Source organism: Chionomys nivalis, chromosome 15 (genome assembly GCF_950005125.1).
Source record: "Chionomys nivalis chromosome 15, mChiNiv1.1, whole genome shotgun sequence".
In the NCBI taxonomy this organism is placed as follows: Eukaryota; Metazoa; Chordata; class Mammalia; order Rodentia; family Cricetidae; genus Chionomys; species Chionomys nivalis.
Window position 1 is genome coordinate 33,543,760 of NC_080100.1, and position 144,179 is coordinate 33,687,938.

At 42.3% G+C, this 144,179-nt stretch overlaps 5 protein-coding genes across 6 annotated transcripts; 4 read left to right on the forward strand and 1 right to left on the reverse strand.

The window, feature by feature from the left end:
* Nucleotides 1–3,877: 3,877 nt before the first annotated feature.
* Gzmk (granzyme K) lies at nt 3,878–13,210 on the forward strand. Its single transcript, XM_057790034.1, has 5 exons — nt 3,878–3,938; nt 4,177–4,324; nt 9,500–9,650; nt 10,418–10,687; nt 13,048–13,210. The coding sequence occupies exons 1-5, from the start codon at nt 3,878–3,880 to the stop codon at nt 13,207–13,209; spliced, it is 792 nt and encodes a 263-aa protein (XP_057646017.1). The 3' UTR covers nt 13,210.
* A 41,823-nt stretch (nt 13,211–55,033) lies between these two features.
* On the forward strand, nt 55,034–60,840 carry LOC130887135 (granzyme A-like). The gene is made up of 5 exons (XM_057789395.1): nt 55,034–55,075; nt 55,572–55,783; nt 57,403–57,544; nt 59,000–59,272; nt 60,688–60,840. Exons 1-5 carry the CDS (start codon nt 55,034–55,036, stop codon nt 60,838–60,840), a joined length of 822 nt encoding a protein of 273 aa, XP_057645378.1.
* Nucleotides 60,841–75,858: 15,018 nt separating this feature from the next.
* Nucleotides 75,859–83,499, forward strand: LOC130887579 (granzyme A-like). Its single transcript, XM_057790091.1, has 5 exons — nt 75,859–75,936; nt 78,503–78,647; nt 80,470–80,611; nt 81,237–81,506; nt 83,318–83,499. Exons 1-5 carry the CDS (start codon nt 75,867–75,869, stop codon nt 83,477–83,479), a joined length of 789 nt encoding a protein of 262 aa, XP_057646074.1. The 5' UTR covers nt 75,859–75,866; the 3' UTR covers nt 83,480–83,499.
* Nucleotides 83,500–87,582: 4,083 nt separating this feature from the next.
* On the reverse strand, nt 87,583–107,319 carry Cdc20b (cell division cycle 20B). Its single transcript, XM_057789404.1, has 10 exons — nt 107,293–107,319; nt 105,959–106,111; nt 103,635–103,690; nt 101,941–102,035; nt 97,640–97,738; nt 96,271–96,290; nt 92,886–93,011; nt 92,269–92,380; nt 88,286–88,368; nt 87,583–87,723 (listed from the first exon to the last, which is right to left on the reverse strand). Exons 1-10 carry the CDS (start codon nt 107,317–107,319, stop codon nt 87,583–87,585), a joined length of 912 nt encoding a protein of 303 aa, XP_057645387.1.
* Nucleotides 107,320–115,439: 8,120 nt separating this feature from the next.
* Nucleotides 115,440–119,422, forward strand: Gpx8 (glutathione peroxidase 8 (putative)). 2 transcript variants are annotated; one of them, XM_057789839.1, is made up of 3 exons: nt 115,454–115,849; nt 116,313–116,574; nt 118,820–119,422. In XM_057789839.1, the coding sequence occupies exons 1-3, from the start codon at nt 115,646–115,648 to the stop codon at nt 118,981–118,983; spliced, it is 630 nt and encodes a 209-aa protein (XP_057645822.1). In that variant the 5' UTR covers nt 115,454–115,645; the 3' UTR covers nt 118,984–119,422. The 2 variants fall into 2 exon arrangements, with proteins under 2 accessions (XP_057645823.1, XP_057645822.1); XM_057789840.1 differs by lacking the exon at nt 116,313–116,574 and having other exon boundaries at nt 115,440–115,849.
* The last annotated feature ends 24,757 nt before the right edge of the window (nt 119,423–144,179 follow it).

The following is a 144,179-nucleotide window of genomic DNA, read 5'->3' on the forward strand; positions in this document are numbered from 1 at the left end:
TACACATCCTTTGGACCTTTCAATATCATATTAGTATATAGCACCCCAATGTTCCTCCCAAATCCAATTGCCAAATAGTTTCACCGCAATTGCTAGCAGATTCACTTATCAAATTAGTTAAACTATTTCCAAACAGAAATCAAACCCCCAGTGATGGTGGACTCGAAAGAGGAGGACTCAACAAAAGACTCCCAAAGGCTAATCTCGGGTATCTAAGGCTGGGAGGGTCACATAGTGATGAGACGTTCTTTCAAAAGAGGCTGAAGTGTGTGTGTTGGGGCGTGTAAATGACTCAGTGGGTAAAGGTTCTTGCAACCAATTCTGACAACCTGACAAGAGTTCAATTTCTGGATCCACATGGTGGAAGAAGAGAATTAACTCCCACAAATTGTCCTCTGACCCCCACACATACATTGTGTCACATGTGGCCGCACACACAAACACACACACCTAAACAAACAAACATGTAATTTAAAATAATTTTTAAAAAGGGGCTCCAGAGATGGCTCAACAGTTAGGGAACTTTCTGCTCTTCCAGGGGGCCCAAGTTCAGTTCCCAGCATCCACGTTACGAGACTCATAACCACCTGTAACTCGAGCTCCAGAGGATCTAGTGGCCTCTTCTGACTCCTCCAGCACATACCTCTCACATAGACAGATGCAAATCCACAGAATAAAAACTAAAATAAATCTTTTCCAATCAGCTTTGCAAAAGACACAGAAAGGGAATCAGTGAGAAAGGCTGGACACTCATCTACTCCAGAGTCGTGTCTTCAGTGCTTCTTTGTGCTTCCCACACTGGGGAAGGCTGTGAGAATGTGTGTATGTGTGTGTTCTTAACATATTTTTACTTTGGTCCATCAGGGACTAACACTTCTATACAATACAAATGAATGAAACAATTAATCAAATAACAAAGGTATATAAAAGACTTGCCTAACATTATTAAATTCAACAAATTACGTTTCGTTTAAAAATTATTATAGAGCCCATTTGAATTGCTGTAATTTTCCAAATACTCATTTTCAGTTTCTGTCCTTGCCTACCTGCTAGTGAGTCATCAACAGGTCTCAGACTGGCACAAGTTTGCAAGCCACTCTTCAAGGGACTCAGCCCCTAAAGAGTGTGGCTTATGAGTCTGCATGCAGGTACCTGGGCTATGAAAGACAGCCCCAGGGGGACAATCAGGACAGCTGGTCTATCAGGTTCCCCTAAATGGCAGGAGTGTCAAAAACATCTCTCACTGCAGCTCACAGTGACAGCTACACAACACAGCAGAGACCCGGGAGGCCCGGATGCGACGTGAAGAGCCAGCCACAGGCTGAGCGCCGAGCCAGCCACAGGCTGAGCGCCGTGCACTTGCTCAGACTAGCCCAGCTGCTGCAAGAGCCTTCCAAAGCAAACACAGCTCTCCCCGCGGCAGACTCAACAGAGCAAAAACCAACACCCAGAAATCAATGAGATGACCCAGTTCATCGTATTCCACAGCCCGCTATCTTCAAACCCAGGATCCCAAAGACAATAACAAACGATACTATTAGCCAGTGCAGGGGGCTAAAGCCAAAACCCAGAAACTCATTATTTTAAACCAACGCAATTCTCAGAATTCCAGGTCAACTACAAGAAAGAGTCATGAGCCGATCTTCGCAATTGAACTAAATCTCACCCATGTCTAATTGCAGTGTGCAAGACCAAATCCTTTTTCCCTTCTGCACAGCCTGCCTCCTGAAGTGTCTAAGCCAGGGGCTTCTCAGAGGGAGCGGGGCTGACAGTGTGGTTCACTTGAAGGAAATGTGAAGTCTGAAGCCAGCACATAGGGTTTAGGAGCAATCTGTGAGCTGGTCAATCTAGACAGTCTCGGCTTCAGTTTCTCCATCCATAAAACAGGACGAAGAGGCAGCCTCCTCCCTGGAAATACAGCTGAAATTGTTCAGCCGTCTTCAATAAAAGCTATGCAGTTGTGCGTCCTTACTATAGAGATGTAAGCCAGGCGTGATGTTTCAACCACGCCATCCTAAATCTGCTCTTTACAGTTTACCTCTTCCTTACGTTCAAATCACTGTTACATCCACTCGCCTTCTGCTCCCGGCATCATTACCTGAGAGGACAGTTGTGATCACGCCTACAGGCAACATGGAAAGACGGCACACAAGGGCTCTGCTTAACAGAGGTCGTTTGACCACTTCACGGGGCATTCGGGGGGTGCTAACAGGTTCCGTTAGGTAACCCTGTGGCTTTTCTCACCTTTTGCTCTCCCTACCAGGAAGTCCCTTATGACTTGCTTGCTTTGTTCAGCGTTTGGACGGCCTTGCTGTGACTGCACCCCTGTATAATGAAAATGCGACACTAGCTATGTGGTGCTGTGTTCTGATCTATGCTTCTTAACATCCACGCTTCTGCAGGTGAGGGGTGAGATTTAGCTCAGTTCCAATGCTGTGGACTTGGACAAATGAACCTCTCTGGGCTTATGTCTTTGATTGTAGCTTAAATATAATTTCTGCCCCGCCTTCCTCACAGATATAGACAGGAAGATGTAAATGATCATGTAGAGAGAATTTTGGAAATAACCTAAAACATTCAACTTATGTATCATTAAATTATGCTGTATAATGGATAGTAATTATTTTTTCTGCTTTCTTGTCAAGGAAAACCAATAATGTAGGATTCTCTTGCCATCTACCAACCATGACAGTTTTGGCTTTCTTTTTTTAAAAATAGAAGACAGATTTCATAATTTTTTTAAAAAAAACAACTAAAAACTATGCAAGCTTTGGTAAGAGTTTCTGGAAAATATTAGGGCTCCCGAGCCTAGTCTATCTATGTATATTTGCACCTACTTTGTCCTGTACGGACTTGCGTTTTCAGTGTGGACAGAATCCTGAGTCTGATCAAGATAATGTCCACTAAAAAAGACCTGGCATTGCATTGTCATCTCTTCCTGGAAAGAATGACAAAATACAGTCCTTGCCTTTTAAAATACATTATTAAGGCCCTGGATAAACATGTGGTCATTTTCAATTAAGATTAAGTCAAAGAGAATTTGAATAAAAAATGAGTTGCCAATATTCTCCTTTAGTAACATGATTAAATCTCCAAAAAATGTAAGTAAAATGTAACCAACTCTGGTAACATTTAAAGAACGGCAAGACAAGGGCTGTGCTTGCTGGGGAACGTGTGGGTTCTTTGCATGGTGTTCAGGCTGCAGCTAAGCCGCACCAGAGAGCCCCTAGGATCTGTGTGGGGCTCCGCGCCTCCACCATGAATCTATGCACAAATGGAAAGTGAGAGGAAGTAAGCCTGGTGAGCACCATCTCATGCCAGCGGAAACAGAAGTATTGCTCTAGGGCATTGGTTCTCAACCTTCCCAGTGTTGTGACCCTGCAATACAACCTCATGTTGTGGTGACCCCCCCCACACACACATACAGCATACAATTATTTCACTGATATTTGAGAACTGTAATTTTTACTGTTAGGAGTCCTAATGTAAATATTCGATATGTGACCTCAAAGGGATTATGATCCACAGGTTGAGAACCACTGATTTAGAGCAAGGACCATCTTGAAACTGTCTACAATACATGAGGGTCTTACCGGCCTGGGTATTTTCTATTCTTTCACCATTTGTACCAAGAGCACTCATCCAAAAATGAGTTCTTAACGGCATACTGGCAGCACAGACCTGAAACTCCCCGAACTGACAGTTACTCTGAAAACTTGGGTGTGAAAGCTCTAACCTCTGGAGCATGTGAGGTGAGAAGCTTGTAAGGAAAAAGGAAAGTAAGAAAGAGAGAAAAACCCACCCTCTTCAGCATCTTCTTCATCGGTCGCAGAGCAAAGTGCATCTTCCGTGCTTCTTAACGCCGAAGCATCTAATTATGAGGCTTTCTCCATTTGCTCTGTTTGTCCTGACTGCTGGGGTTTATCTGTGCTCAGAGTGTAAGTATCTCCTGCTCCTGCCACATGTGAACATGATATGACTCTCTAGTGATTAAGCTATTAACAATGTAAACAGTCTTTTCCTTCTCACCTGCTAGCCAGGCAAAGTATAGCAACTATTGGGTAGCACTGCTGTTTTATTGGTCTTGAAAAAGAGTATCATGACAAGGGTGCCTGCTGTCTGAAGGATTAGATGCCACCGCTGGACCACGTGAAATCTCTTGGCTCACTTTTACAGGTTTCTGCACTGAAATTATTGGAGGGAGAGAAGTACCGCCACATTCCAGGCCATTTATGGCTTCCATCCAGTACCGCGGCCGTCACATCTGTGGAGGAGTCCTGATTCATCCGCAGTGGGTGCTAACAGCAGCCCACTGTTACTCTTGGTGAGTCCCCCGTGTTTTTCCGTGTGTGTGGCTCTCGGTGACTAGGAAGAACAACACATGTTAGACAAAGCTTACTCCAGGAATTAAGAGCAGTAAAATGAACGACAGCGATAAAAGAGCACGATTAAAACGATCTACTCTAGTGATTTAGAATGTATGTACTGCTTATCTCTGGAATGTTCCATGAAGTGTTCAACAGCAGTTGACCACAAGCAACTGAAAGTGCTGAAAGGAAGCCTGTGTCCAAGGGGAGGTTACCGTATCCTGTTTCATGGGGTTTTGAGAATTGGTGTTTTTATTTAGATATTTCAGAATATTTGACATTTTTGGTAAGCACAGATATATTGCAGACAACACTGTGAGTATTGGCAAAGGATTTGCAGATTCTCTAGTTCTTCAGCTTTATGCTTTACCCTAGACATCCGAGGACCACACTTTGGAAATCACAACAATAAGAGATAGCAACTTCCCCTGGGGGGAAACAGTTATAGAGGATTTCTAAAAAGTGATCCGGAGCAGGTCAGCGGGGATGGGGATATTTAAAGGGAAGCTTCTCTGATCATGGAGGACAGCACCCCGCCCCCAGGCCCCTTCAGTTTAAGATGAAGTATAAATCTGTCTTGGGATGTTGTGAAGACAGTCGGTAGAGAGCTGATGGTGCTCACTTGAGTTTTCTGATTTCATTTCTTCTGTTTGCATATTCGTTTCTTTAAGCTTCTTGCCTGGATCCCTGATCACCTTCTCTTTTCCTTAAAACACGATAGCCCTTCACTTAAGAATATGTCTTAGGGACTGGAGAAATGGCTCAGTGCTTACGTGTACCCGCTGCTCTTAGGGAAAACCAGGGTGTGCTTCCCAGCACCCCGTGGTGTCTCACAACCATCCGTTAACTCTAGTTCCAGGGGTCCAATGTCTTCTTCTGATCTCTGCAGGCACCAAGCTTACATGTGGCACACAGACATACATACATACAAGCAAAATACTCAAACATAAAATAAAATGAAGAAATCTAATAACAAAAAGTTAGCTGGGCATGGTGGCACACACCTTTAATCCCAGCACTCAGGAGGCAGAGGCAGGTGATCATATCTGCCTGAGTTCAAGGCCAGCCTGGTCTACATGCTGAGCTTCACAGCAACCAGGGATAGATAGACACTGTCTCAAAAAAAAAAAATCTATCTTAGCTTCCAAATATTGCTATCTAGACATTAACACCATCTAGACAGAACAAGTGAAGTGTCTTGACTCCCTGCTTTGAGGATATTGTCTAGTTGCTGCCTTTTGATGGAACCCTGCTGGAAGTTCCAGGGCCTGAAAAGAGCGGAAAGACACGGTTTCTAAGAGCAAGTTGCTGGATTCCAGGTTCATATCTTTACTCGCCCATGCACCCCTCCCTTCTGTCCCTGCTTCCCACATCACTAGAAAATCTCACTCAAGGCAAGGTTTGTTCCTCTCCAGATAGGCTTCTTGTTCTCACTCACAGCTCGCCAGACAAGGAGCTGAGGTAGACTGTTCAGCAGATGCTGGTGGGAAGGAGAAAGAAAGAGAGGGTTTGGATTGGGGGCTAATTGTGAGACCTGGTGCATAGCATGTGAAGTCACAGCAGGAAGATAGATGAAGGTAGATGGTACTAAGTTAAATCTAAAAATTTGTCTAATGGGTTTAACTCAAGAAAAGTGTATCCCAAATTGGGGGGAAGAGATTATTTAAAATAACAACAACAATAACAATAATAAATAATAGAAGGGGAAGGGAGAGATGGAGAGGAGGAAGGAGGGGAGGCTGAGGGAGAACTGAAGAGAGGTCTGGGAGTTTAAAAGAAATCTTGCTAAATATCATTTTAAATGTCTGGCATATAAATGACTCTGAAGTATGTGGATCGAATTTCCACAGGGGACACTTGGGTGTAAAAATGTAGGCAGATCAGTGCTTGGAAAATTATTAAGCCTTATGAAATTCAAAATATTTATGAAACAGCTCAATGGTGGCTTCCCACAAATGTGCTCACAAGGCTCCTGGGGGAACAGTTGACTAAGCCAGCCCTTCCTTTCAGCACAGTGACAGGGAGAGGCAAATTTGGGAGGAAGGCTCCCTCTCAGCACCCATCTACTCCAGTCTTCCTTCGTGCCTTGGCAGTTATCCCATCAAACCTAGAAGGAAATGGATACCGGGTATGCTGGCACTCTAAAGGCCAGGGCAGGAGGATTGCTGGTTTGAGGCTGGCTTGGAGCACCCAGGAAGAGTCTACAAAGAAAGAAAGAAAAGTGAAGGAAATACATTTTAAAAAATACTCTTGAATTGTCTACTTTTCAATGTTTTAAATCATCAGGAGAAAACTTTGGGCTCTTTTTACTGACCCGCTTCCTCCCTGAACCCTTCTTTCTCCCTCTCACATGCCTAAACATGTTATCAGACGGAATCCCCACAGCCTCTTTCACACAGCCGTGCACCACCAAGCGCTAGAGGCAAATCAATGGAACTGTTTTTGGTTTTGTTTGTGCGGTGCTGGAGAATTGAACCTGAGGACTCGTGCCTGCTAGGCTGGTGCTCTACCACCACTGAGCTACATCCCCAGCCCACACCACGAGTTCTAATCCTGCCTGGATGTGCATCCCAGAGCCTCCACCTAATACATTCTTAATTTACCTGACCCCCAACTTCCTCGTCTATAAAATGGGGATCGTCTTCTCGCCCACCTCACTGGGCTGCTGTTCCAGTGAAGGAAACAGAGGAAGACATAGCTTATGCTTTAACACATGTTGCCAAGGATTGCTATATTGTCCTTGCAGCCTTCCATGGTAATAACCAAGCAATAAACATGATGGCCCACTTGTGTGACTGGGATAGGACTGGGAATATTTATCTTTTCTGACAGCCAGCGGCTTTTCTCTATCTGAGCCAAGAGAGACTCCAAGAAAAAGGAACGCTGTCTTTGATGCCAGACCTCAGGAGCTGGTCGAAACAGAGGCTCTGCTTAGCATCAAGACAGGCTGGCCTAAGAAGCAAGCTGAAGGAAGCCTGATACAAGGCAAAAGAAGAGTCCAGGCAAGAGCACTAGACTTGGGACACGAGACCTGCACGTGGCTCCTGCATCCTCTATGTGTGAGATGGTCACTTTGAACCAGTTAGAGGATCGATGAGGGCTGTGCGGCCCAGTGGCTTTAAAACTGAGGAGGGCATTGTGGGACTCCACTGAGGCCGTCTTGGCAGCCATCTGTGAAAGAGAAGAAATGCCTGACAAGCAATACCGGGGTTCTACTCTGCAGTTCCATGACAGGGCAGCCAGGGTGGGACTCAGGAAACTGCATACAAGTACCTCCAGGTGCTAAAGGCCACTCTTGGGAAACCCTTGTGATGTGCAAGTGCATGACCTTGGTACTAATTTTCTCTTGTGTGAGTTCACATCTAGACACAGATAAAGACGTGGAGTCCAGAGAGATGGCTCAATAAGAAAAAGACACTTACCAAGCCTGACCCACGTGGTGGAAGGAGAGAGCTAAGTCCTGAAAGACCTCTATGCACACACTTAGTACATACACATTGTGTGTGTGTGCCTGATTTTTTTTTTTTTTTATTTTAAGAAAAAAGATTTTAAAGAGGTAGAATCCTAGAACTCAGGTAATTACGTTTACTTCATGGGCAGAAGAGTTGACCATGATGGGACCGATCACAACTAAAAATTCAGAAAGCATATTGATCTGCATGGGGCTTATTAGCCTGTCGTAGTGGAGACAAAAATAACTCTAACATTTCAAAGTCAGCAGCTAGTGGAGGAACTGGGTGAGAGATGAACGAGCGCTGGAAATCTCCTTCACCAGCGGCTACCTTCCCCAGAGGTGTTGGTACCTCACAGCTGCCCTCGGGAGTGCTGTTTACAGACACACCTACTCTCCTGTCCCAGCTGAGGTCCTGGGGATTTTCTATCTTCTTCTCCCTCCAGAGCTTTGGGTTTAGTGGGCAAGTTGGATTTGAGTTTGAATCCATCCAAGGAAATCTAATCCATGTCCTCTGAGAAATTCCATCCCCATTCTGATTTTGCAATAGACAAACTTTTCAGCAAATAGAGCTGGAATTCCCAAAATAAGCTCTTTTGGTAGAAATTTAGAAGTGGTAATTCCAGGCAGCCGTAGGTCTGCCACGTGGGAACCCTCCCCCTCTGCAGTCCTGTGCGCATTCTCTGAACCTAGATCTGCCGCCTGCGAACCCTCCCCACTGCCTTGCACGTCCTCGGGACCTACACAGCCACTCCTTTCATGCCCTTTAGATTCCTGTGCCCTTCTTGATTTTTAAGAACACAAATCTGTGTGTATATGTTATGTGTTTCCACTGTATCCTGCCTTGATTCCTTTTTCTAGTTGAAAAGATAGAGTTTTATCACAAATAAATACAATTTTTGGTTTAGTTTTTAAGACAAGGTTTTTCTATGTAACTCATATTTACATATATATCATATATATTATATTATATAAAAATGTGTAATAATTCTGCGTCTGCACCCCCCCACTGCATGATGGAAATTGCACTGACATATTTTTTTTTCTTTTCTTTGTTTTTTTTCCTTGTTTTTGCTTGTTTGATTTGTTTTTTGGTCTGTGTGTGTGTGTGTTTGTGTGTTTGTGTGCACAAAAGCTTGAATACAGGACCTTGTGCAAGGTGGGTAAGGGCTCTACCACCGAGCTACACCTCTAGGGCATTTTTAGCACATCCTTGTTCTAAAAAAATTATTTGAAATGGCTTTCATAAATACACTACAACAGGAAATATCTGTAATACACAAATGGTTAAAACATGCAGCCAAAATGCCCCAAACAAAATCGTTTCTATTTTCATCATTGGCTATGAATGTACTCACATGTATTTGCTTGATCTGTAACAGACACAGGCTTCCTAGAATGAATCTCATGAACAGATGAGCCAGCAGGCACCCGAGGCCTCACCTTATTTATCTAAACACAGTGATGGAGAGATGTAGCAGCTCTAGGAATGGAGCACACTGACAGAGAAGCCAGAGATGTGTGATGAAATCCACTGGGGCTTCCGTCGCTTCACCTGGCCCTAAGTGGGTCTCCTTGGACTCTGTCCTTGGTCTTTCATGCGTGTGACCTCCACCATCTCCCCCTACGACTGTTGGGTTTACACATCATTGTGTTACCTCTAATTTCTTTGCTCTTTTAGGTTTCCTAGAGGCCAGTCTCCCACAGTGGTCTTGGGAGCACATTCTCTTTCAAAGAATGAGCCCACGAAACAAACATTGGAGATTAAAAAACTCATCCCATTCTCAAGATCTGCGTCAGGTTTCACATCACACGATATCATGCTAATAAAGGTAGGTAGATTTGCCTCCATCTGTCTCTTCAATATTCTCATACAAGATCACTCTGTTAATCAACTACATGAAAGCATTTTGGCAGCACCTCCCTGTGTTTGAGGTAACTGAAATGTTCTATGAAGGTTCAAATTACCCCATATACTCCCATGAATGGAAAACAAAAACATTAGAGATGTGTTTATGCCAGGGAAACCAATGGTACTGCTCCCTATGTGGAAGAGCAACATGTCAGCAGCCCCAAGGATCCCCAGGAAATGTTTGTCCCCCAAATGCTTTTCACATTAGCGACTGAAAAATACAACAGTTGTTTATGTAACAGAGCCAATTAAGGGACTTCAGGGAATCAGAAATGAGTTAAAAGTTAGTCTAGACCATACTTTGTCCAGCCCAAATGTGGTCTAGACCATACTCAGGGGCCCTATCCAGCAGGAAGCAGCCCAGCCCACAAAGTCATGACCTATACATGCCATTCCCCAGAAAACCCTCCAAGGCAGGGCAAAGGCCAGTTTGCTCAAGACTGGGCAGAACTCCTACTCTGTATATGCTTCCATCCCCAAACATCAGTGAGTTCCATGGAGAATGGAAATCACATTCAGAGAAAATCAACAGCCAAAAATGCAGCTGCAGATCATCACCAAAGTAGATTCGAGGGGAAGAGATGCCTTCCTGAGGCAGAGGGACCACACACCCAATGCACGGTCAAATAGGATCTAGTTGCAGAAACCCCTGGGGAAGAATAATTTACCCCGTTTTCTATCTTTCAGCTTCACACTGCTGCAGAACTCAACAAGCATGTCCAACTGCTTCAACTGAGATCCAAAAACTATATTAGAGATGGAACCAAATGCCAGGTTACTGGCTGGGGAGCCACCAACCCAGATCTGTTAAAAAACTCTGATACCCTGCAAGAAGTCACTGTTACCATCATAAGCAGAAAACGCTGCAACAGTCAAAGCTATTACAACCGCAAACCTGTTATAACCAGGGACATGGTATGTGCAGGAGATGCCAAAGGCCAAAAGGATTCCTGCCAGGTAAGCATCTGTTGCGGAATGTTATCTTAAGGTATGTTACGTTTGTTTATGCTGTGGAACATTTGCTGCATTCTTTTATGTTGCATTTGTTTAACTCTGTGAAGCTGTGTTACTGTGCCTGCCTAAAACACCTGATTGGTCTCATAAGGAGCTGAACAGCCAGTAGTGAGTCAGGAGAAAGGATAGGTGGGACTGGCAGGCAGAGAGAATAAATAGAAGGAGAAATCTGGGAAGAGGGATTGAGGAAGGAGAAAAAGAGGGAGAGGAGGACTCCAGGAGACAGCCACCCAGCTACACTGCAAGCCACGGAGAAAGAAGTGCAAAAAAGGTATACAGATACAGAGAAAGATAAAAGCCCAGAAGCAAAAGGTGGATGGGATGATTTAAGTTAACCTAGCTAGGAACAAGCCTAGCTAGAGCCGGGCATTCATAAGTAAGAATAAGACTCGGTGTGTGCTTATTTGGGAGCTGCGTGGCGAGGTCCTCAAAGAGTAAAGATTTAAAAACAACCAACTTCAAGCATCCTCATTGGAAGTGGAGACCAATGAACTGTAGTCACTTTTGCATTTTCTGACACTGAGGGGAGATGTGGAGACCAGGAGGCCACAGTTCTGAAAATTTACTGTCCACTCTTGCAGGGTCCCCTACTCTTACGTACTTACCAGTGTGAACTCCTCCAGCAATTAAGCTGCGCTCATAAATACTTGCTCATCCCATCAGACACCTGGCTGTGTTTTTACAGGTGTCCCCTGAAGGGCATTACCATCCTTAGGAAGTCTGCCAGCCCTGAGGACATAAGTAGAAAATAACTCCCTGCCCCCAAAGGACCAGTTTTTAAAGTGATCCTTAGAGAAGACTGAAAAGATGCATATGCCAGAAGCTCCAAAGTACAGCTTGCGTTTCTTAAATAACATGGACTTCTAAGATAAAATGCCCACAGAAATGTATTTTTCACTGTTCTGGGAGTTGGAAAGTCCAGAGCAAGACAGTAGTGGATCTGGGGTCTCATGAGGAAAACATTCTGCTTCGTAGATTGTCTGTTTTCTTCCTAACCTGGCCCGAGGTAGGGAGTCTGGGATTTTGATCAGTGCTCTTACCCCATTCGGGAGAAATCCTGCTGCATGACCTCGCAAATCCCTACCTAAGCTGCTAACCCTTGGGAGACTGGATTGCTCTCCATGACTGAGAGGACACAAGTCCTCAGATCACAGACTGGTTAACGAAAAGCAACTGTTATTCTCTTTCAGACTTTTTTGTGCGCAGAGATGGTGAGAAAACACTGGGTAAACATTTTAGAGGACTGATAAGCAGCATAGATGGCTCAGTAATTTAAAGCCATTCTTATGTCGTGTCTATTTATTTATGTATTATGTGTGGGGGCTAATATATGTGGAGGCCAGAGGACAATTTGTGGGAAGTTCCTCCTTCCACCATGTGGGTCCTGGGGCGGAACTCAGGCCATCAGACTTGGTGACAAGCAAACTCTATCTGAGCTATATCTCGCTGGTCCCAGATTACTAATTTTTAAAAATAAGAGTTTAATACTTGCATCCTACTAGAGTAAGCCTTGCTGGGTTGGCTTGAAGACTCCCTGAGACCACCACCCTCCTAACCAGGTCAGCAACTCTAACTAAGCCTGACAATGCCCTGCACTTGGCCATGTGACCAGCAGCAGACACTGGTCCTCATATCTGAAGGCCAACTCTTTGACCGGAAGGCCATGCCACCTCCTCTATAATTGCTTCACTTAAGACAGAATTCAGTTGAGTGCTCTGTTAGGGTGGGTCCTCTGAAATCACCCCAGTTGGCGGGGGGTTACATACACAGAGCCATCTTCAAAGGTGTGCAAGTGACAAATTAAAAACAAAAAAACAGGAAAAGGCAAGGGAAGCCCAACACAGTTCCTTCCACCACGCCACTCACAGTGCTCGGTTTCTCTTTCCTCCTGGTCTCAACAACGATTTGGTTCTAAGCCCACTGGTATCAGACTGACATTCACAATTTTGAGCTTTATTTTATTTCAGTGGAAAATTTCAAACTCTCTGCTCTTTAACCAGCAAAGTCCAGAAGCCACTGATTACCTAAGGAGGTGTGTGCATAGACGTAGGGCAGAGAGAACAGAGACATAAAATGGGCAGAGAGGCCAATTCATGGTTATTTATAGACAGAGATTGCAAACACAGGGAGAAGCAGGGATAGACAGACAGACAGACAGACACAGAAAGCCTATTCTGAATAAGAGGCTTGTTGGGGGCTCTGAGTCACAGAGAAACCAAAGACTGTTAATAACACTAAAGAAAACAGTGACTTTAGGAAACCACCAGCTTCTCACTAAATATGTGCCAATTTTCCTTTTCCAGGGAGATTCAGGTGGCCCCTTGGTCTGCAAAGGTGTCTTCCATGCCATCGTCTCTGGGGGCTATAAATGTGGCGTTGCCAACAAACCTGGAATCTACACCCTATTGACTAAGAAATACCAGAGTTGGATCAAAAGCCAGCTTGCCCCATCCAGTGCGAACTGAGATTGTAAAGGGTTTTTTAGATCTGCCAGTCACTTGCTTCTTTTTGTGAAATGTGCTCGCAGATCAATTTCATCTGCAGATGCAGCTAACTGCAGGAAGCCTGCGCTACAGCTGGGGCATATTTCTGTGTCTTAAGGACTCATTTTGTTTACTGCTGTCTAGGCAGCAGTAAATAAATAAATGCCCGATTTTGAGAGAAAATTAAAAACAAAATGAACAAACTCATTTTGTTAAGGAACCACGCTCTTTTTCATGTGTGTTAGTGATTTATTTTCACCACGTTGGTTTCATTCTAAATAAAATGGAAAGTCTGTCTTTGTCTTTATGAATATCAAATAATATCTATCCTGCCTCCATCCATACTCCTCAAAGGGCATCTACAGAGCACAATAATGGTACCTCCTCCAATTATGCTTGTATTGGGATTTCTGCCAAATTATCCCATGCTATTCGGGTGTTTTTAATTATCATAAAATTTTTAATGCGTTTTTAATGTGCTAAATGCTTTTTTAAAAGAATGTTTAATTATGTGATACAGTATTAACAACTATAGATACTCAGATACAATATAGATCTTCAGAATTTATTCATCCTGGAAATTAAAATTTTATACTCAATGAAGAACAATCTCCCATTTTACTCACTCCTCATCCCCTACCGACTACCATTTTGTTCTAAGTTTTGATGAACTTTTGTACTATCTGAAAAGTTTTTGCACCCCAATAAACCTCTACACCAATGCAATAATCCAAATCAGACCAAATCAAACTGAATGAGAAAAAGCCCAGATATAATGGGTGCCAGCGCTCCTGGGTGGCCTTCCAGGACCTCAGAGAGGAGATGGGGAAGGAAGACCGAGAAACCACATGTTTGATCTCTGGGTTGCTGTTTAAATACCCTGTGGGAATGGTCTTGAGTATCTCTGAGGAGGGGGGTCACTGTTTGGAGGACTTTCTTGGAGGTGGAGTCTGTACTGAGGAAACTCCCAGGGGAGGGGCTTGGAATGGAACTTTCCACCCAAACCTTCCAGACTATTGGATACATGGATACCAGAGTCTTGGGTGATGCTTCCAACCAAACACTATTGTGAAAATAATAAACAGAAATACAAACTCAGTGCAAAAACTATCATCATGGTACACACAAATATTTGGGTAGTAACTGTCGACTTATGCCACGCTCTATTCCAGAAAGAGTTTAATTAAATGTATAAAATCTCTGTGATAGAACAAAATACAGTATTAAAAATTACTGGGCGAAGATTAGAGGAGAAAGGGGAAATAAGAGCAAGACAGAGGAGAGGAAAGAAGGGAGGGCAGTGTCAGAGACCAGCTTCCACAAAAATACTACTTATAAGGGTAGGGGAATGGGGATTAGGAAAATAAGTAAAGAGAATGAAGATGCGACAGAAAACATATGATTGTACCGGGAGTCCCAGTGAATACTGAAATTTGCCTGCGCTTAATTTTCCATACCCCAATACAACAGGGGGAAGAAGACAAAAGACTGTTCTAGCATGATACAAAGACAAGTAGAACAGTTACTTGCAATACTTTGAGTCATCGAGCCATTAATCCATGAGAAAAGCATTCTGCTGTTTAAGCAGTAAACCTACCCTAGACCAAATATCATGAAGGTAGTCACTCCCAAGGTCAAATCCCCTATCTCAAAAAGAAGGAGCAGAAGTATGCTTGAATATCCCGATTATTGATCGGGATCTACCTGTATGGGCCATCTTAATGTCAAAAAGACCAAGTAACCACACCCTAGGTTAGGGTGTGTAGCCACACTAGTTGTCAACATCTTTGGACAAGCTAAAACTCTCTGACCTTCAGACAAGGTGGAAATAGGCTCACATTTTTGGGCTTCCACAGGGGAAGGGCTAGAGGGGCGGGAAAGGATGGGAAGAGAGAGAAAAGGATAGGAGGAGCACCCACGTGCCACTCTTCTGAAGTAAGCTTCTGCCTGAACACTTGCTAGGAAGATTCACATATGGCCTTGTGAGTTGGCCCATGCAGAAAGAATAAGTAATAAGTTATATGAATTGTGGTCAAGGAAACAAAATTAAGTGACTTATACCAAACTAAGACTAGAGAGAACTGCCTTCCATGATCCTTTTGAGGATACTATGACAATCTATACATCACTGAGGTCTCACATGAGATCACAAATTTGTGTGATTGATTTTTAGATGCTATAAAAATGAATATAAAATGAGGTAATAAAAATAAAAATTTTAAGAGGATACTCTGGCATGTTTCCCATATCTCTTCTAACTATAACAGTGTCTAAAACCATGAGATTATTTGCAATGAAGGAGTTAAACTCTCCCACTCTCACAACTGAATTTAGGTCTGCCTGAATCTGTCCTTATTGTATATCTGAAATCCTTTTCTGACCAGGAGCACTTTTAAAATGGCAAGCAGTGTGGTTGCAGCAGCCCTGGATGCTGGCTCCCCCTCTCTTGGCCTTTTAACATGGTGGAGGCTGTTCACCCCCAGCTCTGGGATGGCCTGGTAGGAGCCATGCTCACCACCTCAGTTCTGGAAAGCAGCTGGCCCATTCTGCCACCAAGTAACTTGCAGCACACTCCAAAAGAGTCAGAGCCATTTGTGCCACCAGCATGAACCAGGAAGTTGTTCCTTAAAGGAGCGCAGTGTTTGCTCTAATGCTGAATCAGGAAGCCTCTTAAAAGAGCTGCGCTTCTGCTCTACACTACCAAACAGAGTCTGTCTGAAAATATGCAGCTACCAAGAAGCTGAGCTTGGCTCCTGTTTTTGTGGGTTCAGAAGCCCTCTTTTTTTTCTTTTTTCTTTTTTTTTTTTAACTGTTTTAGGTCTTTTGTAGATTCATGCCAGACAGTGAGTGCCATTTTGTAAGTGGAGGTCGCTCGTTAGTTTATCAGTGGTCCAGACCCAAATAATCACACAGAAACTATATTAATTACAACACTGCTTGGCCAATTACTTAGGCATATTGCTAGCTAGCTCTTGTATCTTAAATTAACCCATTTCTATTAATCTGTGTATCGCCATGGGGTTGTGGCTCATTAGTAAGATTTTCCAGCATCCTTCTCCTTCGGTAGCTACATGGCATCTCCCTGACTCTCCCTTCTCTCTCTCTCTCTCTCTCTCTCTCTCTCTCTCTCTCTCTCTCTCTCTCTCCACACACACACACACACACACACACGTATTTATGTATATATATGTGTGTGTGTGTGTGTGTGTGTGTGTGTATGTTTGGATTTCCCACCTGGCTTTACTCTGCTAAGCCATTGGCTGAAACAGCTTTATTCATCAACCAATAAAAGTGACACATGTACAGAAGGACATTCCACATCATTTCTATGTTTTTTTTAATCATAGTTTTTGGAAATCATTAGCTATGTACTATGGAGGATTTTAGGGGCTGGGAGTTGGCTCAATGGGTACGAGCACTTGTTAGGCATATTGAGGACCCAAGTTCCCTGGTACACACTTAAAAAGCTGGCCATATCCTGTGGGTCTGCAATCCCAGCACCTATGGGGCAGAGACACAAGGATCACTGGGGATTACTAGCCCGCAGCCTAGCCCAGAACAAGCAAACAAAATATAATGAGTTCTGGACTTAATGAACATATTCTAACTCGGAGGATGGGGGAGTAGAGGGTGATAAAGAAGGACAGTGAAATCCTCCCCTGACTTCTGTGATCCTGTGTATATCCATATCTGTACACACACATGCATACAACACACACACAGATTTAAGACCCAAGAAAATAAAAAAGTGAATTAAAATCTGCAACTGTTTTAATTATGAAACACAAAAGCAAGTGTCTTTTGAATATTCCAATTTATATCATCTAGATTTACCGAAAGCATTGACTATTGGGTATGAAAAATGCTGATTGTTGCGCACCAGACTATGTCATATAATAAAAGGAAACATTGTAGATTCGCTGATCTCACCATTAAAATAATAATAGTTCTGTATCTACTTCCTCTAAAACTTGAAACCGTATCATCAGAAATCTATAACCAAGATGACAGTAATTTTTCCTTAGCCACTTGATGAGAATCCCCGGAAGCTGGCCCTAAAGACTGCAAGTTGTGTTTTATTTCAGGCTCCCTGCCGTTAGCATCTGCTAACAATGTGTTAAACCAGATCGGTCTGGGAAAGACAGCCTTCTTTCAACAGCCATGGCAGAGCTGTCAACCCTGTAAAGGGACCAACAGTGCATTGTGGCAAGCAGCTAACAATGGTGCCCATTGGTTGCCCACTGTCAAAAGCATCCTTCATCCCTTATGGGAAGGAGTATTTTGCTGAACACACCAAAGTTTTCCCCAACATAGTCTAAAACAATATGTAGCATTCTAATTTGGTAGGTGTGTCTTTGAACAATTACAAGATTTTATCTATAGTCTCAAAAGGAAGCTGAGAGCTAATTCAGGGCAAATATTCAGATTTTAAAAGTGCTCAAGGATTCCAGGGGAGAGTGGATTGCCATAATCATTTGAAGTCCTCTCACTTTCTTTCTGGGGCCAGGTGACTTTATCACAGGTGTGTAAGATGGCCTTAATTTTGTCCACCCAGCCTCAGTGATGTGGCCAACACTAACATTGAGTAAGTCCAAACACGATGTGTGAAATAAACCAATACTGATTCAGATAAGCCATGAATCCAACCTAGGAGCAGAACCAGTCCTGCCTTCCTACTCCATGTTCACAGTCGCAGTTCATTCTGAAATAACATGGAGAGCTTTAGCGCTTTAAGAACTTTAGTGCTTTAAAAGGGAGACATCCTTGGTCAATCTGAACTGCTCTCTGCTGAGATTCACAGCATGGTCCTGGAAACCTGACTGGGGTGGTGAGGGAATGAAGGGTAGACACATGCACACCATAGCTGAGTCGGGTAAGCTACACACACTGTGATAAGATCACACCAAATATGCAAGAATTGAGACCCTCAGCATGTTTATTATATACAGCACAGGAGGATGGGTTAGCTGGGCTCAGTGGGAGGTCTCTGGACCAATGGAAGGCTTTAGCACTCCCTGAGCCTCACCCTGGAGGAAGGCCTTGCCAAATTCTCACTGGTCAAATTCATTGTTGCTTGACATGACTGTGCCCATGTTAACGATACACATTACCCCTGGACTTTGTCCACGCTATATACTTTCATTCAAGACCCCCTCTGCTTCCCAGAGCTCTCCCTCTGATCCAGTTCTGGTTTGGGGAAATAATACTGCCATGAATCGAATTACTCCCCTCTCCAAATTCAAATCCATGGACTGCTGTCCTGTCTGTTGCTGTATTTGGAGACAGAGCCTCTAAGGAGGCAACTGGGGTTAAATAAGATCATAGGGTAGGAGCCTAATGAGAGACAAGTGCTCTTGTTAGGACACCAGAAAGTGCATTTTCCCTCTCTATATGGAGTCACAGTGAACTGTATAGAAGCCAGGAAGAGGGTCTTCCCCAGAAAACAAATTAATCTTGGATTGGTGAAGCTAATGTTATGCTAAGTTAATAGATTCTAAATGGTTTTATTTATTATCATGAAGTGTTAGTTCAGATACAGAGTGGGGCAAGGCATGGCTGCTTCAGCAGGCTCAAACTAGCCCAAGATAATCTTCTGAACTTACAAAATTCCAATCTCTCCAACCAGCCCATCAGCTTCTGCGGACACAGGCTCCTTCCGGGAGCTTTTGTTCAGTCAGACACAGCTTCTTTTCATTCACAGTTATCCACCCTAACACTGTTCTTTAAAGTGGTCTGATCTGCCTACAGCAGATACACGTGTGAGGAGGGAACAAGAGCGCTGTGATCAACCTGTGTCAGGACAAAGCATCCCCTTGTCTCCCAAGGTTCAGAATTTCGAGAACGCTAAGACGCAGCTCAGGAGATGCCAGCAAACTGTGCAAGCACCAAGAGGACCTGGGTTTAAGTTTTAGCACCTTGGCTTCCTGTTGACAAAGCCCATTCGTTTGCTACTTTCTTTGGGGGCTTTCTGCTGAGTCATTTGTTACCGATTTCTGACCAAAACTGTGTTCTTTTTTTCTTTTTTCCCCCTCGCCCTTAGAACTCTGAAGAGCCCAGTAACAGCAACCATAAGTTTATTCTTCAATATTTTAAAAAATTTTCAATTATCAGGGTGGGACATGTGCATGAGACTGCAGGTGCTTGGTGTCAGGTCCCCCAGAGCCAGAGTTACCCAACATGAGTTCTGGGAACAGAACTCAGGTTCTCTGCCATCCCTCCTACCCCCAGAGAACTGGGAGAAATAGCTCACGACTATTAATATTAATATCAGCTCACCCAAACAAAGTATGTGGTTCTTTTTAAGAGGAAAGGGGTCTTTGGGCATTGGGCAGGATGACTGATTATGACTCCTATAGGGAAGGAGTGGCTAGCAGGTCCAAAGTTGTTCCTGCTTATGGGTTTATAACAGCAGTGGAGTCCCAGATGCCTTTCTTGTCTGAAATGGGACACTGATTAGTAAAAAGGACTGGCTCTCAAGTCTGAGACCCAGTTTGCCTGATTGCAAAATCTGTTAACTCTGAATTGGCAATCCCTGCTCATCACTCATAATATCCCCGGGGAGGAAGGATCACGTTCATTTTCTGCTGTTAACCATACACGTCTGTGCAGCAGCCTGTTAGAGTCAGTGGATGGGTTTGTCCTTAGAACTCAGAGTATGAGAATAAAATTGCTTTCTGGAAGTTAAATCTTCCACTCCCTTCATCCTGAATTAGATGCAGCAAAGACATTCTGAAGAGGTGCGGGATTCTGGCACCTTCTATAAAGTGCTCAAAGGTTCTCTACTCTCATTTGAATGGAGGAACACAAAAAAGGGGAGGGAGGCTAGCACAGGCTGAGAATCACAGGTCTTACCCAGGAAGGGGGTGAGAACATCTCCCGATTCATCTTTGTTTTTTGCCTGGTTCCAATACATGCTCACTGGCTTATTTGGTTTTATCTGATGTAGTGTTCCTGAGGCAACTTTGGTGACCATTTCATGCCTTTGCCAGTCGTTTCTCGTTGCAAATCAACATTTTGCTAATCCACAAATAGCATGACTTCACTCCCTTGTTGGGGGTTACTCGTGTTTCTTTTTAAAACATTTAACTATTTGTGGAGAAGGGCATACGTGCTACAGTGCCTATATGGAGTCAGAAGACAGTTTGGGGAAGTAGGGACCACCATGTGGGTCCTCAGGAATCAAGCTTGAGTCATCAGACTTGTCAGCAAGCCATCTCACTAACCCTTGAGTTTCATTTTGAGAGACAAATTGTTGAACCTCATTTCCTGCCATAACAAAGGCTAGGCCAAGATGAACAACCCCAAGAGGTTTTTCAACAGCCCAGCAGCCTGCTTGCCTCTGACAGGTACTCCCACATACCTGCTTTGGCTTCAGGATGGCGTGCAGTGCCTTGGTCCATTCATGCCCTGAACTCAGGAGGCACCGCAGTGTTCTGCTTCACTTTGATCTTTCGCGGTCATCTGTCTGACTCACTCAACCAAACATACTACCGGTTTATTTTTCAGCAGACATCTCTTCTATCCTGTTAACAACAGCAAACTCTAATTAAACTTGAAGCCACAAATATGCATGGCCAAAAGACGGCGTTTCTAGCCTCTCTCGCTACTTGCAGTGGTCATTAAGAAGCGAACAGCTGAGCGCATATAGGAAGGAGATTTAAAGGGAGATGACTCAGCAGGAAGCAAGTTCTTTTTTGCTTTCTCTAATCTTTGGATCACAAGAGCAATGGTCAGACCTCCAGAAATAAAGATGAACCACAGGCAAACTTAAAGCCAAACACAAGTGACATCAAAGCAGAAAGGAGTCTCATGACTGGTGACCCTACATGCCTACGGGCTTCTGTCAAATAAAATACTTAACTCACTGTTGCTTTGTAGCTGTGCCTTAGTTCCTTGTTAGTTCTGGTTCTGCTTCCACGGTTTCGTTTCGTCATGGTGAGCCATGATCTAAAACTGTTGAAACAGAAAATTCTAGAAATATAGATCCATGGCCTGTTGTTCAGACCTTCCCAAATCCCAAATAACTTTTTGATTTCCACCTTCCTTTATTTAAACAAGAACTAACTCCAAAAATGATATTTAATTTCATATAGTTCAAAAACTGTTCCCTCCTAACTGACAGATCTTTGCCATGTCCTGTTGTGTGGTAAATATTTTTGTTTTTATATAAATAATACATATATGGGTCTAGAGAGATAGTTTAACACTTAAGAGCACTGGCTGCTCCTCCAGAGGACCTTAGTTCAGTTTCCAACACCCAGAACCATCTAGTTTCAGTGATCTGACGCCCTCTCCAGGCCTCTTCAGGCACTGCATGCACACAGTGAATGGGCTTATGCACGAGCAACACAACCTATGTACTGAAACAAAATCAAATGACTCCTTTTAAAAAATAATACATGGTGGTCGGGGGTCTGAAACAGAATTTCTCTCCCTTCTTCTGTATTTTGCAAATGGATCCTGTAGAACTGCTTTTTGTAAAGTTCCGTGTGAATAATGCTGTCTGGCATTTGAGGTTATTATCTGTTCTATTATTTCACCATCATTTGAAATGATATAGCAGTTTTTTCCATTCAAAATATAATAGTAGTTCCATTGGAAGATAGTTGGGTGCAGCAACATCCTGGATGCTTGTAATATCATAGAAACCAAAGCCGTCCCACGCGGGGTAAGATGACACACAGAGGGTGACCATGTTAGTGACCAATTTGTGCCGGTTCTGGGATCTTCATTACATAGCATTTAGGGAGCGATTCTTCATTCGCTGACTTAGACATGCTTTACACAAAGGTCTGTTTCTGGTCAGAAAACCACCTTCTGCGCTGGTTGCTGGAGGAGCCAAGATGAAAAAAGAATCCCTGCCCTATATGCAGACATATTTGCAAAAAATAAACATGGGCATGAAAACAAACAAATTCTGGTGTTATACTTTAGACTTCATGGCCATGAAGACCCACATGTCAAAGGCTGTGGAAGATGGTGGAACTGTTTACGTGGTGGTTATAGCAACATGTTTTCTAAAAGGACGGTGGGAAGTTCCTTTCCTTTTCCCTCCCTTCCCCTCCCCTCCCCTCCCCTCATCTCCTCTTCTCTTCCCTTCACTTCCCTTCCGCTCCCCTCCCCTCCCCTCCTCTCCTCTTCTCACCGTGTCTTGTGCACCCTTTCTGCCAAACATAAACAAACAGACCCCTTCAAATGACAAACAACCACTCCAAAGTGTTTAGTAAACACAATTTGGGAGGTAGCATCAGCATTGTCATTATGAGGTCTTTCTGGGTAGATAGTGTTAGAAAGCAAATGAGCAATTGTGCATTTTATTGTGCATATGAATACATAGGTAAAATTAAATAAATACCCAGCAGGCCTGGTGTCAAATGGAAAGTACAGCATGAACTTGCTGTGTGTATCTTTTCAAAAACAAACATCCTACCCGCCACATAAAAGTGAATGCAACCCAAACTCTCTGATTATCTACAGCAAAAGCATAGAAAAAAAAACAAAAAAACAAAATACAATCCAACAAGAAGAAGCATCCTAAAGAAAGAAGGATCTAGGCAAGGTCAGTAGCTATCTTCATGTCTCAAGAATCAGGAGGCACTCACCAGGACGCCTCACAGAGAGATTATCCACACCGACCGGAGTGTCCACTCCAGACACTAATCCCACCATCTCTCCACGGAAGGAAGAACCCAGAGAGAAGTATGGTTAATGGTACTCTGGATTTGCAGTAGTAAATATCATTCTGGGAAGCTGTGAAGATTGCCCCCATCCCCTCAATAACTAAATCAGGAGAGAAAATACAACAGTATCCAGACTATACATTCAAAGGTACATATAATTCAGTTTCAAATATGGGGGCCATTTGGGTTCTGAACTGAATAACTTTCTTGTTAAGGAAATGAGATGATTGGAAGAAATTGCAAGTAGAATATTGTTTGATGTTAAAGAGTCAGTGTTGGTGGACAGAGTGGACTGTCCAGCTATAATCTTAGTATTTGGGAGGAAGGGGAACAGAAACAGGAGGATCATGAGTTTAAGGCTAGCCTGGGTTACATATGAGACACCCCCATATGAAAACAAACAAACCATCAGAAAAAAACCCTCAAGAATGAACAAAACAATTGATCCATTTTAAAAATAATAATTTCTAAAAACTATAATGATGGTCTCGTGGTTATGCTTTCCAGAAGAGTGCTTATCTGTTACATCCACATATTGAGGCACTTACAGATGACACAATATGAAGGTGGTGGAATTTGCCTCGAAATTATCCAGAGCTAGGGCATTAGATGGTATAGAGATGAGACAAGACTGACCACGACTCTCATGAGAACTCATTATAGTGACGTCTCTCCTTTAGCATACAGTCAGCAAATGTTCATCACAAAAAGTGAATTATGAACAGGGCAGTCTGTTGGAGATGAGGCTGATTTCACTCAGGCTTGGTCTATGTGTTTGACTTGTTGTCTGTTTCCTGTTTCCGTAGATACCAATAAATATTACTAAAAAAGAAAAATGACTTTGCTGATATACTTTTTCCAAAGACTCCCCTAACACAAGAAAAATCCAGGACTGCCAAACCTGTGAAACCGAGACAGGGTGAGGAACCTTGTGTGGTGACTGAGTCGCCCTTTAGGGGCCCGTTTCTGCCGTTTGCTCTCTGACACTCACATGTGACAGCTGTCTGTGGCTGTGTCTTGGAGACAATTTTGCCTCTGGAAAGGAGGCAGCTGCAGCATCCAGGCTGAGCTGGTTGCTCAAAACAATCAAGATATTTTGACTTCAGGATCAGAGTATTTTCAGTATTTTATGAACCTTATTTCTTGTCTAGTCCAGCTCACACAGATACGAAAGATGGAGAACTGGGAGCCTGGGAAAATGAAGTGACTTGGTCAAGGTTTCAGGGATCACGGCAGAGATGGGAGTTGAATCTCATTTCTCTGATTTCTGGAGATCACCACTGTGAGCTCTGCCCTTGTTTAGGCTTCCCCAGACACAGAGGGCCTAAATTGTTAATCCCTCTCTCCACATGTGGAGAGCAGCGTTTGGTATCAGGTCTCTTCATTCATCACTCTCCCCTGAGATTTTAAGACAAGGTCCTGGAGCTCACGGGTTTAGTTAGACTGGCCGACTAGCAAATTCCAGGTATCGACCTGCCTTAGCCTCTGCAGCCCTTGGTTTATTTGCTGACATTGTGTCAGCTTTTTAGATGGGCTCTGGAGACTAAACTCAGGTCATCATGCTTGCACAGAGCACTTCACCTACTGAATCATGTCCCCAGCCTCACTTCCTTTTAAAAGATAAACCATAGCAATATCTGGGATGTTCACTTCACATGAGACTCACTGTGTGAATGTAACTGGTGTTTATTCAATTGGACTTCTACTGATGGACATTTGGCTTATTTCTAGTCTTTAGTTCCAAATAATGCTTCAGTAAATAGGGCATCTATTCTTTTTCTATTTATTTGTTAAGTTTTTCACATGGGTGAGAGATCAACTCTCTTTGCTTCAATTCTCAACCCTTTATGTTCTCATTTTATTTCCCTACGGTCTGGGACAGAATCTGGTGCATAGTGGATACTCAATAAATGTTTGTTGAGCAAAGAACTCAGTCATTTGGGCATACAGTTAATTGCATGAACAGAAATAGTGAGGGACCAGTGCCCATGCATAAGTCTGACTATTTTGTGTACAGAGACTCAGGTTTTCTTCTTCTTCTTCTTCTTCTTCTTCTTCTTCTTCTTCTTCTTCTTCTTCTTCTTCTTCTTCTTCTTCTTCCTCTTCCTCTTCTTCTTCTTCTTTTCTTCTTCTATTTTTCTGGTTTTTCAAGGCAGAGTTTCTCTATGTAACTCATTTTGTAGACCAGGCTGGCCTAGAACTCAGAGATTCACCTGCCTCTGCCTCCCTAGTGCAAGAAGGCAACCTAAAACACCATGACTCCCAAGCCTGCTCCTTGTTATTTCATTATGAGAGCTTGCTTGTTTTTTGACTTACATAACCCCAAATGGCTTGAAGCTCATAAACCCTCAGTGCACACACCGCCAGGTTGGGAGAGAATGTTTTTTTTATTTATCTTCTGCTATAGTCTCACGTGGCTTGAAAGTCTCCCAAGACACCATGACTAAAGGATGGGTTAGATGATAGTTAAAGCGCTGGGTGCTGGGACCACATAGAGGGTGAGCTACTTCTTTTGTGACTTCTTACCCCACTGTGAGCTCTGCCCTTGCTCCCTAATGTCACCATCCACCTCACCAGAACTAGGTCAGTGAACACATGTAAGGTAAGCAAGCCTCTTTTCTTCATACTCACCCTGTCTCAGGCCTTCCTTCCTGAGACATCAGAGTGAACGTGACGAGCACCACTGAAGCCTGGGGATGCTGTGGTTTTCCCACCGCACTTTCATTGCTCCGCTGTGCTACCACTTACTTTTATAAAATCTAGTCTTCCCTGCTGGAATGCAAGATCTTCGTGGGCAGAGAGATCCAATCTCTCTCCATCTTGTTCTTAGTTCTATCCTTCAAGCTACACACTGAGTCTGGCACATGGCAGGCATTCTAGAAACATTTGCTGGGGGAAAAATAGGCTGATCAAGGATTTTAAAAGGAAACCTTATTTGTTTGCTTGTTTATTCAAAAAGGGGTCTCATTATATAATTCAGGCTGGCATGAAACTCTCAGCAATGTTTTGACCTCACTCTCAAGTGCTGGAATTACAGATATGACCCACCATGCCAACTAGGAAAAATCCTTCTATTGCAAACCAAAAACACTATGTAGCAAATCTACTTTTAAATCTTCTTTAGGCAACTTCTTCTGAAGAGCAGGGCTTCGGCTAAGAAAGAGGTGATGCACCCTCATTATGGCCAAGCTGAGGTGGAAACTCAAGTTTACCCTGTAGTCTCCCTCAACCACCACAGAAAAGAGGTCTGTCATTCTTATGAGCGTAAGGACGGTTTGGAGTCCAACAGTGTTTAGACTTCCCCAGACACAGAGGGCCTAAACTATTAGTTCCTCTCTCCACATGCCCTTTTAACACCAGAAGGAGCAGGCTGCTTTCTACTCCTCAGGAGGGATGGTGGCCCCATATCCCAGCAGCGTTTGGGAAGGTTCCTTGTAGTCTGGCAGAAGGCAAAGGCACCATATGCTTTCTGTTGACCTGGCGAGGGGAGGTGGGGTACCTCGTTTTCACTGTGTTTGGCTATAGAAGAGCAATTACTGCCTATAACCTTTCTGTCTTGCTCAGTCGTTCCTTTCCTGGTCCTTTGATTAAAGATTTTCCTAGGGTTTTGTTTTGTTTTGTTTTATTGCTGCATGTGCATACATTTCTGTGCTCAGGGTGCTGGCTTCTTCATCAGTAAGTCTGGAGGCGAACGAAACAGAAGAAACGTGAGAGCCTGCCACTCCCTTCCCGAGGCTCCACGTGAGAGCCTGCCACTCACTTCCCGAGGCTCCACGCATCTATGCAGTCTGCCTAACTCTCTCCAACTTTCAGCCCCCTTTTCAAAATTTAAATATACAGAGACAATCCATTCGTGGCATCCTGAAGAATGGAGCAAATGGACACGGAAGGGTGAACAAATGGGGGGATTTTATTCATACAGAAAAAAAGGAAGAGAACTCAGAAATCCCTCAGCGGCAGCAAGAAAGAGACTGCCAGCGAGCATTACAGCTCTTTGCTACAGTTCTTTGCTCTCAGCAGGCCTTGGAGGCCAACCGAGACCAACCCTCAGAAGAACAAGCCCATGGAGAGCATGTTCCTGACAAGAAGGAGAGATGGCCGGTCTCCGAGGCAGGGGCACTTTCTGATAAGTGGTCAAGGAGTCTGACAATCAAAAACCTATGCTATGTGCCAGGTTTATACAGACCCAGGTGGACCCTGACTGGCAGGGGGTATTGTCTGTATGCAAATGAGGTGAAGAATAAGAACCAAGCAGGAGGGAGGGAGAAGCTGAGGAATGGGTTCCTGTCAGGTGAGCAGCTCCGTTTCCATTGCTGCCAGTTACAGGGAAGTAGGCTCTGGGCTGTCTGAAGAGAGCTACAAAGCAGAAAGGGCCCTGGGGACTTCTAGCCCCAGCTGCTGCAGACTTTTTTGTTTCTGTTCCTGATTCCAGATGATTCCGGCAAAGCCAGTTTTGTCTCCTGATGCTCTCATGGTTTTGTGGAGGACGTTCTAATCTCTATCCACAGTAGGAATAAAAAAAGTGTACACGCTCCGAAAGGAATAAAGTTCGCTTACCCCATTTTCTCAGCTCAGATTTCTCAGTAGAAATCTGAGGCTGTAACCCTAAATCCCTCTTTGTTAACAATAACATGGGAGGCAATATTTTACTCTTCTGACACTGAGCATAATAATATCATTCGTGTATTTGCCAATTCAATGATAATTTGTAGCTGTCTTACCATATTCGCAACCCTCACCGCCCACCTCCACAGTGACACACTTCCTCCAAGAAGACCACACCTATTCCAGCAGAGCCACGCCTCCTAATAGTGCCACTCCCTTGGAGGGCCATTTTCTTTCAGATCACCACACCCAGTCTTGAAAACTCAAAAAAACAAAAATTAATGAAGAGTTGTTTTCCTGATGATTAATAGGGGACATCATTATAAACAAACAAACAAACAAAAGATGGAAATGGCAAGCAAGTCCACGTGGGAGAAGCTGAATAGGAAGAAACAATGAGAGACGGGAGGGCAGCGCAGGTATAAGGCAGACCACATAAGGTCTGCACAAAAGGCCAGCACTGAATTTTTCCTTAATAAAAGGATTATGCAGCATGAGTAGAAAACCCTTCACATTTTCCCTTGAGCATTTGGAGAACTAAGTCCCCTTCTACAGCTGTTTCTTGAGGATTACTCTTTGTAGGTATCTAGAGTGATCAAATTCATGGAATCAAAGAGAAGAAAGGTGGGTCCTCTTGGCTGCAGGAGGAGTAATGTAGCTAGCATGAACTGTCCATCCAACGAGTATGCTCTAAAGACCTGCTTCACATGGACCTGCCGCTAGCAATAATGCATTATACATGTCATTTATTAAGAGGGTGGGTGGTCGATCTCATGGTAGTGCTCTTATCATGATAATTTATTTTTCAAATTAATACTTTCTTTATCCAGCCAAAGTTCGTTTCAGTCAACTGTTTGTCAATCCCAGGGACCCGGGGCATTACCACAATCACAACATAAGAGAGCTAGGCCCACTGCATTTCTCTTAATTAGTGGTCCATCTAGGTCAGCCAACAACTCAAAGTCCCAGAAACAGTTTGCCATGGAGTTTATTTGTGTTACCGCTGCCCTAAAAATAATAAAGGAGTAAGAAAGTGAGAAAACAAAGAGAGTACAAAAGAAAGCTTCTAAATAAGGCTCAGCCCTTAATCTTATCACAAGTAGGAGACCCACATACAAAGGATGTGGCCTGAAATTGATGGGCTTCTGCCAGAACAAGATGGTCATCTGACAAGTTACAGAGGCAGGAGCTATAATTGGGGGAGGATTTGGCCCTCTGATGCCAACCAGTATTTGCTGCTGTGGATTCCCTTGGACTGGCTGTGCTTTTTCTGTGGGTAATTTGATGGCCACTTGACCTGAAGGCAGGACCACAAAGCCCACTTTTATTAGATCTACATCAAGACTCATGCTTTTGGGAGAGGAGACTGGAGCCAGCACCAAACACTCCAGCACATTTTCCCAGAGCTCAGGCTAAACCTCTAAGTTATGATGATAGTCATAAAATATTTGAGTGTACAAGCTCATAATTTAGAAGACTCAGGAGGAGGAAATCTCAAGAGAAGCAAAGCATTTTTATGTGTTTTTGTTTATTATGCTCTTTCTTTCTCCCTAGTGTTCCAAGTTTCCTTCTTCCATCTTTTCTGTTCTCTTTAGACAACTTCCTAGTGTGCCCTGTGCTATTAGGATACTTCTCGTGGCCATGACGGCCATGAACTTTCTTTGGTAGGTATTTTTACTAGATCAACTAATCTTGACTGACACTTTTCTTCCTGGTACCACTTCCTTCTGGCCCCATGACTTCTGATGAGAAATCACCAGTCATTTGAATTGCTTTCCTTTCTTATTGCTTTCAAGACATTCCTATCTTTACTTTTAGATGCAAAGTATGTGTGTATGCATGCGTGTGTGTGTGTGTCAATCATGATGGGAGAAGTATAATGACAGGAGTGTGAGCCTGCTGGTCACATTGCATTCACAGTCAGGAAACAGAGGGATGAATGCTAACACTCAATCCCTTTCTCCTTTTGACTCAGTCCAGTACCCCAGCCCATGGAATAGTGCTGCTCACATTTAAGATGAGTCTTTCCATCTCAGCTACATCTCTCTAGAAATGTCCTTACAGACACACCCAGATTTGTCTTCTGTGTAGTTCTAAATCCAGTCAACTTGACAATGAAGGTTAGCCACCAGGAAGATTGTGTACCAAGGGGTTACAAAATGTGGCTGCCCTTGAACAATAAAGATAGCAACAGGATTGCTTTGTTTTCTCCAAAACACTTTATCAAAAATGAAAGGACAAGATACCTTGAAAGTGCTAATATAGGAGTCTGTCCTTAAAGGTGCCTCCTCACCCCCAGCTAGCAACGGAAGACCTGTATGGTTAGAAGAGGCAGATTTTCATTTGCCAGAGAATGACTAAGCAACCAATTGATATTATGATGTGCCTCCCATCAAAAGCTTGCTCCCTAGCTGGTGGAGCTATCGTGAGATGGTTGAATGATGAAGTGTCAGTGACTTAAAGCATCTTAAATTCACACTGAAAGGTTGGTAAGAAAAGGGGCCTGAGTGGAGGAGACAGATCACCTGAAATACAGTAAAATATGAAACTTGGGAGGCACCAATTGGATACAAGTGGGAACTTCCACACTTGATCTTTTGTGTTAATTCACAGCCACAGTGCAAGCACTACTAAACATATTACACAAGCTAAGTTTAAGCTATCTGTATAATGTGTATGAAATACAAACAAAGGTCATACTTAGACTTAAGTCCAAACCTCAGAGATGTCATTATGACTATAGATATTTCAAAATCAGAAAAACATCCAAATTTGAAACACTCCTGATCCTAACATGAGTGCTATTTAGCCTGTACCATGTCCACAAAGGTTTGTGATTTTTGTACACATTTTTAGAGCTTAAAAATTAATTATGTATATGTCTATGTGTGGGCAAATACATGCACAAGTGCAGGTCCCCAAGGAGTCCAGAAGAGGGAGTTGAATTTCTGAAGCCAGATTAATAGTAGTTATACATCATTGACATGTATTCCCTACAATGGCAGTGCTTGATCTTAACTGGCTTAGAAAGGCAAACCTAGTCCATTTCTCTTATACATTAAGGGTAAATTTGAAGAAGAAGAAAAAGACATGAAAATAGAAGGGAGACTGTTTGATAAGAGGTTGGAACCTATGAGAGGGAAACAAGTAAAAACAATGGAAGGGTTAAAATCATCAATGTATATTATGTGCATCTTGAAAATAGCACAAGAAACCTATTATTTTGTGCAACTAATATATGCCAAGAAAATGAGGAAAATTAAAAACTTTAAAAAGCAAAACAAGAAAATAATCTTTTCATTGTTTTAAAAATGCTGATTTTTACTAATTTAATGCTAAGTATTTGTTGAACTGTGGCTTCTCTTGTCTGCTAAGCTTTCTACTGAATATGTCAAAGGTTCAACCCCATATTCTACATATTTCAATCATTATAAGATGTGGGAAATATCAATTTTATAGCTTCATCTGTTTCAAAAATTACTTTAGCATCAGATATCAGTGGCTTCCTTCTTATCCTGAAATCTCAGGTGTCTAGGAGGATCCCAAGATCAAGGTTAATGTGGATCACTTAGCAAGACATCTCAAAAGAAAGCGTTAAAAGTAACAATAATGATAACTTTAATGAAGTCAAAGAGTGGGTGAGACAAGACTGAAGATGGAGAAGATAAATCACTCTCAGAAAACTCCATATTATATGTATTGTTATTCCCCAAAATGAAAGAAGCAAATGGACACGTTGGAATCAGCAAGGTGCACCTGTGTTCCAAACAGCATTCATGGCCATTCTCTACATGAGATACCTCGCTACTGCAGCGACCGCTAGAACCTCAGCACCGCCTGCATCTAAAGAAACGATCACTGGAACTGTGGCCCTACCTGCACCTGGAGGAGTGACTACCGGAACTGTGACCCCACCTGCAACTCAAGAACCAACCATCTGAGCCCGTCTGCACATGGTGAAGCTATCTCTGGAGGCTCTGCTCTGCCTACACATGAAGGAACATTCAACGGAGCCACAGTCCCAACTAGGCAAACTGGAAGAAGAGGGACCCTCTGAAGCACAGGCTCTACCTATACCTGCTGGAGGAGAGATGTGGAGACAACATGGTAAGAATACATTCAATGACATAAGGAGTAACATGGCATCACCAGAAGCTAGTGGTTCTACAACAGCAAGACTGAACATCCCAACACAGATGAAGCAGAAGAAAATGACCTTAAAAGTAACTTTATGAAGATGATTGAGGCCCTTAAAGAGGAAATGAAAAATTCCCTTATAGAAGTGGAAGAAAAGACAAACAAAAAATTGGAAGAAATCATCAAATCCCCCCAAAAAAAAGAAAAAAAAAAAACAAGAAACAGCAATCAAACAGGTGAAGAAAATGGTTCAGAACTTGAAAACTAAAATAGAAGCAATAAAGAAAACACAAAGTGAGGGAATTCTGGAAATGAAAATTTTGGGTCTACAATCAGGAACCACAAATGCAAGCATAAACAACAAAATAAAAGATGTGGAAGAGAGAATCTTAAGTGCTAAAAATACAATAAAGGAAATAGATTCATTGGTCAAAGAAAATGTTAAATCCAACAAATTCTTAACACAAAATATCCATGAAATCTGGGACACCATGAGAAGACCAAACATAAGATTAATAGGGATAGAAGAAGGAGAAGTCCAACTCAAAGGCACAAAAATATATTTTAAAATATCATAGAAGAAAACTTTCCCAATGTAAAGAAGAACATGCCTATGAAAGTGCAAGAAGCTTAAAGAGCACCAAATAGACTGCACCAAAATTAAGTCCCCTTTGCCACATAATGATCAAAACACTAAACATACAGAATAAAGAAAAATATTAAAAGCCAAAAAGGAAAAAGGCCAAGTAATATATAAAGGCAGACTGATCAGAATTATACCCAACTTCTCAATAGAAACATTAAAAGCCAGAATATCCTGGACAGGCATTTTGCAGACACTAGGAGACCACGGATGCCACCCAAGGAAGCTTTCCCAGCAAAGCTTTCAATCACCATAGACAGAAAAAAACAAGATATTCCATGATAAATAACTATACACAACCCAGCCCTACAGAAAGGAAAACTCCAACCCAAAGAAGTCAGCTACACCCACAGAAACAGACAATAGATGATCTCACAGAAGCAAATCCCAAAGAAGGAAAACGCACACACTATGCCACCAACAAAAACAAAAATAACAGGAACTAGCAATCACTGGTCATTAATATCCCTTAATATAAATGGACTCAATTCACCTATAAAAAGACACAGGATACACAATCAGAATCCACCCTTCTGTTTCTTACAAGAAACACACCTCAACCTCAAAGACAGACATTACCTCAGAGTAAAGGGTTAGGAAAAGATTTTCTAATCAAATGGACCTAAGAAACAAACCAGTGTAGCTATCTTAATATCTGACAAAATAGATTTCAAACTAAAATTAGTCAAAAGAGATGAAGAAGGACATTTCATATTCATCACAAGAAAAATCCATCAAGGAGATATATCCAGATTCACAAGGGGCTGGGCCTACCGCCTTTTGTATAACAGCTGTTCCTACGGTAGATCTCTTGTGAAGCCATAAACATTCTCCCTTAGTGCAAAATTCAGCAGAGTATGGATTATTGGACACAATTCTTTCTGTATTGGTATATTTGTATCTTCAGTGGAAATTTAGTCACATAGCCAAAAACCTTTGTTCCCACAGTCATATCTCCATTCTGTTCCCTGAGATACATTAGAAGCCACCTCCCTGCAACTGTCTACCATTTGGCAGGACATGCAGTCAGGAAAGAAGTCTTTCATATAGATAACATAGAGACCTTCAAAGATAAAGGGACGTCCAAGCTCAGAGTATTGCCTGTTTTGTGTGTGTGTATAAACTGGAAACTTTACATAACAGGGAGAACAGCAGAAGAATAAAGAAACTGATGTAGAAAAAAAGAAAAAGAAAAATCCATCAAGAGGAAGTCTCAATTCTGAACATCTATGCCCCAAGTAAAAGAGCACCCACATTTGTATAAGAAACATTACTAAAGTTTAAACCACACATTAAGTCCCACACACTAATAGTGGGAGATTCAGCACCCCACTCTCACCCCTGGATAGGTCTACCAGACAGAAACTTAACAGAGAAAGAAAAGAACTCGCAGATGTTATGCCTCAAATGGACTTAACAGACATCTACAGAACATTCCACCCAAACACAAAAGAATATACCTTCTTTTCAGCACCTCGTGGAACCTTCTCAAAAATTTACCACATACTCGGTAACAAAACAAACTTCAACGGATACAAAAATAAATTGAATAGCCCCATGTATTTTATCAGATCACCACGGCTTTAAGTTAGAATTCAACAACACTAATTTCAGAAAGCCCATAAGCACATGGAAATTGAACAATGCTCAACTGAATCACCACTGGGTCAAGGAAGAAATAAAGAAACAAGTTAATAAAATTCAACGAAAATGAGCATATAACATATTCAAACTTATAGAACACAGTGAAAGCAGTGCTAAGAGGAAAGTTCATAGCACTAAATGCCTACATAAAGAAGCAGGGAAAATTTCACACTAGCAAATTAACAGCACACCTGAAAGCTCTAGAACAAAAAGAAGCAAACTCACCCAGGAGGAGTAGATTACAGGAAATAATCAAATTGGGGGCTGAAATCAATAAAATAGAAACAAAGAAAACAATACAAAGAATCAATGAGACAAAGAGTTGGTTCTTCCAAAAAATCAACAAGATTGACAAAACTTTATCCAAACTAACCAAAAGGCAGAGAGAGAATATCCAAATTAACAAAATCAGAAATGAAAAGGGGGACATAAAGGAAATCCAGAGAATTATCAGGTCGTACTTCAATATCCTGTACTTCACAGAATTAGAAAATTTAAAGGAAATGAACAATTTTCTGGGTAACTACTACATACCAAAATTAAATCAAGACCAGAAAAACAAATTAAATAGACTTATAACCCATAAGGAAATAGAACAGTCATCAAAAGCCTCCCAACAACAACAACAAAAAATCCCAGGGCCAGATGGTTTCAGCACAGAATTATACTAGAATTTCAAAAAAGAGTTAATACCAACACTTTTCAAATTGTTCCACACAATAGAAGCAGAAGGAACACTGCCAAACTCTTTTTACAAGGCTACAGTTACCTTGTTACCCAAACCACACAAAAATGCAACTAAGAATTATAGACCAATCTCACTCACGAACACTGACACAAAAATACTCAATAAAATGCTGGCAAACAAAATCCAAGAACACATCAGAAACATCATCCACCATGATCAAGTAGGTTTCATCCCAGAGATTCAGGGATGGTTCAACATACAAAAATCCATCAATTTAATCCACCATATAAACAAACTGAAGGGAAAAAACACATGTTCATCTCATTAGATGTGGAAAAAACCTTCAACAAAATTCAACAACCCTTCATGATAAAGGTCTTGGAAAGAACATGAATACAAAAAAAAAATTAAAACCTAAATATATTAAAAAGCAATATACATCAAGCCAAGAGTCAACATTAAACTAAATGGAAAGGAACTTAAAGCGATTCCACTAAAATCAGAAACAAGGCAATGCTGTCCTCTCTCTCCATATCAATTCAATATAGTACTCAAAGTTCTAGCTAGAGCAATAAGACAACAAAAGGAGATCAAGGGGATACAATATAGAAAGGAAGAAGTCAAACTTTATTGGCTGATGATATTATAATATACATAAGTGACCCCAAAAATTCTACCAGGAAACTCCTACAGTTGATAAATACCTTCAGTAATGTGGCAGAATACAAGATTAACTAAAAAAAAAAAATCAGTAGTCCTTTTATGTACAGATGATAAAGGGGCTGAGAAAGAAATCAGAGAAACATTACTCTTTACAATAGTCACAAACAGCATAAAATATCTTGGGGTAACTCTAAACATAGAAGTGAAAGACCCATCTAGCAGGAACTTTAAACCTAGAAGAAGAAGAAGAAGAAGAAGAAGAAGAAGAAGAAGAAGAAGAAGAAGAAGAAGAAGAAGAAGAAGAAGAAGAAGAAGAAGAAGAAGAAGAAGAAGAAGAAGAAGAAGAAGAAGAAGAAGAAGAAGCCGGGCGGTGGTGGCGCATGCCTTTAATCCCAGCACTCAGGAGGCAGAGGCAGGCGGATCTCTGTGAGTTCGAGTCCAGCCTGGTCTACAAGAGCTAGTTCCAGGACAGGAACCAAAAGCTACGGAGAAACCCTGTCTTGAAAATCCAAAAAAAGAAAAAAAAAAGGAAAGAAAGAAAGAAAGAAAGAAAGAAAGAAAGAAAGAAAGAAAGAGAAGAAGATATCAGAAAATGGAACGATCTCTCATGCTCTTGGATAGGTAGGATCAGCATAGTAAAAATGACAATTTTACCAAAAGCAATCTACAGATTCAATGCAATCCCCGTCAAAATCTCAGTACAATTCTTCACAGACCTTGAGAGAACAATACTAAAATTTCACGTGGAAAAAAAAAAAACACAGGATAGGCAAAACAACTCTGTACAATAAAGGAACATTGGAGACATTACCATTCCTGACTTCAAGCTCTACTATAGAGCTATAGTAATGAAAACAGCTTGGTGTTGGTATAAAAACAGACAAGTGAACCAATGGAATAGAACCAAAGACCTGATATTAACCCACACACCTATAAACATCTGATTTTTGACAAAGAAACAAAAAATATACAATGGGAAAAAGAAAGCATCTTTAACAAGTGGTGCTGGCATAACTGGATGCCAACATGTAAAAGAATGCAAATAGATTCACATCTATTGCCATGCACAAAACTAAAGTCCAAATGGATCAAAGACCTTAACATAAATCCATCCACACTGAACCTCATAGAAAAGAAAGTGTAAAGTACCCTGAACACATTGGCATGAGACCACTTCCTAAATATAACCCCAGTAGCACAGACACTTAGAGCAGCAATTAATAAATAGGACCTTCTGAAACTGAGATGCTTCCGTAAAGCAAAGGACATGGTCAAGAAGACAAAACGGCAGCCTACAGAATGGGAAAAGATCTTCATCAGCCCCACACCTGACAAAAGGCTGATCTCCAAAATATACAAAGAACTCAAGAAACTAGACATCAAACTACCAAATAATCCATTTAAAAAATAGCATACAGATCTAAACAGAGAATTCTCAACAGAAGAATCTCAGATGGCCAAAAGGCACTTAAGGAAATGCTCAACATCCTTAGCCAGAGAAATGCAAATCAAAACAAATTTGAGATACCATCTTTCACCGGTCAGAATAGATAAGATCAAAAACAATGATGACAGCTTATGCTGGAGAGGATATGCAGTAAGGAGAACATTCCTCCATTGTTGGTGGGAGTGCAAGCTTGTACAACCTCCGTGGAAATCAGTATGGCCATTTGTCAGAAAATCAGGAATCAAGCTACCTCAAGACCCGACAATACCACTTTGGGGTATATACCCAAAGGAAGCACACTCACACCAAAAGGACATTTTCTCAACTATGTTCATAGCAACATTATTCATAATAGCCAGAACCTGAAAACAATCTAGACGCCTCTCAACCAAAGAATAGATAAAGAAAATGTGGTACATTTACACAATGGAGTACTACTCAGTGGTAAAAAAACAATGACATCTTGAAATTTGTAGGCAAATGGATGGAACTAGAAAAAGTCATCCTGATTGAGGTAACCCAGACCCAGAAAGACAAATATAGTATGTGCTATTATATATCAGACATAAGACAAAGGATAACCAGCCTACAGTCCACAACCCCGAAAACTCTCATCCAGAAATAGATGGAAGCAGATGCAGAGATCCACAACTAACTTCTAGACTGAGATCCAGAAGTACAATCGAAGAGAGTGAGGAGTGATAATATGAACAAAGGGGTCAAGAAAATGATGGGGAAATGCACAGAATCAGCTGACCTGAGCTAATGTGAGCTTACCGACTCCAGACTGACAACTGGCGAACCTGCATAGGACTGAACTGGGCCCTCTGAAAACAGGCGTCAGTGGTGTGGATTGGGCAGTATATAGAGCTACTGTCAGTGTGACCAGGATCTAACCCTAATGCATGACCTGACTTTGTGGAGCCCATTATCTCTATGGAGAGATACCTTACTCAGCCTAGGCATGGGGTGGGGGCCTTGGTCCTGCCTCAACGACGTGATAGGACAGACTTAGTTGACTTTCCGGGGAGGCCTTACCTGTCTCTGAGGAGTGGATGGGTAACGGGGTGAAGAAAAGGTGGAGAAGCGGGAGAAGAGGGGGAAGGGGGAACTGGGATTGGTATGTAAAATAAATAAATAAGTAAATAAATGTAAGGAAAAAAGGATGAGCAACAGCTGGAAGCCTCAAATGTTGCAGGTGAGAATGTAAAATGCGTAGCCCCTGTGAAAGACACCGTGACAGATCAACAAGAATAACTATAAAAATAGAATTTCTGCACAATCTTACATCTCCATTGTGGAGTATACACCCAAAAGGACTAAAACAAAAGGCTTAAATCGCTGTTTGTATACCCGTGTTTCACACAGCATGATTGATAAGAACTAAAAGTCAGAGACCAACTAAATGCCCATAGCCTTATGAATCAGTGAGCAAACCATGGTATATACTTACAGTGTAATGTTTTTCAGTATTAAAAGGGCAACACATTACTGGGTCTGGTAAGATGGCTCAGCAGGTAAAGGCATTTGTTGCCAAGCTTGAGGACCTGGGTTCAATCCCCAGAGTGGAAAGAGAACCAATAAGCTGCCCTCTAGCGCGAATAGACCTTGAGGACATGGGCACAAAGGACAAATACTACAGAATTTCACTTATATAACGAACTTAGATAATCACATTCGTGGTGGAAAAAGAAATATGTTTGCCAGGGTCATGAGAGAGAGGAATGGAAACTAGTGTTTAATTGGTGTATAATTTCAGTTAGGAAGGTAAAAATATTGTACTGGAGCCAAAGATGGCTATGACTGTATTTAATGTGCCCCTTGCAGATTGCTAAAATTATAAAATTCAATATACATACTTGTGGGCATGTGTAGTGTATCTATAATCACCACATTTAAAAACCTGCAAAAATAAAATAATTAAAAGAAATGACTGAGTTTAATACCCAATACCACAGTAAATAATCACAAAACAACCATTGCTTGCAACAGCATGAACTTTTAAAGGCATGCATCCAGTTTCTCAACGTCTGCCATCACGTGCCTACTTAGTGTCTATAGATAGCGTCTAGAGCTCACGAAAGTACCTCAGTAGTAGCCATTCTGGGCCTCTCTGATGCTGTTCCCTATCTGGTGTAGACTCATCCCATACACTCCCAGGTCTTCTTCATGGAATAGAGGTATATCACAGCCTGGTTCATGTTCGCTTTCTCTGAGGCACATTTCACTCACAGGAGTGCGCTTCTGTGTTTGCGAAGAAGAGACAGATCAAGGAAGCAGGCAATCTGGCATTGTAGGTTTGCCAGTGTCTGCGTTGGGACAGTTTCTCTGAGTGTATATCTTCTGCCTCTTGAGGGCAGCCACGAGAAGGCCAACACAGTTTCAGGTTGGTCTACCGCACATTCCTGTCCTTTGCGGGGACACAGAAGACACCAGGACAGAGATGACTTCCCTCCTCCACTCATCTTACCGTCATACTAACTAAAGCAAGATTTGATCCTTACACTTTCTTCCACATAATGTTGAACTCTTGAAGGGTACAGAATAAGGGAGAGAAACCTCATAATGGCATTTAGTTACCTACATATCTGCCTAGCAAAGTTGGATGTTGAATCTTAGACATTCTCCCTGCTCCCAGCATGTGGGGTGTGCCTTTCATCTTCAGGAGAGGCTTCTGTGCACTTTCCCATGTCTGTATGCCTCCATGCACCCCATTCGGCATTCCTTTCCATCATTCCTTGCTGAGTGACGACCGAGAAGTAATTTCTTCTTCCTCCTCCAGAATCCGCAGTGCCTTTGTGTGATCTACATTCAGTGTTTACCAATTCTAACCTGTATTTTACACACTGATATTTCTTTCATCCCCCTTGATTTAAGACAAAGTCTTTGATTTGGTGGGTCCCTTCTCTGAGCTTTGTTTTCTTATTTTCAAACAAAAAGACTGACCTTGAAGACTCTATTACAGTATTACACAGTAAGTCTCTTTGAGGAAATAGAAGTGTTCTGTGTCTGTGCTGTCCAGCGTGGAAGCCCCCATTCCAAAGTGACCACCACGTACATAAAATGTGGCTACTGTGAGAAGGAACAGGGTCTTTAATTCTAATTATCCAATTTTAACTGCTCCCATGAGTAGCAGGGTGTAGTTTTAAAACATCGTTTCTAAATCCCCTAGGGCTCTGACATGGTAACATTCTAGAACTTTCTAAATTACTTCAGCCTCATTCCTCCTACCAAATTTTGGTATATTCCCCACTATCATAACACACATACACAGAGAGAGACAGAGAGACAGAGAGACAGAGAGACAGAGAGAGAGAGAGAGATTCAAAGGACTAAAATATGACTTCCTCAAAATAAACAGTAGGTGTCTCTATTGCCCAACATATCAACTATACAAAGGGTGTTTAAAAAGCCTGCGGATAGGCCCTCTGAATGTGGGTGACAGTTGTGTGGCTTGGGCAGTCTGTGGGGACATTGGAAGTGGAACCAGAATTTACCTCTAATGCTTGAACTGGCTTTTTGGAGCCTATTCTCTTTGGAAGAAAACCTTGCTCAGCCTAGATATGGGGGGAGGACCTTGACCCTGCCTCAAAGTGAAGTGTCAGACTTTGTTGACTCCCCATGGGAAACTTTACCCTCTCTGAGGAATGGACAGGGGGTGGGGTATAGGGGAAGATGGGGGTGCAGGAGGAGAAGAGGGAATGGAAACTGGGATTGGTATGTAAAATGAGAAAAAAAGTTGTTTGGTTTTCTTTTGTTTTGTTTTAAATAACCTGTGTTGCCAGGTGGTGGTGGCTCATGCCTTTAATCCCAGCACTCAGGAGGCAGAGGCAGGGCGATCTCCATGAGTTCAAGGTCAGCCTGGTCTACAAGAGCTAGTTTCAGGATAGGATTCAAAGCTACAGATAAACCCTGTCTCAGAAAACCAAAAAAAATTAAAAAATTAAAAAAAAATATCCTATGGATAAACAGACTAGCCAGGGTGTTATCTCTCGACAGTAAATGAAACCTGGAATCAAATTGCTTTCATGCCAGAACACTGGGCTAAAGAACAGGAAGTGACTCTGTGAGTGTGTGATTGGACTCACCAAACTAGGACTCTGTAAATTGCTGCGTTTCGTCTAATGCCACCAAGACAGTTCTGAACTAAGCTATGCCACTGTGTTGGGTATTTGGGAATGGTGGGGTAGTTCCAATGCCCCACTTCTGAAGAACATGGCCATGTGACATATGGCTAGCGATTTTCAATGACACCAAGGTGGATGGTTGCCCAGTAGTCACTTTGAGTGGTCCTCCTAGAATCCTTCGGCTCCCTCTGCAATTCCTCAGAGGTTTCACATCATGCCAAGACAAAAACACAACAAAAACGAAGCCACAGAACTGCATTCCATCAAGTAATTTTGCAAGACATTCCCCTAGAATGACTTTATGTCTGACCATCTTCCTATGAAGAGACAAACTCCAGCTGAAAAGTCAGACATGGGTTGAACCCAGGGCAGGTGGCAGCACAGAAATGTCCAGGACTGAACTCCACATTGGCCCAGCTTCCTGTGTTAGAAAGATGGGTTCAGTTATTACTGTCTGTACTACACTTTCCTTTTTTTATTTTTTTATTTATTATGTATACAATATTCTGTCTGTGTATATGCCTGCAGGACAGAAGAGAGCACCAGACCCCATTACAGATGGTTGTGAGCCACCACGTGGTTGCTGGGAATTGAACTCAGGACCTTTGGAAGAGCAGACAATGCTCTTAACCTCTGAGCCATCTCTCCAGCCTCTGTACTACACTTTCTATTGCTGTGATAAAGCACTGTGACCAAAAGCAACTGGGGAGGAAGGAGTTTGTTTGGCTTACACACCCTGGGTCACACAGTGCATGGAGGGAAGCCAAGGCATGAACTCAAGGCAAGAACCTGGAGGCAGAAAGACCATGGAGGAACCTGCTTACTGGCTTGTTCTCCATGGCTTGTTTGGCCTGATTTCTTTTATGGTCTTTTATTTGTCCAGGAGTGGCACTGCCCACAGTGGGCTGAATCCTCCCACATCAATCATTAATTTAAAAAAATTCCCCCATAGACTAGGTGTGCTGGTTAGTTTTATGTCAACTTGACACAAGCTACAGTCATCAGTGAGGAAGTCACCTCAATTGGGAAAATGCCTCCATAAGATCTGGCTATAAGGCAATTTTTAATTAGTGATTGATGGGGGAGATCCCAGCCCATGGTGGGTGGTGCCTTCCTGCATGCCCTGGGTTCTATAAGAAAGCAGGCTGAACAAGCTTCTGAGGTGCCAGTCAGTGAACAGCACCCCTCCATGGCCTCTGCATCAGCTCCTGCCTCCAGGATCCTGCCCTGCTTGATGGTATGTTGTATGAACTGGACATGCAGGACCAACAGAAAAGTGACTGCTGAACTTTCCAAAAGACAGAATGGTCCTTCAGGGTTCCTGCTTCACAGAAAAAAAAAAAAAAAAAAACTGCCAGACATTCTGCAGGATACAGAAGAAAGCAACTGGAGAACTTTGCCAAACACGGCAGAACAGATCTTCAAATATCCTGCGTCATCAGATATACTAGGCTAATACGCCGAAGATAGATGCACCAACATTATAAAAGAACTTTGGATGACTGTCCAGGTAACAAGATGTCTTTGTCAATTCTAGAGTTTTGGAAGTTGCTTACAATGCTCTTCCTGTTTGGTTAGATAATAGTATTTCCTTCTGGTGTCTTTGAATTGTTGAAGACAGATAGTTATAGTTTTTCTTAGTTATGATAAAAATAAATCAGGTATGAAACTTTAGGCTTACAAAACTAGGATAGATGATAGAGTATTCGTACTTAATAACTGTTTGTACATGCAATTTTACTTTGTTAAAGTTAAAGCCTTCCTTTTTATCTAAACAGAAAATGGGAGATGATGTGAGGATCCTCTCTGTATGCTGTGAATATGTTGTATTACCATTGGTTAATAAAGAAGCTGTTTGACCAATGGCTTAACAGAGAAAAGCCAGCCGAGAAATCTGAACAGAGGGTGGGGGGAGAAGGTGGAGTCACAGAGATGACATGTAGCTGCCTAAGGAGACAGATGCCCAGAACCTCATGGCGATACACAGATTAATAGAAATAGGTTAATTCAAGATGTAAGTGCTAGCTAGGAATATACCTGAGTCATTGGCTAAACAGTGTTGTGATTAACATAGTTTCTGTGTGATTATTTGGGTCTGGGAGGCCGGGAAACAAAACTTAGTCTCTGTTTACAGGTAACCAAAAATGAAGTCTTTAATAACCTCCTTTAATTGCATGGTGAAGATCCTGAACATACTGTCTCTGACGTCCTTTGACATAGGATGCCAGGGCCCCAACTCAAGAACTCTGTGTCCAGATAACTAGCATCATGCAGTGTTTGTATCCTCTAGAGTGGAGGCCTAAGTCACACCCTGGTCTCCTTGAGCGGCAACTAGGACAGCCAAAGAAATGGGTGATTTACAAGAAACACTCAGCCAGTCGCAGTTCTGATCTCAAGGTCCCAAGGTCAAGGGAGCAGAGTCTCAAGGCAGCCCTGAGTATCAACTGCAAAGGATATAGGGGTGCTTCTGTGGCAGCCTTGATCTAAAGCCCTGTTCTAGACCAGTGACCACAAAGGCAGCCTGGAAGACCTCCAATGACCTTTAGAGTACCCCCCTCCTCTGTAGCCTCTTCTACCCATGATTATCCCTTTAGCCAATGGTCCCTCGGCCAACCTTTAGTTTGTTCTCCCAAACACATCTTTGACCTCTTTATAAGGTCAGGGTGAAGTTTTTCAATTATTTTACTTTCTTCTTTTAATGAAAAATTATATCTCTAAATTATTTCTCTCATTTTACTGCAAGCGACCAAAAGAAGTTACACTGCACCCTGGATCCTTTACTGCTTAGATAATTTTTATGCCGAATATCATACTTCATCACTGTTAAGTTCTGCCTTACTCAAAGACCTAGGACCTGCTCATAACTCTACCAAACCCTTCGTCACTGTGTAACAGCAGGACCTTTACTCTACTTTCTAGTCCTCATCAGTTCCTTCTGAGGTCTTGGGGGAATCATCTGGCCGTCCACTATCATGTCTGGTCACTATCCTCATCTCTGAGAAGGTCCTGGATTTTTCTACATTCTCTTTTTCTCTGCCCTCACCAGTGTTACCCTAAACACTGTTTGCAGCAATTCAGGCTCCTCTACCCTCATCCCCTAAATCAGTGGTTGTTGTGAAATGTTATTTTAATTAGGCAAAGATGTGTTACATTTGTTTATACTGCATAGCATTACTTTGTGTAAAGACGTGTTACTTTTGTTTCTGCTGCATTTGTTTAACGATGTAAAGATGTGTTGCATTTGTTTCACCTCGCCTGCCTAAGGCACCTGATGGGTCTAATAAAAAGCTCAAGAGTCGATAGCTAGGCAGGAGAAGAAAGGATAGGCAGGGCTGGCAGGCAGAGAGAACAAATGGGAGGAGGACTCTAAGGAGAAGAGAAGGAAGAGGAGAGAATACCCCAGGGCAGGAATCCAGGCAGACACCAAGCAAACACAGAAGCAGTCAAAGTATACAGAGGGAAGGTTATACGCCCTAAGGCAAATGGTAGATAAAGAGAAATAGGTTAACTTAAGGGAGCTAGGCAGAAACGTGTCTAAGCTAGACCAGGCATTCAAAAGTAATAACTCTCGCCGGGCGGTGGTGGCGCACGCCTTTAATCCCAGCACTCGGGAGGCAGAGGCAGGCGGATCTCTGTGAGTTCGAGACCAGCCTGGTCTACAAGAGCTAGTTCCAGGACAGGCTCCAAAACCACAGAGAGACCCTGTCCCGAAAAAACAAAAAAAAAAAAAAAAAAAAAAAAAGTAATAACTCTCTGTGTCGTAATTTGGGAGCCGGTTCATGGCCCAAAAAGAAAAAAGTACAAGTGGTTCTCTACCTGTGGGTTGCAACCTTTTGGAGCCAAACCATTCAGAAAGCACAGATATTTACATTAGGATTCATAACAGTAGCAAAATTACAGTTATGAAATAGCAGTGCAAATAATTTTATGGTGGGGGGTCACCCCGACATGAAGAGTTGTATCAAAGGGTCTGAGCATTAGGAAGGTTGAGAACCACTGCTGTTAGTTCTCCCTACCTTGTATTCAGTCACGCCGCTTCACCCTTTTCCGGTATTAGTTATAATAACGTTACAATTCCCTACATCGTTTTCTGTCCCAGTCCGTTTTGTGCTGCTGCAATCACAGAATACCTGAGGCTCGGAGTCTAAAGTCAACCAATCCTCATCTGGTGATGGCCTAGCTTCCACAGCAGAAAGCAGAAGGACGGGTGAGCACACACAGGATAAAGGGAGAAGGGAGTGGTGATGTTCAGCCTTTTATCAGGAACCCACTCCCAACTAAAGGTTACTCCTGCTATACCAGCATCAATTCACTCCAGCCTCCTCTAAGGTGTTCCACTTCTCAGCACAGTTGCCTTGAGAATCGAGTTTCCAACACACAACCTTGCATAAATCAAACTGTAGTGCTATCAGATACCATCCTTGAAAAGTAATTAAATATAACCTATTAAAATGAATCTATTCAAAGATCTATGAAAATGATCAACTGGGCAAAGTAAAGACATCAATCCAAATTGCCTAATGCCCGTGGGAGCCCACTAGCAATTAGCCTTATCCCCCTGTAAAGTGGGTGTGTGGTTCTCAGCTCTGAGCATTTGCTGTTGCCAGATGTGGTGTATCAAATTGAAACAGCCTTGCCGCTATGACTTCCTGCCCAGCAGCTGGCCGTTCAAATGACTCAATACATGACCACAAAGCTGCACCTATATTGCTTGATATAAATACTATAAAAAGCCAAATACACTCATCTATTTCTTTAAGCTCAGTTAGAGCAGAAAAATTAGCTATCACAGCTATTAAAAAGTCTAAAAATAACAGAATGGACATTCAAAATTTAATAAATTGGACATATGATTCTACCCTGTAACTCATGCAATTGCTTCGGATATTTATTGAACTGGCCAAAACCAACAATATTTCTCAATATAAATGACAAATGCACATTTTAAGACTGCTTTGCCATAAGTTCAAATGAAATATAAGATATAAAAACCTCCATGGGCTCTATGTTTTAATTATAGGATTGCTATATATCCACCACCTAGGCTACATTGCCACTTAGTTATCAAATTTTTACCAATTCAGGAACTTTGGGTAGGTAGAAATATCATATCCTATAAGCTGAATAATATGTTGATATATACAAAATAATAAGACAAACACATAGTCGTTTGGGGGTAGAGGAGACATTAAGCTAAGAGAAAAGAAAGGAGGGCACTGTCCCCTTCCATCTAGTGGGTCCTCAAGAGGTGTTTCACACTGGATTACAGCCCCTGGTCTCTGAGCACTGAGGAAGGATGGGAAGGAGGGATCCCAAAGCTGTACTCCCCTGTAATCGCTGGGAAATAGGCTTCCATCACCCTAGATTGTACTCACTTGATGCTTCAGACAACATCCACCTTGGTCACAGGAAGAGAGAAGTCAGTTTTGCCCCTGAGGGGACATCTGGCAAAGAATTGGAAGTGATTTCAGGAGGTATTTGTCTACAGGATGGGTACCACTTGCCTAGTGATATATGGCAGGCAGTACTTTACATCAGCACTCTATGACAAGTGTTTGGTAGTCACCAGAGAAGCAGGGAGAAATACCCAAGATCTCCCTAGACCAAGCAGGTCATGGTCATGACCGTTGCTTACTATAATCCTCTTAACGGCCCTATGAGTTAGGTTCAGCTGTGGTCATGCGTGACAGTGATGTTAAATCATGGGCTAGCAGAGGCAGCATTACTTAATATAATAAGGACAATATTATTATTATGACCAGAGCCTTGATGTTAGCGATGCTGATCTCCATGTAGACCACGAGATTCATGAGGGTAGTCACTCCCAAAATGTCCCCAGTAAATTCTTCATGAGGAATTTAGCAGAATATTCTAGAAATTGGCTTGGAGAGTTAAGATTGCTCAAGTATGTCCACAAAGGCTTCAACTGCAGGTGTAAGCCCTGGCTAACAAAGAAAGTAAAGAATCCTTCCAGTCTTCCTCTAAGAATGAAACATTCTATTATTAATTATATAATTTATTTGTTTGCTTGTTTATTGGTTTCTCGAGACAAGGTCTCTCTGTGTAGCTCTGGCTGTCCTGGAATTTCCTCTGTAGAACAGGTTGGCATTGAACTCAGAGAGATCCATCTGCCTCTGCCTCCCAGGTGCTGGGACTAAAGACGATAATCGCATTTTCAAGTATTCCTTCTACCCTACCCATTGCCTGTTTTATTGAGACTCTAATTATGTGATATTATTTCGGTACTGTCTACTCTACCTTAAACAGGTCAGATACATCCCCCTCAATTCCCTGGTCCTAAAATTGTTTTTCCCTTAACTTAACTTCATCCTCTGTTCTGCCAATACCTTAAACAGGTGTAAGAGCCACCAGACATTCCCATACCACAAACACTGGACAGAAGCAAAGAGACCAGCTATGCCAGGATGTGACCAGCACCCAGCCTTCTCAGATTCCCCCCAAAGATGACACCCACAAACAAGCAGGACAGGAGCCTTACTACACTTCATAAAAATATACATATTAAAAATGAATTTAAGTGGAGTCACCATATAATGGGGGAGACAAGGCCCTAACTAGATATCTAATGCAACCAAGTACACTCCACCCTCCACCCCTGATGCTAGAAATCTTGAGTCATTGGCCAAAGGGGTCCTATAGACTCCCTAAACATCACAAGCTATTGCAAAGGCTTTGGTTACCCTCCACAACCTGAAGGTTAGGCCCTATTGCTGAAGATGTCACTTCTGTAATTGAACATGGAAAATTTGAGCAGGTGCCCAGCTAGAAGCCTCACCCCTACTGGCTAGCATTTGTAGTGCTGGAAGGTATTTTGCCCACTTCCAGGGAAGAAAGGTAATTGTCAATACCAGTCAGTTAAGGTTTTTCACAGGCAAAGGATCTGTATTTGGTAAAGAGGGATTTCTTCTGGCACCAATACAGAGTCAGTGGCAACTCCAGAGTGTCTGTATATGCAAGATTTAAGGGGCAGAAGTCTGCTTCAAGGTGGGAGGGAGGTTAGACCTGGTCTCAGAGTAGCATGTTCATAACAATACTCAATTCTAACCTAGAGCGAAAACTTGCTAAGGATGAATGCTTGTTGGAATGAAGGGCAGAAACTCACATTAGGGGAGAGGCTGCAAACTTCCCAGCTACAGACGTAATCAGTTAGGAAAGTATTGTTTGGGTCTGAATTTGAAGACTGCCTGAATACAGAGCAAGAAGGAATATATTACAGATGTTAGAGTACATTTACTTTTTGATGGCGGCTTTCTGTAAAGTAGACAAGGAGGATTTGAGGGCAGGGAGTGCAGGTCAGGAAGGCGTGGACTGGAGTGGAGGTTGCAGAAGGCCATGGACTCCTGTGCTTCTCCCAGAGCTGTAGGTTAGAGCTGTTCTTTTCCGTCCTTCAATAAAGGATGGTGTGGGGAAGAGTCCACTGTAATTCACTGACTTTCTGAACCGGGGATTCAGATTGAACCCTGCCATGAGAACAGACTTTGATGGGGTTCTCACCAAATTCATTTGGTTAGAGTTTGGTTAGATGTGGTCTAGGCCAAAAGTTTCTGTGTAGTGGGTTTTCTAGGTAATGGACTGCCCTCCCCAGGTTCCCAGCACACCGCAGTATGTCTCTTCAAGTCACCGCCTAAACCACTGGCTGCCTTGCATGCTGCTGTACCTGCTCTGCCTGCTGGGACAGTCATGCGCTTCTAAATTTGTTTAGTCACTGCATGAAGACATAGACCAAACAATTCACCCATATAATATGTAATTAATTCAAGGATTTTAGGTATATCACATCACTAATTTAAATACTGGATGTTTTATAAAAATGTCATTTTAGGTGTATTAGTAATATAATTCAATAATATTAAATAGATGCATAAAGATTCAAATTCTCACTACTACATTTCAAAATCTTTTTTATTACTTCATAGCAGAAACCCCATAACCGTTAGGCAATGCCTTCCTATTCTCTCTTCCTCTCAGCACCTGGTAACCTCCAATCAATCTGTCCCAATGAGGTTTCATATTTAAATATTTCAAATAAGTTGAATCATATACTTTTCCCTTTGACTGATTTCTTCCACCTGGCGCAATCTCTTTAAGGCTCATTCTTGTCACAGCACGTATGAGAACGTCGCTCTCTCTTATGGCTGAATAATGCTCGGCTGTGTGTCCAGTCACCTGCTAGTGGTGTTGGGTTGGCCACACCTTCTGGATATAGCTAGTACTTGACAAGAATCTGTTTTGGTCCCTGCCATTATTTCCTTTGTGTGCATTCAGGAGGAAATTGTTGGGCCACATGTTCACTCCATTTAGTGTTTTTTAGGATCTCCTTCATTTCTAAAAAACAACTGTAGACCCTGGGTTAGAATTCTTTCTATACACTCTTTCTTTCTTGTCTTAGGTGATTCAGTATCTGTGCAGTGCCCTGGACTCTCAATTCTGTGAACTCATCTTCTTTATGGTAGCATTTTTCCTTTATGCTATTTTGCTCCCTGACTCCAATCTATCTACTCTAGTTCTCCCCTAAATCCGTTCCAATCAGTGTTTTGCTCCATCATTCCACAAAACTGATTATTGTCAAGGCCACACAGACACTTAGTGCTTGTGTTGGCTAATATTTGTGCTATTCTCTTCTGAGCATCTGGACAAACTACTTTTCCAGTTTCGTGCATGCTAGGCAAAGACCCTCAACTTAGTTATATCCCTAGCCCTATAGACCTCATTCCTATTTGACATTTCTACCCAGAAGCTGCCTCTTCAAGAGGGAGATGGAAAAAGGGGAGAGACTCAGGCTACAAGCAGGAAGTAAGATCTGCCTGCCTCAGCGGACAGGGGAGAGAGTGGGAGTGGCTTGTCTCTTAAAGGGACAGGACAGCCGGGCGGTGGTGGCACACGCCTTTAATCCCAGCACTTGGGAGGCAGAGGCAGGCGAATCTCTATGAGTTCGAGGCCAGCCTGGTCTAGAAGAGCTAGTTCCAGGACAGGAACAAAAAAAAGCTACGGATAAACCCTGTCTCGAAAAATCCAAAAAAAAGGAGGGAGGGGACAGGACAGACCATTACAGTGAGCCAGAGCAGCAGGGTGGAAATTCAAAGGGGTGAGGGCAAGTCTCTGTGGGGTTCACTGCCACCTCAGTGACCTCTGGAGGGGGCATGGTGGAGCTACTTTCTAGGTTGTATTGCAAATCAGTTTTGTTTAATCTACACGCAAAGGAGAAGTCTTACACTGAATCTGTTTGCATTGATTGGATTTTCCTCAGCGTGTATTTCCTGGCTTAACCTCTAGTTCTGGATCTTCCAAGAAAATCTTTCAACATCTCACACCCAATGGCAATGGGAGTGGTCAGAAATGCAAGATGAGAAATACATTGTGAGGGATTAAGTTAAGGGAATGTTGGATGGATCTATGCAAAACTGCTTTCAGCCCTTGCAGAGGTGGTTGCCATGGTAACAGCTGGGAGCATAGGAGACCTAAGCACGTGAGGCAGAGATTACCCGAGGAATCTCACTGATGTATGATACAGGTTCTTAGCCAGGCCTCCTGTGATAAAGGGCCTCTACAATGCACATGGCGCCTCCATTTTTGTGTGTGAGAGAGATGAAGCTCCCCACAAGTGGCTAGAGGTACACAACTATTTAGTCAGGGTCCCCTCCAGGTTTGTGGGTGAACAATCTCTAAAAAGACTTGAGTGGGAAAAGTTACAGTCTCAACCACTACCAATCTCATGTTGAAATGTTTTCTCAGCTACACATTCCAGGGTTTTCCAGCATTGGCCAGCAGTTTGGTTGTCTTAATTTAAACTGGAGTTGCCATGACTTTGAGTCTAAGTCCATCATTGCCTTGCGATTGTCAGGCCATGATGACCGCAGCTGCTCCATAACCTCTGTCCTTGGGCACAAGGACAGACGATTCCAGGGCACCCCTGGAACCCACACATTCTCCCTCCCTTATCACCTCATGCTCCTCCAATTTCTTTGTAGCATGTGAACCAATTACTCTCATCCTGCCCTGCGCAGTTAATCTGTTCTTTGCTTGCTGGCTAAAAGGACTAAACAGACCCCATTCCCTCCACCTGCCCATTCATTGCAGTTCTTGTTATTTTACTTCTCCTTGGAGACAAACCCACCCTCTCCCATCCTAAACCACCAGACCTGCTAGCATAAATATATGAAGAACAAATTGTGCAGTCATGAGGAGTCTTCATGGGAGATACCATTGATCCATTGATGAGCAATCCAGGTTGATTCCTGATCGTAGCATGTATGACTAGTGCTACCATAAGAATGAACATGTAGCTATCCCTGGTTTTTTAAGACTTTGATTCTTTTATTTATGAGTATATGTTTGTATGTTTATGTGCACATGTCCACATGTATGTGCACATGTATTTGGGTATCCAAGGAAGCCAGGAGAAGACATCAGATCCCCTGGAGCTGGTGTTACAGGCAGTCATAAGCTGCCCCACACAAGCACTTAGGAATTGAAATCTAATCCTATGTAAGAGCAGCAAATGCTCTTCATCACGGAGCCATCTCTTTGGCCCCTGTAAGTATCTCTTTGATATAATAATTTCATCTCCTTTGAACATACACACTCAGCAGTGGGATTGTGGGATCCTATAATAGATCTGTCTTAGTTTTAAGGGATCCCACACTGTTTCCACGAAGCCTGTACTAATCTGCATTCCTATCAACAGAGACAAAAGTGACTCTAACATGTTATTCTTGATGACAGCCATTCTAATTGATTTACACTTCCCTGGTGATTCCTGCATCTGCTCCTTGGCCACCAGACTTCTATGAAGAAGTATCTATTCAGATTTGGCCCATTTTTATTGGATTACTTCCTTTTAAGCACAGTTTTTTCTAATGTTTTTTTCTTAATTAGCATAGTCCCATGACTTCACATTTGCCCTTTTGGATAGGAAACACCTAACCCCAAAGGAAATAAATGCAGCTTATGAAACAAGTAAGTACTCACACCGCAGATAAAATAAGACTTAACTTTCCAGTAGTAAACACCAATAGCTTCTGCATAACACAAGGGAGGGAGAGCAGGAGAGAGGGCAGGAGACAGGGCAGGAAAGAGCTCTGTGTCTCCTGTGTTACTGAAGCCAGCTCCTAGAATAGCACTCTCCAGATGTGGATGATGCCTCCTCCCTCCTTTCTCCCCACGGCCATCATTTTCCTTCTCGTTTCTGGAGGTAAGACATACTTTTGTATGCTTTTGTCCTTTTGCTTGTGAGAAAATAGAACTTTATATTGGTTTAAATTATGTTAAATGTTATATAAAAGGGGAAAGAAAATGATAATGCCCCAATCATTTTTAATGCACCCTTTGTCTTTGCTATCTAAAAGGTGTATAGCTTTAGATAGATAGAAAGATAGATAGATACATACATAGATACATAGATAGATACACAGATAGATACACAGATAGATAGATAGATAGATAGATAGATAGATAGATAGATAGATAGATAGATAGATAGATGTGTCCTAAGTGTCTGAGGCCATAATATGAAAGCATCAGCCACATCTAGTGACTCTTACGAACCCAGACCTCTACCAAGCAAGGTCTTTAAGTGAAAAACTGCCGTTAAAGTAGGGACGTAGAGGCTGTATTAACTGATCTGCCAATTATGTAAGTACAACTGAATGCTCTCGGTAAATCTTACAGTGTTTAGGTTCAAGATTTTGTTTGTAGCTGTGTTCATGCCCAGTAGTGGGATGATGAAGAAAATAACAGTATCAGTGTAAAATAATCTTAACTTCATACACACATGTATGCAAACATGCACACACACGTATGCATACATATGAATGCACATGAACAAATACCTGTCCTTAAAACTCATTAAAAAAATGACAGTATATTAACTGGCTCACGGACACTGGCTCACGGACACTAAGATGCTCAATGTCATCATCTGTGATGTCATCATCTTCTCCGTCTCACACTCGGGAAACCAGAAAGGTTCCCAAATGACCTGAACACGCAGCTGGTTAGTAGAAGTGCCGGGCTTAAGCTCTGATTTCAGGTTCGGTCACGTTTTCAGAACTAGAACGCTGGCACGGGATCTGAGCGAGTATTCAAGGCCATGCTTAGACATCAGAAAGCACATGGCTGTCCCAACGTTTTATGTAAAAATTTAAATTGCGTGTGTATGTCTTGTTCTATTAGATTCTCATAGCTCTGTAAGAAAACTGTTAAAAGAAAGACTATGTAAGAAGCCACGACTGGAGAGGACTGTGCTTCACAATGGGAAAATTTGGGCTTGCACTGTGTGGGACTGTGTTAGGACAATGTTTTGACATTATTAGTGGTGTGAACTTGGGTGTTTAAACTTCTTTCTTATCTACCTGGAAAAACACCCCTGTCTTCCATTGTAATTAACATTACGAGGGGAGTCAGTTACGAGTGGGTGCCTGAGAGTCACGGATGCTCCATTACTACTGTTCACTATAGCTTCTGGGTGTTTTCTTTACTTTAATACGTTTACTAAAACTGTCATACAGATAATAAACTTGTTATTATATTGTGAGTTTTTAAGGCTGATACTCCAGGGTCCCACCTGTAGGGGGCGCCAACGCCCGGAAAAGAGACTTCCTCCCCACTCTAACCTCCCTGCACCCTGAGCTTTACAAAGTTGCCTGACATTTCCCAACTACATTTTGAATAGGTCATTTGAACTCTGCTAGGGAAGAATTCAAGATACAGTTATGCAAAGATATCAGGAAAAACTGCAGAAGCTAGGGTAAATGCAACCAGAACAATGAAAAGAATAGCAACAGGCTAAATCAGACCTTGGAGAAAAAAAAAAAAAAAAAATATATATATATATATATATATATATCAATTAAAATGTTAAAGTCTGAAAGCATATTAAAGCTGGGCCTCAAAAGAGTTTAAATGAAGATGACCAACAAGCTCAATTTGACATCACTCCATGGGCGCCCATTTCCTTCTCAGGATCCCCAGAGCTCTGCCTTTTGTTTAACTGATTTGAAACCTCCTTTAGCCTCACCCGAAATCTTACGAACCTTTAAACCTCCTTCAAGAAGACTTAGCAGCTCCTGTCTCTGAGACCCTGCAGCTCCTCGCTGATACCGGGGCCAGACACTCCCGAGCTCTGTCACCCTTTGTGGACGGCACGCAACACCAGCCTTGCCTGTCCTGTCCGCCCTCCTAGTACTACGGTCTTGGGTGGAGAGAAAAGTGTTCTGTTCGCTTCCGTTTTAACAGCAGATGCTCAAAAAATAGTTGTGGAAAAAATGGAATGATTGTGAATTGATTAGAAATTAATTCTAATCCTCAGTTAGTGTAACGATGGGGCCTGGGAACCGTTGAGAGAGCTTGCACAGTTAAGTCCTGCTCAGGACCCAGGTTCAGTTCCCACCACCCACATGGTGGCTCACTACCATCAAAACTCCAGTTCCTGGGGATCCAGTGCTTTCTTCTGGGCTCCACAGACACACATGCAGGCTAAACACCATACACATAAAGAAGTCTAACATGAGGCTAAGAAAACCAAATCAGTGGGCTGAACTTCTTAATAGGCAGATTAACACAACAAATACCTTTTCCTATCCAGGCATTAAAATGCTATGGGTTTTTTTTTATTTGTTTGTTTGCTTTTACTTACATGGGTACAGATTTTACTAATAATAGATTTTTTTTTAATCTGTGACAATTCAAGAAGGCTCTCAGTATCTTTGCTTCTGCACAAGAGAGTAGAGAATTAGTTTCCATGCAAACTGAGTAGCAGAAAGTCTGTTTGAGGCTAGAGCCAAGTCCAGGGAGGTTCAATCAAGGATGCTGCCGACTCAATCTTCCTTACTCCCTTCCAGCTCTCCTTCTTCTGGCCACTTGGTGATCTGGGATGTCTACCCTGTATCAAATGACTCTGTGATATGCATCACAATTAGGATCAATCACTTCTTTCCTAGACACATCCATAGTCCTTTGCTGCTCAGAGGACCACCTGCATCACAATCAAGATGCTTATTTAACACATAAGTTTCCTGGTCCCAAACCATCCCCTCAAGTGGGTCTATGGAATGTATCGTTTAAATATGGGCTATAAGTTATTACCATGACAATAAAGTCTGAGACCTATCACACAGAATGAAACGCATTCTACATAGTTGTCATTTAATCATAATGAGAAAAAAGGATAATAAAAGAAGTGGCAAGAAGAAAAGGGTAAAAAAGAATAAATGGGTACCAAGAAGTGGAAAGAAGAGAGACTAGGGTAGGGAGAAGCAGGAAAGAGAGAAGGAAAAAGAGACAGAGAGCATCAATTTAGGTACATGGCATAGAAAGTCAAAGTAGGGACGTTTGATGATAATAAAAGTTAAAGCTAAACTCAAGTCTGACGTGGTACATGGCTGTAATCCCAGCATTTGGGGGGCAGAGGTAGGATGACAACCGAACAAGTCTGAGGCTAGCCTGGGCTACATGACCCAAACAAACAAATAAAACAAACAACAACAAAGCCAAGCACCCAGCTGAGTTTGAGCCAATGATGTGAAGCGTGTGTGTGTGTGTGTGTGTGTGTGTGTGTGTGTGTGTGTGTGTCTGGGAACACAGCCCTGGGGCAAATGCTCCAGCAGCAAGCACTAGCCAGAGCCTGGGATCTTGATCTACTCTTGGCACAGAACACACAGCTAAGAATTTTCAGTGTAATTTTTTTTTTCAGCCAAACTTTCCTGGGATAAAGGATGATTACATAAGCAAGGATTTCACTCTCTATCATCTCTTAGTTTTTCCAGAATCCTGTAAGGGAATTATAGGAGGAAATGAGGTTCCATCCCACGCCAGACGCTACATGGCTCTTATCAAAGGGCTGGAAATCTGCGCAGGGGCTTTGATCAATGAAAACTGGGTCCTGACTGCTGCTCACTGTGACCTGTAAGTCTTCCCTCACTCCCAGCTCCTCTCACTCCCAGTGTTGACTCAGAGCTACCCAGTCCAAAGCCATAATTAGTGTGGAATGGAGAAAAAAGTGGGTACACATAACCAGCACCGTATCCTGTTGTGATATTTGCCTCACAAACAAGGGCCAGATAGTATAAGACTAAAATGCACAATACAAATATAAATATCAACAGTATTAGAACTTGAAAAGACAGGGACATAACAGCACCCAGTTAACCCACCCGGTCTGATCACCTCCACACAATCTTTGTCAGTATTCTGTTCCCTGTTCCGTTCATAGACATCTTTACACAATCAATGTCAATCACACTGAGTGTGTCCTATGGTTACAGCTCATTTGTTCCCTGTCACTGGTCTTTTCCCAACTTAATAGGGTATTTTAGAGTGATCCCAGGAAACTACTATTCCTTGACTATGTGAAAAAAACACTAGAACGCTATAACTTTCACTAATGGCTTGAGTCATTATTTTCAAGACAGAGTCATATTTATCATGAAGAACTACTGTTCTTTAACTGATATCTGTTGTTGGTAAGCACTTCCTGATAGTCCCTGTTCACTCTGGCACGAATTGCCTGAAGCAAAGATTCAGCTTAAAATTATGTATGAAGTTGTGCTGTGGTATGAAATAAAATTTGTCAAGTAAAAACATCAGCACAATTTATGCAAATGAGAAAGCTAGACACTGACAAATTCATCAATTGACAGGACCAAATGATAACAAGTTGACCCAACAAGTTGGGATACAGTTTTTCTCATCTCTCATTGGTTCATGAACTAGACTAGGAGTTAGCTCCTGTTCTCTTTGCTTCTGTGTTTGTGTTTGGTTGGAGGAGGTGAGTCTCTGTGTGGGTCTATGTACGCATCCATACGTGAGGCAGCAGGGTCTGGGGGGAGGGAAAGGGTGGAGTGTGTGTGTGTGTGTGTGTGTGTGTGTGTGTGTGTGTGTGCGTGTGTGTTTATAGGAGGGCTGTCCATGTTTGTCTGCATGTGGGTGTGAAATTCTTGATTTCACAGTTTCACTGAAAAAGCATCTCTTCCTTCCGGCTCCTAAAACCAGGCCTTGGACCACCCTTCCTATTTTGAATACAACAGTAATATTTACTATTTTTCTGGAGAACACAAAGGTTAGTCCACGCTATGCCTTTGGGTTGGCTCTTTCCACTGGGCGTCATCCACCCAGAAGGCCACTACAGACTTTGCTGCACAAATCCGAAGCAGCTGAAGACACGGGAAGCTCCTCCTTTACTCAGGTAGAGCCCAGTTCCTCCAGCCCAGCCACCCAGGGCCACAGTGCCTGTCCAGGGATGCCCTGCTCCCCACCTCTCCAGGCTATCCCAACTCAAGTTTTTTTTTCTTAAGTCAGGAACTCCCTGGTTGCTTTCTCCTTGAAAACACATGGCAACTGGACTGCATCCTAACACATGTGGGAGTCTTAGGTAGAAGACACCAAAACACCAAAAAGAGTTCTATAAGCCCTGGTCCCATTTTGTGCTTGTTTCTAACTCTGACGCCAGCTGCAAACACTGAGGACATTAAACCCGGAGCTGAGCTTTCTCTGTTCTCTTAAGTGTTGTTTGATTTTCTTTTCAGGAGAGGCAAGCCTCAAGTTATTCTTGGTGCCCACTCTGTAGCTCAGAAAGAGAAACTTGAACAGATGTTTTCCATTAAGAGGGCAATTCCCTACCCATGCTATGACCCTGAGACATTTCAAGGAGATCTTCAACTCCTTCAGGTAAATATGCTTGGATTTCTTTTTTGTCTTTCTCTTGTGACTTCTAGTAAACAGACAGTGGAACCTGAAACCAACTACTACATGAGTAAGTGTGAGCGCACACACACAGCACAAACCAGTCCTCACAAGCTGGATTCCAAGTGTGAGGCTCCTCAGGAGGGCAGGGATCCAGCACTTGGCCACTGGTGTTCCTTCAACTCAGGAGTTTCTCACAAATTGTTACCATTGCAGCACCAGGCTGTCTATAGTGTTGATGCTCACCCACCAAAGGCCACCAGGAGTCCCCCACAGTGAGACATGTCTGTGCTGACACTCAACAGGGGAGATGGTCTCTCTGGGAAACTCCTAGGGTAGACTCCCTGAGAGGACAAGCAGGGGGCCCTGGAGCTGGGCCTGGCAGCCTGGTAGAGCTCTGAGGAACTGAGAATCTGCTCTTGATGGAGCATTGTCAGCAAGTGAGCTAACTCTATGATGAAGCTTCTTTACAGTCTCACCTAGGAAGCAGAAGAGAGAGAGCCAGTGTGGTGATTGTAAGGACACAGCCACTGTGCATTTTAACCAGCGGTCTTTGATCATTTGGGGGATGTGGACAATGACATCAGTTTTGTCCCTACTCAAACTTGACTACAGAGCCACCCTGTAATTGTTCCTTTCGTTGGGCCCGCCTTATCTGGTACTGACAGTCTGTGAGGAAGCTGAGAGCTACCAGGAGGGTGGAGGCCCCTGCTCAGTGGTGAGTGCAGTCTGCCTACCATTTTTACAGAAGACACGTTGTAAGTGGGACTTCCCCTGAAGGTATTCAGTCCACAGAGAGGCAGACAGAGAAATACTGACTCTGAGCTGACAGTGTTCAGCTTATCCATGGCCAAGATAACATGGGAGCACCAGGGAAGAGCAGATGGTCAGGGAATTCTGCTGGGTACCAGGAATAGCATGGAGGAAGAGGAAAGAAAAGGAGTTAGGATGAGATTTGAAATTGGGGGGAAAGCAGGGCGCATACTACCAAGGCGGGCTTTGTGTACCTTGTCTAGAATTTGAACATTTAGGGAAACAATTTAAGCAGGAACATGATGTGACCAGGCTCATTAAGAGTGATGGAGCATGACAGGACCAGAAGAGAGTGACAGGAGGAGGGGCTCACAGTGTCTCACAAAACTGCAAGCGTTGACAGTGAACTTCATAGCAAGAATAAGACTGAGCCCAGGGGTTCTGAATCCTCACCCCTGGGGTAAGGAGAGAGAGTCACGAGGCTCCATTTGCCCGTGACAGAGCTATCACCTTCCTTGTCCCCTTTCTTCCAACCTATTTCCTCTCACTATTTTCTCACTATTTCACTGAGATGGGTGAAAAGTAGCTCCATCCCCACCCCTTGGCACTCAACCCCCTACACTTCGGGTTGTGTTTCTCCCTCTGCCTGCGATGTTCGCGAGGCCATAAGCAGCTCTGTGTTTTCAGCTGGATGGCAAAGCAGCGACGACCAAAGCGGTGGGACTCCTTCGCCTCCCGGAAAGAGGCGAGGATGTGAAACCCCACACCAAGTGTCATGTGGCTGGATGGGGGAGCACCAAAAGAGATTCTTGCAAGGTTTCCAACATCTTGAGAGAAGTCAATGTCACCGTGATCGACCGAAGAGTCTGCAACGACCCAAAGCATTACGCTTTCAAACAGCTGGTGGACAACAGCATGCTCTGTGCAGGCGGCAGGAAAGGGGAAGACGACTCGTGCGGCGTACGTAAATTAAACTATCTAATTGTCCTTTGACTCTGGGGAATGAAAGGTGTAGACGGATCTTCTAGAAAGACCATGGTGAACAGTGTCTTTCCTTTTTCTGTCTAAGGACCCCTGCTTGTTCCTAGGGTGCTGGCACCATTCTCCATTCCTCAATAGACCCCCTCGGGGAGTGGTCTCTATTTTCTAATGGTCATTTTCAGTAAATGGCCAGAAATAAGGTGAAATGAGAACTTACAAATTCCTGGGAAAAAATAACCTAAACATTGTTTGAGATATTAAAAACTGCCCCTCTGTCTAAGATGACTTATCTAGTGTCCTCCTTAGAAAAGGGCATATTTGGGACCCCAGATCAAGCTTTCTAATTGTCCCTACATATGTCTTCCTCTGACATACTGGTCAAGAGAGAAAACATATAATTTTGAAAAATTTTTTTAAAGGGACAACAATGTAAATCAGTGAGTAAAGTGCTTGTTGCCACGTCTAAATTTGATCCCCAGATTCCACATAGAAGAGAGAATCAACTCACACAAGTTGTCCTCTGACCTCCACACTGTGGCATAGGAACATATATACATATATACAGAGAGACAGGGACAGGCAGAGAGAGATGGATATAATGATAATTGTTGATTTTATTAATTATTAATATCAATAATTATTACTATTTAATTTTAGAAGAGGGCACAAGTCAATGAAAGGAGACTTGCATTGTCTTCTTGTCTTACCAATAGAAGAGATTCTTCACTGCTGCAGAGCCGCCCTTGAGAAAGGCGAGCGACTGGAAAACATAGATGCCCATGAACCAAAAAGCCCATGCGTGGATGCTAAGGGCAGACAAATGAGGGAGAAGATGTTTGTTTTGTTTTTCAATTTGAGAATCTCTTCTACTTGGTTTATTTTCTCATTCTGGTGTGAAGAATAATGGGTTTCATCATGAAATTTTCATTCACACACAGACCCACAAATGCATACACACACACACACACACACCTACCTTATATTAGTCATATATACTGTGTTGCCCTCTCTGTTCTCTCCCACCTGCCTGCCATTCCCCTTCCTCTTTCAAACTCTCCTCTGCTTACCATCATGCTATTCTGTCCCTTTGATTTAGTTTCTGTTTCTGAGACAGGAACTTACATTGTAGCCCAGGCTAGCCTGAAACTCACACTAATCCTCCTGCCTCAGCCTCTCATTCTCAATTTTTAATCTGGTTTCTACATAAAAAAAATGTACTATTTGTCTTCTGAGTTTTGTTTATCATCCCATGATTATTTCTAGTTAAAGGAAATTTAAAATTTGCTTTTAAATCAGGAAAGAGAAATAAAAGGGATGGATGGATGGATGGATAAAATTATTAATAAGTATCTTGGAAAAGCACCATACTTAAAACACATGCCTTTCTGTTCCAGGGGGATTCTGGAAGTCCTCTGATATGTGATAACATTTTCAGGGGTGTCACTTCCTTTGGGAAATGTGGTGACCCCAAGAAGCCTGGTGTCTACATTCTTCTTACAAACAAATACCTCAACTGGATACAGAAAACCATTGCAGGAGTTATGTAACACCATTCCTTCAAAGCAGACCCCCGAGGTTGCCACTGGAAGAGATCCAGCAAAGGGGTCTGAAACTTCACTTATCCCATGAAGCACTTCTTCCTAACTGTGCCAGCCATGGCCTGTCTGGCATGATCACCAGTCACCAGCTTGCACTGCCCTGTTGGTCACTAAGACTGCAGCTTAGTATTTAACTCTTTCTGTGGCAAGAGAGAGCCCTGAGAAGAGGGTCAGGCTGATGCTTTCTGTGTGTCAATTAAAAGAAACCAATAGTCCTGGGGAAAACTAAAATATTCTTCACTCTTCCAAATACAATTCTCAAATACCTATGGCATTTAGAGTGTGTGTGTAAGAGAGAGAGAGAGAGAGAGAGAGCTTTTATTGAAAATAGATTCTTTTCTCATACAATACACCCAACGAGAGTATCCCCTTCCTCCACTCCTCCTAGCTCCTCCCCACCTCCCTTCTCCCCAGACCCATACCCCCTCCACAACCTCTTCAGAAAAGAGCAGGCTTCCAAGAGACAACAGTTACACAGGACAAGAGCCCTCATATTTGGGCTGGACAAGGCAACCCAATAGGGGGAAAAGAGTCTCAAGAGCAAGCAAAAGAGTTAGAGACACACCCACTCCCGGTTGTTAGAAGTCCCACAAGAACACCAAGCTAACAGCCACAGCATAACGCACAGAAGACCTGGTGTAGACCCACACAGGCCCTGTGCTTGCCATTTCAGTCTCTGTGAGCCCAGATGCACTCTGCTGAGTTGGTTCAGTGGCCGTGTTCTCCTCATGCCGTCCGTCCACTCTGACTCCTACAGTTTTTCCTCACCCTCTTCTGTGGGGTTCTCCAGTCTCTGGGAGGAGGGGGGAAGCTCAATGGAATCTACCAATTTAGACTTTCTCTCCACATAATGTCTGGCTCTGGGTCTCTGTACCCACTCCTATCTGTTGCCAGATCAAGCCTCTCTGATGATGACTGAACAAGGCCCTAATCTATGAGTATAGCAGAATATCATTAGAAATAATTTTATTGATTTTATATTTCATTTTATTTTATCGCCTGTCGTGTTTGGTTCTACCCTAGGTCTCTGGGCTATTCAGTCTCCAGTTTCTTGCCATCCAGGCAGTGTAGGGCATGGGCTCCCTCTAGTGGAGTGAGCCTCAAGTTAAACCAAACATTGGTTGTCCACGCCCACATATTCTGGGACACCTTTGCCCCAGCACATCTTGCTGGAAGGACAGACTGTAGGTGGAGAATTTTGAGCCTGGGTTGGTGTCAGGTTTCTCTTTCCATGACCTGCAAAGTACCTTATCACACACGAGACTCGAATGCAGGAGAAAGGCTCCACGGCTACACCAGCTCAACCTCTCTAGGTTCAACGTCCTAGGTGAAAGTTGTGGACAATGCACCCCCCCCATCAGTTTTCAGAGGGCAATCGTCTGTCCTAGCACCAGCCTGGGTTGTTTAGAGATCTCCATGGGACCTCCTTAGTCAACAACTTAATCAAATGTAACCCAGACCCACCAATGGGAACCTTGCCAGGCTACAAAAGAGGGCCAGTTTCAGACTCTGTATCTGCCATTACTAGGAGTCCTCACTAGGGTCACCCTCACAGATTCATGGAACTTTCCACTGAACTTGGTCTTCACAGTGCTCTCAAAAGCCCCCCAATTCCAGCTGTCTCTCTCTACCACTCTCCCCCACCCTGAAAATCCAGCCACTTTCCAACCTCACTTGAACATCAAGCAGTCCCCTCCCCTGGCCCCAGACCTTCCCTCTTAATCCTGTTTCAACTCTGGTTTTTCCATTTCTAGAAAACTCCCCTAGATAGCTAATGTCATGGCTTAATATACCCAGCCTCCTCTAAAATATTCTGTGATGTCAGTGTACACCTCGCCCCTCAGACAAATTTGCTGCCCCCTTACCTTGACCTGTATATGTATGTGTATGTTCTGTATATGTGTGTATAAATATATACACACACACACACACACACACATACATATATCCTAGCCTGTTACCTGTTACCTTGGTAATAATGTCTCTTCCCACTAGTGTATATGTTCCATGAAGACAGGAAAGGAACTGGTGTATTTTTCACTATCTTTTTTTTTTTTTTTTTTTTTTTTTTTTTGGTTTTTCAAGACAGGGTTTCTCTGTAGCTTTGGTGCCTGTCCCAGAACTAGCTCTTGTAGACCAGGCTGGCCTCAAACTCCCAGAGATCCGCCTGCCTCTGCCTCCCAAGTGCTGGGATTAAAGGCGTGTGCCACCACCGCCTGGCATCACTATCTATATGTTCAATACATAAATGAAATGAAGCTTAACTGCTGTCCTGTCCACAGAGGACTACCTACCAAACTCTCTGAACATCTAATCACCTTTATCCAAAAAATAACCCTGACCCCGACTTCTAACATCAGAGTAGAGATTTTCCTAAGCATTGGGTGATGGTTGCCTTTGTATAACCACCCCTACCATGCATGTGTTTGGATGAATTAATTCTTCTGTGGAACAGTACATTTGTGAGATTCATCCACGGTGTGACTATGCCACCACATGCCTGTCCTGTCTGTCTCTGCCGGGATTCAGAACATTTCAGATTGGCATTGTTTCTGAATGGGGTTTCAGAATCGAACCCTTGCAGAAACAGTCTCGATTTCCTAAGAAGGTGCCCCCAGGGTAATGGGGGAAAACTCACAGTGCAGTTGGGCAAGTGAAACAAAAAAGGGCACAATTTCACTTACAGTCCCAACAATGCCCCCTGGGGAACTGTGAAGTGTAAATGCAGAGTGAATGAGCCTTCATTCTCACCAGCTGAAGACTGGTGAGTTCTTGTCTCCTGGAAGGCACAGATTCAGCCAAGATGCACAGAGGCAGAAGTAAAAGCTAATTATGAAATTAAAGTGGAAAACACGCTCCAGACTCTCTTGAAAAGAACTTTGGCTGTGTCAATCAATCAATAAATCTCCCTTCCTCTTTTCCCCTCTCCACTCTCCCTATCCCATCTTCATTTATTCAAAATATGACCATTGGTTTGGGTATCATGGTAATTGTTAGTAGCCTAACAAAAAGAGTTTGGCAATGTTCTCTTTCTAAAGAATTACAGACCAAGCTCACTCATGAACATTGTTGCAAAAATACTCAATAAAATACTGACAAATCGAATCCAAGAACACACCAAAAAATTATCCACCATGACCAAGTACGCTTCATCCCAGAGATGCAGGGATGGTTCAACATATGAAAATCTGTCAACGTAATTCACCACATAAACAAACTGAAAAATAAAAACCACATGATTATCTCATTAAATACTGAAAAAGCTTTTGACAAAATACAACATCCCTTCATAAGGGTCTTGGAGAGAGGAGGGATACAAGGAACATATCTAAACATAATAAAGGCAATAAACAACAAGCCAACATCAAACTAAATGGAGAGAAACTCAAAGCAACCCCACCAAAATTAAGAACAAGATAAAGTTGTCCACTCTCTCCATATCTATTCAATATAGTTCTTGAGGTCCTAGCTAGAGCAATAAGACAACAAAAGGAGATCAAAGGGATACAAATTGGAAAAGAAGAAATCAAACTCTCACTATTTGATAATGATATGATAGTATACATAAATGATCCCAAAAATTCTACCAAGGAATTCTACAATTCATAAACACTTTCAGCAATGTAGCAGGATACAAGATTAACTAAAAAATATTAGTAGCCTTCCTTTACACAGATGATAAATAGGCTGAGAAAGAAATCAAAGAAACATCACCCTTCACAATAGCCACAAACAGCATAAAATATCTTGGAGTAACTCTAACCAAACAAGTGGAAGACCTGAATGATAAGAACTTTAAATCTTTGAAGAAAGAAATTGAAGAAGACACCAGAAAGTGGAAAAATCTTCCATGCTCTTGGGTAGGTAGAATTAACATAGTAAAAAATGGCAATCTTACCAAAAGCAATCTACAAATTAAATACAAAGTCCATCCTAATCCCAGCAAAATTCTTCACAGACCTTGAAAGTATGGTACTCAACTTCATATTGAAAAGTAAACCCAGGAAACCCAAAACAATCCTGTACAATAAAAGAACTTCTGAAGGCATCACAATCCCTGACTTCAAACTCTACTACAGAGCTACAGTACTGAAAACAGCCTGTATTGGCATAAGAACAGACAGGAGGACCAATGGAACCAAATCAAAGACCTGAATATCAATCCATACACCTATGAAACCCGATTTTCAACAAAAAAGCAAAAAACCAAATGGAAAAAAGAAAGCATATTTAACAAATGGTGCTGGCATAACTGAATATCAACATGTAGAAGAATAAAAATAGGCCTATATCTATCACCATGCATAAAACTCAAGTCCAAATGGATCAAAGACCTCAACATAAAGCCAGCCACATTGAACATCACAGAAGAGAAAATGGGAAGTACACTTGAATGCATTGATACAGAAGACCACTTCCTAAATATAACCCCAGTAGCACAGACGCTGAAACAATTAATAAATGGGACCTCCTGAAACTGAAAAGCTTCTGTAAAGCAAATAACATGGTCAACAAGACAAAAACAGCAGCCTACATAATAGGAAAAGATCTTCACTAACCCCACATCAGTCAGAGGTCTGATCTCCAAAATGAGAACTCAAAAAATTGGTCATCAAAAGAACAAATAATCCAATAAAAAAATGGGTACAGACCTAAACAGAGAACTCTGAACAGATGAATCTAAAATGGCTGAAAGACACTTAAGAAAATGTTCAACATCCTTAGGCATCAGAGAAATACAAATCAAAATAACTCTGAGATTCCATCTTACACCTGTAAGAATGGCCAAGATCAAAAACACTGATGACAACTTATGCTGGAAAGGTTGTGAGGTAAAGCATACACTCCTGCATTACTGGTGGGAGTGCAAAATGGTACAACCCTTTGGATATCAGTATGGGGATTTCTCAGAAAATTAGGAAACAATCTTTCTCAAGACCCAGCAATACCACTTTAGGGTATATACCCAAAGGATGCTCAATCATACCACAAGGACATGTGCTCAACTATGTTCACAGCAGCATTGTTTGTTAAAGTCAGAACCTGAAAGCAACCTAAATGCCCCTCACCAAAAAATGGATAAGGAAAATGTGGTACATTTACACAATGGAGTACTACACCGCTGAAAAAAATAATGACATCTTGAAATTTACAGGCAAATGGATGGAACTAAAAAACATCATATTGAGTGAAGTAACCCAGACCCAGAAAGACAGTTATCATATGTAGTCACTCATACATGGTTTTTAAACACAAAGCAAATAAAATCAGCCTACGATCACAATCCCAGAGAACCTAGACAACAATGAGACCCTAAGAGAAACATACATGGATCTAATCTACATGGGAAGTAGAAAAAGACAAGATCTCCTGAGTAAATTGGGAGCATGGGGACCATGGGAGAGGGTTGAAGGGGAGGGAAGAGGTTGTTCCATTTGCTCCTGAACTCTGAACCTTCAAATACTGAATTAAATAAAACTTTTTTTTGCTGGGCAGTGGTGGTGCATGCCTTTAATCCTAGCACCGGGAGTTTGGGGGTAGAGACAGGTGGATCTCTGTGAGTTCGAGGCCAGCCTGGTCTACAGAGTGAGTTCCAGGACAGGCTCCAAAGATACAGAGAAACCCTGTCCCGAAAACAAAAACAAACAAACAAAAAACTTTTCTTTTTATAAGGTAAGTTGACTTGTGTCTTTTTCTGAATATAAAGTGGAATAATATATCTACATCACTTACTTATCAACATTTAATTTCTTCTTTCCAATTTTTTATTTTACCCACTCTGTAGAGGAATGCTATTTATTGTACATTTCACCTGCATTTCCCTAATGAGTTTGTTTTCTGGGGGTGCCATAAGAAAAGACCACAGACTGTATGACTTATCCGCAAAAAAACTAATTTCCTCGCTATTCTGAAAATGTATATGTTTAAGCTCAAAGTACATCAGAGCTGTCCTGACTCCTAGGACCTATCTTCTTGCAGTATCTTTACCTGATCATTCTTCTCTGTCCTAATCCCTTCTTAGAAGGACAATAATGACATTGGATTAGAACCCACCCATACAATCCTGTTTTAAATGCATTACTTCCCTAAAGACCTTACGTTCAGGTATAGTTGTGTTCCAGGTACTAAGGACCAGTTAGTTCAACAATATCTAAAGTTTTAGGAGTCACAATTCAACCCATAATGCCTGGTAACAAACAAACCAACTTTACGGTAGTCAAGCAACTTACATATTCTCCTTTACAGTTCAAATTTCTTACCCATTTTTTATTGCGTTATTTGCCTTTTCTCTATAGTTTATGGGCATTTCATGTGGATGTCTCTGACCTCCATTGCCAGCAAAGTGTTGACTCATGGGAAACAGGAAGGCAGTTCAGTTCGGCATGACTAAGTTGCTGGTGTTCAAACTTCAGGAGTCTGACCCTGAGTAGTTTATTTTAGGGATATTTAAGCACAGCACAACTTGGTAAACTTTCCCGGTGATAATTAACTCAGTCCCGTGTGCACAGTAAAGCAAATAGAAATCTCCTTAAGGAACAAGGTAAACTCAATAAAGATCAGATGCGACTACCTCAAAACTTTTTGTAAAGTACTTGTGACATATTCCAGGAAGATGGGTTGGATGGGTTGGCTGAAGAAAAAAAAAAAAACAAGCTTATGATAAGGGTCTCAGGAAGGGTCCAGTGTGGTCTCTGGCCACACAGATAGCACAATAGGGCAGAGGTCATCAGGCTAGAATGCATATCTGCTCCCAGACTTCTGGATAGATAGCAGGTATATTTTTCCTGCCCTTGAAGGAACACTCCTGTGTGCTGACATCCCACATTCTCCTGGTGCATGTCTGTGGGCACAGGACCTGCAAGCCTCCTACAGTGTCATGTATTCTAAACGAGTCTCTGATTGACATTTTAATTAAATCAAACTAGTAAAACTGCTCATTTTTATTAGTTGCTGAATAAAAAAGTTAAATTGAAATGAAAATAGCCATTGATTGAACATAGATGAGATGCAATGGAAACATGAAAATTTATTTAGTAACTGCCTGACTCAGATCAACATGGAAGACAAGGGCTTTATTCAGTCTCTCTCCAGAGGCAGACCAGGCTCTGATCCGGAAAGAGCGACGAAGAGCATCTCTTCACTGTCTGGAGGACAGAGCGACCTTCACTCATGGAAACACAGCAGCTTGCAAAGCCCATGTCAAAGGATGCCAAGTAGTCGAATGGCAGCTTCAGAGCATCCTCAGAAAGCCCAGGGCTTTAGCTCCATCAATACACGGGGAATGCCGACGACTGATAAACTTCAGAAGCCTCAGTTATCTGAAAATGGCCCCATCCCTTGAAAGCACTCATGTAGCCAAACTATAAATGACAGAGGAGGAAACGCCTGCCGTCCAGCCAACAATACCTCATTTGCTGAGCGTGCGTGTCAGGCCCTGTGCCGCGTGGGCATGGGCACTGCTGTCATGAGACCCTGTAACATACAGGTTATCAGTTTCCCCCTCAGGATTTTGGAAAAGGTGGAAAGGTGGCAAAAACAAGGGTGGCAATAACAGCTTTTTTTCTAGGGTTCTCTGAAACTCTATAAGAGATAATCCTTAAAAGAGACCTAGTAAATGCCAGTTTTCCTTCTCTTTCCCTTCTTGGGTAAAATTCCTTCTTAGGTAAACAGAGCAAGACCTCCCTGTGAATGTCCAATGAGTTAATGTCACAGGAAGGCAAGTTTTGTGCACAGCCCCTTGGTCTGATTGAGGTTCCTGTTAAGCAGGAAGGGCAGAGTGTGAGGTTATCTATTCTCTATCCAACAGAAACTAGCTAAAGACACACCTTGTCTCTGCAGCCTTGGATGGAAGAGTGAGAAGTCACAGACAGGGCCCAGAAGTGCTGACTACCTCCACCCCTGACTCTCTGTGGAGCTCAGATGAGGCCATCCAAGTTCCCTGGGCCCCATTGCCAAGTTCCCACAAGTTGTCAGTGAGTATCTTCCAATTTTAATCATCCCCAAAATAGGCCAGGCAGTCATTCCTCTCACCTACACACACACACACACACACACACGCACAAGGCTCCACCCCAGTGTGGGCTTTTGCACTCCCACACACATCCACCACACACATATGCACACGTGCATTCTCAGCCCCACGGGCATACACTCGCCCACAAATTAGGGGCTTCTTTACATCCTGCAGGCAATTGCTCAGGAAATCCTGTTCTGGTCACCCTTTACCTCACATACCGCTATTATTTTCCATTCTAGCACTCAACTGTTTTCTTTTATGATATTTAACAACTTAAAATTCTTACATATATATAAAACTTCTTCCTCACTAGGAGCTGGGAGCCATAATGGCACTGCTAAGTTTCACACTTTCGCTTCTTGTCCTTGGCATCTAACATCCTATCTGGAACATACGCACATTCAGTCGATACTTGTGTGACTGTTTAATCATTATGATTTTAATAACTTTCCCCAATAGTCAATTCACTACTCTGCTACGTGGGAGTAGATCTGCACATTCAAACGCACATAGAAACATGCACTGACATTGTGGAAAATATCGATTCACCAAGCTCTACATATTTCCCAAAGGTTTCCCTACATGAAATTTTAAATTAAAGTTATTAACACCTCTACCATTCCATCCGGAGACTTTGAGGGTTACAAAGATCTTAAAGGCCTGAATCACAGGCATGACCTTTCCAGGCTTCACATAGAAGGTCTAGTTTTATCACTGGCTACGAAAATGGGCAAAACTGTTCTCTTTACGGAGGCAGGCTGCTCCACTCACACTGTGCAATGGCCCCCTTGCATATCGTACTAAACCGGCATTGGCTACAGGTTTATCCCTGAAGTTAAAGTATCTTAGTGTTTTTGCTGCTGAGCAAGGACATTCCTGAGAGAATTTGTTTGTAGTCGTTTGTGTTTCCTGAGAGCTCCTGGCAGTGAAGAACGTGGTAGTACCAGAGCAGTTTGGGTAACTGCACTGGTGTGTTCTAAAGCCCTGGAATTTTGAACCACCAGTGATTTTGTACAATCAGTACAGTTGTCAACATAAGAGCCAAAGGCCATCGTCTTATTATTATGGAAATAGCTTGGAGAGATTGCTCAGTGGTTACAGGGCTTGTAGCACAGGCATGAGGACCCAAGTCCAGGTCCCAGAAATTCCCATAAATGCCAGGTGGGTAACATGGCCCACTTGTAAGTCCAGCTTCAAAAGATGGAGACAGGGGCTTCCTAGAGCAAACTGGTTGGTAGTCAGAGGCTACCCATTCGTTTCCCAGCCGCCCAGACCCGAAATAATCACACACACACACACACACACACACACACAAAACTGTATTAATTTTCAATACTGTTTGGCCAATAGCTTAAGCTTATTTCTAGCTAGCTCTTATATGTTAAAATAACCCATTTCTATTATTTTATAGTTGAGCACGAGGCTCATGGTCTACTGGTAAGGTTCTGGCTGACTGGCTTTTTCCACTGCTACATGGCATCTCTCTGATTCTGTCTACTCTCTCTGTACATCTCTGTTTGGAGCTTTATTCTGCTAAGCCATCAGCCTAAAGCAGCTTCTTTTTTTAACCAATGGCAGAGGGGAATCCCACATCACTGGTTAGCAAGACTATCCATATCAGAGACTTCCTGATTTCATTGACAGACCCTACTTCAATGACTAAAGTGGAAGAATAGTCAAAGAAGATTTCTAACATCTGTCAGATCTTCACATGCTAGAATGAGTGCTTACACACACACACACACACACACACACACCCTGGAAAAGCAAGAAAATAGTTTGACCTCACAGACCCCTGAAAGGGACTCAGGATACCATACAAGTTTACAAATCACACATTTGAGGTCTACTGACTTGTAATATTACAGTAGGCTCACTCATAGAAGAATACATTAAATGTTCATAGAATGGAAAGAAAATTTGCACACAAAAGTTTTGAAATTTGTATCTCATTGTGAAAACCATATGGGAAAGAATTATTAGAAGAAAGTTAATGAATTCACATTTTTTCTTTTCTTTTCTTTCTTTCTTTTCTTTTTTTTTGGGGGGGTGTTGTTTTGTTTGTTTGCTTGCTTGCTTGTTTTTCGAAGCAGAGTTTCTCTGTAGCTTTGGAGCCTGTCCTGGAACTGGCTCTGTAGACCAGGCTAGCCTCGAACTCACAGAGATCCGCCTGCCTCTGCCTCCCAAGTGCTGGGATTAAAGGCATGTGCCACCACTGCCTGCACTCTTTCTTTCTTTCTTTCTTTCTTTCTTTCTTTCTTCTTTCTTTCTTTCTTTCTTTCTCTTTTTGTTTTGTTTTGTTTTTTGAGACAGGATTTCTCTATGTAGCTCTGACTGTCCTGGAACTCACTCTGTAGACCAGGCTGGCCTCAAACTCACAGAGATTCATCTGCCTCTGCCTCCTGAGTGCTGGGATTAAAGGCATGTACTACCATGACCAGCTTGAACTCACATTTTTCTATTTCAGTGAGATCACTGTGTTCAGGATGATACATAAATGACATTTTTCAACTTCAAAGTTTTTACAAAGCTATAGTAATCAAGACAAGTGGGACTAACATAAGAAAAGACCTACACATACATCTTGTGGAACTAAGACCTTAGAAATAAACCCTAACCTTTATTGTCAAATGACATTCAACAAGAAGTAAAATCAACTCTTTCAGGGAAAAATAGTCTCTTGAACAAACTAATGCTGGGATAATTGAACATTCACAAACAAAAGATGAAAATGATCCCTCCCTCAACCATGCACCCAATGTCACTCAAGTCAGGAGCTGGAGAAACAGCACAGCAGTTAGCAGCACACACGGCTCTTACAGAGGACCTGGTTCAGTGCTCAGCATCTCACAACTGCCTCCAGTTCCAGAAGACCCAATGTCCTCTTTTAGATACATAGACATACACATATACATACAATTATAAAGCTAATATAAATATTGAAAGAAAAAACTCAAAAGTATAACAAAAACATTAACAATGGGTTTAAATATTAGAACAAAGCAGATGACCACACTCAAGAAAGTGCAGATAGGGATGGACAGTGGTGGCACGCCTTTGGTCTCGGCACTCGGGAGGCAGAAGCAGGTGCATCTCTGTTGAGTTCAAGGCCACCGTGCTCTACAGAGAGAGTTCCAGAACAGCTAAGGCTACATAGACAAACCTGGAAGGAAGGAAGGAAGGAAGGAAGGAAGGAAGGAAGGAAGTAGGAAGGAAGGAAGGAAGGAAGGAAGGAAGGAAGGAAGGAAGGAAGAAGGAAAAGAAAAAAGAAGGAGGGAGGAAAGTAGGAGGGAAAGGAAGGGAGGAATGGAGGAATGGGGGGGGAGAGAGAGAGAGAGAGAGAGAGAGAGAGAGAGAGAGAGAGAGAAGGTAAATGGAAGCCCCTACAATCTTGGGTTAGTGGATGACTCTCTAAATATGACATCTAAGGCACAAGTGATAAAGAGGTCTGATTGGTGGAATTTCACCACAAAGAACTTTACACTTCAAAGTGCAGCTGCAAGAAAAAGAAGAGACAGTTACAGATGTGGAGAAAATATTCGCAAATCCTACTGACTATGAGGGACTTGTATTTGGAATAGTTGAAGAATGCTTCCTTCATTAATAAAAAGTAATTTTAAAACAGGCAAAGGATGTAAATCGACATTTCAGCAAAGACATATGAATGACACATGAGAAGCTCAACATCACTAGTCAAAGGAGAAATGCAAATAAAAACCGCAACGAGATGCTATTTCACACCCACTACAAAAGAAATTATCGAAAGAGTAACCATATTAGCAATGGTGCAGATAAGTTAGAGCCCTTGTTGTTTACTAGGGAAAGTCTAACGTGGTGCCTTCACTTCAGAAAAATCGCTTTAAAGTTCCTAAACAGCTAAACCCTCAGTTACTATGAAATTACTCAGTTACTTGGTAATGCACTAATGGCGCAGACCCTCAAAAAGTGAAAACAGGAGTTCACATTTAAAAACTACACACGTGTTCACAGTCACTCAAGAGTAGGAAGAGCCAAATACCTATCAACTAATGAATGAATAAACAAAGCCTGGTTTACCTATATAGTGAAATATTATTGGCAATAAAATACTGGCAGGCATTACAATATGAATTCTCAAAAGCATTGTACTAAGTGAAAACAATTAGTTGCAACCGCAACAACAACAACAAAAACCCCTTTATATTATATCATGATGCTTACTTGAAATGCCCAGAACAGACAAATCTATGGAGACAGAAAGTAGATTAGAGGGGACCTGATGGAGCATAAAGGGTTCGTGGGGAAAATAAAAATGTCTTACAGTCAGATTATAATGGTGACTATACAACTCTGGAAGAATGCATTAAATGAGGGACGTAACAGTGCATGAATTACACCTTACCAAGCAATTAAAAGCCAAACTAAATGGACAAACCATGACCAGTTATTTAGAGTCAGGGACCAACCCAGTCATAAACCATTTCTCATACCGGAGTGGAGGTGTGGAAAGAAAATACAACTCACACGGCTGGAGGGAGTTTCAGTAATCCTTTAATAAATTCTGAATTCACATCCTGAAAATCACCCAGTTTATTCTCCAAACAGCTTTTATATCAAAATATAAACTGAGGGGGAAGTTCATTAGCATTCTCTTTCCTAGGTTGTGGTGGTGGGGGGGATTACTTAGGTCATGTCTTTCCTATCTATGATTAGTTTGTCACATAGACTGAAAAACACCTCCTAAATAAAAGGAGCAGAATGACATTAGCATATCCTAACCACTTGCTTAGGGTGGCATCAGGCTGTCTCACTATCAAAAGGCTAGGTGACCACCTTCTGGGTGGCAGGTGCAAATTGTGCCTTGAAGGTCACTCAGAATTCTGACCACCAGGCAATGTAGGAATATAGGCCTGTGTAATTCGGCCCCTACAATTTAGAAACAAAATTAACACTGTCTCCTTTATCACTTGGTGCAAGTGTGACTTTGAAAAAAAAAAAGTGAGAAGAGAACTCTTCGCCAAAACCAGAAACATGGTGTCTCACTGCTGTTACTGAAAATGATAAACCCTGGTACACACTGAGATCTGAAAAAAAAAAGAACCACAGGTGTCTCAGCAGGGGTCCTTTCTAACATCACTCACTGGATCTGAAGTCACGAGAGTGTTAACTGTGGGGCTGTGTGGTTTAACACCAGTTGTCCTAGTGAAACATATGGCCATGGGCCTCACTGTCAAGACCACTTCCTCGGCTCAGACAGAGAGCTCAAGACATTCTTCTAGAAAGCGAGCCAGCAGTGTCCTCCCAAGACTGGACATGTGTTCGTCTGTTTTAGGAAAGCAACATATCCCAGTGTTGGGACGAAACAACCTCGCTTCTGCTTCCCTTTGAAACAGAGGCAGGAACTTCTGTTCGTAAATCTTCCTCTGCACCTCCACTTAGGTTTTTCTTATCAACCCTTAAAACCCAAGAAAATAGCTAAAAAGAAATGTGTCTGGTGACCAATTTTAGGACATTTTTTAAAAATTCCAAGTGTGTGTGTGTACATGTGTGTGCATATATGTGAAGAGATGGGAGATTGACCCTGGACATCTTCCTCAAGCACTTCCCACTATTCTTTGAGACAGGGTCCCTCACTAAACCTGCAGCTAGATCTCCCTGTCTTCCTTTCCAGTTCTGGATTACGGGCACCCACTGTTGCACCCAGACTGTTAGGTACATTCTGGGGGTCCATGCTTGAGTCCTCGTGTTTATATGACAAGCACTTGACCATCTGGTGCACCTCCCTGATACCTAAAACTCCACAGCCTCCTCCCCACCATGCTCCCCTTCCAGTCCCTCTCACTCATTCCCCTCCTCCCACCCCGCATTCCCCTCCACTTCAGCCTCCATCCAGAAAAGGGCAGGTCTCCTATGAGTGTCAGTAAAATGTAACATATCAAGTTGCAGTAAGACAAAGCACCTCCCTTTAAGGCTGGACCTATTAAGGCTGGACAAGGAGATCCAGTGTGAGAAGAAGGGTCCCAAAAGTCAGTAAAAGAGTCAGAGACCGCCCCTGTTCCTACTATTTCCTACTGTTAGGAGTCCCACAAGAGGACCGAGCTCCACAACTGTAGCATATATACAGAGGGCCTAGGTCAGTCTCATGCATGCTCCCTGGTTGTCTGTTCAGTCTCTGTGAGTCCCTATGAGCCCAGGTTAGTTGATTGTGTGTGAGCCTTACCATGGTGTCCTTGACCCATCTGGATGCTACACTCTTTCCTCCTCCTCCTCCTCCTCTTCCTCCTCCTCCTCCTCCTCTTCCTCCTCCTCCACAGGATTCCTGAAGTCCACCTAATGTTTGCCTGTAGGTCTCTGTACCTGCCTTCATCATTTAGTAGATGAGGCCTCTCTGATGACAATCTGGTCACAGGAGAGGCTAGTTCAGGCTGCTTATCCACTATTGCTAGGTGTCTAAACTGGGGTCCTCTCCATAGACTCCTGGAAGATTCCCCTGAGCCAGGCCTCCGTCCAACCCCCAAAATGCCCCCTCTCAGTACATACCCCCGAACCCCGTGCCTCCCCTATCTGATCGCTCATGTAAAACTCTGATTTTGAAGTTTTCAAAGGGCTTCTACTAATGGATACTGACAATAATATTGCTGGTGATGAGAATATTCCAACCGAATCATTTCTGGTCCCTTCTTATGAACTATATTCTAACAGCAACAAGGTTCCCTTCCCCTCGGCTATCAAGTAGGAGGACAGGGCCCTCCCCACCCCTCAGCATTCACACAAACATGCGCATCCTCCTCCCCATCCCCCAGCCCCGCCCCAGCCCTGATGAGGGATCACATCTGCTTTCTTCTTTAGTTTCATTTGCCAACTCTACACCTAGAAATTTGAAAGAGAAGAAATAAAACCACATCCTTTGTACTCTCATATATATGGTGGAAAGAAACAAACACAGAGTTCCCTGTTGATTGATGTGGGGAGAGCCGCAATGAAGACTTTCTGTGCTCCCCAGGTGTCTTCTCTTGCTGCTGTCCTTTTCCTTCTGCTAATTCCTGAAGGTAAGACAGGCTCACGCCATTTCCATCATAACCATTATAGAGTGGATTTTCGTGATGCCTTAACAATGGTGACTTATTTATAATATTTATTTATAATATTATTATAATAGTTATTTATAGAATACCCAAAGCTTGGGGGTGGTTAGCATTTGCCTTATAATCAAATTCATTTTAGAAGAAAAAATGTTTATTTGTAATTTCTTTCCAAAGATTAACAAAACCACCAATTGGTGGTGGCTGCCAATTTATAGCTTAAATTTTGCTTTAAAAGATAATGAGAAAATGAGCAAACAAATGAATGAAATGCCCTTGAGTTGGGAAATCAAGCTCTAACTTCAAGAAAGGAGGTAGTGGTGGGGCTTATGTTCTTCCTCCAAGATTATACAGACAGCTTTGAAAAGGTAAACTGAGTCAGAGCTAGACACTGGCAGAAGCCAATGAGGACTAGTAGGTGCGTCTCACTAGTTCTCTTTGTTAGTGTTTGCCTGACAAGTTTTCCGGACTCTGAGGAAGACCTCTCACTGATTCCTCGGGAGAGCTGTGGTATTTTCCCTTTGGCTGCTCCTTCCACTTAGTAAGTAGGAACCAATACTCCTGTCTGAGTGGATGCACCATGCACCCATGGGGATGCCATCGCATCTCTTGCTCTGACACTGGGAGAGCTTCTCCAGGTTCCCTGAAGAACTTGCTAGGAGAAAATGGGGGTAAAAAGGGGGAAATAGCTGGCAAACACAGAGGCAGCCATGATTTCTCCTAGGACCCATAAGCTTTTAGAGGTAGAAGTGGAGGGCAGGAATTCCAAAAGAAGTTCCAGAGGCAGCCTTATACCCGGCAATGAAGGGAATTTCAAAACAAGGTTGAAGATGTTTGGGAACGAAACTTGTCACGAGACCAGCACAGCACAGCCCACAGTCAGAGAGGACTCAGTGATATTAAATCGCCCAAACCATGAGATTAAAGCAGATTTTCTTTTTCTCTCTTTCTTTCTAATCGAATTTTGTCTTTTTAAATCCAATTATATATATTCTTCAAGGGAAAGCATAAAAGCAGCTTTTTTTCCTATTACACTTTGTTTTCTGTGTTTAGAAAGAGCTGTGTGGACCCAAAAAGGGAAGAAACAAGAAAGCAATGCTTCGTATTTGGGACTAGTCGGAATAATCCGGAAGACTTTTTAAACACAGAGTCTGAACATTACAGAGCTCCTGCCTCAAGCATTCTCCTAAATCTGATTCTAAATGGGGGCGCTTTGGTGGTCTTTAGACTCTTTCCCCTGCTCTCACCCCTACCACAATCCTTTTCAAGTCTGGCCTTGTGCTCAGGTGTGTACTCAGACACAGAGCTTTACCAAAGAGAATGCTCTCGAATTCACCATCCCTGCTGTCCACAGACACTCCTTTGTAGTCTAGCTTTGTAAGAGTCACCCCAAGGAAACTTGGGATGAAGCCAAACTCTTTTGGTTCTGTCCAAGTCTATTTCTAGAGCCTGAAATTCTGCCTTCCCTATTCCCTTACGGAAAGTGGATTGTATACCTTCTTTCCCTGACTCTCGCCCTCCTCAACCTAATAAGAAGCTCCAGGTCTATCACTGATCCTTGTGGATTTGGCAATTAGTTTGACTTATTTGTAGAATAAAAAGTGTTGATTCCCTACTCAAGAAACCATAACTCTCGGCCAACAGTCAGAAGGGTTTTAGGAGAATGCACGAATATCTTGTGTAGAAGTTGAAAAAAATGGAAACTCTGCCACAAGGACACAAGAGCCTCTCCACTGTCATGCGCACTCACCTTGTGCCTATGTGTGTCTCTGTCTTCTAACTGTGTCTACCATCCTGGTCCAGCTCATGCAAGTTTGAATAAGGTAGATTATATAGCTATAGCACCTCTACTCCTTTTCTCTCTACTCCTTATAGCTCATTTGGAAAGAGTTTAAACTAAAGCATGTTTTGTCCGAAGATTGAAGCAGAACCTCAGGTGTGAGCAGTGTTGTTCTCTCCACTGGCAAATGAGAGTAGTGCTCTTCATACCTGAAATCTCACCAAATGAGCTAAGTCTTCACTGATACAAGGGGTCTCAGATACAAGGCAGTAGCATCAATTTGTATACTGTGTTTTTGCAAGGCCACTGAGTGGAAGGGGAACGTGACAAGCTTCTGCAATCCATTCCCATTCCTCTTCTCCAGTTAATACTCATCCAGAAGGGAGTAGGGACAGTGAAGACTACATCGACGCCAGCAACTCCCCCAGAACTGGTTAGCGCTATTAACCACTGCACAGCTCTCTGCCCTTGGCAAAGCCTGAGCTCTGAAGCTACAACTATAACAGATTTCCAGCAGAATGGTTCCTGGAACACCAGTGATGGACCTCTATGGATGTGACAGCAGGAGGTCCAAAGGGCCAAGACATAGGGTCAGACATCAGAAGGTGTGCATAGAGGAAAAGAGGAGGGTAAACCTGGGTGATACCAAATTTCCACCAAATTCAAAAGGCATGCCTTGTCCCAGAAATATGGCTTTCCTGAGGAGCTATTTGGAGTGGGCACTGACCTGAGTTGCCTTTTTCTATTGACCAGGTGGCTGTGTCAGAATCATTGGAGGAGATACAGTGGTTCCTCATTCAAGACCTTACATGGTCCTACTTAAACTTGGTAAAAAAGGCATCTGTGGTGGTGCTTTGGTTGCGAAAGACTGGGTGTTGACTGCTGCCCATTGTATCATGTAAGTTTTTTGGGTTAAAGTTTTGTAGAAATATTCTAATGAGGAGAAACAATAACAATAAAAAGGCCACATCTCGCTAATACATGGGAAAGTCATTAATTTTGTCATATATAAGTGAAGTCTTTGGCAAGTCGCATTGATCTGAAAGGAAGTGAAGCCCAGATTTGTCACAAGGAGCCAAGTCAATGAGAACATAGTGTCTGAGAGCTCTGTCTGAAGGTCCCCACTAAAAAGTAAAAAGAAAAACAGAGATCATAGGCTTGGAGGGCAGAGGAAGGTAGAAGTGGACCTGGGAGGAAGTAGGGGGAGGAACAGGAATGAATGCATATGATCAAAATATATCACATAAGAGATATTTTTAAAGAAAAGAAAGATAATAAATGGGTTTATTAAGTGGAACTAAAATCACTTTGGCTATTTTATATGGGAGGAGTACTCCCAAGAATGAATAAGCTAGTGAACTGGGATAAGGCAGAAATACCAGTGGGCCACTAGACCCCTGACCCTATGTGGGTCATTACACAGTGCCCATCTCTCCAGTTTCTCTAGAGCATATTCCATTTGCTGGGTGAAGCCCATGTGGAGAAGGGTTTCTGGTCCTTCCCTGCCAAATGGCTTCTTTCATCTCCAGTGCCTATGATCCTGCCACAACGCTACATGGGCAACTACATGAAGCTAACTAAAATTGCAAATTTACTTCTTTGGTCATGCACCAAAGTCCTAGTGGCTACATGTGGCTTGTGGCTATTGGCCATGAAATTTATAGAGCATGGTATTATCAGAGCATGCTCTGGAATGTACAGTCATGATGTCTTATGTGAGACCAGCCTCAGCTGGTACCGTGGAGAAAAGGCAATGTGAGGATTGCTCGGTTTGGTGTATAATGGGCTGTGAATGACAAGAACCATAAGCATAAACACATTGGGAAATATCTGCACCCTGTGTGGCATGCACGTGGGATCCCTGGCTAAGCCCTCTGCTTCTGGAAGCTTTCCTGAAATTTCTCTCTTACAAAGAGATCTGCCGGGAGCTGCTTCCCAGACACCAGCTGCCTTTGTTTCCTGCCTCTAGATCTCCTGGGAGCTTTCCTTTTTGGGGATTTGCAGCCTAATCCTCTACCACAGCTAAGAGTAGAAACAAACCTAAGATTTGGATTTGCTGCCATGAACTTCTTCATTTGATTTTTCCTTAAACCTCAGATATCTTGTTATAAATAAGCTGTTGGAGACAACAAGTGTGATGGTTCAAACATCATTTGTCCCCTCAAAAGTTCATTTGCTGGAAGTTTGGTCCTTAGGGTAACCACACTGAGAGGTGATTGGAACCCTTCATAGATCATGGGGGCTCCATTTTGGTGACAGGGTGAATGTAGGCTTCAGAGTTAGTCAGTTGCCATGAAGGGTAGCTTGATATAAATCAAGCTCAGTTTCTGGTCACTCTTGCTTCCTCTGTCACTCAGGTGATCCTCTTCACACATCCTTATCCCTCCTACTTTTCTAACATGAGCTGATATGTCCTAAGTCCCTCATGAGAAGCCCAACAGATGCTGACACCGAGCTCTTGAACTCCGAAACTGTGAGCCAAAGGAAACCTCCGTTATTTATAACACATCCAGCCACAGGTGTTTTGTTAAAGCTTTATAAATATAAGACAGAAATGATAACAGATTCATAAAAATCTTACCCTACAAGGCAGAGATATTCTTCCAAGCTACAAAATTTCTCCAAAATCAGCATTTACATCAATGGCATATTGAAACTGTTCAACACATTATACAATCAGCTCCTGATTAAACTAATAACTAATATTGTATCTATTACAGGAAAAAGAGTGGCCAGGTCATTCTGGGAGCTCACTCAAAAGACAAGGATGAGCCAGAAAAACAGATATTATCCATCAAGGAAGCATTTCCGTATCCATGCTTTGACAACCACACACATGAGGGTGATCTGCAGCTTTTGTGGGTATGTACCTTCGGTGGTCTGTTTCAGTCACAGAACCTTTGAAAGTCTCGCCACATAGACGAACGTATGCTCCTAGTTCCCCACCTGGTACAAACAAGGGAGCCCCACAGGGAGAGGTAAGAAGTTCAAACATTAATATTCATTGCAGTCGGCATTTTCATTGGGCCACTAACCAGCTCCCAAATAAAGACATGGAGACTTATTATTAATTATGAATACTCAGCCTTAGCTTATGCTTGTCCCACTAGCTCTTCTAAGTTAATTTAACCTGTTTCTCTTCATCTACATTTTGCCTCTACATTTTGCCTCGGGGCTTTTTACCTTTCTTTCATTCTGTATTCCTACTTTCCTGCTTCCTCTATGTCTGTATGGCTGACCTCTGGCATCTCCCTGGTGTCTCTTTTTCTTTTTCACTAGAGTCCAAATTCCTCCTCCTACTTACTCTCTCTTCCCAGAAGTCCCACCTATACCTCCTCCCTCGCTGTTGGCTGTTCAAGTTTTTATTAGACCAATCGGGTATGTTAGGCAGGCAAGGTAAAACAGCAACACATCTTTGCATAGCTAAACAAATATTCTGCAACAACTTGTCTCATACTCTTAACTGTTTATGTTTGTCTTCCTACAGCTAAACAAAAAAGCAACCATTAACAAAAATGTGGCTATCCTTGCCCTGCCTGAAAAGGGGGATGATGTGAAACCAGGAACCAGATGCCAAGTTGCAGGATGGGGGAGAGTTAATAATAAATCACCTCCCTCTGAAACTCTGAGAGAAGTCAACATTACTGTCATAGACAGAAAAATCTGCAATGATAAAAAGCACTACAATTTTAATCCTGTAATTGGACTAAATATGATTTGTGCAGGGAGCCTCCATGGTGGAAAGGACTCATGCGAAGTAAGTGAGAGTGTGTTAGCTATTGGAGCAAGGCACATGAGTGTGAGTGGTGTGAGGTTAAGCTTGGTCTCATCAGGGCATTGGCTTCTACAGTTTCCTACTCTGTTGAGACAGGGAGTCTCACTGTATAGCTCTGGCTGTCCTGGAACTCACTACATAGATCAGGCTGGACTGGAACGTGCAGAGATCCGCCTGCCTGTTTCTCCCAAGTGCTGGAATTAAAGATTAAAGGCCTGTAGCACCACATCCAGCCTTCTACTGTGCTTTCTGAAATTGGATAAGATCTAGGTGAATATAATCCCAGAGAACCTAGACAACAATGAGGACCCTAAGATCCATGGATCTAATCTACATGGGAAGTAGAAAAAGACAAGATCTCCTAAGTAAATTGGGAGCATGGGGACCATGGGAGAGGGTTGGTGGGGAGGGGAAGGGCAGGGAGGAGAGTGGAGAAAAATGCAGAGCTCAATAAAATCCGTTTAAAAAAAGATCTAGGTGAATAAAATTCCAAATTCTCAGTTCCAAAGAGTCAGTAAAAGTAATAATCCACTACTAGAAAAGGACCATGGGTGACCTACTGCATTGCCTTTGTTTCACAGATTAGGAAACAAAGCAAATAAAACACTTAGAAGAAATGGCGGGGTATTTCTCGGTCTTCACGTTGCCATATACAGAGACTAACAAGATACATAAAATTCTAAAGAGCTGTCTTTCTTACTTCACCATAACCCCAAAAAAGCTAAACTACCTTTGATGTGGACATGTTTAAAATGTCAGCCACTCCCAAACCTAGCCAGGAACCTGGGACTAGAGTAAACAATTCTAGGCATGACCCTCACCAGAGACTGTATAAGCCTTCCTCCCAGTGTCCCCAAAAACATGAGGGACAGGGCCTGATTAAAGACAAGAATTAAAAAGAATACTTTGCAAATTTTTTAACCCTCAGTTCTAACTTGTTGGTTCTCGCCTTTCCCCAAGACTCCAAAGAATCTCCTGAGGTGAGGACAGTGTGTCTATCATCAAGGTAGGAGTCAGAGAAACTAAGCCTTGCCTTCAGGACCGTGGTTGGCCAATACCAAGAAGAAATAGCATCTGTCCTTAACACCTTTCTTCTTTTTACTTGACCCTCCCCTACTCACTGCCTCCCATGCCCTCCACTTAAGGCACCCAGGAACCTGACTTTTCCTCTTGGGGAATCTCATACAATACCCTGTGGCCACAGCAGCATCCCAGTACGTCCCTCCCCTGGGATCAGGCCCTGTACCCACAGAGGCTCAGCAGTGTTTCCCTGTTTTCTCAGTGCCCTAGGCTGGCTGCTGAGGAATCCAGTCTACCAGGCTGAATCTACACATTCCCGGTGCTATAATAGGGAATGTATCTCAGCAGAGATGGCCACAGTTCTCATGTGATCCATTATTTCATACAGATATCAAACCAGCCTTTCTCTGAAAGGGGGAATTTGGTTTTCTTTCTTTGGGAAAATAGTTATCTGTGAGAGGAACCAGAAAACATGACAGTTACTCTTTACCTAAATGTATTATCTTTCTTTGCCTTTCACTCTTTGTTGAAAAATTGATCAAGACGGATAGCTTTCTGAAAAAAGGCAACTAATCTTAAAATCAGTAGCTGAAATATATAATACAACTTTCCTTTCAGTTTTCAATAATCTATAAATATTAAAATATTACTAAGTGTCCTGGTGTTTTAAGCAATAATTTTCAGTGAAGTCTGGGCGCTTCATACTAAGTGCTACAGAACTTCTTCATAACCAAAAGCTAATCTCACCTCATTCCGCCCTCTTCTTTCCCCAGGGAGATTCTGGAAGCCCTCTGGTGTGTGGTGGTATTTTCCGAGGCATCACAGCCTTTGGCCTTAGTGGGAAATGTGGAGTTCGCCAAGGGCCTGGCGTCTATACTTCTCTCTCACAGAAGCATCTCTCTTGGATAAAGAAGACTATGAAGGGCGCAGTTTAGATGCATAAATTTCATTTCATCTGCTGTCACATCTGCATCATCAATAAAATCAATTGAATGACTGCATGCTCTTCTCTCTTGCAATGCTCTTGGTCAGCTCTCCATCTGCAAAACCAAGAGTCGGAAGGCAATGACATAGATGATGCAGGAGGGAGATTAGAAAACCAGGGCCACTGGTGTCCTCTGTGTGTCCAGGGACAGAGTAATTTCTCCCTGGAGAATGTACTTTGCTCTCAGCAGATCTATCTGACAGCAAGCATACTGAAGGGTTCAGGCATTCTGAACTGATCCAGCATGTGGGAATGAGAAGGGAAAAGCCTAGCTCCTACTGCTACACCTCCACACCACTATTCTTGTTTATATGCAAGAACTGCGGGGACAGATATCAGAAATGACTCAAGGGTGGGTTCCCTAGGCTTTGCTTCTTGGCCTTTGAGCTAAGATGACCCATAACACCAAAGGCTGAAGTTGAACAGAATTAGAGTTCTAGGTGATATAAATGAAATGCCTGGCCAGCCAAGAAAAGGACATAGCAGAAAGTCAGCCTGTTCCTTGGTAGTTTTCATTTCAGCCTTGGATTATCTACGTGATCTCTTGATTCCCTTGTCGATGATCTCTTGATTCCCCTTGTCTGTGAGTTTTGTCTGTCACCAACATGGCAGTCACAGTGTTTGGCATGCTCTCATAGAGTAGTGAACTGTGATCAAAACATTTTCTTGAAAAACAAAATGCCCCATGTTTGCTCGGCATTTTTAATTTAGTGGACAGTCATCATCCCAGCGGCCATATTGAGGTGGGATCATGGGAACAAATTCCTTCAATTTCCACTAGAAATATTTATCTGTATGTAATTATGCATGTATGTATGTATGCAGATACATACACAGTTCCTGTCCAATCTAAAAACATATGCTAAGAGTCAACTCTTGAAGCCAATGAAGAAGCAAAACTCAAGCTGATTAAAACACTAGTCACAGGCTTTCAGGGACGGTTGCCCAGCAGACTCACCAGCCTATCCAGAATCACCATTGCCCAGGACCCCACCTCTAGAGAGTCAATTAATATTGCTGAAACCCAGAACATGGGGTTCCTTACATTAGCACCCCAATAAGGTTGATAACGACCAAAAATCAGACTTCCTGAACTACAAAGTGAGGTTTCTAGTAGAGGGGTTCTGAGCTGATACTTTTGACATGTCATGATCTTTAATATGAATTTAGGATTTTAATTACAAATAAATAGACTATTCTCTACTGAACTCCATTTTTTTGAAACCAGATCATTTATTTTATGACTGCTTGAAGTCCCTAAGATGAATTTGATGCTGTAACAACTGCCCTCTCGGGTTAGCTATTTGTTAATCTTCATACAATCCATGTCTGAATCTCCAATAGACAATCTTTAGGTGCCTCATCCACCCAGTTCCAATAGTGTTTCTTCTCTTAGCCTGGGATAGTGTGCCAGCTATACTTTCTGTTACTCTTGGCCGGGTAGCCGCAGTTGCCATAGGTAGACTTCTGAAGGTGATAGGCCTTAGAGCCATAGCGGTGGCACAGCGTGTGTGTCTTCTTAAGACACTTTCCAAAGGATGGCATTCCTTTCATTGTCTTGCTTCTGCTGCCGAGGCCAAACATACAGGAAAACCTATGTTCCATTTTTTAAACTGTTGACTCAAATCCTCATGCATTGCTAGTTGAAGAACAAATGTGCCTTTCTTCTTGAAAAAGTTGATGGTATCTATTGGAGATGAATCTGTTTAATATTTTATAATCTAGCAACTCCACTCGAGTATATACCAAACTAAAATGAGTGTTTTGTCCACCAAAGATATATTCGGTAATGTACATACCAGATTAAGTCTAAAACCCAAAACTGTAAATAATGTAAATATCCATTTCTGATAAGATAAACAAGTTTATATTCATACGGCAAGATAGACAGCAGTGAAACGAACACTGTAGTCTCATGTAACACACATGTTATTGCATGATTCCACCTAGCTGAAGATAGGCACAAGTAATAACCAGTCCATCATGACATAAATCAGAATATAGAGGCTGTTCGCTGACAGTATGCAACCAGGAATGTTCATACCTTAAACTGGATAGAGATTACTGTTATCTATTCATGAACTAAAAAATTTATCCAGCTATCCAATAATGATTGATATACATGAAGCTTTGTGTTACAAAAACCAGTTGTAATCAAAGGTTCTATTTTGTGTGTTATATAGACTTTTTCTGATTTCTTTATAAAAATCGTATCCCAAACTTTCTGCTAAAGATATAGATATACATTGACATTTTTCTCAAATGAGGCCCCTTTGCTCACATACCAATATTAATTGTAGAAATGACCGCTGATCATGGCAGTGTCATGAGAGAGTTAAAACAGAAAACCTGAAATAGAATGATGGAGGACACTTGAAACTGTTTAATGTGTGTGTGTGTGTGTGTGTGTGTGTGTGTGTGTGTGTGTGTGTGTGTGTGAAAGAGAGAGAAAGAGAGAAAAGAGAAGAAGAAGAAGAAGAAGAAGAAGAAGAAGAAGAAGAAGAGGAGGAGGAGGAGGAGGAGGAGGAGGAGGAGGAGGAGGAGGAGGAGGAGGAGGAGGAGGAGGAGGAGGAGAAGAAGAAGAAGAAGAAGAAGAAGAAGAAGAAGAAGAAGAAGAAGAAGAAGAAGAAGAAGAAGAAGAAGAAGAAGAAGAAAACAAACATTATGTGTAGAAAAAAAAAATGGAAGAAAAGATCAAGAATTCCAAAGGACCAGCAAAGCTCTAGCACGGGGAGCCATACAGCAGATGTGCAGAGATTGCCAGAGGCTGCTTACTGGCTTGCTGCCTGACTTGCTCAGTCTGCTTTCCTATAAAACCAGGTCCAGAGGTGGTGACACCATAGTGAGCTGTCCCCCCCCACACAACAGTCATCAATCAAGAAAATGCCCTACAGGCTTGCCTACAGGACAATCTCCTCAGATGAGGTTCCCTCTCCTCAAGATGACTCTAGCTTGTATAAGTTCACACACACAAACACAAACAAAAACAAACCCATCACAGCGACATGCTATAAGTGACCTCCTGTTTCTGTCTTGGCCTCTTGTGTCTCCTGCCCTTCTGTCTTTTGCCCTAGGATGGCACAGTGGAAAAATCCTTATCCAGTGCCAGGACACCAGCAAGCTCCCATACCATGAGCTAAATAAATGTTCCGTTTTCTAAGTTACTCTGTCTTGGGTATTCTGTTACAGCAACAGAAAACAGGCTAAGACTAGAGGAAAGAGGGTCCGACTAGAGAGCTAATTTTGAGAAAAAGTATTATGCATGCTTATTACAGCACACAGCATATGGCAGGAGGTGAGGGGGCTTTTTCGGATACCTAAGTTCTACCTTGAGTGAGCTGAGCTTGAACTAATGACAGGAAAGGAACTCATAAAGGAGAAATGGGAAAGGCAGTCAGAAATATGGCAGGAGGACTTAGAAAAGCCAGGTAGGAAAGAACAGTTTAGAACTCATTTTTACTAAAATAGTGAAAAATGAATCTTGGAAGAGGAAAGGGCAAAGGCAGAAGATGTTGGGAGCTGCAGATTCCTGGCCCCTTGACTTTCTTTGCTTGCTTTAGACCCTTTGCCTGCTGGAGTGAACTGAGCAGAACACCTGTGCCTGCAGCTGCTCTGAGCCTGATGAGTCTGCAGCTGGAAGATCCCAAGAGCTGGGCGTGGCTGAGGATCCATATATAAGCTGCCCCTGAGCACAATAAACTTGGCATTCTTGTATCAAGGATGACCCATGTCCTTGTCTCTCTCTATGTGTTTTTAAGTCTACAGTTTAGTTCCCGGCTTGCGTACTGTCTTGTAATGGCACGGGCGCTACAGGACCATTCGGCTTCTCACAAGAAGATGGGAGAAGGAAGGAGGAAGACTGGAGAAAATCAGACCATCTCTGGGCTGTGGGGTAGGAAGACATGCAGAGACGGCACTCTGAGGAGAATCAAGCAAAATAGAGTCAACATCATAACTTCCCATCCCAGTGACCTAGGACATCACAACTTCCCATCCCAGTGACCTAGGACATCACAATTTCTGATCCCAATGACCTAATGGAGAAGTTCTCAGTTATGACTGGCTGGGTGACTGGTGGCCCTTCCACACACAAGTGGCCCCATCTGCAGCAGCAGAAAACAAGAGGGTGTCTTCTGAACTCAGAACTAGGGGCAGCACTCTGCCTCGGTGACCCGTAGGAGAAAGATGATGCATCTGGAGCCAAGTTGCAAGGATGGCTACTCAGAACTCAGGTAACCTGAGATAGGATCAGCCTTCCTCCCAGGGTACAGGATTTCCTGTACCAGCCTAGTTTACCAGTGAGGCCATACAGGCCCTTCACCCAGTGCCTGAGGCCTAAGTTTCTTCTCCAGTACTTGGAGAACCTTCACTCTACCCCTTCCCACCCCTACCCCCACTCACCTCTACCCCCACTCACCCCTATTCCCACATACTCCCCACCCAACCCTACCCACCCCACTCACATCCCCACCCCAACCAGTACCTTGTGGCTATCCCAACAAATGACCACAAGTTGGGTGGTTATGCACTCAAAACTGACTCTCCCACAGTCTGAGACTGAAGTGTGAAGTCTAGGGGTGGGTGAGATGGCTTGCCCTAAGAGTCTCAGCCTTGCCACTTCCAGTTCCTGCAGCTGTAGCCATTCTCCTGTGCCTGCACCATGCCAGCCTGCCTCTATGAGCACTCTGGCTTCTCTGTGTCTCTTTGGTTTTCGTACAAGTCACAGGATACTTGACATTGGATTAGGCCTGCCTACACAACCCTGGACAGCGCCTGCCACGAACTTGAAACTCAGCATGTTATGAAAAACCCTTTGCCCATAGAGGTCACATTCACAGCCTACAGAGATGTCACACAAGTATCTGTGAGAAACTGTGCTTCAGCCAACACCACCGGTGACTCTTGCTCCACTGTCTTTAGCTTTATCTTCTGTAGTCCCTGATACCCAGGGAACACCATTGCGGTATTCACCCAAAAGCCAATCCCTCTGGGATAGATTCCAAGAGGCAGATCATAAAAACAGATGCAGCTTAAAGCAAAGAGTCCAAAACCTCTTCCACATTGCAAGAACAAGACTTGTGTACAGGATTCTGCTCTTTTACTCATTATTCCCAAAGAATATTCTCAGTCATAATTGCTTTATACAAGGTTAATAGATACTAAATGAAAACAGCATTAAATGGTCACATTAGTTGGGAAACTCTGAGTTAATGTTAAAGTCAGCTCTTTAATTCAGAGCTCATTGTATTTTAGGGCTGCTGCATACACTGGAGATGTATGCACTGGAGGATGAGGCTATAGTGGGTAGAATTTCTCAACTTCACTTGACTGCACAGTCCTTTACTTTAGCGTAACAAGGTACTCACTAGTGTCACCTGGAAAATGCTTTGTAAAACCTAGCCTAACCCAACAGTGGCCTTACTAATCAAAACGCTGGGCCAAAATAAACCAAGATAATTCCATGAATAGAGGCTATCGACAGAAGGATATGAAAGTTAACAAGGCCAGATAAACGTTGGGTCGGGGGTATCGGTGACATAACTGAAACCAAATTCAGGGAAGGGGGTCACCTTTTCAAAAAAGCGGGATTTCTTACAAGTCAACTGAGAGCAGGACTCTGAGACACCTTCTTGTCCTATGGTACAAGATCTTCCGCACAAAGGAGTGTGTATGCACTGTTTAGATCCCCAGAGACATAACCTGGGTCCCAGACCTGTGGGAGTCTTGTTGCCCCTACATAACACTCCGCCTGTGCAAGAGAGTAACGTTTTGAAGAAGCAGAAAGTTAAATAACTTAGAACTAGGAAATTTTTAGCTGAGAAGTAGCATTCTTGCCCAGCATATACCAAACTCTGGTTTGATCCCAAGTACAGCAGGAAAGAAGAGAGAAAGAGGGAGGGAGGGAAGGAGGGAGGGAGGGAGGGAGGGAGGGAGGGAGGGAGGGAGGGAGGGAGGGAGGGAGGGAAAGAAAGAAGAAATCTGTATACATAATCAATCCACAATTTTAATTTCAACAATCTAGAAGGTCACTCTAAGATAAAGCCACAAAAAAGAAATGTAAAATGGTCCCTCTCTTAGAGCTGGAGAGGTGGTTCAGCAGTTAAATTCGTGAACTGTTTCTATACCGCCAAGCACTCCCTGTTGGGCGGCTTAAATCCACCTGTAACTCCAGCTCCGGGAGCATCCATTGCCTCTACCCCGCCCCGGGACACCTTCACTCACAGGCACACCCACCCACAGATGCTCGAGCATAATCTAAAGTAAAGCATTTTTAAGTGATTTCCTTTTTAAACCACGGAATGAAATAGTCTCGCTCTCACAGTTCTTTAAGCATTCTTGCTGCTATCCTTCCTCACATCCTGACTTATAAGACGGTTCTTATAAGAAGATATATTAAATAGTTGTGGTGTCAGGTACATACATAAAATTGTCACTTAGAGAACTCCCTTGTCAAAAAGTTAAACATCCCCATTGACTTCTGCCACAAAGTTCCAGGCACAGGCCTTTAAATGTGCACTTCCAACTTGAAATAATGCTTTTTAATCCACACTCAGGATAACGTCTTTATTATATTCAATAGCGACAATGAGCAATTAAAATGCCCTTTTACCCATTATGTGTTAAAAAGGAAAAGGAAAAAAGGAAAAACAATGGAATGAGCTAGCAAACAGGGGAAAGCCCAAATATTTTCAAAAGCAAGGTTTGGAAGCTAGCTTGGTGTAAATTGAACAGACGTTCCCGGAGAAAGGCACCTGCCATGAAAGGAACAGTGTTCTTGAGCCTCTTTCGGAACACATCAGAGACAGCCTTAACTTACGAGACAGTGGGAAATCACACCTTTACAGGGGAGGCTGTGGCTTCAAATTCTAAGAATACTGTTGCTGGGAGTGCTATAAATTTTGTTTCTGCCTGCAAGTGTCATCAATGACACTACATATTGACCCTTTGCTATGGACCATGAAAGTCATGTCAAAGGCAGGTCTCACCGCAAACTAGAAAGTTACCTACATACAGAATAAAATAAAGGTAAAAAGGCCTGAATTAAAATGTAGATAAAGATAAACAGTTTAATTAAATCATAAGAGCTAGTGGGACAAGCATAATATTAGGCTGAGCATTCATAACTAGCTAAAAAGTCTCCCTGTTATAATTTGGCATCTGGTTGGTGGCCCAAAAGATAGCCTACTACAGCTATATCTCCTGTTCCATGATTATTAATCTTAATTATTAAACATTTCTTTCTCTATCAGAAGAGAATTCCACATAGGTTCTTGTAACAGTACTTCCAAACTTTATGCATTTTACACTTCAGGAAAGAAAAGAGGGGTCATATGTTCTGCCTGGCTGGTCCTGGGGAAATCTCCCTTTCTTTCTTCTTTGTTCTCTTTTATCTCATTCTCTCTCAAACTTAGATAATTCTTCCTACTTATTCTCTCTGCCTGCCAGCCCTTTCTATTCCTCTCCTGACTAGCTACTGGGTGTTTAGCATTTTATTAGACCAATCGGGTGCCTTATGCAGGCAATGTAAAACAGCACCACATCTTTATATAATTAAACAAATGCAACATACACAAATGTTAACACATCTTTACATCATTAAACCAGTGCAGCATAAGCAAATGAAACACACGTCTACATAGTTAAAATAATATTCCACAGCAGATAGCTCAACAGTTAAGAGCATTTTTACACTTTCAGAGGACCCAGATTAATTTTTCAGCTCCCACATGGTGGCTCACAACCACCCGTTACTTCAGTTCCAGAGGGATCTGATGCCTTCTTCTGATCTGAGTGTGCACCAGACACACACATGGTGCACATACATACAGGCAGGCAAAATACTAACAAATAAAATAAGCAAACCTTTATACTTAAAAAAAAAGTTACCTACACACTGTTGTCTTTTTTAATGTAAGAAACTAACTTTTTGAAAATTTAAACAGTGTATCTGAATTACACTCACCTCCCCACTCCTCCCCTAACCCTCTCAGATCATCTCCTCGCCTCCCCACCCCAGCCCTCACTCCCTCACCCCTCAGATCATCTTCCATCCCCTCACCCCTCCCCTAACACCTCAGATCATCCCTCACCTCCCACCCCTCCCCTTACCCCTCAGATCATCTCCCACCTCCCCATTCCCCCCTAACCCCTCAGATCATCCCTCTCCTCCCCACTCCTCCCTTCACCCCTCAGATCATCTCCCACCTCCCCACTCCTCCCCTAACCCCTCAGATCATCTCTCACCTCCCCACTTCCTCCCAACTTCCTGTCGCCTTTTTTTCCCCACTGAGTCCAATTCATGCTGCCCTTATACTTATGAGCATGGGATCATCCATGGGACCTAGGTCACCACATCCTTAAAAAAACAAAAAATGGACTCCCCCCCCCCAGGAGCTAAGTCTGTCAGTAGGTACTCTGCTGGCTTGACCTTCTGCAGGTATTGTTCAGGCAGCCACAGCTGCTGTGAGTTCCTGAGCATAGCATGCCTGTCTTGTCCAGGAGACAGCTTCTCTGTGGAAACTGACTAAAGCGCACACACATTCAAGGAAGAGGAACCTGGACAGCTTCAAGAGACAAACAAGTGTGATCAAACTTAGAAGCATTTCTCTCTATGTTCCGAGAAGGGGTGGCTCTAGGATTTTGCCCTCTGTTGAGGGTGAAATCAAAGAGCCAGTCTTTCATCAGAGCTTTCCCACTTGGTGGCAGCACACTTTGCCATGGCATGTAGCATGTACTCACCAAAGAACCCCCTGAACCTGAAGAGGGTGGCGCAGGTCCCAAGGTGACTTCTTGGGAGCACCTTGGCTGTTGCAATCTCCTTTGTCTTAGGTAGCCGGGTGAGGGAGCAAAACTATAAAGAGGACCACAAAATTCATCTGGTGCATGATGAATGTGCATGAGTTGAGTCTAGACTCTATGTTCTGTTCACTCTTCCTCCAGCCACAGTGAGGACTGGGGAGTTTTAGAAATGATATCCACCCTGAGAAAGTTTATCCCAAGTCATCCAAGGACCAAGAAAACAAATCAACTCCCGTGCAATGAACCATGGAATTTAAATCGTGACCACTGGCCAGGGATAACCAGACTACTCCCAAGTTTCAGAGTCAAACTGTGATGAGAAAAAAAGAAGCAGAGACAGAAGAGATGGAGGAGGGAGGGAGGGAGAGAAGGAGAAAGGGAGGAGGAGAATAAACACAAATTAGATTAACTTTGAACTAATTGAGAGATTTTACAAAAAAAAAATTCATAAGAATTGGAATTCCTTTTGGACTCAGAGGATAAGGAAGGTGGGATCCTACATTCTATGATAAATTGTTTTCAGAAGATTCTTGATGTAGGGTGAAGATGAAGCCTACCTGAGAGTGAATATTTGAAGTCTGAATGCACTTCCCAATATTTACACTGAAAACATGTAGGCATCCATCCTTCATTCCTTTCCCAACAGCAAGGACCTCAGATTGCCAGGGAGACCACTCCATGGCCTACAAAGTTCAAAATAAGAAAACAGAAGTGAGCCCTGGAGAAAGCAAGCTCACAGGGTAATGTACATGGCAGTCTGTAGCTGCAGCAGCTCTCCCAGGTGAGAGCAGATACACCCCTCAGAAATTATTATCCAGGGGCAAGAAGCCACTGCTGAAAGAGAAGATGCCCAATAGAAGAGTTCCCTAAATTATGCTAACAATTGTAAGTATTTTTAGTATAGAAAAAAAAAAAAAAACACCTACAAAACCACACAATGGAAAAACTGCATGCAACACACCCATAGGGCAGAACTCTGAGGCTGGAGAAGCCTCTGGCTCTTCTGGACTCTGTGCTGAGTGGCAGACCCTGCTTTATGGCCTGAGTCTTTTTCCTCCAGATAGCAGTACATTAAAGAAAGCTATGCATAACTACCTGTAAATTCAGATCTCAGGTGTCTCAAATCCTAATACACTTCAAAAGATCAACTTATTTGCAAATAACTCCAGTCAACTGAAAATCAGAATTACTGTCTCATGTCTGTACTGATAGCTGGAATGGCTAGCAACTTCAAAGACCATTCTAATGACGATTTCTGTTGCATTCATCTGCCAAATCTAGTCCATCATCCCAGGAACTAACCTCACTCTTACATATTATCTTTCATGAGTCAAATGTTTTAGAGTAACAAACAGAGTTTATACTGATTTGTTCTCTCATTGGTTGTTGTATAAAGCTTTTTCGTGTTTTATCAAACTTTACATCGTCCTCATTTTGGTGGTTTTAACAATTATTTATGTATATGCATGTTTGTACACACATGCGTATGGCTACCTGAGGAGGCCAGAAGAAGGTGTTGGATCTCCTAGAACTAAAGTTACAAGAGTTGTGAGCTCTATTGTGGGTTCTCTGCAAGAAAAGCAAGTGCTCTTAACTGCCAGGCCCCTTAATTATCATTTTCACTAATCTCTTTATAATCCATCAGGTTTTGTTATCCTTACGCTGGATTTGTCATTGTTTGTTGCTATTATTATTATTATGGTTTTGTTTGTATAGGATTAGTTGACATTTTACAGAGAAGTGGATTGTTTTGTTTGTTTTGTGTTTCATTCAGTGTTTGCCATCATATAAAACAAAATGTATCCCTGGGACAGTAAACTCCACAGGAACAGGTACAGGGGAGTAACCACTGAGGGAGTGGGCTGGAGTCAGAGACCTCTGCAGGTCCAGGCATCAGTCTGGGACCTCCAAGGGAGTAGGCAGGAACAGAGATCTTTGCTGAACCAACCCCAAAACCAGGGACCTCTACAGGAGCAGATCCAGACCAGGGACATTTACAGAAACAGGACTAAGCCAGCAACCTAGGCCAGAGCAAGCCTGAGACAGCGAACTCCACAGTAGCAGAGCAAACCCCAGGAGCACTGAGCGACCTCCAGGAACACAGACTGATGAATGGGATGACTGGAACCGTGGCACTGACTGCACCATGAAGAGCAACCATCTGAGCCATTGATCTACTGACACCTGGAAGATAGAGTCACAGACAGCCCCAACTATACCAATTAGAGAAAAAGATGGGTAGACAAGGTAAGAACACATGCAACACCACAAAGAGCAACACAGTAAAAACTAGTAACCCTACAATAGCAAGACTTGAACAACCAAATATAGATGAAGCAAAGAAAATGACCTAAAAATAACTTCAGGAGAATGTTTGAGGCCCTTAAAGATGAAATTAAAAATTCCCTCAAAGAAATGGAGGAAAAGAAAAAAAAAGGAAGACATCAACAAACCCCTTAAAGAAAACCAAGAAAAAACAATCAAACATATGAAAGAAACTATTCAAGACTTGAAAACTGAACTAGAAACAATAAAAAAACCCACAAGTTGAGGGAATTATAGAAACAAAAATCACAAGAAAACAATCAGGAACCACAAATGCAAGCATAAACAGCACAACATAAGAGATGGAAGAGAGAGTCTCAAGCACTGAAGATACAAGAGAGGAAATAGCCTCATCAGTCAAAGAAAACATTAAATATATCAAAAGCTTAAAAAAATTTCCAGGAAATATGGGACACCATGAAAAGACCAAACCTATTAAACCTATGTATAATAGAAGGAGAAGTTCAACTCAAAAACACAGAAAATATATTTAACAAAATCATAGAATAAAACTTTCCCAACCTAAAGAAAGATATGCCTGTGAAGATACAAGAAGCTTACAGAACACCAAATAGACTAGATCAAAAATAAAATTCCCCTCGTCACATAATAATCAAAACACTAAACATACAGAATAAAGAAAAGTAAGAGCTGCAAAGAAAAAAGGTAAAGTAACGTATAGAGGCAGACCTATCAGAATTACACCTGACTTCTCAATAATGATGGTCAAGTGCTATGCAGACATTAAGAGACCATGGATGCCAGCCCAGACTACTATGCCCATCAAAACTTTCAATCACCATAGAAGGGAAAAATGAGATATTCCATGACAAAACCAGATTTAACCAATACTTAGCCACAAACCCAGCCCTACACAAAGCACTAGAAGGAAAACTCCAACCCAAGGAAGTTGGCTATATCAACAAAACACAGACAATTGACAATCTCACAGCAGAAATTCCAAAGATGGAAAAACACACAAATTAACATCACCAACAATGAAAACTAAATTAGCAGGATATAGCGATCACTGGTCATTAATATCTCCTAATATAAATGGACTCAACTCACCTATAAAAACACACCGGCTAACAGATTGGATACAAAACCAAAATCCATCCTTCTGCTGCATACAAGAAACATACCTCAACCTCCAACACAGACATCGCCTCAGAGTAAAGAGTTGGAAAAATTTTTTTCTGATCAAATGGACCTAAGAAACAAGCTGGTATAGCTATCCTAATATCTAGTAGAGGTCATGTAAAACACATGACAGACACAGTAACTTGGGAACATGTAGATTATGATGGAATACCTAGAGCAACAAATATAAATACACAATAAGGAAATCAATTAAGGTAGGACAGAAGTAGAAAATTTGCAAGAAGTGGGCCTTGGGCACACTAACATTTAGAGCATGGAGAGATAGAAGAGGACCAGGGACCAGCCAAAAAATAAGAGCAGAGTGGTTATAAAGCCAGAAGGCCTATGTGTCCATTTTAAAGATACATATAGCAGGCAACCCAAAAGAGCCATGAAAGAGGGGTCAGCGGCTCAGGTTGGAGGGTTTTAGAAGGGCAGTTTCAATGAACAGAATGGTGAGATTTAGAATCCCACAGCAGTGGGCGCATGACAACCTGAAAAGAGATAGATGCTGTCAATATGAGCATCTTTGGCCGTTTTACTGTTGAGGAGAGAAAAAAAGAGCTATGACTTGAAGAAAAAGTGGGCACAAGAGTTGCCTTTTAGTATGAGTGTTTTGAGTTTTTAATATTTCGTGAGAATTTATATCCCTTAATTGATCATGATGATAAGTTCTCTGGGAAAAAGTGCCCTGAAGAGTGATGATGGCGAACTGCTTACCTCTGCTCATTCCTTGTGGATGTTCCCCCTCCCTCTTCTGCTCCCTCCCCCACCAGAAGAGTTCACCTTGGCCCTTGCTCTCAACCTAATCATCCACCCTACATGCCAGTTTATCCTTTATTTCAGCCATTAATGTCACTGTCAGTGATCTGTCAAAGCTTCTCCATGTCACACTAACTCCTTCAGTGAAGAATTTGAAGCAGTTTTCTCTCCCCAAACTGTCTTCCCAATGGTGCTACTCTCTTGCTTCAAAACTTGTAATAACATGAAATTCATTCTTGATTCTTTGGTGGCTTTCTCCTGAAAAAAAGATGTGTTCTATATTTTATGCATATATTACATACATACATGCACCTACACATACACATATACACACACTGTAAACTGTCTTCATTCTTTTGATATTTCTCTTAGTCAACAAATCTCAAATTAAATGTCTACAACCGACTCTTTTTCCCCATGAACTGCACTTACCTACCAGTGGCTCAGTCCCCATATGTCCTTCTTGCTACATTACCAATAATTTTCAACATAATGCCTTTGCTCACGCAACAGCAAAAATGTTCTCTCTCCCCTCTACCCTTGCAAGTCTTACCCATCTCCCTTGATGCAGCTTAAGTCTGGGTATCTCTAGAGTATTTCTGAGCTCACTGAGATCCAAATAAGTGACTTACTTAAAGTCACTATTTGCATTCTACATTGGCATGTTGACAGTCAGACCTGTGTAGTTAGCACTGTCTTCCAAATTAGATTATGAGAGCCACTTATTAAATCCAATGTTACTGTTTAACTGATTAGAAATAGTCACACTTAAAATCCATGTATAAGAGTAGGTCAACATCAGTCCAGTTCATTCTAATATAATAAAATAAAAATGTATTAGTGAATAATAACACTCATGTCCTACCACCAACACCCATTCCTAAAACTTAAGTAGTGCCCAAAGCATGGTAGTTACATTAACCATAGTTGCACGGCACATCGTATGGGCATGAAACATACAGACTTTCTGGCTCTTCCAGAATCATACTTCAGGTTTATGTCAGAGCATCGGCTACATCTTGTTACTTCAGCTGCTCAACTGGCAATCTAAGCAGTGACTTACAGTAGTCATTTCAAAGACTCATGAAATGAAGCTCCACCTCCAGGTGGCATATAAAATGGCGGATGCTGCTGAACCTCCTAAGGTAGAAGGATTCATCTCTGACTCCATCTCTACAGCCTGCAGGAAACAAACAGTTCTACAGATCTCTAAGATCACACAAATACAGTATTTCACCTGTGAGTATCAAAGAGATTACTGAGTGAGAAAGAAAACAGTCACTCTGATAAAACTGAAACACAAAGAATACAGGAAGAAAGAAAAGAAAAAAGTTCAGTGTGGACTTCCAGGTAAGAGTGAAAAATTATTATTATTATTTTTTTTTTTTTTTTTTTGGTTTTTCGAGACAGGGTTTCTCTGTAGCTTTGGTGCCTGTCCTGGAACTAGCTCTTGTAGACCAGGCTGGTCTCGAACTCACAGAGATCCGCCTGCCTCTGCCTCCCGAGTGCTGGGATTAAAGGCATGCGCCATCACCGCCCGGCTGAAAAATTATTCAATGGTATTTTTCAGCAAAGAATATATGGCAGACATAAATGTAGACAAATGGTCTCATGAGGGACACACAGAGTACCACATCATGCTTTGAATATTTATTCTGTCATTTGAGACTTTTCAAAGAAAATGAACTTTGTATGTTTGCATATCCATCCCAGTGATGCCTACCTTGCAGACTTAAGCTCTACTCTTTGTTCATAAATAGTTGTTGAGTTGTTGATTTTAACTTTTAATCTTACACTACCAAAACAAAGCTACTAATTTTTGGCTAATTTTACCCTTGACTATTTGGGTTCATGATTCTATCATTTGTTCTAAGTTTTCATCAAAAGACCCCACTAAGTCCAAACCACTGGCCACTATCTTTTCATCTCTAGCCTTCAATTCATGATCAAACTGATAGTGATACATCAACAGGAAACAAGATAACTCAAGAGACTTGTGGCGTCTGTGACTAAAGGACTTCTGATAAAAGCCTAAAGGTTTCACAGTGTTGTACCAAAAAAGCCAGTCATTACTCATAAATGCTTATCTTGAGGTTCACTTTGAATCCTTGCAACTGTCAGAACTTCAAGTTTACTGGAAACATTCAGGCCTACTAATAAAAGGTCTCAAAATTATTTTTTAACAAAATCAATACCCAAAGCATTAACAACAAAGATAAGGATGTAGTTTCATATAGAATTCTTGCTTAGCATGTACAATGACTCAGACTCAAGTCCTAGCACCATACACACACACACACAAAATCAATCAATCACTAAATCAACAAGAAGAACCAAAAATACAAGATCTTATAACTAATGAGTGATGGATGATTATACTAAAGTTGCAGGATATAAAGTTAACATATAAAAGTCAATTGCATTCTTATATGCCATCAATACACAACTGGAATTTAAAATTCAAAACAAATAGTATTATATTATTAACCAAATTTTTAAATGCTTAAGTGTGTATTTTCAAAAGCATGTGAAATATATGTATAAAAAAACACTAAAAACTTTTGATGAAAAATAAAAAGAATATCTATAAGGGAGGTATTTGCACATATAAGAGTAAGAAGACTTATTATGTCCACATGCAACTCCCTCAAATTGATCAACAGATTTAATATAATCACAACCAAACTCTCAGCAAGTTATTTTGTGGATATTGATAAGGTAATTCTAACAGCCCTATAGAGATACAAAAAGCAAAAATAGTTGACGCGTATTGAAGGGTAAGAACAAAGTGAAAGACTAGCATTATCCAACTTCAAGACTTATGACAAGCTCTGGTAGTCGGGACAGTATAACATTGACAGAAGAATCAACAAGTTCAATGGAATGGGATGGAGAGCCTAGGAATAAACCCGAACTTATACCCTCATCTAGCTATTGAGAAAGAAACAAAAACAACATAATGTGAAGCTCGATTAATTGAAAACTCAGGGTCAGAAATTGGGGTTCAGCCTGAAGATTCAAAGAGCAAGGCAGCCAAGCACTGGCTCTTATCTCAACCTCAGTCTGAAATGGCAATCCTACCTCCTGGAATCTCGGAAGTAGACCGCATCTGAGAGCTGTCTTGCCCCATTTTATATTTCTCTCTGGGCTAGGATCAAAGGCATGCACCATTGGGATTAAAGGCATGCACACCCAATTTCTATGGCAACAAGGGTGTGTGTTATTGTAGCTACTGGGATTAAAGGTGTGTGTGTTACCATAATCTGGTCTGTAAGGCTGACCAATGGGACTATTTTACTCTCAGATCTTCAGACAGTCTTTATTTTTTAAAATACATTTGAAATGCCACTACATTTGCCCATTTTGTCTAAAAAAAAAAGGCTATCGCCAATATAAGAAAACTATATACAGTAAGTATAATGACGATATACAATATATACAGGCAATAAATACATCAATAATGTCTAGTCTATTTGCATTTGACAAACTCAGAGAAAATATTTTGTATCTATCCTATCTTGGTGTGTCCAAAGTCTTATACCTAATTTATTTTCTATCATAACTTGCTTTGGTAAACTATAGCTCTCTAATCTTCAACTCCCTCAGAGACCCAAGAAGGAAATAATATTAACTGAGTAAGCAGAACTGCAAGCAAGTGACTTCCAAAACCTGTGAATAATGGCAGAAACAACTGACTGCCTAAACAGTCACAAAAAGTTCCTTTGCAATATTGGGACATCCATCTTCAGCCTACAGGCCTAGCATCTTCAACAGACTTTTCTGTGAAACAGGATATTTGTGTCCTCCTTATCTAATTAGGACAGCATAATGTTAACAGTTGAGGCATAGACATTTTCTTCACCAGTGTCTTACTTTTGCCACAAAGAAAGTAAACTCCATGTGGAGTTTCTTTGATGCCCATTATTTTCTCTGAAGTAGATTGGTGCTGCCAAGAGCAGACATGTCTCATTGCCATCAAAAAGAAGAACCTAGGTTATTATTTTTTTTTTTTTTTTGGATTTTTCGAGGCAGGGTTTCTCCGTAGCTTTTGGTTCCTATCTTGGAACTAGCTCTTGTAGACCAGGCTGGCCTCGAACTCACAGAGATCCACCTGTCTCTGCCTCCCGAGTGCTAGGATTAAAGGCGTGCACCACCACCGCCTGGCAAACCTAGGTTATTAAGACATCTTAAGTGTCATAGTCTGTATATCTCTGATGTGTTTGAAGATAGCCTATCTATCTAAATTATATCATTGTTTAGCCTTGAAAACATACCTAATGTGGCTACAAGGTCGGTGATTATATTAACCAATATTTCTTTATTATCCTAAACAGTAGCACAGACACTGAAAGAAACAATTAATAAATGGAATCTTCTGAAACTAAGAAGCTTCTGTAAAGCAAAGGACACAGTCAATAAGACAAAACAGTAGCTTACAGAATGGGAGAAGATCTTCACCAAACCCCACATTGGACAGAGAGCTGATCTCCAAAATATACAAAGAACTCAAGAAATTGGTCATCAAAAGAACAAATAATCCAATAAAAAAATGGGGTGCAGACCTAAACAGAGAACTCTCAACATAGAAATATAGAATGGCTGAAAGACACTTAAAGAAGTGTTCAACATCCTTAGGCATCAGAGAAATGCAAATCAAAACAACGCTGAGATTTCATCTTACACCTGTAAGATGGCCGATCAAAAACACTGATGACAACTTATGCTGGAGAGGTTGTGGGGTAAAGTGAACACTCCTGCATTGCTGATAGGAGTGTACACTGGTACAGCCCCTTTGGATATCAGTATGGGGATTTCTCAGAAAATTAGGAAACAACCTTCCTCAAGACCCAGTAATACCACTTTTGGGTATATACCCAAAGGATGCTCAATTGTGCCACAAGGACATGTGCTCAACTATGTTCATAGCAGCATTGTTTGTCATAGCCAGAACCTGGAAACAACTTAAATGCCCCTCGACTGAAGAATGGATAAGGAAATGTGATACATTTACACAATAAAGTACTACGCAACAGAAAAAATAATCACATCTTGAAATTTGCAGACAAATGGATGGATCTAGAAAACATCATATTAAATAAGGTAACCCAAACTCAGAAAGACAAATTATCATATGTATTCACTCATAAATGGCTTTTAGACATAAAGCAAAAAAAAATCAGCCTATAATTCACAATACCAGAGAACCTAGACAACAAAGAGGACCCTAAGAGACATACATAGATTTAATCTAGGTGGGAAGTAGAAAAAGACATGATCTCCTGAGTAAATTGGGAGCATGGGGATCATAGGAGAGGTAGGAGAGGAAGGGAGGGGAGGGGAGAAAAATATAGATCAATATAAACAATTGATCTATACCCATACCTGGTATAGAAACCCATGCCTGGTCAGACTCCAGGGAACAATTGGTCATGGAGTGCTCAGCTACACTGAATACATCTGGACCAGAACTCTTGCACCTAAGGCTCAAGGAAGATACAAATGAGAATGTAGAAATATTGCACGAGTCAGAGAGCCAGGAAATCTGCAAGATGTTTGTCTCCTAGAAATGACAGAGAAGCTTTACCCACTAAACCTCAACAATATGGCTACCTAAAAGACAAGAGAGTATGGTACCAATAGTAATACAATGAGTACAATACCAATACCTACATGGAAGAGGGAAATCTTATTGGACACTATTCTTATCAAAGATCTACAGGTAACTAAAGAATGCTGGGAATGGGAGATAATCTTCCTCAAGGAGGAGCCACTTAATTGCCTATCTAATACCAACTGGTCAGTCCTGAAATCAAATACAAGTAACACTGAACAGACTCAACGAGCTATATCTATACACTTATACATATATGTAACAATAACAATTAAAGAAAAAGAGGTCATGAAAAAATAATCACAGAACATTTAATTGAAGACAGAAAATGTAGGTTCTCATACTGTGTTGACTTTGGCCTCAGGTAGCTAATTGACTTTGGCTAAACAAATGAAAATGAGAAAAGATTTTCCTCTTGAAGGAATTAAATAGCATATACCTTATTGTCTCTCATGCAGTTAGTGGACAGGGAGCATGGAGGAGTGACATACCTGGGCATGAAGACCTTTTAAAAAATAAAAAAAAACATAAGAAGGAAAATATAGTGTGCCTTTGATTTAGATTCTAGAATTTGACTGTAGGTGAATTGGACCAACTCATTGTACCTAGTCTTAGGCTAGTAGTTTCCTAAAGAGAAGCCTACATCTGCTGTGGTTTCCTATAGTAAGCACCTATGGAAAGCATTCTTCTTTGGGTGTAGAGTTTATACAGGTAAAAGCATAGACATCCAACTAGGAGCAGCAGCCACCATGCTGATAATTGACTTGATGTGTTCTATATTTGTGTTCTTTGTCCTTTGTCTTTGTAAGAACTGTGGCATCAATACATCTACCTTTCAGTTCAAATATCATGATTGACAGGCAACATAGGCTCCAAAACCATCTATTTTCTGGGTCATTTACTTGATTATCAGCTAAGATCTTGTGGTACAAGATGAGCTTTCCAGAGGCATTTCTTTACACCATTTTTGTAATTTATATATGTTGCTATATGACTTTGAGATAATAATGCCCATACATGTCTTTGCTTTTACATTGTGATCATGCTCAGAAGTGGACTTGTTAACTGAATATGCTTAGAAACATCAGAGCTCTATATGAATGTGTCCAGACTCCCTAAATAAAACCTTCAAGCTTCCCTTACTTAGAAAAAGCATTGCTTTAGAAACGACTCCCAATTTCTCCTTGTCTCCTGCAGGTAAGAAATTGTTATCAGTTCTTCTGTCTTGGCTGTTGTGATGCTATTCTTTCTAGCCAAAAAAGACTACCTCTGGAATTAATTGAAACCCAAAGAATTGTATACGCCTGTGAGGGAATTTTTCTTAATTAAAGGTTTTGAAATGGGGAAAAAAAAGAATAGGTAGAAATAGTTCAGTAGTTTGAAGGATGCTGCAAGGAGCATCTTTCCAAGCTATGACATCACTATATCACCCTGCTCAGATATCATTGTAGTATGCATGTGTTACCAGTCACTGGCCTTCACCACCTGACCTTTAGGGTACCACTTTGCCACTATTCCTTCCTATTATAGAAAGATGTGTAAAGGCAATTGGCAATAGCAACAGTGAAATGCTGTCTAAGAAACAGAAGTCAATTTTATTTACATCAGTATTTTTCATGTTTTCTGTGGTGGTCAGTTTCAGCTGTCAACTTGTCACAGTCTAGAGTCACCTGGGAAGAGCGTTTCAATGAGGGATGGTCTGTGGGTGGCACATGGTGTGCCTGTAGAAGACCGCCTTAATTAAGTTCATTGGTGTGGGGATACCCAGCCCACTGTGGGTGGCACTATTCCTTAGGCGGGGATTCCGAACTGTGTACGGGTAAAGAAATTGAACCAAGCCCAAGAAAACAAGCAAGTAGGCGGGCATGCTTGCATTTATTCCCTCTCTGCTCTTGGATGTGGTGTGACTAGATGCCTCAAGTCCCTGCCTTGATTTACCCAAAATGATGGAGTTGTAAGCCACATAAACTACTCCTCCCCTGAGTTGTTTTCTATAAGAGTGTTTTCAAGCAACATAAATGAAACTAGAACATATTCTCTTATCAAGATTAAGAAAGTCCTTTACCAGACTTTTTGCTTCTGTGAAATACCTGTCAAACCACCCACAAATACTAGATATCTACCATGTATATTAAAAACTAAATATCCATTATATATGTATATATTGTATTGTATATACATTATATATATTTGTATATATAAATGTGTATGTATATGCATATATGATGTATATTTAGTTTTATATTTCTAGTGGATATATATATGATATATATATATATATATATATATATATCAGCTGAAGGAGATAGTGGAACAGACTCTTGTAAACTCCTTTTGATTAGCAATCTGTTGCACGGGGTTTCCAATTTTTCACACACTGCTTTATTAAGAAACAAATGGTGAGTTCATTTCAAGCTCAGAAGGAGCCAGGAAGCCCTTAATTTTAGCAAGAATTTTCCTAAAATAATGACCCTCCAAACTTCCTCAATTAGAGGGAATACAAAAGATTTCCCATGCTCCTGAGTCTCCCCCTGCCACTGTCAGGTAAATTCTGGTGTTGCTGCTTGTCCTGATGTGGGAAACCCCTCGGCTTATGAAGATTTGGGTCCCTTTGCAGTCTTTAGAATCACAATATCTCAGAAAGAAGCTGGTACCACTGTCAACATCCATCTTAACAAGCATGCTGAGCTGGGCACAGTGGTTCATATCTGCCATCTCAGCTCTTGGAAGGCTGAGGCAGGAGAATTGTGCAAAGTTTGAGGCCTGCCTGAACTACATAGTGAGTTCCATGCCATCCAGGACTATATAGTAAGACCTGTCTCAAAAGAAAAGGGGCTGAGGGGATCAGAAGAAAGAGAGAGTGGGAGGGAGGGAAGGAAAACAGGAAAGATGCTAAGTCACGTTGCACGGGACCTTTAAAGAGTAGAGCAGGAACTAAGCCATTAGATCATTAGATGACTCGTGGATAACTTTGTTTCTGAAGAATGGAAATCATAATATATATATTTTTCAGACTTTCATGTCCAGGAACCTTACCAAAGTCATCAATATTCTTTTTTTTTTTTTTTTTTTTTTTTTTTTTGGTTTTTCGAGACAGGGTTTCTCTGTGGTTTTGGAGCCTGTCCTGGAACTAGCTCTTGTAGACCAGGCTGGTCTCGAACTCACAGAGATCCTCCTGCCTCTGCCTCCCAAGTGCTGGGATTAAAGGCATGCGCCACCATCGCCCGGCAGTCATCAATATTCTTGAGCAGCGTTTCTCAGCATGTGAGTTGTGACCCCTTTGGTGCTGCACATCAGATATTTACATTATGATTCTTAATAGTAGCAAAGCTACAGCAGTAGTTATGAGTACCAACACAATAATTTTACAATTGGAGGTCACCACAGCATGAGGAGCTGTATTAAAGGATCTGAGCATTAAAAAGGTTGAGAACCACTGTTCTAGAGTCTTCAAAGCAAAAGCATATTCATACAGTGCAGAAATACATACATATATAAGTATATGCATATATACGTGCACACACGCATATATATATATATATTCTCTGAGCATATTTAAAGCATAAAACATGTATGAACATGACAACCACTGCACTATAGAAAGGGCAGAATCAGCGTGGTCTGTGGGCCCCTGCACTTGGACTTTTCTCTTAAGGAACAGCAACTTATCTTAGTGTACAAACTCACTGAAATCCTAAACCTGGGCTCACTGAGCCTTAGGTGTCTGCTGCTGGTGCCATCTTCAGCACTGATGAAGATGCAGGGATGTCTGAGGGAAAGCGAACCTACCAAAGCCAATGCAGAGGAACAGACTTCCTGGTCCCCGGCTGGGCTTGGCTGCCCTCTGGTGGTGATGGGTCTGCTGGCCACAGGAATCTCGGCAGACAGCCTCTTCACGGAGTGGCTCCTGAAGGTGGAGTAGGTGGTGGCCTGGCCGAAAGCCTGTTGAACACCAATGAAAGCTGTGAGTTCTAGTGGGCTCAAAGAGGCAAAGGTAAAATCCCTTCTAGTGGAATTCCATAGTATTTATCTAGAACAACACTGTATGTGAGCTTGAGAGTTAACTTTTGTGAACCTGGAGACTTTTTTTCCCCTATTTTTTAAAACACTTGAACATCGTTTCATAACCACAGCTTCCACCCATGGTCTTTAGATATACCGAAACACTTTAGAGGGTGGGCCTAATGACTTATCGTTATTACACATCAGCATAAAACAGAACATATGGGTTGGAGAGATGGTTCAGACTTTAAGAGCACTTCCAGAGGTACTGAGTTCAATTCCCAGCAACCACATGGTAGCTCACAACCATCTGTAATGAGATCTGGTGCCCCCTTCTGGTGTGCAAGCATACACTCAGGCAGAGCACTGTACACATAATAAATATGTCACACGAAGCGACACTGTGTGCTGAGCACTGCCAATTCCCTCTCCATTTTTTTTTTTTTTTTTGTCACTAGGAGTCCAATGTGTTACCCATTGTGCCACAGAGCCACCTTTCAACTTTCTTGCTGGCTCTAAAGTTGAGAACTTTGGAGACAAAGCAAGCAATGTCAGTGGGCCATGTCCAGACAATGTGTTCACTCCCAACAACGCCATCTAAGACTGTGGAGACTAAGAAAGGAGGGGCTGCCATACTAGAGAGAAGACAGACACTCTTGTTCAAATTTTCCTTGGTTTTCTAGAATTTAAATATGCATTTCAAGACAAAATAATATTGAACTTAAAGGGGGGAGAGCAAATCTAATGGTATATCTGAAAAGTGATTGACAAACTTTACACTGCTAATCACGCTGGGCCTTGATGTGTCTGTGTTCCTCTGACTTGGCAACTGCCACTCTGTCCATCTTGAAGAAGTCCTGCTTGGAATCTTGTTCAGGACTCTCTTCCAAGGTAACCACTGGCTCACAGTCCCAGCTGGGTTCACCAACAACTCCTTCAGGGATTTGTCTGGAACATAGCTTCACTCTGTGCCATACTAGGTTGGCAGCCTATTTAGGCCAAGTAACGGTTCCCAGGGTTCCAGATTCTAATCCCTGCCACCTATCAATATCATCTTCTATGGCAAAGAGGCTTCTCATATGAAATACCCACATACAGCGCAAAGCTGTGGATTAATTTACCTGAGTTGGGGATTCTACCCCTATCATCCTCTCGAGGCCTGAATACCATTATTTGTCCTGATAAGAAGCTGGAGGAAGAGTGAACTAGACCAAGAGCAGATGGCACTACGCCCACAGAGCAGAGGTGTAGCCATAACACGCACAACCCAGAAAATACGACAGCCATAAGAACCAAGAAAGACAGGGCAGCGCTGCTCCAGGCGAGCCTCTCGAGAAAGCAAAGCCTGCTGACACTTTCTTCTGTCTCAAGAAACTGGCCTCGGCCTCCATGTTTGCAAGACCAAACACTCTGGTGATTTTATTTCAGCAGCTGCAGGAAGCTGGTACACAGCTCTTGATGACCTTGAACAGCCCCAACAGAGTGCCAGCAGGCTGAGTTAATAGTAACACGTACAGGGCCCAGTAGTCAGATATGGGAACTAGATAGCGTGTCTCATCACTACCTTCTCAAGTGGGCACTAATCAAAGTTAATGGAGTTGATTCATTTAAGCAAAGCATTAAGTGAATGGATCACTTTCCCCAAAAGCAAATCACGTTCAGAAGGCAGAAGGGAATGAAGAAAGAGTCCAGAGGTAGGAAACGATCTTAGGAGTGAGAGTCATTGGGTAAGATAAAACAAGGGTTTTCCACATAAACTAGGGCATTATGCAAATGTCCCAGTAAGAGTGCTAGAATGTTAGACAAACACAAGTGCCCAGAGACAAATAAGGGGCATCCCAGAATACAGATGACACATCCAAACTCATCAGTGAGTTATTGAAACACACAAGGAAGGGCGGGGCGGTGGTGGCGCACGCCTTTAATCCCAACACTTGGGAGGCAGAGGCAGGCGGATCTCTGTGAGTTTGAGACCTGCCTGGTCTACAGAGCTAGTTCCAGGACAGGCTCCAAAACCACGGAGAAACCCTGACTCGAAAAACCAAAAAAAAAAAAAAAAACACACACACAAGGAAATGTTCCCCCAGAAAAATGTTCTTTTTTTTTTTACTTTCTCAACAAACAACAACAAGTAAGTGCCTTCCTCCAGGGTAGTGAGATGGAAGAGCAAGTCCCTGGTCTCCAGGATGACCGTAGTGAGTGAGGACTAGAGCTGGGCAGGAAAGTCGAGGACGGACAGAGGTGCTTGAAGCACAGGGACTAGAGATTGTCAGAGTTCAGACCATGCTGGGGTCGCTCGGGCCGGCTGTGAGGATGTGCCCTGCGGAGTCCAGATGTGCCTCTCATACAGACATCAAGGGGTAAGAGCATCAGTGGAGTTAACAGTGTGACGGAACTCAAAAATCAGTACAATCTTAGGTCTCCCTAGTTTAGAGTGAGCCCAGCTCTCGCAGAAGACCAGAGTGCAGTTCCAGCACCCACATTGGAAGGGTCACAACCACCTGCGACTTCGGTTCCAACGGATCTGATGTCCTCTTCTGGTATTTAAGAGCACCTTCACACACACATAGAAGATTTTATATGTATAGACAAAATTTAAAAGGGGGGCTGGTCACCAGAAGAATAGGCACACTGATACATTTATAAAATGGAATACTGTAAAATAAGTATGAACTACAGCTCTATACAAGGAACAACACAAGGCTTATCAAACAGTAGGGAAAAACAAGGAAGCAGACAGTACAATTTCATTTAAGCAAAGTGCAAGGACAGGAGAACCAAAAGTATATTTCAGGACGTACCCAGGTGCTGCCACAGGAAACAGAAGGGGGGGCATCAAAAACCCAAGGTGGAGTAGGCGTATTCTAGTTCTTGGCCTGGAAGATGCACCCAAACTTTTGACATTGTGATATGGCATTGTCATCTACAATATTCATTCTTGAAAAGCATGCAATCAAATTGGGGGCGGGCCATGTCAAAAAAATCACACAGTGGCTTAAATAGGCTTAGAAACTTGTTAGTCCACTTTCATGGTTACTCTGGGCTGCAGGCTGGACATGATGGGTAGAATATTTGCTTTGGGGGGAAGGAAGGAAGCAGGTTCTCATTATATAGTCTAGGCCAGCCTTAAACTCCAGGTCCTCCTGCCTCTGTCTCCCCAACCGTGGATTACAGGAGGGCTTTGGGGCACTTGGCCAGAACGTTCTCTCCTAATTGTTTTTTATCAAGCTGTCTATTCACATTATGTACTTTTTAGAATGTCTTAATATTTCAAAATAAAAAATATGAGATGATAAAAGAAGAGAAGGGGGGAAAAGGAAGAGAGGGGAAAAGACATGGGTATAAGCAAGGATTCAAAAGCCAAGTTCAGCAGGAGGTCAGGGTCCATGATGAAGAAGGCTAAGATGAGCGTCTAAGCGCCCCAGCATGTGCCAGGCTCCCATCACATGGCTCAAGGGAAACCAGAGTGCTGATCCAGATAAAGAAGGCACAAAAGAAACTGCCTCAGGCTGGAGAGATGGCTCAGAGGTTAAGAGCACTGGCTGATCTTCCAGAGGTCCTGAGTTCAATTCCCAGCAACCACATGGTGGCTCACAACCATCTGTAATGAGATCTGGTGACCTCTTCTGGCCTGCAGGCATACAAGGAGGCTGAACAGCTGAACACTGTGTACACAATAAATAAATAAATCTTTTTTAAAAAAAGAAAAGAAATCGTCTCCAAATATTTAAAAAAATGCAAGTTATGAAAAGAAAGCTCATTTTATACTGTCCACATAACAAAACCTGGCCAAGGAAAGGAAGAGGCAAATTTTTATTGAATACAGTGATCTTCCTAAGAAAAGTACAATTGGTCTTAAATAAAATTCAATTCTCAGTCAGTCCTACCATTGGGAATAGAATGAAATATTTCAATGTAACCCTTTAATGGTTTTAGTCTTTCAGCATTAATATAAATCCATACAAAAATTAATTCAAGTGAGGTAAGTGAATAAATATATTTACATTAAAATATGGAGGCGAAAACAAATGATGGGCAAATACAGACAACATAGAGGTGGCACGTAGACAACCGGCTGCAGGCCACACTATTTCATCTTTGATGTGTGTAAGCTTTTGTTCTAGGATCTATCTCCTGCTAAGGAAATGCCTGTCGCATAGTTTTCAATGACTCAAGTATTTATTAATAGAGAGGAAGAGGAAGATAAGAAAAATAAGACAAAGGAGGGAAAGGGATGAAGCCCATCAGCTCAGTTTGTCCACCTTGAGTGGTCACATCGTGGTGACATGATACAGAGAGGAATCCGGAGCCCAAGATAAATAAAAAGGAACCTAGAAAGGTTAAAAAACAAGATCAGGAAGTCACAGGATGAAGCTACCGAGAAAACAGAAACAAACAGGTCTGGTGATAAATGATCTGACACGCAACTATTCGGAGGGTGGAGAAAAGCCTGTGGGGTCCAGAAAGCGCATGCTGCTGATGGAGTTTTGCAAGCATCTCGTGATAGGGCAGATGGACTGGCTCAACAGGTAAAATCACTTGCCACCAAATCTGAGCAACTGAGTTCAATCCCCAGGACCCACCTAGTAGGAGAGGACTGATCCCTGGAAGTCATCCTCTGGTCTCCTCAAGTGCACCACAACATGCACCCACACTACACATGCACAAGTAAATGAATTGAATAAATAAATAAATGTAATCTTTAAAAGAAATAAAGAGAGAGAGAAGAGAATCTCATGCCAAAGACAGAAATAACAAAGATGGTCCCACGGCTCTAGTGCAGGCTCCACCACAGCCCTAACACGGTCCGGACACACTCCCAGCCCCACCCATTGAAGTGGCATTCTGACCACAGGACGCTTCAAAATCAGAGTCGCAATAGTATTTCAAAATAGATATAAATACCAAAATTTGAACTGGTGAGATGATTCCGTGGGTGAGGAGCTTGCCATGCAAGCCTGCTGACCTGAGTTCGGTCCCCAGAACCCACAAGAAGGTGGGCGAAGAAAAATAATTCCACAAAGTTGCTCTCTGACCTCCCCTTGCAGCATGCAATGGCACAAATTTACACATACATCATGAACACACACTAATTTTTCAAAAAATAAAAGATTTTAAAACTCCCAATGTCTTCACATTCTAGTGGGGAATACAACCCAAACTGAAATTATCAATATTCTATTGATTAAATCTTTTTTAAAAAGTATTTTAGGTTTCTTTTACCACAAATGATATTTAGAAGATAGGCATGTATAACATGAATCAAATATCATAAAATATATTTGTTTATTAAAACAACACTTGGTACCCTATAAATATGTACAATTTAATGTTTTTATGTATCAAATTTTTAATGTTTAAATCAAAATTATCTGCTCCTTTTCCAATAGGAATTATGTTGTTCTCAATCACCCACACCTGCTGTTGGGGAGCCGAGCATCCTCAGCCTCTCCATCCCTCGGGGCCCTCTGTCACACTTGGAAGTGCTGCTTTCTTGAAGACTCTGCTTTATCTAGACTTCCTGCTCTGCAGACTCCCCGTGACTCCTTCCAGGTGGCTTCAAGACACGTGGATGTGCTTTCTTGTTTGTCTACACTCCCAGGCTCTTTCAGCCCTTTTGACAACTTCTCATAAAACTAAAGGTCTCCTGATAAATAGAACTCCTTCACCGGACTGCAGGAGCAATCTCGATTCCTATATTGACTTCTAAACAAATGTGTTTTAACTGTTACAAAGAAATGGCGCCATGCAGATGGAATAATTCAGTTAAGCTGAAAGTGCTAATCCCTATTCTCAGTTGCTGCATTCACTAGTTCTTGGATCTTAGCTGACTTGTTAGCACCTTCCTGTGTGTGTGTGTGTGTGTGTGTGTGTGTGTGTGTGTGTGTGTGTGTGTAGACTGCATATGTAACAAAGTTCATCAGCAAAAACTATTTTCCCTATAAACTGTAGCATGACACAGATGGCTGATTTAGAGCCAAGCTCCTCGCTGCCTTCAATTTCCATTTCCTGGTGCCCCGTGACTCCATAACTGATTTTCAGTTTGCCCACGGCTGGGTGCCCACTTGCCCTTCATTCACATCCTGTGCCAAGACCGAGGTAGTCAATTAACCACATCAATCGCTTTATCTCATGTTGTCTGGGTAGTTTCTCCAGCTGACGGTCATCTCAGCGAGTCTTCCCACTTAGATAACCTTCCTTAACGCATTGAAAGAATGCTGCTGGGTTTTCTGAACTATTCTCCCTCTGCAAAGGAAGGGGTAAGGTGACACACATGCTGTCTGACACTAGTCTGGAATAGGCAGAATGTGTCTGCTATAACGACAAACCCCAGGAGCTGAGAAATGATATCAGGGCATGCACAAGAGAAAGCTGCCAAATCTGTGTTCATCCCATACTGTCCAGGGCAAGGGTCTGCTGAACTGTTGCAAATGTTTTGTTAGTGGGTCTGCCTAGAAATGTATATGACAATGCTTTCAGTGTTTGACCCTCCTAAACCTTAAGGTCCATTAAATTAACGCATTGACTCCAAGTTTGTCGTTGACAAGAAATGTGCCCTTGCTATTATAATGCACTCTAAGTGAGTGTGGTGGCACCCATGGTAGTCCCAGCTCAGTGGGAGGCTCAGTCAGGAGGATTGGAAGAGTCCACAATCTCAAGACCACCCTGGACAACATGGAAAGATCCCATTTCTAAGAAACAAAACTAGGGCCAGCAAGATGGCTCAGAGGTTAAAGGGGCTTGCCACCAAACCTGACAACCTGAGTTCAACTCTCAGAAGAAGGAGAGAATATCTTCCACAAGTTGTCATCTGATCTATACACATGTGCAGTGGTACTCAGGCATACTCACACACAAACATAGATAGATAGATGATAGATAGATAGATAGATAGATAGATAGATAGATAGATAGATAGATAGATAGATGATAGATAGATAGATACAGATGATAGATAGATAGAAAGATAGATATAGACAGACAGATGATACATAGATAGATACATAGACAGATGATAGGTAAATATATGATAGATGAATAGACAGATGATATAGATAGATAGATAGATAGATAGATAGATAGATAGATAGATAGATAGATAGATAGAGATAGAGAGATAGATAACAGATGGACAGATGATAGATAGATAGATAGATAGATAGATAGATAGATAGATAGATAGATAGATAGATAGATAGATAGATAGACAGATAGATGCAACATTTAACTGAATAAAAAATTTTATTTTTATTGTTTTATTGTTTTTATTGAGCTATATATTTTTCTCCACTCCCCTTCCTTCCTCTCCTGTCCCCTTCCCTCCTCTCCAATGGTCCTCTTGCTCCCAATTTACTCAGGAGATCTTGTCTTTTTCTACTTCCCATGATATTAGATCCATATATGTCTCTCTCAGGGTCCTCATGTTGTCTAGGTTTTCTGGGATTGTGAATTTCAGGCTGATTTTCCTTTGTTTTATGTCTAAAAGCCACTTATGAGTGAGTACATGTGATATTTGTCTTTCTGGGTCCGGGTTACCTCACTCAATATGATGTTTTCTAGATCCATCCATTTGCCTGCAAATATCAAGATGTTATTACTTTTTCCCTGCTGTGCAGTACTCCACTGTGTAAATGTACCATATTTTCTTTATCCATTCTTCAGCCAAGGGGCATTAGGTTGTTTCTAGGTTCTGACTGTGACAAACAATGCTGCTATGAACATAATTTTTTGTTTCTTTGTTTGTTTTATTATTTATTTATTTTTAATTATTATTAAAAATTTCCACCTTCTCCCCTCCTCCCATTTCCCTCCTCCTTTCCCGCTCCCTCTCCCCCTCCCTCTCCAGTCCAGAGAGCAGTCAGGGTTCCCTGCCCTGTGGGAAGTCCAAGGTCCTCCCCTCTCCATCCAGGTCTAGGAAGGTGAGCATCCAAACAGACTAGGCTCCCACAAAGCCAGTACGTGCAGTAGGATCAAATCCCAGTGCCATTGTCCTTGGTTTCTCAGTCAGAATAGATCAGAACCATGATGTCTCAAAAGTTCCCTGGACAGGATTACAAAGTAGTTCAAAAAATTATTCCATGAAACTTCTCAGTGGTGTGTGTGTGGGGGGGATATTTGTGTGTATGAGGATATGTTGTGTGGGTGTGTGTATGTGTGTAGCATAAATTCTAATTGGTCTTAACAATAAAAAACTTGGGATCAGCTATCAGGGGTGAACACTGAAGGACTGGAGAAGCAGAGCAGTCAACCACTAAAGAATTCTTACTCTACCAATGCTCAGACCAAAGGGGCGAATCTCAGACTTCCTGCTGTCTCTATGACTGCATGCTCAGACTGAATTCTTATACTGCATCTGAGCTCCTGTCTCCTCCCACCTTCTATTCCTCTCTCTGCCCAGCCATATCACCCCTGTCTCAACCTCCCTACTGCTGGGATTATAGGCATGTGATCCCAAATGCTGAGATCACTTTGTGTGAGATCTGTTTCTCTTTTAGGGTGGATCAATTTCATGTAGCCTATAGTGGCCTTGAACTCACAGAGATCCATCTGCCTCTGTCTCCCGAATGCTGGGATTAAAGGTGTGCGCCACCACCGCCTGGCCTCTATGACTAACTAACTAGTGGCTTAGCTCTGCACTCTGATCTTCAGGCAAGCTTTATTTGTTAGATTACAAATAAAATATCACTCCAGATGTGTGTACCTGTGTATGTGTGTGTGCCTGCATATGTGCAAACGTGTGCCTGTGTGTCTGTGTGTGCCTGTGTGTCTGTGTGTATGTGTGTGTAGTTATGTTATAAAGTATATATCTTGCCAATGGTGATGACAAACCTATAAAGAAAAAGGCTTCCATAGTTTCTGATAGAGAAGGGATGTTGGCTTTGCCTTTCTGGCTTTCTATTTTTGTTGTATTCTCCTGGCATCTGGCTGCCTTCACTAAATGAAGTCAGAATGAATAAAATGGCCTTTTCAGATCTTCATTGCTCTATTGTAAATTCCTCATATTCCCATAATACGGTAAATAAACACATAATTATTTCAGTTTTTTGGGGGTCACACCTCATAGTAACAGACCACATTAATGTACACTCTAACGATTCCTAGTGTTAGTCTGTCCTCTACAGCCAATCCTGTGCTCTGTGAGCACACAGGATGCTGTTGGGCATTAAGCACTCATTTCCAAGTTACAAGAGCACCACCTTCTGGTGAAATGTTTATCTAGCAAGGCGCGTGTTAAGGATCCACTAAGACGATACAAATTTTTCTAGCCAAAAATGGTTAAATTGAAACCACATTACAAATATATTGAAAATTTGCCGCGTTTCTGATTTCATTTTGATTCTTCTGGGAAGGGTCTTCGATTATTTAGCAGCCAAAGGACTGTAAGCCCTTCCGGTTCTCCTTTAAGCTCCGCGGGTTTCAAGTTTCAGCCCCTCCTCGAATTCCAGCCTGCTGAGACTCCCGAAATCATCCAAAATGGAGCCCTTCGCTGCCTACCCACTGAAATGTTCCGGGTCCAAAGTGAAGGTATTTGCCGTTTTGCTGTCTATGGTTCTGTGCACCGTGACTCTTTTTCTCCTACAATTAAAATTCCTGAAACCGAGAATCAACAGCTTCTATTCCTTTGAAGTGAAGGATGCCAAAGGGAAGATCGTGTCTCTGGAAAAGTTCAAAGGCAAAGTAAGTCTTCGGATTTTTATTTCTGTTGTTCCTCGGCATTGATACTTCTTCTCACCGTAGTGTAGGGTTCGTTACAGTCGTAAATTGGAATGTAGTCTTCAAAGCAATGTCGTTAGATGTCCTTTTAGGTATGAGTTCTAGGAGCTTTTCACTTCCAACCGGTTAAGCGACTGTTTTCTCGAAAATTGCTTTCATTTTCGTGCAGACCTGATGCTGTGATTTGGAAGATGCTGTGTGGCTAGGGCGAGACCCACTACTAAGAATATTACATAATCTAAGTATAGAGGGTTAGCCCATTTATCTGGGTTATGAATTTTAATGAAGTTGGATCTGTCTGAAAATACGGAGTCTATCAGAGGTTGTATTCTTCCAAAGTGGTTTGGGATTTTAATTGCCTGAAGGATTTTTTTTTTTTTAATCTTTTGCTTCTCTTTCCGGTCGGGTTTTTTTCTTTTTCCGGGAGGCTTCCCTAGTTGTAAACGTGGCTAGTGACTGCCGGTACACCGACAAAAGTTACTTGACCCTCAAGGAGCTGCACAAGGAGTTTGGGCCCTATCACTTCAACGTCCTGGCTTTCCCATGCAATCAGTTTGGAGAATCGGAGCCCATGTCCAGCATGGAGATAGAATCTTTTGCGAGACAAAACTACGGAGTCACATTCCCCATCTTCCACAAGATTAAGATCTTAGGGCCGGAAGCAGAACCTGCGTTTAGATTTCTTGTTGGTAAATATCTACCCTGCTCAATGTTGTCCGTTCCTGTCCCTTTCATTATTATACATACGTGCGACAGAGAAAGGTACAGATAGATCAGGACAGTTCCTATCTCATTTAAAATATTTTACCGGGAAAATTTCATAAAACTGTCAAAGATCCAGAACCTCATCCTTTGAAACTTTCTAGAAGCTATGCATCCCTGAAATCAGGTTTTGACTTCTTGGATGGTAAAGACTTCCACCTTGGTGTGTTTTTATTCCTTCTGACCATCGTGTTGGAGATTGTATGCGAGGCGTGGCCACGACTGCTTTCCCTAAGTATTTCAGCTCTCCCCTCAGCTGCTAGCCTTTCTGTTGGGACAGTAGCCCCACCCCTGACTAAAGCTTCATGAATATATGTGTCCAAGCACCGTTAACTGAGTATATCTTTATGTTTAGTTTTATGGTGGCCTTTCCATCTGAGACATTAGCCTCAAGGTTGACCTGACATTTTACCAGGGTTTTGCTGAAATTCAAAGCAAAATAACTCGCTTATTTTCAGAAGTCAGTCACATGAGACTTCCTCTATAACTAAGCTCACCACAGCCATCTACTTAAAGCCTGAGTAACACAGTGGACAGGAACCATGGCTTTTCTTTCTGGGGAATACTGAAGAAAAGGTAGAGCCAAGCCCTTGAGCTAAGCATCCGATTATATTCGAACGAGGACTCTGTCAAAAAAAAATGAAACTCGGGGCTGGAGAGATGGCTCAGTGGTTAAGAGCACTGCCTGCTCTTCCGAACGTTTTGAGTTCAATTCCCGGCAACCACATGGTGGCTCACAACCATCTGTGATGAGGTCTGGTGTCCTCTTCTGGCCTCCAGCCATACACACAGACAAAATACTGTATACATAACAAATAAATAAATATTTTAAAAAAAATGAAACTCAGCTGTTCTCACAGAACCAAAACTGTCACACAGACAGTGTGTGATGTTAAACAGGGAAGGCAAGAGAACCCAGAGGTCAAGTCCACCAATTCTGGAAGGAGGTGCAGATAGCAACTCTGCCTCTACCAATGGCAGCCACTCAGTATTAAGTTCAGGCCTCCATTTTTCTCATATGCAAAATGCTGAAGAGAGTAACAACCATTTCTTGGGGTTGCCTGACCCCACTTGAACCCTGAACTAGGCACAAAGTGAGGACTTAATTTTAATTTTAGTTGCTGTATCTTTCCTAGGGAAGACATTTGTTTTTATGTGTATGAGTGTTTTCCCTGCATGTATGTGTTTGTCCATGTGTGCCTGGTGCCCAAGGAGGCCAGAAGAGGGAGGGCATCAAACCACCTAAAATGGAAGTCACACAGCTGTGAGCCACCATGTGGGTGCTGGGAATCGAACCCAGGGCCTCTGCAAGACCAGTACTCACTCTTAACCAATGAACCATCTCTCCAAACCCTATTCTATCTTTTTCTCATATTCATTAATATTAGGAACAGAGATCCAGAATGACACAAGTAAAAGAATTCACATTTATTACATAAATTAAGATTTAGCAAAAGAATGTCATAATTTCTCCAAGTAATCATTTCAAATCCCTTGCCATTTTGCTATGTAATCAATAACAATATTTGAAACATTACTACATTAAATATGAAAAATCAATATTACCTTCCTTTTACCAAAACAACTTTAGAACATTTTACATTTTGAAAAGTTGAGAACAGACTAGATATGGTGGCAAACACCTATAATCCCAGTATTGGGAAGGTGGAGGCTTGGAGGATTAAGAGTTCAAGGTTAGCTTTGGCCAAGAGTTCAGAGTTAGCCTAAGATATGTAGTGAATTTCAGGCCAGTCTGGGCTACACAAATATTAAATATTAAACTGGTCTTGCTGGGCCTGGTGGCATTCACCCACCTGTTAATCCCAGGATCTAAGAGTCTGAGTCAGAAGGGCCACAAGTTCAAGTCCAATTCAGGCTAAAAAGCAAACAAAACAAAAAAGAAAATGGGTCTAGATCAACAAATCTAAAATATATAACTTTGTTTCATGCCCTGACTCTAGATCAGTACAGTCATCTATGAAGTCAAGAATACTGAAGTCTGGTTACTGAAGCCTTGAGCTCTGCTTTTGTGTGGGTGTTTTATTTTGTTCTTAATAGTATGGCAATCCTAGAACCTGGTTCTAAAATTGTCACTTATACAGATGTAATGAAACTGAAAGCCTTGACAAAGAATAAAATCATGCTCATGAAAATATATTCTGAACATTATAGATTCTTCCAAGAAGGAACCAATGTGGAACTTTTGGAAGTATCTGGTCAACCCCGAGGGACAAGTTGTGAAGTTCTGGAGGCCAGAAGAACCCCTTGAAGCCATCAGACCTCACGTATCACAAATGATTGGGCAAATGATTCTTAAAAAGAAAGAGGACCTATGAAAACATCACAGTCAGTCCTGCACAGTTGGACAGAGAAATGACCTTGAAAGATTCAGCCTCCTTTTAGATTTTGACAAACTATGGTACTAAAAGATTTTTTAAGGCCATCTCACCACTCAGTTGCAATGGATGTCCCCAAAATAGATATGTTACCCAAAGAGGATAAAAAGGGGTGGGGGTAGCCAAAGAATCGTGATGAAGTATATTACTTATCTGTCCAGAAGGAAAACTGTAGGAAGCTCAGTCACCAATATGCTTCCGTTTCCGGTTGTAACTTTCTCTAGGGTTGACCCATACGGGAAAACTAATGCCCAGGACCACTACGTGAAATGAAGAACACTGTGTGGGTGACATTTTTGAAGTAACTAACTAACTGTAAGTGGGTACACAGGTGTAATAAAGGATAAAGTGAATGCTGCAAAAGATAAAGTGCTTTTTTTTTTTTTTTTTTTTTTTTTTTTTTTTTTTTTTTTTTTTTTGGTTTTTCGAGACAGGGTTTCTCTGTGGTTTTGGAGCCTGTCCTGGAACTAGCTCTTGTAGACCAGGCTGGTCTCGAACTCACAGAGATCCGCCTGCCTCTGCCTCCCGAGTGCTGGGATTAAAGGCGTGTGCCACCACCGCCCGGCTAAAGTGCTTTTTTTAAAAAGTTTTTTGAGACAGGGTGTCGGGGATCAGCCTCAACAAAAAATACCACTCACCAGGTTAGGGGTATGGGGATTTAGAAATATTAGTAAAAAAAATATGATGTGAAAATAAAAAGACAGAAAAACATAGAATAGTACCAGGAGGAAGTTCCAGTGAATACTGAAATCGCCCACATTTAATTTTCAATTGCTTAAAATGCCCCTGACCCCAAAAGGTAGGAGGAAGTCAAAAAACTGCATAATATGATGCAAGGAAATGAACGGACCAATTGAAGGTTGCGGGCTACATCTATAGTTAAACATTCTGTTGCTAGAACAAAACAAGTCACGCTCACAGCCTAGACCAAAACATTCTATAGGCAAACCACTCCCTGGGTGGAATTCAATGTGAGCTCCCTAAAGGAACTGGAACCTTAGTTGGATCTTGCCGGGGTCTCTGGCAGAAAGAGCAGACCCACTGAACTCTTCTGGGGCTGAGCAGGATGGTGAGTGTCAAACAACCCAGCCCCTCCCTCAGCCATGGGGAGAAACACACACTCAGTCGGGAATCTGTCAAAGCAGGATCTTGTTTAATGGTATCAGGCAGGAACTTATATAGGGTTGTGATGGGGGTGGAGAAGCTTGGGATGGGTTGAGGCAGAGTAAGGAATAAGGGTCAATAAAATTCTGCCATGCTAACAGTGGCTGGGTAGAGGTGGGTCTAGGTTGGGTAGCCAGAGACAGGTCTCCAAACTCTAGCTAGGTTCAGAAAGTTACACTGGGCCTCACCAAATTCAAGTTAGGCTCAGGAAGTTACACTGGGCCTCATGCCCAGGCTTCATGAGGCCCAACAGGATCCTTAGACTTTTGTTTGAGGTAGAGACATATCTACTTCTCTATTCCTGAAATACAAAGTCTGACTCTTTGTCATACCTGTTGACAATAACCTTGAGAGCAGAACTCTCTGATGTAAATCTACGTGCAACCTTTGTTTGAGGTAGAAGTAACCTTGAAGGAATAGAGGTAAGATCCAACTCTCTGACCTTTTGTCAGTGTGGAAATAGGCTCACATTCTTGGGCCTCCACAGCAGAGTTTTTCTGTGTGACTCTGGCTGTCCTGGAACTCATTCTGTAGACCAGGCTGACCTCGAATTCAGAGATCTTCCTGCCTCTGACTCCTGAGTGCTGGGATTAGAAGTGTGAGCCACCACACCCTGCACAGTCTCAATTTTCAAATCATTACATCTGTTTCACACACAGGTTTTTATTTGGTGTTTCTTTAATATAAGTTTAAATGTTTTATTGAATCTGGACAAATTGTCGCTTCTAAATGATTTGAAAACAGCATCATTTTCAGCCCCTCCATGTGATTCTTCTAGGATCAATTTAAATTACATAACTAGGATATTAGAATTAAGGTTAGCCTTTAATTTTGAATAAAAATCATCAAGTATAGGAAAAGGGACATAAGTATATGATCATTTCAATTGATGTCTTACAAGTCAATTTTGACTACTAATAGACTAAATTAGACATTTGAGGAGAACTCAATTCTGTGTCACTCTGATACTCAAAACTGTAAACATTGTCTTCAGAGAGTCAAACTCCAACATAAAGTTGGTGATAGCAATCATGTAAGTCCTCAAAATCAAAACCTGGACCTTTTTGCAGAGATATTTGCACCTTTTCTCCCAAAGCCGTGATCTGTATGTGTTGTCAGCCTTGTAACTAACAAAGTGGCCTGCCCAGTTGGTGAAGATGAATTACTACCCTGTGAAATGCAGTGTCATTGCATAAAATAATTACATTGAAGACTGATATTTTGTGTGGGAATACCGTCATTTACAGTTCGGCAAAGGAGGAAGGGCCAATGTCAGTGGCCTGTGGCTGATTCTGTTTAGACCTGAAGAAGACAGTGAAGGCATCTTCGTAGTGAGTTCGGTGATAACACCACACTATACTAACAGTCTCAGAGAAACAAAACATGTTCCCTGTGGCACTGCCTTCTGCTTCACAGTGTATTTCCAGCCACGTGGCTACTGATGTGTTTAGCAAGTTCTCTGCACCAGGTGGAAGTGCGGTGCCCCTTAGAGGTGACAAGTCTTGCATGGATAGCCTTGGGAATGCTGGATTTGTGTGCCAGCACACCTGGGGACATCTCATCAGCTGCATGACTTCTGGCAGGTCACTAACTACCATTAACATCAGTCCCCTTCCCTGTAAAGTGGAGGTCAAATGGGAAAAAAAAAAAAAAAAAAAAAAAAAAACCCTCCTAATCCTGTCAAATGGCATACTCACCAGGGAAGCAGCTAGAATTAACCTGGATTGTTGTCAGTAAAAGAGAATTTATTCAAGTCTACCTGCCTTTTGTAATTTTACCACAATAGCCTATTAGCAATCTAAATTCTGGGTCTCAGTACAATTTTGACCAGAATGCACCCCTCCAAGTGTTGCTTCCCAGGCACAATTGCCATGTTCTCCAACTCGTGACTTCCTGGAGCACCAAAAGCACATGCTCACATCAGGCAGGTAAGCAGAGCTGAGCAGGCCAGCAGCACACAGGCAATGTAGACGCACACTGCCAGGTGGATGGTCAGGGAGTTGAACAGGGAGTGACCTTGACTGTCCCAGGGGACGTGATTTGAAGTCACCACCTCTCTCCAAAATAAAAGCTTCTTCCCAGAATGTCTCCAGATCTGGTTGCCTAATCCAACCCATGACCTCCACATGATGCTGTCTCCCCTTGCACTGTGAGAGGTGAGGCAGGCAGGTAGGCTCTGAAAGCATTTTCTTTGAATGGCCTTGCCAGAAGCTCAAGGGACCACTCAGAGTTCCCTAACATTCCGCTGATAAGCCCTGAAAATAAAGAACTGTTTGCTAGTGTGCTGCCCCTCACTTATCCTTCCTAACTGGAGCAGCACGTCCCGGATACAGACTGCTGCAGGACGTGGGAACTGGGTAAAAAGGTAGTTAGCTGTCATCTTCAACGCAAAACAAAGGGCAGTGATCGCATGCGCCTTCACTGAGTTGGATAATTCATTGACTAAGTTTATTTTGGTTCTGTTTGAAGGGTAGAAAGGAATACTCCATACAAACTCATCACCTGTTTACGGCAGAGGCAACAGTAGAGAACAGTGGGACTGAAGTATGAATTTTCCCTGATAACTGCACCTCTTAATGCATAATGATTATAGTGCATCTATAATGTGTGTTTATAATATTAAAAATATATATGTATACATATAAAACTCTGAGTAATTTTACTATATATAGCTTGGTGTGTGTGTATGTGTGTGTGTGTATATATATATATATATATATATATATAACAATAGGCTCTCAGGAATCCTGATTTGCAGATGCACAATTTAATAGCCTAAAGTTCCCATGTGACCGACATCAGTCTACCAATGGCTTAGTGATGTGGGATGCCCTTCTGTGTGTGTGTGTGTGTGTGTGTGTGTGTATACACATATGTATATATGCTGCTAATAGGCCAAACAGTGTTGTTTCTGTGTGGTTATGCAGGTCTGGGTGGCCAGGAACAAAAGAGGACAGTGCAATCTCCATTTACAAAATGACACCAAATGTGGGGCAAAGTATATCCACAAAAAGCCTAAGAAAGCTTTAAAAAAAAAGGTGGGAGGGACTTCTACACCCACAAAAATGGGAGTCAACCAGAGCTTCTTAATTGCCTCATGTTTTCAGATAGGCTCTGTTTGCTGGCAGCATTAGCAGCAAAAACTGTATGGCTCCTTTAAGAAACAGCTTCCTGGTTTGTGCTGGCGGCCTATTAGTTCAGGCTTCGTATTAACTAACTCTTATATCTTAAATTAGTCCATTTCTATTGGTTTGTTACCTCTTACTTCTTGGGCATCTACATGGCGTTTTCCTGACTCCACCTACTCTCTCTATATCTCTGTTCAGATTTCCCATCTGGCTTTACTCTGCTAAGCCATTGGCCGAAACAACTTTATTCATCACTATGCACAGAAGGACATTCCATATCATCTTAGTGCCTAGCTTGCATAGTTTCTGAAATTTTTATCACTGCATCAATCAACAGGAGATAGCTCAAATAAACCAAAGTCATTACAGACTTGATAAAGGTGTCATAAGGCTCCCCAAGGAGAAAAGCCTACATCTCAAATGTATCAAATGTGCTTTTCTTATTATAAATACACTATTTTGACAGGGCACATACAAATGTGGGCATGTGTGCAGTTTCTGAACTATGAAATGCTGCCTAATCATAGGGAAGACTGTTGGCCTAAGAGCGCTGTCTACAGATAACCTCAAGTAGGAAAATATGCTAGTAAAATGAATAAAAGGAAGAAAGGAAGGGGTACAGCAGGAAAGGAAGAGGTGAGAAGAGAGAAGAGAGAGGTGAAGCAGGGAAGAGGAGGAGAAGGGGGAAGGAGGAGGAAGAAAGGAAAAGCGGGAATGTGGACGTACATTAAATAACACCTATGGTCAGTTCTTCTCTCTTCATGAACTAGACCTCATCTTCCTCCAATTATTGTAAACCAACATGTGATATTTTACACAAAATAGGAGAACCAAGTTGTCTTCCAAATAATTCAGCCCACCTCCCCATATCCAAAATATTCCAAATTTTCTGAAAAGAGGGAGATGGAACCCAAGAAGGAAACCAAAAATGGTATTCTATGTTTTATTTTCCATTAACTGTCTTTTAAAATTCTGCCTTGTGTGAGCAGAAGCACTGAGTAGTCCCTGTACAGAATTATAGCGCTAATAGTGTTTCTTTGAAATAAACCAACCTCCTGGAGAGAGTTGGTAAAGGGACACTGTACTTACTTAGTTCTCAGACTTACTTGCAATAAAGTTCTATTCTTCTGCCTACAAATGAATCCATTCCACTCTTCGTGTCCTCCTCCCTTCACGTCCTGGACGAGGATAAAGGGCAGCTAGAAGTAAGGAACTGGGACGCTGCACCGGCTAGCAATGGCACACAGTTCCACCCCCAGCGCTATGAAAAGCACTGTAGTTTTCCCACAGGCAGCAGAGTCACCTACAGCAGATTGTTATCCCTCGGCTGGTTCGGTTCCTTCCCATGTATATCCCTCCCATTCACTCCCAGGGTTCCTTCACTTCCCCTCGTGTACCCTCCCATTCACTCCCAGGGTTCCTTCACTTCCGCTTGTGTACCCTCCCTTTCACGCCCAGGGTTCCTTCACTTCCGCTTATGTACCCTCCCATTCACTCCCAGGGTTCCTTCACTTCCCCTCGTGTACCCTCCCATTCACTCCCAGGGTTCCTTCACTTCCGCTTATGTACCCTCCCATTCACTCCCAGGGTTCCTTCACTTCCGCTTGTGTACCCTCCCTTTCACACCCAGGGTTCCTTCACTTCCGCTTATGTACCCTCCCATTCACTCACACCCCCACAGAAACATTTATTAGTTTACCTTTTCCCCCCTTGGGTTTTTTCTTTGCACTTGGTTTGGTTTGGTTTGGTTTTGGTGTAGGGAGTGTTTGTTTGTTTAAATGGGAGTCTCACAAAACCCAGACTGGAGACTGGCTTCAAACCATTTGTTCTGTAGCCAAGGCTGCCCCAACTCCTGTTCCTCCCGCCTCCACCTCCTGAAACTGGGATTACAGGTGTGGTCTTCCATGCCTTGTCTTTTTTTTTTTTTTATGTATTTCTTCATTTTTCTCACTACCTTATATTGATTTCACTCCTTTCCTTTCTTATGCTCTCAATAATGCAGAACTAAAGAACAGCTTTAAATAGATGTGCTAGGTTAAATCCCCAGCACTCCAAAATATCTACATGCTTATTGAGTACAAATATGGGTGTTTTTAATCCTTGTTCTTGAATTTAAAAATAAAGCACAAAGAAAAGCCTTTTAAATTTAGTAGATTTTATTTTTATTGACAGGTTTGTAACAAAAGAAAAAAACATGCTGAAATTTAACCTTTTTTTAAAGATGAAAACAAAGTACTGAGAATAAGTGGGACATTTATATGACATTTATATGCATTATATATATTATGTATTATATATTATATATGCACAGCATATATTATTTAAGCATATATATACACATACATACATATACACACACTCACACACGGCTCAGGGAGCATTGTAGAAAGGGGGGCAGAAAGAATGTAAGCCAGAGGATAAGGAAGAGTACTGAGAAACACTGTCTTTGCTCCACAAGTCAAATGACCTCCCACAGAATGTGGAAGTATATTAAATGATGTCTGTGGTCAGTTCTTCCCTCTCCATGGAACTAGACCTCATCTTCTTCCAATTATTGTAAACCAACATGCAGTATACGTTTACACAAAATAGGAGAATTGAGTTGTCCTCCAAGTAATTCAGTCCAACCCCCCAATACCCAAAATATCCCAAATTTTCTAGATACTTGAAGTAAAATGTTTTAGTCCGTGGCTCATTTTGAAAATTAGCCCAATTCTTCCTCCACTTGATGTGCCCACGAGGTCACAGAGACCCACCCTACTGCCATATTATGAAACTGAAGAATGTCAAAGTGTCAAAGATTTTAGCTGAAAACTTGGGGAAAATACATGAAGCTTTCCACTATATTCTAAATCTTGTGTTCAAAATACAAATATATAACTTCATAAATGCTTTATCAAGCCAGGACTCCAAAGCTACTGAATTTTAAAAGAAGCTATAGCACTTTCATTACTATAAATCTTCCATTGTACTATAACTAAATCATCCAAGAATAAAAATAACTTATCAAAAACAGTGCCCTTCTTCATGGCAAAGCATACACATGGATTGTAAGTATAACAGCGTTCTTGTGTTGACTGTATGTGCAATAGGATAGCAGTTGCATGTTAGCTGGTGCCATTCACATATTCAACCAGCTAACAATACACTGCCAGCCCATCACACACGGGTACTAAGTGTGAAGAATCTGCCCAGAAGTAAGAAGCAGGGTAGCTGTGACTGCTGACTTGACCCAAAGCTGCCAACTTGCAATACACTGCCTGCCTGACTCTGGCCAATGCTGGTATTCACAAAGTCACTGCGGCTAAGTTTTTCATGGGAAACACAGCTGCAGAACTGCTGGGGTGTAGTGGCATAAATGCAAAGGGCGAAGGATAACTTGAGGGATTCTCTCCTTCCACCTTCTGAATGCTAGGGATCAAACTCAGGTGGATAGGATTAACAGCAAGTAACTTTACCAGCTGAGCCTTCTCCCCAGTCAGGGCTCTAAGCAGCGACATTGAAGAGAATTCATAGAGAAACCTTGTTTTGTTTTTCCTAAACTATTAGCAATAAAGTTTGTATTTCCAAGCAACAAGTATATAAAAAACTTTTAATAACACTTAAATTGTTTTAGAGACAGGGTTTTCCTGGGTAGCCCTGGCTGTCCTGGAACATGCTTTGTAGACCAGGCTGCCCTCGAACTCAGAGATCCAACTGCTTCTGCCTCCAAGTGCTGGGATTAAAGGCGTGCACCACCAATGCCCAGCTAAGGACTCTGAATTCTTATACTTAGGTTTTCCTAATTAAAAGTTTAAATATAGATATTATAATAAAAAAATAAAAGTTCACTTGAATTTGGCATTAAAGTATCTAGAAGATAAAATAATCTGGGCAAAGCATATAACTGAAGAAATGTGTGTGGCAGTTCAGTTTTAAGTGTTTAAAGAATGTAAGGGCTTTTAAATATCGTTTGTCTCCCATTGTAGGGGACATTAGTCACTGCAGCTTTAAAGTTCGCTGTGGAGTGTAACCACTTACATACAGAAAAATGTGTAATTGTCTAGAAAAAAATCTACTCAAATGGTGAGATTTGAACTAAGAATGTTTAAAAGGAAGTGGCATAAAGTGAAGCGTGGTAAATGGCAACAGAGACGCGAGTCATCTGAGCCTTTAACTTTTTCATCTATAGAGAAAGTACAGGGGCTGGAGAGATGGCTCAGCGGTTAAAAGCACTGGCTGCTCTTAACTGCTCTGGATTCTCAGCACCAACAAGATGACCCATAACCGTCTGAAACTCCATTTCCAGGAGGTCGGAAGCCCTCTTCTGGACTCCACGGGTACCAGGCACGCACTTGGTGCACATTTATACATGCATGTAAATATACATAAGATGATAGAATTATTTTAGAAAGAATACTCTTTTTAAAAAGAGAAACTACAAGTATTTGGGGTTGTGACTTTACAGAGCAGAAATATTACATTGGCTCCAACGTTTAGTGACTGTCGTGAGTACACCATCTTATCCACCAGATGGCACCATTTCCACGTCTTTGCTTGCTTCTGGGTGTAGCAGGGGGGTAGTGCAGCTAGCAACTGTTGGGATGAAAGTCTAACAGCCAGCTAGCAGTGCACTGCCTGCCTGACGCACCGCACCCGTGCTTCATCCTCTGTGGAGACAGAAACCAGGAAGCGGCCGCCAGTCGAGTACATGGCTACCATCAGTTGTGAGGATCTGTTTCTTAATACATCTTAAATCGATTCTGTAGTTAAATTTTTGGTTCTCCTGTTTTCAGACCACATCACACTTCTCGCAAATGCCTTCTTTAGCAAGAATTAGTTTGCTCAAGATCAGAAGGAAGACAGAGGGCAAGACCCGAACACTCACCTTGGGGCAATTTTGACTTCGCTGCTGCTTCATGTCATTGGCAAGCACCCGCATAACATTTTCCTTTGAAAAACAGATTAACACGAAGGGAGAAAACTCTTTAAGAAACTCGTAAGGGGTGGGGGTGGGAATTTTCTGGATCCTGAACTTGCCGGCCCACATTCACTCACTCTCTCTAAAGCAGCCGGTCACCTCCAGAGCATAAATTTCCCACAGCTCAAAATGTAAACTAGGCTGTAGAATTTCATGGCATGTCTTGGTCCTAAGCGTGTATTACACACTGTACCTTCCTCAAGAAGCCCCTTCGGAGGCTTTCTTGGGTCATGAAAGAAAAGGATGGTACCCACAGCATCCCCCTCCTCGGTCCTGATCCTCCTGCCAGCGGTGCGCGGCCGTTTCCACTCCATCTCCAGATGAGTGCGCTGTTCCGGAGTCTGGCTTCTTTCTTCTAGGGCTAAGGCTCAGTTCGGCTTCCCAAATCGTTAGAGCCTCACCCCACCCCCTCTTCACCCCCAAGTCCAGGATACTTTCCCTCCTATGTCTGCATCCCCCCCACTCCTCCCACCGCTCCTGGAGCGTATTCCCCCAGGGTACCCTTTAAAAAGCCCGCGGGGCGGCAATCAAAGCGGGAACCCCCCACCTCCACCCCGCCATAGGTCAGCGCTTCAATGACGTCAAGCCTAGGAGGGTTTCCCCGCGTGGGAAGTGGGGTGTACCCTCCTACCGGCGGTCCAACACTGAGCCGCCCAAGTGGCGCGCGTCGCAGCGCCAAGCTTTGCCGCGAGCAGTGGCGGGCCTGAGCCTCGGCCGGCTCTGCAGAGCGCGTCTCCACCATAGGAGGCACAGAGTCGGCGGGTAGAGAAGCGGGGTTTTTGGAGTTCCGATCCGTTTTCAGAAACAAAAACGTTTGGTTCTAACGGACTCTAATCCCTTCTCCAATCCCACCTGTAATTTTCTCAGCCTTCCTCTGTTCACTGCTGGTGATGATCGTTTGTGAAAATTACTGAACGTAAACGTGTTTCCCATCAGCTCCTCTATCTTCAAACTCAAGAAAATGTACAGGGGTGTCTAGGCTGAGAAGGGGAAACATTGGCATATCCATCCAATAAATCATCTGCACTGTCCCCTATGGGAACTGGCAAAGTTCTTGCGCTAGATCTCTCTGAGTTACTTCCTGTACAGAAGGCTTCTAAGGGGGGGAAAGAGCCAAGGGCCTCATAGTGAAGAGCCAGCAAGATAAGCTGATCAGGCCCGGGACTGAACTGACGGTGAAACTGCTGGAGGGACCTGGAGAGAACTGACGCGGAACCAGATGGGCTGCCAAAGAAGCAAGCTGTGCCATATGGCAGGAGGCTAAACTATCTGAGAAACCGACAAGGTCTAGCGGCCGGCTTCTCACCTCTCATAAACATCCCAAACTGACGTCAGATCGCATTTTACTCTGATATGTTGGTTTGTGCATTTTGGGAATAGGAGATTCATAGGCATCAGACAGATGTTCAAACGTGTCGATGATTTAAACAAAAAACACACTAAATCCACTCTAGTACTTTTGAAAATTCACTCGAATGCTTTTGAAACAAGAAATACTGGCTTCACAGCAAGCCAGTTCCGCATGTTCGAGGACAAAGGTTGTAAATGTGTGCAGGTAACCTAACCTTCAAATGAGATTTACCCAAAAGTTTGCATTAAAATATCTCTCTTACCCACAAGATTCTACATTTCTCGCAGTGTATTCAAATGCCAGTAAATCCTTTCCGCAAACACTGAGACTAAAAGGGAACCATCGTTGCATGAGTAGGTGTAGTGTTGATGTAAATGGTCAATCTTGAAAATGCCAGCCAAAACTAGCAATATACTGAAAATGTGAAATTGCTTTTATCTACTCTATTCTAATATTTTACATTTGCCCATTTTGTAGGAACAAGGGAGACATTTTAAAAACAAGGAGCCCATAGATCCATGTAAATTGGTTTAAGAATCCAGTGTCTTATAAGGACTAACAGTGAATTATTTGCTTACAGTGTGGCTTTCTGTCACACAGACTAAAAGTGCATTTAGACTCTCATCCCAGTTGCACAGCCCCCAAATGCCTTTCTTCTTCTGTGAAGCAGGGAAATATCCAAGGGTCTCCCTTTAAAATGTTATTGTGCTTTTAAGGGGCTGGGGATTATAGCCTAATGGTAGTGTTAACCCAGCCTGCAGGGGACCCTTAAGGTTCAATTCCCCAGTACCACTGCCCCCCCAAGTTATACAATTGAATATTCAGACTAAAATTTAACATCAGAAAGACGGAAATAGTTTATTTAGCAACTACCACATTAATGACTATTACTCCCAGAGGTCCAGCGTGCTCGATTTATTCTGTACATGAAGATATGTGCCCTCAACAATTAAATCCAAAAAGAAAAATGTGATTTCTGGCTGAATAAATCTGTCAGACAACACTTGAGTCACACAATCTAAAATCACTTTAAGAAGATCTGCTGGTATGATGTAACTGTTGGGGCATAACCTCCATTCTGAAGTATTCCTGCTCAAAAGGCAAAAAAAAAATCTCAATTTAATGATGACAGAAAACCCACATTGAACATCTACCAAATAACTGGCCAGTAGAGCCTCCACCTCTAGAGTGCTAGGATTAAGGAGCCACACCCCACACCCAGCTTCTAAATTTCATTTTCTAAACATTGTTTAATCGTGTGGTCATTCTGGTTATGAATAAATAAATAAATACCTCTCTCATTCTCTCTTTAGAGAGATGTGTAAACGTTTTGTCGTAATTTGCATGAAATGCGTTTTTTAAGAACAATATCTGATTCAAACATTTGTGTGCCTGTTTTTTCCCTGAGTGAGAATTTTAGGATGTGTGAGGAAAAGCAGCCACTTTCAACATATATATTAACGTTTTGCTTGACTCTCAGATCTGCGGTTGCTGAGTCTGAGAGTTCCCCTACCAAGTTGCAGCCAGAGGATAGCCGAGCTTCCCAAATGCTCATCTTTTCAACCACATAATTACATTTTGGTTTCGAATAACGTAAATGTCTGTAAATCCCTTCCTCGGCTCCCAACCTCTTCCTTCCTATAAAGCTTGGCCAAATTTTCTACCCCTCATTTTCTCCACTCACGAGAGCGCACGGGTGCCCATACATCTCCCTATATCAAATAAGATATCGTTATATTATCAGTTTTGTTTTTTCTACTGTGTTTAACCACTTTCCCAGAAATGCAAACCAGAGAGTTTCCCCATCACTAACTCCAACCGCCGCCAACGCCGTCCGCAGTTCCTCCCGCCGAGCTGGTCCCGCGCCCGCGCTCGCGGGCTCGCCTCCCGCTAGAAATGCGGCCGCTCCCGCTCCCAGCTCCCGCCAGCCTGGCCCGCGCCTACTGGACAAAAGGGACGGTTGGGGTTCGCTTTTAACGATCTGTTTGGCACGTGCCGGAGCCTCCGGCAGGATTAGTTGAGCTGAGCTGGAGGTGGTGGGGGGGAGGGGGTTGGATCCCGGAAGAGTCACTCGGGTGGCTGGGTATGAGGGGGAAGGCTGGCTAGGCAGGGCTGAGGCTAGCCACACTCCATGGCAGGGAAAGAAGAAGGAAATCAGGTCCGGTCTGAGACCAGTGCTCCCCAGAAGGACATAGCTTAGAATGCTCCAGCAGCCACCAGCTGAGCTTCAAATTTTAACCTGCGAAGCTTCCTGCAGAGATTATGTTCTGTAATACAGCTTGCCACTGCAGTATATGACATTTTTCCCCTCCCAGGTGTATTTTTCTGTCACTGCCTGAGATCTAGAGACCGGTCTCCTCTCAGGAACTGACCACCTTGTTTGGGAGCACATGGTCTCTTAAGTTCTCTGGCTGGTTGGCCAGTGAGCCCTGTGAGTGCTCCTGATCTGGTCATCCCTGCTCTTTACGTGGGTGCTGGAAATGGGACCCACATCCTCAACATTGCATGGTCAGCATTTTATCTCCTAAGCTCCCTGGTTTGTCTAGCTCATAAAATACAAACCAGATCGCCCTTCCTCTGACTGTTTTTCCTTGTGCCTATTTTTCTGAGTGATTCATGAATAAAGACCCAGATCCCATAGCCCCTCCCCCAGTTTCAAGACGATGTGAGGCAAATATCAAACTGAGTACAACTGTATTAATATAATAGATAAAATCTGGTTTATGTTGTTGATTTCTCCCCGCTCCCTGAAGAAAAGCTGGCTCCAGAATGCTCTAGATTTGAAAACCTATTTTACCTTATTTAGGGGATTAGACACAGGCAGATCTCTGTAAATTTGAGGTCAGCCTGGTCTATATAGTGAGCTCCAGATCAGCTAGGGGTACATCATAGCAAAACCCTGTCTAAAACAAAAAATTTCATTTTTAAATGCAGCAGAAGCCGAAACAGAAGAAATGATCTTTTCCCCCTCATATTGTGTCCAAGGCTTCTGTCTATACTTCCTCCATGTGCCCTGTTCTGATGTCACCAAATATTGCTTTATGACTCTATGGCAGGGTAAGTCAAACTCTTGTATGCTCAAATCTAGGGATCTAAGACACACTGCCTCTCTGACACAGCACACACACACACACACCCCTCCCCACAATAACAATAAGGCACACACACACACCCCTCCCCACAATAACAATAAGGCACACATACACCCCCCTCCCCACAATAGCAATAAGGCACACATACACACACCTCCCCACAATAACTATTTTTAAAAACAGAAACTATAAAGCCCCTAAGGTATAAATTTATTTCTTTGGGATGAAGTGACAGTACTTAGAGGTCTAATTTAAAAGAATATTTGAGTAATATGTCTATTTATTTATTTATTTTTGAGACAAGATTTCCCTACATATCTCTGACCACCCTGGAAGTCACTCTGTAGACCAGGCTGGCCTTGAACTCAGAGATTCACCTGCCTCTGCCTCCTGAGTGCTGAGATTAAAAGTGTGCACCATCACAGCCTGGCTTCAGTAATATGTCTTTATAATGCACCTGTGCAAAATTCACCATCCTTATATTTAGCACCAAAGTACAGAAGATGTAACTCATGGTAGGTAGACAATATATCAAAGAGTGAATTTTAAACCCCCAGCTCAGCTCTTTAAGTAGAAATCAACTAAGTCAGCGGACTTTGTCTGGCTATGCAAGGACAGCGATGGTCATGTCCCCCCGGGGAGCCTGCATACATTTAAATACATCCCAGATCTCTGCTACCCAAGCAGTCTTAAGATTTGCCAGGAAAAGCAAGGGGCCCCACTATGGATGGTGACACTTCTCCCATTGCAAATAGACCCAAGCTTGGTTGTTGTCGGTGCCTCAAAGCTGCCGAGTTTAGACTAGTTCTGGAGAAATAAAATGGCTCCATGATGAAAGGAACAGGCCAGACACTCCTGCTCTGCCATTGATTGGGAAGTCTAGTTACTCCTGCTCTGCCATTGATTGGGAGGTCCAGTTACTCCTGCTCTGCCATTGATTGGCAGGTTTACTGCTCCTCTCACAAGTCCAAGAGCAGACAGAGTGCTGATGTGCTTTCTCTTCTGTTCGGTCACAGTCCACAGTCTAGTCCAACCAGACTGCCTATTGTGCAGACCTCTGTTCCCGTAACTATACTAGGAAGTCTCAAGATACACACAGAGCTGTGTACAGAGGGCGTTGGGTGAGATGAGCTCCCTCTGTGGGTCAAAGACACAGTTTTCTTTATGATCCTGTCCTCTGCACCCGATAAGGCCCAATTAAGGGAGAAAACTCAGCAAACCACAATATTGTCAGTCTCCTCTTATGCAACTAAAAGAGGTTTTAGAAAATGGCTTTAGCTATTCTATAGAGACAACCCTAAAGCCTCATTTTAAAAAATAGTTTCGGCCATATCATCCCGCCAACGTTAGAATTCCAAATGCCATCCATGTGTTTTGTTTCAGCTTGTTGATTGGCATCAGGTTCCATGCTTGCCATTTTGAGGTACATCTAAAAGCAGGCCAGAGCTAGAGTCTTTCAGTAGCCCTGGGCATGTGTGCCCATTTTTTAAATTTATTATTAATTTCATTTTACATTCCAACCATAGTTCTCCCTCCCACCCCTCCTCCTGCCCACCCCCTCGCCTCCTCTCCCCAGGCCACCTCCCATCCACTCCTCCCAATCAGTAGGGGCTCCTATGGGAAATCAACAAAGTCTGGCACATTAAGCTGGGGCAGGACCAAGCCCCTCCCCACTGCATTAAGGCTGAGCATGGCATCCCACCATAGGGAATGGGCTCCAATAAGGTAGCTCATGCACCAGGGATAGATCCTGGTCCTACTGCCAGGGACACTTCAGATAGTCCAAGCTTCACCAACGTCTCCCACATATGTAGGGCCTAGCTCAGTCCCATGGAGGCTCCACGGCTGTCGGTCTAGAGTTCTTGAGTTTCCCCGAGGTTGGTTCAACTGTATCGTAGATTTCTCCATCATGATCTTGGTCTCCCCTCCCTCCTTCCTCTCTTCCACTGGGCTCCCCGAGCTTGGCTGGTGCATGGTTGTGGTTCTCATGCACTCCCTTTTGTAAACCCACCATTTGCAGACTGCGGTGAGCTGTCAGCTTCCAGCACTGTCCTGGACAGGGACCCGTCTTTCCCCATGTTGTGATTTTGCTTCAAGTTGAAAACGTGTCCAGCTAAATTGGAACACATTCCAGAGATTGTCACATATGTTTCGGTCATTGTTTAACCTAGTCTCTTTTCCATTAGTGTGATAAAATGTCCTGAGTAAAAGCGATTTAGAAGGAAAGTGGTTTAATTTGGCTTATAATTCCAGGTTACAGTCCATCATTGTGGCAAGTCAAAGCAGGTCCTTCAAATGCCAGTGACATCACACCTGCTATCAAGAACAGGGAGAAACAAATACATGTGTGCGCGCTTGCTGGATTCCTTGTGCTGGAGCACTTTTTTTTAAATTTTTTTTTTAATGCACATTAGTGTTTTGCCATGGGTATCAGGTCCCTTGGAACTGGAGTTACAGACAGATGTGAACTGCCATGTGGGTGCTAGGAATTGAACCCTGGTCCTCCGGAAGAGCAGCCAGGGCTCTTAACCCCTGAACCATCTCTCCAGCCCCCATGATTTTTACTTTATAAAAGTTTTAAAAATTAAGTACTGCACCAGGCAGTGGTGTCACACACCTCTAATCCCAGCACTCGGGAGGCAGAGGCAGGCAAATCTGTGAGTTCGAGGCCAGCCTGGTCAACAGAACAAGTTCCAGGACAGCTGAGTTGTTACACAGAAAAATCCTGTCTCGAAAGCACAAACAAAAAGATGAAATTAGTCAATGGCTAAAGTATTTATTATAATTATTTTTATTCAGTTGTTTCTCTTATTATAATTAACATTATTATTATTGTCAGAGAACAAAATTGCCTGGTGAGATGGCTCAGAGTGTATAAGCACTTGGCCATGCAGGACTAGCCACCAGAGTTTGGCTTCCAGAAGCCACAGTGGGAGGAAAATACCAACTCCTGACCCTCATGTGGTATGTTCCAGCACCCACACATACATGCACATCATACATACACATCATGCACACATGTCATACACACTCACACATATGCACATCACATACACATCATAATACATATCATATACACGTTACACATACACAAAAAAAATATTTTCTGAAAGAAATAAAATTGACCTGTAATACTCTATAATTTCTGATGAAAAATATTTCACTTATATTTTTCTTGTTATTATTAATGAAGTAGGTCATACTTGAGAAAACATTTCTCCTTGATTGTTATTTTAAAATCTGTATCACCTTATGTGAAAAATCAAGATATTTTCAAAGATTACAGACTGGTCTTTTTATCCTTTTAATATGAAATATGATGGTTAGGAGACAAGGAAAATGTGAGGGACATAAATATAGTTCCAAACTTTGTAACAAGAAAACTAAAATCGGAGAAATTAAGTCTATATGTCTATCCTAATATACCATTCTACATGTGATCACTAGAAAACTATTGAGATATTTGAGGCTCCCATCTCCTCTATACCTGAAGCTCATCTCAGGTCATGCCATCTGCATGTCAAGCAATCAGAAGCATCTATGTAGAGGCCCGGGCACCACAGGCCTATGCAGCCCCTTCCAGTACTGGTGGCTGCTTCCCTTCTCCCCTGGTTATTGAATCTAGCCCATCCTTGTTCCTCCATTGCTCATCCTTGGGTTCCGACACCGAAAGAAGTGAGTAACTTCTTAGTTATGCTATTGGTCTGAAACGATAGAAAAGGTCCGTAAGGAGCCTAGTTAAATGATAAAGAATAGAGGAAGGCTGTTAAATGGCTTGGAGATACAGACATCCCACTATCTGCATATGATTTCCTGAGTGCGGTATTCCAGATCAAACTAGGGATTGCATGCCTTTCATCTGCAGTCAGATTTGTCTTTTCAGTATCATTGTTTTAAAACTCAAGGCTCAGAGGCTAGTCTTCTGCAACGAATACAGCCAGGCTGAGAGACAGCAGACATTGTCATGGCAATGAAAACAAATGATGTTATTATTCTCCCTGCTCTTCAGAACTTAATCCAATGAGGATGCATTTGCAGTGAATTCAAATAAGCACACCTCTTCCCTGAAGGTGGTGCTGTGGGCCTAGGATGCAGTTAGCTCCACTTAATAGCTTATTCGGGATTTTTCAGGACTCTTAACAGGTTCTTAAAGTGCAATATACACATCTAAGTTATGCTGAAGCTTTTAATCATTTTAATCGCTTTTTTTTAATCATTTTGATTCTTTCCTTTCCTTTTGAAAACCAAACAAATTGTCTGTAATGACTATACTCATCGGCTTCTTGTTGCTGCTGTTGGGTCCTAGGAACCAAACCCAAAGCCTCATGCATGTTCAACACATGTCCTGCCACTGAGCTAGACCCCCACCCCAGATCACCACTAACCCCTGAGTGAGAATTTACCAACATATCATTTTCCTTAAAGAACCCAAAACTTGCCGAGAAGTGATGGTGCATGGCTTTAGTCCCAGCACTTAGGAGGCAGAGGCAGGCAGATCTCTGTGAGTCTGAGTCCAGCCTGATCTACAGAGCAAGTTCCAAGACAGCCAGGAATACACACAGAAAAACAAAAACAAAATCTAAAATTGAACCAAATGTTATTGTCAGACACTATATTAAACACTTTTGTTTTGTTTTGAGGTAGAATTTCTCTGTGTAGTTCTAGCTGTCCTGGAACTTACTCTGTAGACCAAACTGGCCTTGAACTCACCTGCCTCTGCCTCCCAAGTGCTGGTCTTAAAGGTGTGCACCATTGCCTATTAAGCACTCTTAAGTGATTTATGGTATCAAACTATAATCTGACCTTATCTACATCAGTGGTGGAATATTTTAAAGTTGGTGTGTGTGTGTGTTTCCCTAGATTTTAGTTGTTTGCCACCATACCTGGCTATTTTTTTCTACTTTTATTTTCTATTTTATGTTTTACCTTTGCCCACGGAAGTTGGAAGAGGACATCAGATTCCCTCAAACTGATCTTAAAAATACAGATAGATTGAGAGAGAGAGAGAACACCATGGCTCCAATTTACTTGATTACTAAAATAATGGTACAAACTTTCTTTTTAGGGTAATATATAAGAAGATAAGCTTTTGGTTATTAATTGCAGAGTTTAAAAAGACCCTTTATTCTTTGTCTGCTTTAGGAATGAAAGAAAGAGGGAGGTAATAAAAGAAAAAATAGGAAGGGAAAGAGAAAAACATCTAAGTAAAGATTGCTTTATCACCACTGGCCCCTGGACTCAGACTGAGCTGAGCAAGGTGTAAGGGAGCTGAGATCTTTCCTCATCAGCCATGGAAAGTTATGATTCAAGCAACCTAAGTGTTTGCAATTACGTCACTGCTCAAGAAGCTAAAATTATCTGAGTCGCGCCAGTAATCCCAGTCCTTAGGAGTCAGAGGCAGGAGGATGGCAAGTTCACAAAGAGTTTAAGTCCAGTCTAGATTCCTTGAGAGATCCTGCCTCAAGGGAAAGAGGATGTTTACACCATTAGAGAAGCCTGACATTTACAACAGACCTCAGTTTCAGACAGTGTAATATGAGCATGTGTATACAGCGCGTTATCAAGACTGGTGCTCTTAGCTTCACTATAGAGGTTCTTAAAGCTGTATCTACATTGTAGAACTGAACACTCGCCCCTTAGCTGCTTCTCCAGATATCTGATCATCACACTCAAAGGAAACACTGCCAACTTGACTGCTCCAGGAAGCACACATACCTGTGTAAACACAGAAGCCCTGGGCTAACATTTTCCATGCAGTACAAGTTAGCAAGTGGGTTATAATTGCAACACAATGGTGTTTACTTTTCGGTAACATTATACATACACAAGGATCTGATTTACCAGGGGAGCACAGGGGAGGACAGCCCTTAAATTCCTCTTCACGGGAGTAGGAAGCGGTAACACACAAGAGAAGTCTGCAGTCACGCACCTGCCCATTCCTTCAGAAGTTCATACATAGAAACAATGACCATAGACACCACCTCTGCTCTCTCTTCCTTTCAGATGCCACACATTCCAGTTAAAACACACACGCGCGCGCACACACCTATTCAAATAGCACACACAAGAATTTCGTAGGCTGGGGATCTAGCTCTATGGTAGAGCACTTGACAAGGGTCTGGAATTGATTCCCAGCACTGGAAAAGATCAATTTTCCTTTGGGAGCATTGAGACAAGAAGGGAAGAGAAGATGCTTACTGTCACACCTCCAACAGGACAGACTGTGAGTGTGACAGGACAGACTGTGAGTGTGACAGGACAGACTGGGAGTGTGACAGGACAGACTGGGAGTGTGACAGGACAGACTGAGTGTGACAGGACAGACTGGGAGTGTGACAGGACAGACTGTGAGTGTGACAGGACAGACTGTGAGTGTGACAGGACAGACTGTGAGTGTGACAGGACAGACTGTGAGTGTGACAGGACAGACTGGGAGTGTGACAGGACAGACTGGGAGTGTGACAGGACAGACTGGGAGTGTGACGGAACAGACTGGGAGTGTGACAGGACAGACTGGGAGTGTGACGGGACAGACTGTGAGTGTGACAGGACAGACTGGGAGTGTGACAGGACAGACTGTGTGACAGGACAGACTGTGAGTGTGACAGGACAGACTGTGAGTGTGACAGGACAGACTGTGAGTGTGACAGGACAGACTGTGAGTGTGACGGGACAGACTGGGAGTGTGACGGGACAGACTGGGAGTGTGACGGGACAGACTGGGAGTGTGACGGGACAGACTGGGAGTGTGACGGGACAGACTGTGAGTGTGACAGGACAGACTGAGTGTGACAGGACAGACTGTGAGTGTGACAGGACAGACTGTGAGTGTGACAGGACAGACTGAGTGTGACAGGACAGACTGTGAGTGTGACAGGACAGACTGAGTGTGACAGGACAGACTGGGAGTGTGACAGGACAGACTGAGTGTGACAGGACAGACTGGGAGTGTGACAGGACAGACTGAGTGTGACAGGACAGACTGGGAGTGTGACAGGACAGACTGTGAGTGTGACCGGACAGACTGGGAGTGTGACAGGACAGACTGGGAGTGTGACAGGGTAAGATGGAGACAGGGACGGACATGTGCAAGCTTTTCCTTCAAGTTAAATAATTTCATTCCAATTTCTCAATTTTTTGTTTACTGTCCTCTTTTAAATTTTTTAAATATTTATCTTATATTACATAACTCAAAACTATCACCATTCTAAAGGCACATATGGCAGCATTTTGGAAGAAATGCCTTTTATTTTCTGGCATTTTCTTCCCTTTTGAAAAAAGTAGCTACAGAAAACATTAATGAGCCGGGCGGTGGTGGTGCACACCTTTAATCCCAGCACTCGGGAGGCAGAGGCAGGCGGATCTCTGTGAGTTCGAGACCAGCCTGGTCTACAAGAATTAGTTCCAGGACAGGCTCCAAAACCACAGAGAAACCCTGTCTCAAAAAACCAAAAAAAAAAAAAAAAAAATTAATGATTCGGTATACCTTGTTAAAATACTTAGTATTGGTTAAATAAGTTGTTCCTGGGTTGGGAAGATGGCTCAACAGAAAAAACATTTGTTGTACAAGCAGAAAGATTGGAATTCTGATGCCCAGAGCCCAGGCAAATGCCAAGTAGGCATGACAGCAGCCTGTAATTGCAGCACTCAAGCGGCAGAGACAGGATTCACAGAGCAAGCGGGCTAGCTAGACTGGTCAGGTCTCGGTTCAATAAGGTAAATGAGACAGACAAAAATCAAGGAAGGCTTCCCAACATCAGCCTCAAATCTCCACTGCATGCTCACACATGTGCACACGTGTGTTACACACATTTTAGCACAACGTACACGTTTTCTTCTTTTAACTCACGCAATCAGGAATTTGGCTGGTTCTTGATTGCCAAAAACGCCTTTGATTTTTATGAGTTTGCTTTTAACGTGGAAATTTCTTTATCTGGATGTTCTGTGTGTATGTGTGAGTGCGCGTGTGTTCCCACTCGCGCGTGTGTTCATGTGTGTGTGCGCTGGTGTGTATGTGTTGGTAAGTATACATGGGCGAATGCATGTGCCCATGGGTCTGCATGTGGAAGTGAGAGGTTGAAATTAGGAGTCTTAATCATTCCCCTTCAAACTTTAGAGACAGAGCCCCCCCCCCCCACACCCCAAACCTGGAGCTCATCATTTTGGCTAGACTGACTAGGCAGCCTACTCCAGAATCCATCTGTCTCCACCCTCTGAGCCCCACCCACTGGGTTACACATGCATGCCACTCTTCCTGGCTTTATATGAACTAAGAATCTGAACTTGAGTCCTCAAGCTTGCCCAGCAAGCGAGCATTTTACCATTAAGCCACACCCCCAGACTCCACATTATACGTAGTCTTTAACTGAAACCTAATTTCTGAGATTCCATAGGCGTTTTTGTACATGTATACATTGTGCAATGTTCAGCTCAGGATAAATATATCTATTCAAACATTTACCAGTAAAAAGGAATTTGAATGCTTTCACATTTTTCAGTACTATTTTTTGATACTTTAGCAGAAAATACGTGAAAGAATTAACGTGGTGATGAACCCTCAGAACTAACAGAGGAAAGGTGTGGAAACAACACCCAGTGCCAAAAACCATTTGCTCACTGAGGAGTGGAAACTCCGTGCTTCAAAACTGTTAAACACTCTACAGAGACATGCTTTATCTGTCTTCAGCTCTACATGAGTGTGTACATGAACTCATCATCACACAGATGTGCACAAAGCCTGTGAGACTGAGTGTCACAGTGTCTGTATGACCCAATTCAGCAGGAGTCACAGATTAAATACCATTCCCACAGCCCCACAGTTCAAAGGCAGCTACCTAGGATTAAAATCCAACTAATCTTCAGAGGACCCCATAAATATCCTGAGAATTTTTGTTGAGTGCTGGTGTTAATTTTTCTTATACTTTCTTTAAAAATGCTGGGATCTCTGACACATACTATCTGTGATAACACAGAGCATACAAAAAGGTGAGTGACCAGCTGAACACCCCAATCTCTAGGCCCTTGGTACCAGGACAAAACCCTAGGCCCCTTCCCTCCTGACTCAGACAGAAAGCCTACAGGCAGAAAGCTGCTTCCACACACCCCTCATCAATTAGACCCTGTAAACTACAAGTCCACTCTGCCCCCAAACCCACCCATCCCCAGTGACCACAGAGAATCTCTGACACACAGACAGCGACCGCACAGAGTGGACCAAGAGCGGCTCACTAAGACACAGACAGAAACCACAACAATCTGTACAAGAGAGGATCCCAGAGACACAGACACTGACTGTAAGGATTGGACGAAGAGGCAAAGACACTGCCAGCACCAATTGGGGGAAGATATGGGTAGTTGCCAATGCAACAACCTAAAACACAACAAGGTAGCACCAGAACCTAGTGGTCATACAACAGGAAGACATGATCATATTAACCCAGAAGAAGAAGAAAACAACTTAAAATATAACTATCTGAAGATGATAGAGACCCTTAAAGAGGAAAAGAGAGATTCCCTTAAAGAAATGGAGAAAAAGAAAAAAAAATGGAAGAAATTCATAAATCTCTTAAAGAAAACCAAGAAAAAAACAATCAAACAGGTGAAGCAAACAGTTCAAACAGTTCAAGACTTGAAAACTGAAATAGAGGCAATAAAAAAAACACAAACCAAGGGAATTCTGGAAATGAAAAATATGGGTAAACAAAAAGGAACTACAGATGCAAGCATAATCAATAGAATACAAGAGAGGGAAGAAAGAATAAAAGGCATTGAAGATACAATAGAATAAATATATTTATTGGTCAAAGTAAATATTAAATACAATAAATCCTTATCACAAAATATCAGGAAATATGATATACCATGAGAAGACCAAACCTAAGAATAATAGAGATAAAGAAAGGAGAAGAACTCCAGCTCAAAGGCACAGAAAATATATTTAACAAAACCATAGAAGAAAACTTTCCCAATCTAAAGAAGGACATGCCTATGAAGGTACAAGAAGCTTACAAAACACCAAATAGACTGGACCAAAAAAAGTCCTATCACCATATACCAAAACACTAAACATACAAAATAAAGAATATGAAGAGCTACAAAGGAAAAAGGCCAAGTAACATATAAAGGCAGCCCTATCAGAATTACACCCAACTTCTCAGTGGAAACCATGAAAGCCAGAAGGTCCTGGATAAAGATGCTGCAGACACTAAGAGACCACAGATGCAAGCCAAGACTACTATACCCAGAAAAGCTTTCAGTCACCATCTACGGAGAAAACAAGATATTCCATGACAAAAAAAGATTTAAACAATACCTATTCATAAACCCAGCCTTACATAAAGTACTAGAAGGAAAACCCCAACCCAAGGAAGCTAATTGCACCCACAAAAACACAGGCAACAGATAGCCTCACACCAGCAAACCTCAAAGAAGGGAAACACACAAATATTACCACCAAAAATGACAGGAATTAACAATCACAGTCATTAATATCTCTTAATATTAATGCACTCAATTCACCTATAAAAAGACACAGGCTAACAGAATGGATATGAAAATAGAATCCATCCTTCTGTTTTATACAAAAAACATACCACAACCTCAAAGACAGACATTACCACAAAGTCAAGGGTTGAGAAAAGATTTTCCAATATAATAGATCTAAAAATCAAGTGGGTATAGCTATCCTAATATCTAACAAAATAGACTTCAAACTAAAATCAATCAGAAGAGATGGAGGACACTTTATACTCATCATAGGAAAAAATCCATCAAGATGAAGTCTCAATCCTGAACATCTATGCCCCAAATACAAGAGCACCCAAATGTGTAAAAGAAGCATTACTAAAGCTTAAATTGCATATCAAACCCCACACACTAATAGTTGGAGACTTCAACACCCCACTCTCACCAATGGACAGGTCAACCAGTCAGAATCTTAGCAGAGAAATAAGAGACCTAACAAATGTCATGACTCAAATGGACTTAATAGACATCTATAGAACATTTCACCCAAGCACAAAAGAATATACCTTCTTCTCAGTACCTCATGGAACCTTCTCTAAAATTGACCACATACTCTGTTACAAAACAAACTTCAACAGATACAAAAAAAAAATTGGAATAACCCTGTGTATCTTACTGGATCACTGTGGCTTAAAGCTAGAACTCAACAACAACACTAATTTCAGAAAGCCTACAAACTCATGGAAATTGAACAGTGCTCAACTGGATCACCCCTGGGTCAAAGAAGAAATAAAGAAATTAAAGACTTCCTAGAATTCAACAAAAATGAATGCACATAGAACTAAGTGCCTACATAAAAAAGGTGGAGAAATCTCACTCTAGTGGCTTAACAGGACACATAAAAGCTCTAGAACAAAATTACTCACCCAGGAGGAGTAGAAGACAGGAAATAATCAAACTGAGGTCTGAAATCAATA

Bases quoted from the DNA above. Each gene is read 5' to 3' on its own strand.
- Gzmk (XM_057790034.1), top strand. From the start codon at position 3,878: ATGAGGCTTTCTCCATTTGCTCTGTTTGTCCTGACTGCTGGGGTTTAT. The intron at 4,325-9,499 runs GTGAGTCCCCCG...TTGCTCTTTTAG, and splicing joins GCAGCCCACTGTTACTCTTG to GTTTCCTAGAGGCCAGTCTC. The intron at 9,651-10,417 runs GTAGGTAGATTT...TCTATCTTTCAG, and splicing joins ACGATATCATGCTAATAAAG to CTTCACACTGCTGCAGAACT.
- LOC130887135 (XM_057789395.1), top strand. From the start codon at position 55,034: ATGAGAAAAAAGGATAATAAAAGAAGTGGCAAGAAGAAAAGG. The intron at 55,076-55,571 runs GTAAAAAAGAAT...TTTTTTTTTCAG, and splicing joins GAAGTGGCAAGAAGAAAAGG to CCAAACTTTCCTGGGATAAA. The intron at 59,273-60,687 runs GTACGTAAATTA...TTTCTGTTCCAG, and splicing joins GGGAAGACGACTCGTGCGGC to GGGGATTCTGGAAGTCCTCT.
- LOC130887579 (XM_057790091.1), top strand. From the start codon at position 75,867: ATGAAGACTTTCTGTGCTCCCCAGGTGTCTTCTCTTGCTGCTGTCCTT. The intron at 75,937-78,502 runs GTAAGACAGGCT...TCTATTGACCAG, and splicing joins CCTTCTGCTAATTCCTGAAG to GTGGCTGTGTCAGAATCATT. The intron at 78,648-80,469 runs GTAAGTTTTTTG...TATCTATTACAG, and splicing joins ACTGCTGCCCATTGTATCAT to GAAAAAGAGTGGCCAGGTCA.
- Cdc20b (XM_057789404.1), bottom strand. From the start codon at position 107,319: ATGATAGGGGTAGAATCCCCAACTCAG. The intron at 106,112-107,292 runs GTAAATTAATCC...GGTGTTCAACAG, and splicing joins GGGTAGAATCCCCAACTCAG to GCTTTCGGCCAGGCCACCAC. The intron at 103,691-105,958 runs GTAGGTTCGCTT...TTTCTATAATAG, and splicing joins GTTCCTCTGCATTGGCTTTG to GAAGGAATAGTGGCAAAGTG.
- Gpx8 (XM_057789839.1), top strand. From the start codon at position 115,646: ATGGAGCCCTTCGCTGCCTACCCACTGAAATGTTCCGGGTCCAAAGTG. The intron at 115,850-116,312 runs GTAAGTCTTCGG...TTTTTCCGGGAG, and splicing joins TGGAAAAGTTCAAAGGCAAA to GCTTCCCTAGTTGTAAACGT. The intron at 116,575-118,819 runs GTAAATATCTAC...TGAACATTATAG, and splicing joins TGCGTTTAGATTTCTTGTTG to ATTCTTCCAAGAAGGAACCA.